The following is a 123,207-nucleotide window of genomic DNA, read 5'->3' as shown; positions in this document are numbered from 1 at the left end:
TTATTCACGCTGCAGGCTTTTATAAAAGCAGCGTAAATCATGCAGGGCAGCCACAGGCTCTCCAGACGACATCGTTCAGGCTCTCGGACACATTGATTTGCATGCTGGAAACTGAACCTGTCCCCTTTGCTCTAACCCAACCTGCGGGGAGAGGCCTGGCAGATGAAGATGGTGAGATGCTGCGCCGCATATCAGCTCTCCTCCATGTTCATGGAACACTGCATGTCTCCCCTGTGTTCTAACCTATTTTTTTGATATTTGGGGCTTCAGCATTGTTATGGTAAGCTTTGCACAGCACAACGTGTTTTTCCCTCCAGTTGATTTTCTCTTATTAGCCCATTTTTCCTCTTGCCCTCATTCTGTTTTTCCCCACAGTACGCGAACGCCGTTTGCTGAGAAACTGTGTCAGCCTTCCTCGTAATTAAGAGTCTGGCAGGAGTCAGCGCGACAGTCATTTTGGAGATGACGCTTCCAGTTTGGAGCTGACAGTAAGCTGGGGTGCTGCGGCAGGGGCTGCGTGCGGGGGTGAGGGGATGCTCTGATGTTCTGCGGCTGAGCGGGGCAGAGGGACCCACCAGGAGCCTGGCACAGGAGCAGTGAGTACTCTGGGTACATCTCACCTGGGGAATTTAAACTGTGTCTTCTTGAAAAGCAGCTCCTGGAATGCTTAAATTCTAGGTTATATCCCATGCTTAGCCATTTGGGAGGGAAACTGCATGTGTGTGTATAGGACAGGAATAAATTGCAGTGGCTGTAAGTTGGCCGCATCTCTACAGCTCAGAAATAGTTGTAATGTTGGAAAATAAGATGGAGGGCTCAACAATCAAATGGCCTAAGAAAGGGTAAATAGAAGTTATTCAGTGGTGCTTTATAATTTGGCTTCATACTCTGTAGTTCTCTTATTAGCAAGAAGGCTCAAAGCAAACCAAAGGAGACGGGCTGGGGATCTGCTTGCCTCAGGATCTTGTGGATGCTAAAAGCTTATAGGTTCAAAGAGCATTTCACGGCAGAAAAATCCATCAGGGTCTATGGAATCAAAGTGGCCGTCGCTGGCTGAGAAAGCTTCGGGCTGCTGATACCCGGAGGGCGAGAGCAAGTGGCCAGGGAGGTGCCCTGGGCCTCTGTCCTGCTCCTCTGCCCCCTGCAAGGCGCCAGGATTTTTGGCCAGCACAGTGGGGTGCCTGTGCGCTTTATGTGAATGGCCGAGGGATCTCACGTCGTGCCTTCTCGCGGTTCACAAACTGTCAGGTCCGCAATTGTGACGCTCCTTGCGCTCCTAAGACACACGTTGCTGTGGAAGGTGCTGCCAGCCCTTGCTCAGAAGGAGCCAAGCAAGGTGTGTGGGATCAGATGTCTCATGTGGCTGAAGAAAAAAACAGTGGCTTTTTTTGATCTTTCTAATGACACTGCAAAGGAGACCAGGAAAACAAGTCGTGTGGTTCAGGACCTCCCGCAGAACACAATAACGCCCAACCAACCACACGCCGAAGCTGACCTCCTTCCTCTCTCCTCCCACCATGCCCAGAGATGTTTGCAGCTAGTGGCAAAGTAAAAATAAGGGCATATGAGGACTTTTTTTTTTTTTTTTTTAAATCTTCTTATGTGGTGCCTTCAGAACAGAATTCAGCATTTTCCCTCTCTGGTTGCTGTGTTGGATTTGCCTCTTGGGGGCAACCTCACCCTGCTCCAGCTGGGAGCGTGGCTTCTGTCACTGCAGAGACAAAAGCGAGTTCAACGTGCTTGGGAGATGGTGACTCACTGCGCATCTCTCGCTGCCTTTGCCTTATCAGATCATTTTTGGCAATCTAGGTCATTATTTGCTGAAAGGATTTAAGGAAAGCCATTGAGGTTGACTGTCTATGGCGTTTCAGGAGTGATATGATCAGTTCTTGAAGGTCCCTTTCCAGGCTCGGAGTCCTTCACAGTTTTTGCTGCCCTGCAGGGAGGAGGGTGGCATAGAAGGACATGTGGTTTATGGCTCTAGTTTAATGGATAGGGCATGAATCTGTATGAGGAAAATTTACAATGGTCTCCCTGCTCTTCCTTTGCCCAGCATCCCTTGGACTATCACTAAGCCCATCAACCCTGTGGTTGCTCTCATTGGTGTATAGGGGTGATAGCAAACTTATTGTCCCAGCTCTGTTTTAGCCCTGTGTTCCTGAGCAGGCATCTCATACAAACCCCATCCATAAATAACCAGTTGCACTTATTTAAAGGGCATTGAGGTAGATGGTAGAATAAAGAGAGTATTATTCATGCTTTGTGCTGTGGTTCCTAATGGTACTTTACAGGCTGATATGACCTACAAAGCTAGTTGTTTCGTGCCTGCAGTGCTCTGATGTTCTTCTTACCCTGAGGGTCAGAAATGACGAGAATAAACGATCGTGACGGGTGTCTTGCGAATCCTCGCTCCCTTGCCTTGGACGTGTCCTTGCGAGGGAGCAGCTGGGTGACATTGTGACATTGCTGGCGCAGGCAGAGCAGGAGCAGCGGGCTTCTCCAGCCGCAGGAGGCAGACGGGGCAGCCTCCGCGTGAGACGTGAGGGCAGGCTGATTTATCCGTATTCCTGTTTCACCTTCTCCCCGACGCAGAGATGCAGCTGGGGCTGGGGAGGGAGATCGGCCCGAACCCAGCGCACATGGGAACCCACGCAGGGAAAACATCGGCAGAGGAGGCCGGCACGAGCAGGGTTAACCACAGACCCTGGAGCTTTAGGGGGTGGCCATGAGAGGGGTGCAGGACTCAGAAGGACTGAGTCAGACCTGCTGGGAGAGCAGCTCCTGGCTCCAGCCAGCCTGGGCGCTCGGACAGCAGCGACCGCGCAGCCCATTAAGCCAGCCCTGCGGCACTCGCTCTGCTGGCCTGCACTCTGTCCTGCTTAATAGCTCCCTCTTCTTCCTTTTTTTTTTTTTTTTTAATAAAGGTAAATTAGCTGTATGGATTTGCAGGAACATGAATCAAAGGAATTTGGCTGACTCTTGAACGTGCCGTTTGTACAGAGATGTGCTAAAGCACCAGGATGTGAGGGATGCAGCCTACTCAGAAAACACCTGAGGACAAAAAAAATGCTTTTAAGGCATCTCACTGCAGCTTTCACAAAATCTGATTACGGGGCGGGGGGAATCAAGCTTTGGAATACATTAACTCAGCTGAACAGCACAGGGAGATGGTACCAGCAAGAAGCAAATCAATTCCCGAAGGCTGCGGAGAAATTTCACTAACTTGGAGCTTCAGAGCAGGCTGGCTACACTTAGAAGAGTTATGTTTCACCTGAAATATTTAACACTGGGCATTTGAAATGCTCTGTGTATCTAAAGAGCACACCAAAAATCTCCTCACAAGGAGATTTCAGAGAAACCTTTGGCTCACGCAATGCTTTCAATGGGCTAAGGTTGTTTGTTTTTAAAAAAAGAAAAAGGCACAGCATGGGAAGGGTTAGATTCTGGCCTCTGACACAGGGAGGTAAAAATTACCATGTAATGAACGCCAAGCTGCTTTTGGGATGTGCGCTGCTAGATCTGTTGTTAGGCAGGAGATGTTTCCATGGCAAAACCACCATCCTAAATGGCACTGTAGCTCAGAGATGCAGCAGTGGCCCCGGGGACCACGTTCCCAGGCCATTGCGAGCACCCTGTCAGAGGAGGTGGGAGTGCGCTGGCGGGGGCTCGGGGCAGCTCGCGGTGGGGCTCCCTGCGCCGCAGCGCCGGGGCTCTGCTGGGGAGGCTGTCAGCTCAGCGTTTTCCAGTCCTTTCTGACTTTAAAAGAAAACTACGACAAAAGACAAGCTTGAAATAGCTCATTTTATCTCACCAGACAAATAACTTGCTTTGAGCATCGTTGTCACTCAGGCTAAATTACTTTTAGATGTTTTTAATGACTGGGTAACGTTTTTCAGCTGCTCATTCCGCAGCACCCTGCTGGGGGAGAGTCCATCTGTAAGGACCAAGGGCTCTGATATCGTGGTTGTTCTTACTGACATTCATTTGGTGTTATTGTTTGATATGTGATTCCCTGTGGTAGAGATGTTTTGTGTTAAATTTACAGCTACAAGCACTTTCCTTTGCATAAGGAGATCTATTTCAAAAAGGAGCTGGGAGACTGGCTATGTGTGGAGCAGCAGGAGGTCAGTGATGTAGAGGAGAAACTCTGGGAGACCGAAGGTAACAGTCCAAATCCTGTCTGCGCTAAGGTTGGCATTACTGTAGGGCTGGAGGGATTTTAACCTGTCATTTGTTACCCCTACCTTTAATTTCACTTGCAATGCATGGCACAGGGAGCTGTGACTTTCAAAACGATCCCAACGGGGACACAGTTTGCGACATCAGCCACGCAGGTTTGCCAGATCCCTCTTTCTAAGGCAGGTATAGCTTTTGCATTCGTTCCCAAAGGCAGCTTTTAAGCCACTTGCCTTCACCATCTCTGGGTTTTGCAGCTCTTTTAGGAAATATATTTTTAAATCCAAGCTCATAAATTTTGGAAGCTACTCCCCTTCCCCCACCCCCTCACCCCTATCAAAGTGTCAAAGCGAAGAAAAACAGTGAGAGCGATGGATGCGCCTGGCTCTGCTTGCCAGTGCTTTCCCTGTGCACGAGGGGTTATTTACTGCACTGCTCGGGTTGTTTCTTCTTTGGTGGCATTGACAGCAGCATTGGAGTTTGGTGCCTGGTAAGCAGAGGCTGCCCACAGGTCAGCCCGGGAGCAGGTAGGGCTGTGGAGGTCACTTGGCAAGGCAGCTCAAAGGGCCAAAAGGTGAAGCCATGGGGATGTGAATCCTGTCCTTGGCACAGAGGGTGGGTGCTGGGGGCTGTTACACCCTGCTGGCTTTAGCTCTGAAGGGCGCAGGTTGGCTCACCCAAAAAGGCAGCTCTTAAAACCCACTGGTGTTTCCCCAGCCCCTGCACATCCCCAGGGACACACGTTGCTGCTCTTGGCAGCATGTCCCAGGGACTTGACCTGCCATGCAGGGAAAACAGAGGGGGCTTTGCCCTAGCTGCAGAGAGAACCCCTGTACTCCCTGACCAGGCTGGAGCCCCCCTGCTTTCACTGGGAGCAGCTGGGATGACAGGCAGAGGGGTTGCTGGTGTCCAGCTGAGCCGGGCACTCCTAATGGGCCTGGAGCTGTAGCTCTGCTCCTTTCCCACCTGCAGCCACCTCAGTCCTGCTCCTGCCTCAAAGCCAGGACGAGCCCGAAACGCCACCCTCGCCTCTCCCACAGGATTCCCAGTGGCTGCTGCTGTTTGTCCCCCCTGCTGCAGGAGCATCCCGAAGCAGCCCTGCCTGGTTGAAAGGCAGGTCAGGAGCCTGCCCTCCCGCAGTCTCGCCAGCCGTTCCCGCAGGTGTGCTGTCGACAGATCCCGAGCCAGGCACATGCTTTCCACTGGCTCTGAGAGGTTTGCAGACAAGCAAAGCAAAGCCCTCCGGCTCCCCGTGTGAGCGCCTGTCCTCTGTGAACCCCCGTGCGTCTCTCGCAGCCGGGCTTGTGGAAACACATCGGAGGCTGCTGTGACTCAGCTGCTTCTCCCCTGAGAAAATCCACCCTGGCACGGCGCTCTACTCCATGGCTGGGGCTGCTGGCACCTGGCAGCTTCATCAGCAAATGGCCTTGGGCAAAACATCCCAATTTCCACTGTCAAACACTTACAGGGGAAAAATCCAGCATCAGATCTTGTGGGAAGTTGGGGCAGCAACTCTGCTGCTGTACTGAGCTGGAGGGAAAAGTCTCATCCCTGCCCAAAACCAAGCCCTGGGCTGGAGTGGCTGCAGCACGGGCTGGCTGTTCGGCTGCCTTCTGGCCTCCCCCTGCCTTTTTCCAGCTCTTTATAGCTTTCTCAGACAAATTCTTCTGCAATTGTAATTTTCCTTGCTGGCTCTCAGCCCAAAGAAACAGTGATTTGGAAAGTTTGCTCAATGACTCAAAGGGAAGAGGCTCCTGACTTTTCATGCTCTCTGCCCACTGGAGTATTTTTTTTCTTGAGGCTAATCTATGGAGCATCACACTTGGCTTGACAAGTCTATGACACTCTCAGAAAACAAATCCAAGCCTGGTGAGCATGTGCCCATCTGCTGGGAAGCCCTGAGTGTCACCACCAGGCTCCAGACATCACTGGTGGCTCTTTCTGCTCCTCTGCTTCCCGCAGTGCTCCCAGCCCGGAGCCTGGGCAGGCTGGTCCTGGGGCGGGCAGAGGGGACTGCTGAGATGACGGATGCTGGAGCAGTGAGACTGGACTCATGGTGTGGGGTTGGCATGCTGCCTGCTGGGCTTTTCTCCCGCAGAGGCAGACAAAGCAGTGATGCTGGTCTCACAACATGGTTAAGGGATGGAGGAGCCTGGAGAAAGGCTGGCTTGCTCGTTGTTGTTTTCTCTTGTCAAAAGGGAAAAGTACCTGGTTTTCCGCTGGTGGTTTTGATGTTATAACTTGCCTCTAGGTGCAGTGTGGGCTGGCACGGCTATAGCATGAGTTTCATAACTCTTTCGCAGGTTTCATAAATCCCCAGCTCCTGGAGTGCTGTGATTTTGTAACTCCTAGCTTTCAAACGAGTCTGGAGAGCAGCTTGAAACGGTCGGCTGCCTTCTGCCCCCTGGACTGCAGAGGCTTGCAAACCATACTGAGGTTTTATCTCACTTTTTTTTGCTCAGGGCAAGGGAAAGGAAGGCTGCAGGCACCGCTGGGGAGGAGCCAGACCTGTGCCAGGAAGCAGTTTCCTACAAAAGCCCTGAGCAGCACCCCAAAACTGAGGGCTTCCATAACACACTGCTGCCATGGTGTGCGCCCCTGCCACCGTATTTCCAGTTTAATGCTGGCTGTTACTCCATCCTACAAAGTTGTTTGTATATATGCCACTGTGATCCATAATGAAACCCTCTTCCTGGCTAAACCTGGTTCCCAGTGGTGGCGGGGAGGGCAAGGGTCTCCTGCCAGTCACCTGGGACACCCCTGTGCCTGGGGCATCCCCTACGGTCCTGGCCATGTGGGATGAATTTGAGAGGGGGCGCAAGGGGGCTGGCATGTTTCAGGCCTGCAGGCAGTGTGGGGGTTCCTTGGCACCCAGGGTGGCAGTGGGTGCTGAGCTACAGACAAACCAGATGACGCTTCAGACCCAGCAGAGCCTGAGGCACAGGGGTGTTGTGTATTAAGCAACTTAATGCATGTCTTTTTGTGCTGTAACGGGGTCCTCCACGTCCCCCCAGGAAGGCTGCAGGCTGGTGATGGCTAGAGAGACGTCTCTTGCTGCGAGCCGGGCAGGGCGCAGCTGGCAGCACTGCTGCCCTGGGCGCTGAGCTGCAACCCAAGAGCGCACAGGTTGCTGGCTCCCAGGCTCAGGGTGTGCTGGGAGAGCTGATCCACACTAATCCCATCAATATTTCACAGCGCTGTGGCCCTGTTATAAATACGTGCATCATCTGGGAAGCTGGCTGGGATGGGGGTGCAGTACCTAGTGAAACATGAGAGCTGACACAGCTTTGCCTTGGCTCCTTGGGCATCAGAGGGGTGAAAGGGGCTGGCCACGGGTGTTTCTACCACTGCTGTGGGTAGGGGTTATCTGGCAGAGACGGGTGAACACAAACATGCTGGCTGAGCATGGGCACCGTGGGCTTTGCCATGTGCCGGAGCCATGGGTCTGTGCTGTGATGGGCAGCTGCCAGCAGGGGCAAAGGGCAGCTGACCCTGGCAGGGACAGGGCAGTCCCATGGGACAAACCCACTCTGCCCAGTCCTCTCTCAGTGAGACACGGTGTTTAATGGACAACAAGAAGAAATTAAACAGTAACCAGACTCTGGGCTGGTGATCAGGGCACTAAAGCATTTCTTCTTCCTAAAGGCTGTTTGGATTAACAGGGAGAAAAGAGTATTAAGGATAAAATCTCCTTGCATGGCCGCGGGGAGGGCAGTTTCCCAAGGTGCCGTGGCATGACCCGAAGGCCGCCCTGCTCCAGGCTGCACTGGGGGCTGCAAGGCTGCTCTGATGGGAAATTCCCCTTGCAGCACCTTGCTGGCCCTGGGCTGGAGCACAAGACAGACCACCCTGCTTGGTAGCACCGCTCGGTGGGGCAGGGGGATGCAGGCATGGGAAGGGGTCTCGTCTGGTTTGGCTCCTTCTCGCTGCCATCTGCATCTCACTCTGGCTTTTGGAAAAGCCGTGCAAATAAGAGCAAGACCCTGGCCTTCAGCCTCGTGGGGGCCCTAAATTCCTTCAGTCAATTTTGCGGGGGCAGCAGAGCAGGCGAAGGCTCTGAAAATAGATCTGTTTCAGCTGCCGATGACTCGTGTTAATTAATTAAAGCCTCGCAAGCTCAGGCCTGTAAATACACAGTGCCGAATCGTGCCAGGCTCTGCTCACTCTTTGCTCATGCACTAATTACCCCACCGCAAGGCCAGGAGCTAACGCATCTCCAGTTTGCGCTGGGTTCGGCTTGCAGCCACATGGGAGTTTGCCTGCCTGCGCTGCCCGCGCGGCAGGGAGAATTGCTGTGGGATGGGACATGCACAGCGCCCCAGAGAGGGAGGGAGCCTTGGGCAGCCCCCTCCCAACCCTGGCACCCCCTTCCCCAGTGCCCATGGGCCAGTTCTCCCTGTCACTGGCCCAGCAGCCTCCAGCTGCACCTCTGCTAAGGCAGGGGATGGATTAGGAGCAGATGTGAGGGACCAGCTGGCTCGCAGCATCCTAACCCCCCATCCTTGGGCAAGACAGGCTGGCCAAAAGCACCCCTGCCTTGCAGCAGCACCTGCTGCTTCAGGCCGCCCTCCTGCTGCCCGGACAGGGCTCCAGGTCTGGCCGGGCAGGGCTGTGGGTGAGCCCAGCTCCCTGTGCGTGGGCATCCCGCTTCCACAGGGTGGGTGGAGAGGCGAGGCAAGGCATGGAGGAGATGCTGGGGGTTTGCCCAAGGACAGGAGGAAATGGTAGTTAGTTGCTGGAGCATACAGGAGATGAGGGAGTGAGGACAGGGAGTGCTGGAGGAGGTGGGTAGTATCTCTGCTTTGCTCTCCTGGAGTCCCTGGGAATGGGGACAGAGAATGGGTCCTGGCGTCTCAGGCTGGGTGAGGGGATGGTGGCCGCTTGGTAAGCATGTGCAAGGGTGACAGGAGCCACCCCATTCACAGGAGTACCCAGATGGGTCCCTCCTCAGCTCAGATCCATCAGTGTGTGGAGACTGGAGGGATTCAAGCCCCTGCTACTTTCCCTCACATCCATGACGTTTTTAGGAGGCCAGACCCTGGCAGTTAAAGGCCTTGAAAGCAGCATGTCACCTGGTCTCCCCATGGAAGCACCCTGTCCCTGCCAACCTTACTGACCCTAAAGGGTCCAGGTGGTGGGGAGGGCTCAGTCAGGGCTGACTCTCATCCTCAGGTGATACTGGGCAGCTTCAGGACAACCCACTCAGCACTAAGCCCTGCGACAAGTCCAGCTCTGGGTCTGCAGGGTGTGGGGTCGAGGTGACCGCTGTCCCCTTCCTGGAGATTCCACCCCTTGTGGAGGGCTGGTGTGGAGTGGAGGGGATGAGCCAGTGCTGTGACTGGGTACCACATGGCTTTGTAAACAGAGGTTGGCAGCACTTGGCCACCCTGCCAGCTTTGGATGCTGCAATCTGGTGTGCGCAGGCACAGCATCTCCCCACCTACCGCTCCAGCTGATTTTCAGTTGCCCTAGATCCAACCTGCTGATTACGTAGAGCGCTCAGGGTTTTGCTTTCGGGAGGCCTGCCACCACGACGGGTAAGGAGGAAGGGTTGGCCAGGTGCTGAAAGCTTGCCAAAGGAAAGCAAACACAGGCCTGAATCTGGCAGCTCCTGCCTGTAGGGAGGAGCCACAGAAGCCACCCAGCACAAAAAGGCTCCACATGGGGTTGTAGAGAAACCATTACCTGCCTGTGTTTCCGAACAAGCTTCCGCCATTGGTAAAGGCAGACTACATGGGGAGACGTGTTGCAGCGGGGTGAACATGGGGCATGGTGCCTCAGTCAGGGGTGCCAGGAGCCAGGGTGGGTTCAGGGGGTGAGGAGCCCTGGAGGACACTGTGGCATTGGCTGGGCAGCTGTGGTGTGATGACGCCGCGTGTGCTGTGCTGGCACAGTGGGAACGATGCTTATCTGCATTCAGCAACACTTTTTTATAGTCACAAGCCCAAGTTACCAGCCCTCTGCCTCCCTGGCCTGGCAAAGAGCTTGAACACAGGCTCCTCTGCCAGCGGCCTTTTCGGGGCTGTGCCACCCAACCTGCCCGTGCTGAGCAAACACCCCCCACCGCGTGCGGACCGTCCCTGCGGCGGGGGGGGCGTTGCCGCGGCTCCGCTGAGAGATCGCTGCCGCCTGTCCCCCCAGCATGTGCTGGGCAGACCCGGCGCAGGGGTGACCCGCTGCCGGGTCCCCGCCTTGCCCCTCCGCGGGACCCGTGCTGGGTGGCTCCGGGCCGGGGCTGGGCACCGCGGCCTCCGCCTCCGCGCACCGCTGGGCGGCAGGGGGCGGTGCGGCACGGCTCGGCACGGCTCGGCACGGCGGGGCCGCGCACAGCCGGGCTGCGCTGCGCCCTGCCGGACCCGGCTGCTCCGTGCCGCGCCGCCCGCACCTGCTGCGCCGCCGAGCCGAGCAGCACCGCACCGCACCGCACCAGGCAAGTGCCGGGGAGACGCGAGTGGGGACAGCCGGCGGCCGGGTGCTGGGTCCCGGTCTGCAGGCAGGGCCGGGAGTGTTGGGTCTGGGCGCCGCGTCCGCAGGAAGGATCCGGAGAGCTGGATCTGGTTACTGGGTCCGGGTGCTGCGTGCACAGGCAGAGGTTGAGTGCTGAGTCTGCAGGTAGGGTCGGAGGTGCTGGGTCTGAGTGCTGAATCTACAGACAGAGTCGGGGGTGGTGGGTTTGGGGTGCTGGGTCTCTGGGTCCACCGGCAGAATTGAGGGTGCTGGGTCTGAGTGCTGAGTCCCTCAGCCCAGGTCTGGGTCTGCGGGCAGGTTTTGGTGTGCTCGATCCGGATGCTGAGTCCACAGGCAGGATCAGGGGTGGTGGGTGCACATGCTACATGCACAAGCAGGAGCTGACCTACTGGGGTTGAAGTCCAGGGAATGATGCCTTGGAGGAAGAAAGGAGGCAGAGCCTTGGAAGCAGGATGGAGAGGGGTTCATGCGAGGTCTGATGTAGGTGAGGATTTGGGGGTGACAAGCTAGAGGGGGTGGGGACATGCAGGATCTGAGGGCAGTGCATGTAGATTGCTTTGGAAACAGGTATGGGGTGAGGTGCGGCTTGGGGAACCTGCTGAAGGGGTGAGGGGAGATGATGGTGGGCATTGCAGCCAGATGGGCCACCAGCTCTTGGAGTGAGGGCTAGATAGAGCCACACTTCCCCAGCAGATCAAGGGTCTACGGGCAGGGGGACTGCTGGCAGTATTTGGGGAGTCTGAGAGTTACCTGGGGACAGCTGGTGTTTCAGGCAGCTGGGATGAGATGCTAAACTGATGCAGGTGGTGCAGTGGCAACTGGGGGGCTGTGGGATGTGGTTTGTCTGAGCCCTGGCTCCTTGGGATTCATCTCCTTGGAATGCTCTTCTGGGGGGTGTCTGCAGGTACTCCCAGGTGGAAGGGATCAGCTTATGCTGGTGGCTTGTCTGAGCTGGGGTCAGGCTTCATATCTGCTGATCTAAGGAGCAGCACTGGGTTTTGGGATTCTCTTTGCCTTCCCTAACAGTACCCAGGTGGGCTGTTGGCTTGTAGCTGGCCTTTAAAACTGAGAGCATGAATTGAGGGGGAACCATGAAAGGGCTCTTCAGATGCCAAGAAAAACAGTCTCCAAAAACAAAGAAACTGCCCGAAATGGATGAGGAGTGCAGATTCCCCCAGAGGCAGGGAAATTATTCATAACAATGATGGCATTTTTTGGGCTAGCTGGCCTGCTGCCACAGGCTCGGACTGCTTTGCCTTCCTGAACCCCGCACCTGAACCCCAAACCTAGGGGGGACGGCATGGCAATGCTGCACACGTGTCCTGTGGGACACATCTCTGCTCCATCTTGGTTTGGCTGGGCTCACTCTGCCCGGAGGGACAAGGGGCAGGAAGCTGCCCCCTCAGCATGCCTTGATCCCTATCTCAGTTTTACTTTTGTGTTGTAACCGGAGGGGGGAAAAAAAGCCCAAACCCCAACAACCCTTTTGGTTCCTGCAGATTAGGGCTTTGTTTTGTAGGCTTGTTCTCCCCCCTGCCTTTTCCAACAGCCATCTGAACCTTTCACCACTTTCCCCACCAAGAATGCGGTGGGTTTGCCGGAGCTGGGAGGTTTATTCAGCAAATCTGGCAGGTCACGTGCCATCAAAAAACATCCAGGTGTGCTTGGCAGGGCTGGCAAAGGGGGGCTGTGCCGGCACCCCGGTCGGGAGGGCAGTGGTGGGTGCGGTGGAGACGCGGTGCCAGCCTCGCCTGGCCGCATGCAAGGAATTTCCCTCCCTGCGCTTGCCCGCCGGCGCTGCTTGGCATCGTGATGGGACTTGTTGGGAAGTGGCTCATCTGATGGGTGATTTGGTAGGGGGGGTGCTGGTCCTGGGGTACCCACTCCCTCTTGGGGAAGTGCGGATGATACCATGAGAGGCTTTATGTTCCCATGAAGGATCTGGTTGCTGCTGTGGGTGCTGAGCAGGCACATGGTCCTGTTCAAAGGTGAGAGCTCCCTGCCCCACTCGTGCTTCGAAAGGAAACACTGACGTCCCTCCCTGCTGGGCTGTGCCGCCGCTCCTGGTGATTTACAAGCACAAGGGCTTTGCAATAGCAAGGTCATTGCCAAGCCCACACGCTCCATCCTCTTGGGTCCTCAGCTCTGCTGTTTGGAGCTGAAGGAGGACGAGGGTTTCAGGCACCGTGTTGCCAGCCAGTGTGGAGGCTGGGATGCAGCTTGGCGATTCAGGGTGTGCTCCGGGTTGTGCTTTTCTTGCTGCTTAAAAGCTGCCTCCAGATACAGCCCCACCTCCTCTTACCTGATGGAGGGATCTCATTTGCCTGTTGCAAAGCCAAGCCTGTGCAAATAAGTTGGGGAGCTGATTTTGGGGCAGCAAAGCTGGTGGTATGCAAATGACTGTGGGAAAGGCTGCTGCATTGTGCTGTGCAGTTGTGAACGCAAAGTTTAATATCAAATTGGGTTTGACCCCAAATTTGGAGCTTTGTTGGAGGGAAAGCAAAGGAATCAAGAAGAGGTTGTTAAAGCTGGAAGCCATAAAACTGCTCCCGTCATCTGTTTTTGCTGGACTTTTGAAAGGAAAACAGTTTATCTTTGGAATAAATAAAAGGAGAGGGACAGGCTTGCATAAGAAAGCCCCATTTCACAGCAGGCGAGCTAGGTTGTGCTACAGCTCTTGCCCCCGCTTATAAGTGGTCCCCAGGTTGTGTGGGATTTTTGAACCTCAGTTTCCCCTCGGGGAAGCCCCATCCTGCGCTGATGGTGGGAACCCCGAGCATTGCCAAGAAACGTCTTTGAAACTCAAACCTGGCTTTGGAAAGAAACTGGAAGACAAACCGGCTCTAAACAAACACCCAAGTTAATTCCTTGTCTTGCATTGTACGAGCCCAGTGAAATGAAACAAAGTGCAGCCACAGGGACAAGCAAATGGATTTAAGTGCGTCAAAAAGCCCTGAAATCTGCTGGCACTGAAATCTCCCTTTATATTTAGAGTTGGGGTCTTTTGTTGTTTTCTTCCCAGTTGTTCCTGGGAGTTTAATTCTACAATTATTTTCCTGCTTCTGCCTTGGAGACAATGCGCTTCAGCCACAAAACCTTTGAAGGCTGGATTGCAGATCGCATCCAGCGCTGAGCCACTTGGATGCCAATGCTCCCTCACTGAGAAACTTTGTTGTGATGTGGAGGGCTGTCCATCCAGCTGTCTGCCTGTCCATCCAATCTGCCAAGGGGCTGCTGGCAAGTGGTGAAGCCTGGCCTGCTGCAGTGGAGGCGGGAAAGGATGGAAATGTTGGGGTTTTGGAGATGATGTTGTTAGGGCTGAGCGTCCCTAATCCCTGCCAGGCAGGAGGTGGGAGCCCTGAGGGTCGGCACCTTGCATCTCGAGGCTCGACAACTGCACTCTGCATCCCTTGTGGCCTGGACGTGGAGGGACGCTTGTGGTGGAGTGAAGTCAGAATCAGGCTGTTGCAGCTCATCGTCCTCTGGTTTCATTTCACGGTTCCTGCACAGCTACCAGCGGGGCTCTCAGGTGCTCCCAGGCTGTGGGATCAGCCCAGGGCTGCTGCTGTGGGGCTTCTGCAGGGGGAAGACGTGCTGGGTGGGAGTGAAAAGCCGCAGGGACTGTGTCTTCACCACTGGCTTGCAGGAGCCAAACAGCCTCCAGCACATGGGCAATTGCTTCTGCAAGGGAAGATTTGCTGCCCTGCCTGGGGCACCTGGGTCTGGGCTGCCAGGGCACCCCTTAGTGCTCCCGGTCCCGCTGCCAAGCTGCAAGGGTTTGCCCTTCAGTCTGCCCTCCTTGCATCCTTCCCTCCTGGGCCAGCTCTGAGCAAGGCTTTTGGGGCAATGGAGCCAGGCAAGGAGCTGTTTTGACTGGCGGCTAACGTTGGTGGGTTTTCCATACAGATGGGGAGTGGAGGAGCGCTCTGCCCTGCTGTCCCAGGCACCATGTTCTTGCTGTCTGCTTGTGTCACACCAGGGGCTGCTGGGGGGAGCCGTCCCCGTGCCTGGCAGCCAGCTGCAGGCAGGTGATTCCTGCCCATGGCAGAGGCTGGAGCAGTTTTCCTTATTTTCTCAGGTGTTTTGACTGAGTTTGGATGAGAATGCTGTGAGAGCTCTGGTGGGGACTTGGCACTGTGCTGCCTTACTGCCTGGCAGCTTCTTTGAACCTCCCGCCCTGCGTCAGACCTGACCTGGTGGAGGAGAGGAACAAGTTCTTGTAAGAACAGTGAAATCAGCGAGCTGGGGAGAAGCTAAAATGCCCTGATCCCTGCAGCCACACTGGGACACACCATGGCTGGTCCCTGCCCCTTGCTGGGCAGGCAGCATTCCTCGCTGGGATGCTGCAGGGGGACAGAGATAAAGGCACGGTGCTGGTAGGCCAGTGGGGTAAATCTGTCAGAAATTGGGCTGTTGTTATTTTTATTGCTGATGGTTCAGCTTGTTTTTTCAGGGATGTTTAAATGTCTGGCTTCTGCTGGCACTGATGCCCCTTTAGACAGCCTCATGTCCTTGGCTGGCCCCGCTTGATCTCCCATCCATCACTTTGCTCCTTCCTGCTCCTCCTTCCCACTGTGACATTGCTGTGATCAGAGCTGGGTGCTCTCCTCTGCTGCATGGAGGCTCTGCTGGCAGCAGATGGGGGCTGTGCTGTGCTGGGGAAATTTGGAGCCCGTTCCCACGGCCTGCTGGTGCCCGCTGCCCGCCCCCCTGGCTCCGTGGCGGCTGTGCCATGTGTGGGAGCTCTGCTGCAGAAGCGGCGTGGGGTGCTTCTTGAGAGGAGTCGATGTCACTGCTCTCCCTCCCATCTTCTGTGCCTAAATCCCAAATTTGGGTAAAAGAGGAATATATCTGCTTCCCGAATCACCAAAGCTCTCGTGCGAGTCTGCTGAAATGCCTCAGGGTTGAGCATGGTTTTGTTTAAAGAGAGCAACTAAAATAAACTTGACGAAGGGCTCCCAGGAGGTCATTGTGCTCCCTCCCTCTCCATCTCCAGCCCCAAACCCGGCATGGATCCCCTCTTCCCGCAGGGCTTTCGTCTAGTTAGCATTTTTTTTTCTTGCTGTTGTTGACAAAAATCCTGGCTGGTTGAGAAATATCCGTGCAGCAGCGCCAACCCAGTCCCATGGGTCAAATCCTGCCCCTGCAAATCTCTGCCGGGAAGAGCGGCTCGTTCCTGGACTGGCCTTCGGTGATGCTGCCGTGGGGACCCATCGCCTTGCAGGGCACCCCAGGCACGAGACTGTGAGCAAGTCCCTGTGATGGACAGATGGACAGAAGGATGCTGTGGGCTGGAGGTGGACCTGCGGATGTTTTATCATTTGCTGGTTGGGCTCTGCAGCAGAAGCAAAGTGCTGGAAGTTCGTCAAGGACTGAATTAAAGTTGCCTGGCAACCTCCATCTCAGCGCCTCTTTCCGCATCTCACAGGATTTCCACTCAAGTTCTGCCGGCTTCAGGGAAAGGGGGGTCCAAAACGCGCCAAGCTTGCAGCCAGACACAGGCTGAGCTCGCTTCTCGCTGGATGTCTCTTTTCCCGTAATTCCTTGGCTCGTTCCCACGCCTGGGAGCTGGGAGCTCCCCTCACCTCATCCCTGCACCAGGAACGGGTCGGGCTGTTTTGGCTGCACCTGAGGGCAACTTGAGTCCTTGGGGACATAAAATAGCACTGGGCTGGTGGGAATGTGGCTGGGGGAGTGAGCAGCAAGGGAGACAAGGGGGCTTGAGGGGGTTCGTGTGCCAGGCTTGGCCCCAGTGAGTAAAGCTGAATTGGATGCATGTGTTCTGGAGAACCTGGGCTGGGCTGCCATAAAAGAGCAAAGTGTAAATGGTGTCTGCTGGTGCAGTCCCTGACGGGAGTTTTGTTAAGGCTGTTTTGCAGCCCTGTAACCTGGAGGAGACCCACTGGAAATCCTGGCTCCCACCAGGAAGCAGCAGCGCTTACTCATAGGAATGCATGATACCGAGCGGGGAAGCTCATGAAGAGGGGACAAAGGTCTGGCAGCCTTCCCGGGAGCCAGCTTGGGCTTCACTAGAGCTTGGTGGAGCAACCACAAGCTGTCTATAGAGTGGTGGGATGGGAAGATGTCTTATCCCATTCTGCACATCTATTCCCCACCATCCACGGGGGGTGAGCTGGAGAAGGGCTGCTGCCACCCAGACCTTCCATTCTTCTGGCTTCCCTTTAAATCAAAAAGCCGGCATCGTTTTCAGCTATGCCACTGAGGAAACAGCCATAGGGAGAACCATAAGACCCTGGCTGAGGTCCCTCCAGATTTGCCAGCGCCGTTGACAGCACAGCTTCCCTGGACCACAGCTCACAGCCAGCTCTTGCTCCCAGGTTGTGCTGCCTGGTGGCTTTGAGGACCAGTGGGCAGCAGGAATGGACCACCATGGGCAGCAGAAATGGACCACCATGGCCAGCAGAACCTCCCGGTGCAGCAGCTGTTGAGCGGTGCGGCAGCTTTGGCTAGTTTATTTGGCTGGATCCAGGTTGGTGAGGCCTGCTGCTGGGAAATTCACCCATCAGAAGCTTTTTTGCACCTCCAGAGACGCTGGTTGTGGGGATTTTAAGGAGGTGCCGACCGGGCCAGCTCGTTTGGGTGTGCTGTGCCTTGCTGGCTGCCGGTGGGAGGCTGAGGCCGGCACAGTCATGTTTGCACAGCTTCCATCGTGACCCAGTAAACCCAGTCAGACCTGACCGGGGCTCGCTCGCTGCCTGCACGCCTCCGCGGTCCCACTGCTTTCCTGCCCTTCCCTGAGGACCAACAAACCCATCCCAGCCAGATCCTGCTTCCACCACCCCTCTCCTTCAGTGTTACCAACTGGGGTGGGAGCTTGGGCCATATTTTGGGTCCTATGTTTGTCCCCCCCGTGCCAGGAAGTATGTGAGGCAGCAGTGAGCTTGGGATGGGATGAGTTTTTCTGAGGATGGGATGAGTTTTTCTGGGCAGTTTTTCTCCTAAACTTCGGATTTCATCAGAGCTGCTGTTGCTTTTCAGCCTCTTCCTCTCCTCATTTTGTGTTCCTCCTCAAGAGAAAGCTCTCTGTGACATTTCCTCTTCTGCCTTTTCCCCATTTCCCATGGGAGAGCTGGGCTTGAGCAACCCAACCACCCTCAGCCCAACCAGAGGGTCCCATGGACTAAGATCTCCTCTGCCTCCCACCCCAGCCTTTGCCTCCCAGAGCTTTGAACATGCACCTTGCTGAGAAGGAGGATGATGGTTTGGGGGTTGCTGCGGCTGCAGCCCGGGGTGATGATCTGAGCAGGACCAAGGATGGTTTCAGTTCCTTCTTGCTCTTTCTCTCCCACCCCACGTATGAAAAAAAAAAAAACAACAGAGAAGCTTGGAGCAGCCCTTCCCTTCGAGTAAAATATTAACTGGCTCACTGATTAAATGTCCTTTAGGACAAAGTTACACCTGATCTGGGGCAAAGGAGCCTTTGGAAATGAGTGTATTTTCTCCCCTGGAAAAAGCAGAAGACCCCAGCCCTAGAAGCAGGGAATGCTGCTCTCCCTGTCCCTGCCTGGCTGGGAACCCTGCACAGCCCCAGCTTAAGCTATTATTGTTATTTTTCTCTTCTGTGCTGGCTGGGTGCTCTCGCTGGTTAAACGTTAGCCGGGGCTGGCTGGCAGCACTGTGCTTGCGCTGCCGTAAGCTGCGTCCCTGCCTGGCTGCGCCCCCGGCTCCAATCCCTGTTGCACCCAGAGCCAGGCAGCAGGCAAAGTTCAGGGATTATTTGTTTGGGGGAGATAAGGTGAGGAGGACGCCCCGCAGTGTGCAGGCAGCTCGCGGAGCTGTTACTCTTTTATTAGAAATCATTGTTTGCCTTGTCGTAAGAAGGTTTTTCCTCCCTTCTGCTTTCCCAGCCAAGGCACACGGCAGCTCTTGTGGCCTATGTATGATTCTGAGATTGTGTCCCTGTGAGAAGGGTCCCAGCAGCTTCCATGGTGTCCCCAGTCCCATGATTGGGATGGAGAGGTGTCAGCACAGGGCTGGCCAGAGTGCTCTTGGGTGCTTTGGTGCTCCAAATGTGACCCCACCGCTTGCTTTGCCCAAAAACCTTGATGGGTTTGGCTAGTGGTAGATGTGGTGCCACCAAAGCAACTTGTTTCTCAGTGACCTCCATCCCAACGCACCTGCTTGCCATGGAGTCCCAAGGAGGGAAGATGCTCCAGGTCACTGTCCTTTGCTCCCTGGGGAGCTCAGCGCTGCGGGCAGCACCCTGCCAGCTCCTGGGGTTGGGTGTTGCATGGGTGCTCTGCCTGGGGGGCAGCGAGGCAAGGGGGAGCAGGGGGAGCATTTCCCCTCTGCCCCACCCTGGGGATGCTCTGGGGCAGCAGCCAGCGCAGGTGCAAGGTCTGGGTCTGGACCTCCCTGAGGGAAACAGCGGTTTAGTGCAGGCTCCAGGACTGTGGCTGGACCCCACATCCAGCCCCTCACTTCTCCTTTTGAGCCCCAAAAGCCCTTTCCGCTTTCGTTTTACTTTGGGTTTACCTCCCCTCTGCCTGTGACCTGGCGAGGTATTTGCTTCAGGGAAACCATCTGCAGCAAGCGTGTTTGAACAGCTTCTCTACAGGGCCAGGTATTTGCTTTATATATATCTTAAAACAAAAAATACAAACCAAAACTAAGCAAACATATAGGTTCTGATTGCTTATGGGAAGCTCTCCTGCTCAGAGATACCCAGTTGATTCCTTCCTCCTTAGCACCTACAAAATGAGCCGGTGGCTTTGCTTGACGCCGCCGGGAGAGGTGGGGGATTATTTGGGAGGGATCAGATGCATGAAAACAAGAGCCGAGGTGGATACTGAGCTTCAAGGCAGCTTGGGATGAAAGAGAAACAGAAACCTTGTGGAAAAACATTGTGGAGGGGGAACTGTTCTCGCTTGAAAAGACTTGATGAAGATGCCAACTGGTTCCTATGAGTTTTCCTTCCCCTCGTGTTGCTGTGTGCCTGAGGCATCCTTCCCTGCACCTTTGTCCTCGGAAATCTCATAATTTCAGAGGGGCAAAACTCTGGGGACAATTATCTTGTGGGGCAGGAGACAGCCAGCCATACTTTTGGACAGGAGCAGAGTGCTTGGGCTCCCTGAGAGGCATCCCACCGCCTGTCACACCACAGCTGCTCCAGGGAGCAGGGCTTGGGGTACCCCAGTGTGCCCAGAGACCCCCAGAAGGGCTTGGCCCCAAGCCCTGCTCTCTGCTTTTGGGGTGAATGTGCCTGCTTTTTGGGTGTGAGAATGCAGTGGGGCATCAGCTGGCTCTGCTGATGCGTGTCCTTCGGTCAGGTGGAGCTGCAGGAAGAGATGGCTGGGAGCGAAGGAAGGAGGAGCGGACCTGGAGGAAAATGAGCCTCCGAGCAACCGAGCCAAGCGCTCAGCAAGTGACCACAGGAGTGGTCACACTGCTCACGCTCACGTCCATGCCCTGGGCTGGCTGCAGGCTGGATGCCTTGTGCTGTGCCTCAGTTTCCCCTTTGGCAAATGAGGGCTTGCTTTTCCCTGAAGCCATCCCTGGGCTGAGGCCGTGCCCGGTCAAGTGTCCATGCATGTGTGCGTCCAGCTCCTTCCCAAGCCCACTTACTCATGAGGTTCTGGGAACGGCGGGAGCGTCTGACGCGGTGCTCTGTGTTTCAGGAGGGTTTGGTGGCTGGCCCCATCCTGGGGAGCTGGGGAGCCCGTCCCAAGGATCAGCTGTGCCGGGCTGTCGGCAGCGGGCTGGGCGGCTGCCCTGGCCGGGGGAGAGTGAAGATGAGCAGCAGCACGGCCCATCTCCTGATGACTCTCTTCATGGCGGCAGTGGCGGCGATGGGCTACCCGTCACGGCGGTCTGCCACTGACCTGGATGCCACCCCCAGGACAACAGTCACCTTTGACGGTAAGGGGGTGGTGGCAGTGAGGTTTAGGATTCTGCTGGCACCTGGTTTGGTGCAACGTGGCTGCATCCAGCGTTCACTAACCTCTTAGAGCAGGGGGGCTCAGGATGGGGGTAGCTACAGGGGGGCCTCTGGTTCTCTGGGCTCCAGGAATTGAAGCCCTCATGGCTGTGTGCTGTTGCATGCCCAGACATAGCTTGTGCCAGACATGGTGCCACCAAAGCAACTTGTTTCTCTTTGACCTCCATCCCAACTCACCCGCCCCACAGGTTGGAGCAGGGCAAAGGCATCTCCTCCAAAGCCAGGGGGGAACAAGGACATGCAGGGACGCAGCCTGGGCCAGCCCCCAGCCCTGCCCAGCAGCCCGTGGGGGGTGAGCTGAGCTGTGCATCGCACCCAGGCTGGGCTCTCCTGGACCAAATAGTTGGCAGGGAGATTTATGCCATATTGTCTCTAATTGCCACTGGGCTCTTGTCCTCCAGCCTCCGTGGTGTCAGCGAGCCCCACAGTGTCATCGTGTCTTGGGCACCCACAGGACATTCTTGACCTCGTTAGTGAGGCTCAGCTCATTGGTCAGTGGCGGGAGAGGGTTTCATTTGCAGTTGGGCTGCCCTGTTCTCCTCAAGCAATGACTCCTTTCAGGGGGGTCGTTCTCTCTCCAGCTGCCTCTGGGGTCCCAAGCTCCATGGTACTTTCTCCTTCTGCAGCACGAGGATCTGAGCCTGGCTTGGGGTCTCTCTGGCCAAGGCTGAGTCCCCCCTCACACTTCTGAGCACCCTAAATTGGATGGTTTCTCCATCGGGGTGGGCAGGGAGCACCCAGCCTTGTTGCAGGAGCCCTCCCCTTGCACATCAGTTTTGGTTCAGGTGTTTTGCATCCTCCCTTTTGGGCTGGCTGGGTTTGGTTGAGAGCTGAGGTGGCTGCCGGTGTGTTTTCACTTCCTCTAGCAGTTCCCCAAACAGTGTGGCAGGTCTGTGCTGAGCATGGGCATTACAGCTTCTACCTGGAGCTGCTGTTCTAATTAGCAGGACGAGATTTCTCCTGTGAGCTCTAGCCCAATTAGTGCCTTTTACCTCCTACCAAACCTCCCCTCTCCCTTTCTTCCTGCTGTAACTGCTGGCACCTGGCACCATCTGCCCGATAACCTCGCTGGGTGACTTCCCACCCACTTGTGGCTCCATCCTCTGTCTTTTCCTGGTGGCTTGCAGCCTGCCTGCCCCGGGGACCTGCATCAGTCCCCCTGTTCCCTTTGCAGAACTCTCAGGTGTCCGGCGCTTCAGTGGGCGCAGCCTCAACTACAGCACCCTGCTGCTGGAGGACGACCAGGGCATTCTCTACGTGGGCGCCCGGGGAGCCATCTTCGCCCTCAACTCCAGTGACGTGGCCGATGGCTCCCACCGCACGGTGAGCCCAGCCTCTGCCCACCACGGCCTGCTTGTCCCCTCCTGTCCTGCGCTGCCTAGGTCCCTGCCCACATCGTGGCCACCCTGTCCTTGCTCACCATCTCAGGCCTTGCCTGGAGGTGCTGTTCCTAGCTCTGTCCCCAGCTTTGTCCCCAGCTCCCCTGTGGGTGCCTGGTCCTTCTCCTCAGCCAGGCAGCGTGAGGACAGTGGTGGGATGTGTCCCAAAGTTCAGAGCTGCCTGGTGCAGGGACATCCCGACTGGACAAGGGGCAGAGGGGGAAGCACACCCCTTTGCTCCCCCAGGAAGGACACCTCAAAATCCTCCAGGCTTCTGCAGGTGCTCTGGGGTTTCTGCCCACAGGTCGGGGTGTGGGACCGCTCTCGCCCTGGGCTGGAGCGATGCGGGCAGGGTGCTGTCTCCTGCTCTAACCAGCTGTCCCCTCTCTAAATAGAAGAGAGGATTTTAGTATCTCGAGTGGGTCTGGCAGAGGTTGGAGCCTGCAGTGATGGGGGGACCCTGCAGTGATGCGAGGTCACACAGTGACAGTCCATCTTCCCCTTGCAGATCCACTGGGAAGCCTCTCCGGAGAAGCAGATGGACTGCCTGCAGAAGGGCAAAAACAACAAGGTAGAGCTGGTGGGGGCATTCTGGGGGGGGCTACTGCCACTTTCCCCACGTGGTGATGCCTGTCCTCCCCCTCTGCAGACTGAGTGCTTCAACCACGTGCGGTTCCTGCAGCGCCTGAACAGCACCCACCTCTATGCCTGTGGCACCTACGCCTTCCACCCGCTCTGTGCCACCGTCGTGAGTACTGCTTGGCCCCATGGCTGTCACCTGTCCCCTGCCACCGCGTCACCCTGGGGTGGCACAGCCCCTGTCCTCTCCCACCACCTCCATCCACATCCCCACACTGTTTCTGCCCCTGTCCCAGCCCTTTCCCAGCTCAGGGGGTAGTGAGTGAGCCCCAGGCTGTGGGGTGGGTTGTTTGGGGACAGCCACTGTGATGCAGATGCACAAAGTCCCCATTCCGGTGCTGGGGTTGGACTCTGACCCCATAGCAAGATGGCTGGGGATGGCTGTGGGGATAACATGTTGGGAAGTGGGACATGCCTGCACTGGAGCTGGTCCCCAGCCCCTGCTGTTGCAGGGTTCCTTCCCAAAGCAGGGGCTGCTGATCAGTTGAGGGCCAGTGGCATGGGAAGGTGACGGTGGCAGGGAGGGTGACAGTGGTGGGGCTGACTCAGCGGCCCCTCCACAAGAATTTCCTGTGCTGGATGTCGCCGTGTGGCTGTAACTCACAGTAGAGTGACCAGGGGCAGCCACGTCCCCCAGCAGTGGGACTTTCACCCCTGTGTAGTGGCTTCTCAGTGACTCAGCTGCCCTTTGCCCACCTCCCTCCCTGAGCTGGGGGACAAAGGGGCCTGGAGCCATGTCCCCAGTGTGGCTGGGGAGCCCGAGAGGGGCTGTGCCCATTCCCACGGCGGTGCTACCTGTCCGGTTTGGCCATCACACGCCCTGGGAATCTGGCAGCGAAGCTGCAAAGCTGGAAGGGCCTCGTCATTATTTGACACGCTTTGAACTGCAAACCCCAAAGAAAATAACTTCTGCCGTGACAGGGATGTCCCCTGGGGACCCAGCCAGGCTGGGCGGCATCTGCTGGCCAGGTACAGCCCCAGAACATCGGCTGCGCTGGCTCCTGCCTGGTGCCCACACGATGCCAAAGTGGGAAGTCAGGGCTCTGCTTCCCCCCGTGCCCTCTCCATGCCCTTGGCAGTGGGTCTGGGTGTCCATGTGGTTTCTGACCAGCTGGAGGATGCCGGGGGGGGGGTTGTATTGCCTAGACAATGACACAGGCATGGGCATCGCTTCGTCCCCACTAGCAGCCTCTGCAGAGAGCCTGGGGCTGGCAGGTGAGGCCGGTCTGTCTCCTCCTGTCTAACCCTGTCCCCTCTCCCCGCTCAAGGATGCTGACAGGTTCACGTTGCCATCCCACTTTGAGGAAGGCAAGGAGAAATGCCCATACGACCCTGCCCGTGGCTACACTGGCCTCATCGTGGGTAAGCAGCACCTTTCCCAGGGCTGGCAGGGACATGTGGGAAGCCACCGATCCTGGTCCCATCCCAAGCATCCATATGGGGGGTCCTGAGCTGGGTGGGTTCTGCATGCTGGGGCTTAGCAAGCCAGGACCTGGTCCTCCTCCTCCTTTTCCTCCTTCTCTGCCTGGGGCATTGAGATGCTGGTGGCTTTTGGGGCTGTCCCCACTGTCCCCAGGTTGTGGGGCCATGCTGACAGGTGTCTGCTCTACCCAGATGGCGGCTTGTACACGGCCACACGCTACGAATTTCGGAGCCTCCCCGATATCCGGAGGAACCTGCACCAGCGGCCGCTGAAGACAGAGGAGTCACCGCTGCACTGGCTGAACGGTGAGACATCTCCGTCCCCCTCCCAGGACCAGTGTCATGGGCCGTGGGATGCTGTGGATCACCTCGGGGAGGGTGGAGGCTGGCCCTGGGGTCCTTTGTGGTTTGCCATGAGAGCAAACCGAGGCAGGAAGGGAATCCCCCATCCCATGGCGGGTCGCTGATCTCTGCCTTTCGCTCTGCGTTCCCCAGATGCTGAGTTTGTGGCCTCTGTGCTGGTCCGGGAAAGCAAAGACAGCCCTGTGGGTGACGATGACAAAATCTACTACTTCTTCACGGAGCGGGCAGGCGAGGAGACCACATCCTTCTTTGACAAGAGCCAGGTGGCCCGAGTGGCCCGGGTGGCCCGTGTCTGCAAGGTAGGCATGTCCCCAGCCACAGGGAGCCAAGTTCTGCTCCTCCTGGCAGCAGGAGTTGTTTGCCTGCACCTTGGGGGAAACCAAGGCATGGGCAGAGGGGGACACACAACCCCACCAGCCCGTGCAGAAACGCTTCCTGTGCCCTCCCAGAGTGACGTGGGGGGGAAGAAGATCCTGCAGCGCAAGTGGACGTCCTTCATGAAGGCACGCCTGGTGTGCTACATCCCCTACTACGAGGTGCTGCGCAGCGTCTGCAGCCTGGACGGGGGCGGCTGGACCAGCACTGTCTTCTATGCTGCCTTCACCCTCTCGGCACAGTGGTGAGCAGGGCAGAGCTCAAAACGGCTGAGGCTAAGACTCTGCGGTGTGGAGGGGACTGGAGATGCTCAAGGGGATGTGCAGGCGGGTGATGAGCACCCGGGGGTGCAATGGTGGCGAGCACCTGAGTGTCTGCCCAGGCTCAGGCAGGGCTCTGCCCCACAGGAGGACCATGGAGGCCTCAGCTGTGTGCCGCTACAGCATCTCGGCAGTGCAGCATGCCTTTGAGGGCCCCTACATGGAGTACCAGGACTCGGCTCGCAAGTGGTCCCGCTACGACGGCGTGGTGCCTGAGCCCCGGCCTGGCTCCGTGAGTGCCCAGGGATGCAGAGCGGGGTGCTGGGGAACAGTCGCATCCCCTTCTGATCCCCCATCTCCCCTGGGCAGTGCATCACGGACCGCTCCCGCAGGAAGGGTTACAACTCCTCGCAGGACCTGCCCAACAGCGTCCTGGACTTCATCAAGCTGCACCCGCTGATGTTCGAGGAGGTGAAGCCGGCAGGCGGGGGGCCACTGTTGGTGAAGAAGAACGTGGCCTACAGCCAGCTGGCCGTGGACAGGGTGCGGGCTCTTGATGGCCATTCCTACGATGTGCTCTTCATGGGGACAGGTGAGCACAGGATGAATTTCCTGGGTCTCTGCTGGGCAGTGGGAACACCCCACACTCCCTCTTGACTCCCCGGCTCTGCTCTTCAGGGGACGGCTGGATCCACAAGGCCGTGGTGGTGGGTTCCAGCATCCACATCATGGAGGAGGTGCAGGTGTTTAGGGACCCACAGCCCGTGGAGAGCCTGGTGATCTCCCATGCCCAGGTGAGGGGTAGAAGAGTCATAGAATCATAGAATAGTTTGGGTTGGAAGGGACCTTCAAAAGTCATCTATTCTGATCCCCCTGCAATGAGCAGGGGCATCTTCAACAAGATTGGGTTGCTCGGGAAGTGGAGGGACACCATGCACAGGACATGTTTGTGCTGTGGAGCTGCTGTTGGGCTGTTTGGGGGTGGGAGGGACACAACTCCTGGGTCAGTCCAGCTTGGGATACATGCCAAAGCCCCACGGAGCAGCCTGGGGGTCAGGCACCAGCCTGGCCACCACCTCCTTGACATGTGCCAGCCACAGCTGTCAGCACCAACTGGAGCTGAGGGCCTGGCCCCATGCACCCCCACCAAGGGAGAACTGTTCTGTGGGGATCTCTGAGCACCATGGGGTACCCCACGGCCCAGCCACCCCATGCTGAGCCAGCCCTTTTCTCCTAGCGGAGCCTGTACGTGGGGGCAGCCAGTGGGGTCCTGCAGGTGCCCCTGGCCTCCTGCGACAGGTACATCTCCTGCTACGACTGCATCCTCGCCCGGGACCCCTACTGCGCCTGGGACGGCCGGGGCTGCCGCACCACCGCCACTGCTGACAGGTAGGAACAGGCTGCCTGTCCCGAGGAGGGGCCCCACCAGCCTCCCACCTGCCCCATCCCATGCTGCTGCATGTCACCCCATGGCATGGTCACCCCAGTGCCACCCCCAAGGGTCTGGCATCCAGCAGCAGGTCTGCCAGTGGCTGTGACCCCATCAGGGTGGGCTCAGCTGAGGGCTGCATGGCTGAAGCCCCCCATGTCTTGCAGGACGGGGCTGGTGCAGGACATCCAGAGCGGCAACAAGGGATGCCGGAGCAGCTCTGGGCGGGGTGAGTTCATAGAATAGAATCACGGAATTATTTTGGTTGGAAGAGACCCTCAAGATCATCAAGTCCAACTGTTAACCCAACACTGGCACTAAACCACATCCCTAAGAACCTCATCTCTGCATCTTTTAAACACCTGCAGGGATGATGGTTCCACCACTGCCCTGAGCAGCCCGTTCCAATGCCTGACAACCCTAATATCCAATCTAAACCTCCCTGGTGCAACTGTGGCCATTTCCTCTCATCCCATCACTTGCTATATATCCTGTGCCACCCCTCGGGACCACAGGGGATGCCAGTGTCCCTTAGGTTGTCCGGGCCAGGTGTGAGGTGCTGTGTGTCCCCGCAGGCTCCCTGCTGTGGAAGAACCGGACGGTGCTGCGGGGGGATGACGTGCTGCTGCCCTGTGACCAGCGCTCCAACCTGGCCCGGGCCGTCTGGCTGCTGAACGGCAGCAAGGTGCCAGCCATGGGGCAGGACCGGCTGCGCGTCGGGGTGGACGGGCTGCTGGTGACAGACACACTGCCCCAGCACAGTGGCGAGTACCGCTGCTATGGGGAGGAGCGGGGACTGCAGACACTGCTGGCTGCCTACAGCCTCACCGTGCTGCCTGAGCTGCTCCACGGCGCCACGACTGCCCCACGGCCCCACGCCGCCAGCCAGGCGGCCGGTGATGTGAAGGTGGCCTATGTGTCCGCCATCGTCGCCTTGGTGGTGCTGTGTGCCGTGCTCAGCACTGTCCTCCTCTACGTCTCCTGCCTGGAGAAGCGCAAGGGCAAGTACGTGCTGGGGGAGCCACGGCCGGCCAGTGTGGAGCTGCAGACTGTCTCGGCCAACTGCCTGCGCAAGGGCCGCCGGGAGGAGGAGGAGGAGGATGAAGAAGGGCTCGCCTACCCCGACGGCTGCTTGCGGATCATCCCTGGCGAGGCACCCACGGCTGCCACCTCCCCGGTGAAGGAGATGCCGGTCACCGTGCCCCCGCTGCCGGCACCACCACCGCTGCCAGCCGAGCTCACCAACGGTGTGGGGGCTCTGCCCAGCGTCCTGCGCAAGATGAATGGCAACAGCTACATGTTGCTGCAGCAGCAAGAGGAGCCACTGGCCTCCCCGCTCTACAGCGCGTCCTTCACTGAGGAGCTCAGCAAGATCCTAGAGAAGCGGAAACACACGCAGCTGGTGGAGAAGCTGGACGAGAGCTCCGTGTAGGGGTCGGGGGGGGGATCCTGCCAGCGGGACCCCCCCTCCATCTGGCCCCTTTTCCCACCCCCTGCCAGCAGTGTTACAAGACTTGGGCAAAACTACCTCCCGGATGGCAGAGCCAGGCCGGGCCTGGGCTCAGCCATTCCTTCGGCTTTTCACTCACTTTTGAGACTCACTGTACAGAAAAAAAAGAAAAGAATCTATTTAAATTTGGGAGCTCTATTTATGTATAAAAACCCACCGATGGCAGCCACAAGCTGGAGGCAGAAGCTGGCACCTGGCTAAAGGTGGACACCGGGGCGAGGGAGAGTTTCTGTCTGTCTGTCCATCCAGGTGTGAGACACTGTTGTGGACGCATGGACTCGGGCAGCCCTGCTGGGCATCCCTCGGTGCGCTGGAGCTGGATGGCTGCTGAGAGGTGGGTAAGGAGCTGGGAGTGGGGCTGGGGGCTACGCTGAGGTGCCTGTGCCTCTCACATGGTGCAGGGTCCCTTCCCAGTGTGGGGCAGAGCAGGTTCCCCCAGCTGCAGGAGGGGGGCTGCAAACACATGTGAGGGGTGGCCTGACTGGCTGCCAGCCCCTGCCTGCTCCCCCACATCTGCCTCCAAGGGTTTCCTTTCAGGAAGAGGATGGTTCAGCGAGGGATGGAGCTGGGGTGCGGAGCCCATGTCCCAAATGCCCTGGAGCAGCTGTTGGAGGGGCGTGTGCCCACTGCAAGGGGATGCCAGGTGAAATGCGGGGCTGGGTACCTGGGGAGGTGGCACCACCAGGGCCCTCAACCCTGACAGGGCTCTGCTGGCTCCCTCCAGGGCACTGCAGGGAAGAGCGGGATGCAGCAGCAGCCAGCAACAAGATGCACCAGCAGCAGAGGCAGCAGCCACCACTATGCTCTGCAGCATGGTGAGGGACCAGGACAGCACCCACATCTCCACAGCAGCCACAGCACCACATTTCTGCTCTCCCATGTGGTGCCGTTGGTGACCTGGGGTTCAGGCACAGCCCTGTGACCTGTGGGACAACACGTGAGAGGGGGAATGTCCTCACACAGACCTGGACCAGGGCCTGGCTCCCTCTGGGGACTCATGCTCTTCATGGCACTTTCCAGGGGCAGCCACTGTCCCTAAATCCCCCCAACTACCTCTGCTCCTGCCGCCTCCTGAGGGAACCCGAGGGACTGTGGTGACAAGAACGTGTTGTGCCCTGGGACAGGGTGGTGACACCAGGACAGACATGCTGGGGGCTGTGTGTGTTCCCACCCTGTTCATTGCCAGGATCAGCACATCACCTGGAGCTCAGCCCTGCAAGGGGGGCAGGAGGAGGCAGCAGCCCCAGGGGTCCATAACAGGGGGAGCCCAGGCCCTTCTCCCTGAGAAGAGCAAGGCTTAGTGGGAAAAGCCAAGAGCCGGACCCCTGGGCTCCCCTGTCCTGCCTCCACCTTCATTTTTGCTGCTGGGGGGATAAGCCACCCCCAAGCACAGCTGCCCCCAATAAGGGGCATCACCCTCCGTACGCGGCACCCCTTATGCGCAGCCCTACACGCCCCCAGCAATAAACGCGGCTCTGTCTGGACACATTGCGGCAGTATCTCTCTTTGGATGTGGGACAGCGGGAGGAGGGATAGATGTGGAGGCGCAAGGTGGGGGGCAGAGGCTTTATTTGGGCTGCAGCCGCGGGCCCTGGACGGTGAGGGCGGAGGGTTTGTTGGTGAGCGGGTGCCACTGGCCCTGCACGCTGGGGTTGTCGGTGTGGAAGGGCTTGCGGATGCGGATGATGTCGAGGCCGGACTGGCCGGCCAGCTTGGTGGCCAACTGCACGATCTCCTCGCTTGTCTTGCTGGCAATCAGCTCCTCCCGCACTGTCCCGTTCACTGCGGCAGAGCGACGGGGTCAGGCCGGTGTCCCCCCACCCTGCAGCCCCCGGGGGGCGGCTGCTGCTCCCCTGGCTCGGGGAGCTGGGCAGGGCCAGTCCCCGTCCTGCCCCGCAAGCCCCAGCTCCCACACTCACGGTACTCGGCCAGCAGCGAGGGGGCCAGCCCCGGCCGCGGGCTGACGTACAGGACCACATCGGGGTGTCGCCGGGCGAAGTCCAGCGCTTCCTCTTCCACGAACTGCCTGTGGGGGTGGGGACGTCAGCGGGGTCAGAGGTCACCACAGCCAGAGCAGAGGTCACGGGTGGGGTCACCCCCGCTCGGGCAGTGGTCCCCGCGCAGAGGGCGGGGCTGTGCCCTCTGCAGGTCAGGGGTCAGCACGCAGCCGGGTTCAGAGGTCAGGGGTCAGCAGCGTCACCGCCGGGGGTCACGGCCCCTGCCCCGCCCCCCGAGCGGGTCACAGACCAGCAGCACCTTCCCTACGCACACGGGTCAGAGGTCACCGCAGCTTCTCGTAGGCCCCTCCCTCACCGGGTCAGAGGTCAGGGCTCGCCAGGCCGCTCCGTCCGCATCCCCGGCGGTCGGGGACAGCAGTCGGGGTGACTCCGGCGGTACCTGGCGCCGCGGGAGTCGGCCGCGGTGGGGCTGAAGAGGAGCTGGAGGCGCTGCAGCTGCCGCACGTAGCGGCCCACGCCGTTGTGCAGGACGGCGGTCAGGAACCGGCTGGCGGACCCGCGCGCCGTCATGGTGCCGCCTCACCCGGACCCGGAACGCGCGGGGAGCGGGAAACATCCGCTTCCGGCCTCTCCCGGATGTGACGCGCTGAGCGCGGCGGCGGCGGGGCCGGGCAATGGCGGCGTCCGTGGGGCTCCACGTGAGCGGGGCGGCCTGAGCGCCGCGGGGCCGGGGGCCGAGGTTTCACGGGGCCGGCGCCCATGCGGGTCGGCAGCGCCGCGGGTGGGTGCCAGGGCGGCGCGGGCGGGCGCGGGCGGGATGGCGCTGGTGCCCCTGCGGCCCTGCAGAGCCGCCGGCCGCCTCCTGCCGCTGTTGTGCGGGGCTGTGAGGAGCAAAGGAGCCGCCCTGAGTCCCGGGGTGCCGGGCCGCCTCACCCAGCGGCGCTACAAGAAGGACGTGCTGCCCTCCCCCGAGGGGCCCGTGCCCTCCGTCTCCATCACCGAGATCCGGCAGTACCTGCGCACCCAGGGCATCCCCTTCCACGACGGGTACAGCTGCCTGCACACCCCCAGCCTCTTCACCGGCGGCCGGGACGAGCAGCCGCCGCCTGCCAGCACCCCGTTCACGCTTTTCATTGACAAGACAACAGGCAGCTTTTTGTGCACGGCCACCCTGGCCGAGGGCACTTGGCAGGACTTCCAGGCCAACGTGGAGCTGCGGCACCGCGGCATTCCCCCCGCAAGCTCGGAGGAGCAAGAGGAGGATGCACGACAGGCTCGCGAGGATGCCCGCTGCATCTGGGACCGGGCACTGCCGCTCTGGGAGCTGCTGGATAAGGAAGAGACCAACGAGACCAAGGCCATGTTTGGCATCTCCCTGGTGACAGACGCTACCCTCAAACGCTTCGGGGTGCGTTACCTAAGGACTGCCAAGTCCCTTGTCTTCCCCTGGTTCAGCCCCCGTGATGCAACACTGAAGGGCCTGAAGCTCTTGAGGGCAAAGAAGAAGGGGGATGCGATAGCTTATGAGGAAGAGACTTTACCTCGCTTCGATACCTATCACAATCTCTTTGGGCTGCCCCTGATTGGCCGCCGAGACACAGAACTGGTCTTAACTGGGTGGGAGCTGGATGCCTTGGCCCTGCACCAAGCTACAGGGGTGGCCAGCCTGGCCCTACCGCGGGGGGCCACGTGCTTACCCCCTGCCCTCCTCCCCTACCTAGAGCAGTTCAAGCGCATCACACTGTGGCTGGGTGAGGACCTGCGCTCCTGGGAAGCTGCCAAGCTCTTTGCTCGCAAGCTGGGTCTCAGACGCTGCTCCCTGGTGCGCCCTGGCGACCTGCAGCCCCGGCCCTTGGAGGCCCTGAACCAGGACCTGAACCTCACCAAGATCCTGCGCGCCGCCCTGCCCGCCAGCCACAAATCCATCGTCTCCTTCCGGCAGCTGCGCGAGGAGGTGTTCGGGGAGCTGGTCAACACTGAGCAGGTGGCTGGCGTCAAGTGGGCGCGTTTCCCTGAGCTCAACAAGCTCCTCAAAGGGCACCGCAGAGGGGAGCTCACCATTTTCACAGGTGATGGGCAAACAGCTGGGGGGTGGGGGCAACAGAGGGCACATCAGTGGCTTCACCCTGCTGGGGGTGACGCCTCACAAGTCTTCCTGGTCCATTTCTGCTCATGGCTTCAGCTGAGCCTGTCATGGGGATGCATGAGAGGCTGGGGCACGTTTCTGGGTGCGCTGTGGCTGAGCACACCCATGTGGTGGTGGGCTCCCTGCCCAGGGTGACACAAGAAGCCCAGTGGTGCGCCCTACCCCCTGCTCCCACCCACCGCCCCACCATCTGAGGCCTCTCTGTGCCACCTCTTAGCTGCTCAGCTCTTCCCCGCACCCCACATGGACCTGCTGGAGGTGTCACACATGCACCTGGACCTGCAGCCTGGCTGCTTGTTTGTGGTGGGAGTGCTGTGGATGGGCTGCTCTGGTCCTGCTCCCCGGCATTTCCACCTCTGAACAGCCTCCAGCATGTTCAGGAGGGGTCAGATCTTCTCCTCCACCTAATTTCTCCCCTGATTGTCCTGCCAGGCCCAACGGGCAGTGGGAAGACAACCTTTATCAGTGAGTACGCACTGGACCTGTGCATGCAGGGGGTGTGCACGCTGTGGGGCAGCTTCGAGATCAACAACATCCGTCTGGCCAAGATCATGCTGACACAGTTTGCCACCCGGCGCCTGGAGGAGCAGCTGGAGCTGTATGATGAGTGGGCTGACCGCTTTGAGGACCTCCCACTCTACTTCATGACCTTCCATGGCCAGCAGAACATCAAGTATAGTTCTACATCTTCCTCCTTGGTGGCACTTACTCCTTGTGGCGTGTATTGTGGGGCCGTAGGGAGCTGGAGCTCTTCTCCTGCAGTGGGTTGTGGCTTTGGGGCTGGAGGGAGGCACATTGGGGCTGGTCACATCCTGGGTTTGGCACGTGCGGACTGTGTGGCTCAACCAGCCCTATCCCTGCTGTCACAGGGACTGTCACATCCTCCCTCTGGGGTGGAGATGAGGGGAGGGACCTGTCCCTGTGCTCGCTGGCCGTTCCAAAATCAGCTTCTGTTTCTGGCAGGACATGTCCCCCCACACACTGCTCACCTGGCAGCATTGCCATTTGCTGAGGAGGGAGGACATGATGGTCACCATGGGCTGGGAACAGGAGCTGTGTGGGCAGCAGCTGAGTCCTCCTGATCCAGCTGACCTTACCTCTGGTTAGGGGGCTGCCCCATCCTGCAGTGCAGGTGATGTGGAGGTGGGACGTGCCCAGGGCCTGGTGGACAGCGGCCAGCTGTCACCAGCACCAGCCTGGTGCCTCCCCACTGCCATTCCCCTTCCCTGTTCCTGCCTTAGCATTCCCCTTCTCACCTCTGCGCATCCCTGTGGCTGATCCCAGCTGATCCTGGTCTCCCTCCACTCAGGACAGTGATTGACACCATGCAGCATGCTGTCTACATGTACGACATCACCCACGTGGTCATTGACAACCTCCAGTTCATGATGGGACACGAGCACCTCTCTGTGGACAGGTAGCCCTTCTCAAGCTGCTCCCTCCTTCCTCTGCCACCCTTGTCACTGGAGCTGGCACCACTGGGTGTCACGGCAGGTGCTGGGGACACACACTGGCTGTGCCTCCCTCACCTCACTGGCGTGGCAGCCTTGTTTTGTTAAAAGGGAGATCACTGCCCCAGGGGGGATGTGAGTGGGGAAGGGTGAGCCGGTTACCTGTGACCCATGTCACTCTCCATCTCTTTGCCCACGAGGGCCCACCTGTCCCATGGAGTGTGAGCCTGGAGCCCTGGGTGCTTCCTGCTGTGGGGCTCAACCTGGAAGCGCCTTCCTGCCTCCCACCCCAGGCAGTACCAGCCACTGACCCCCTTCTCACTGACTTGGCAGGCTCGCTGTCCAGGACTACATCGTCGGTGCCTTCCGCAAATTTGCCACAGACAACAACTGCCACATCACACTGGTCATCCACCCCCGCAAGGAGGATGACGAGAAGGAGCTGCAGACGGCCTCCATCTTTGGCTCTGCCAAGGTGAGCTGGGTTGGGATGACCCTTCCTGTCACTTGGGCATAGCGTGTTCCCAGGAGGGAGCTGGGATGCATTGGGCAGCTGTTCCCAGCTCCCTTTGTCTTCACTGGGGACCTGAAAGGTGCTGTGAGGGGCAGGATGTCCCGAGGACTCCGGTCACCTCTTGGGCATGTGTGGAATGCTGATTTGGCTACACCTTGGTACAGAGATGGAGACAGGGAGCAAACTCTTTGCCAGCTAAAGCTCTGTTGAGGCTTTAGGTGCAGTTAATTAATGCTCATTGACTGTGAGTGGGATGTAGGATGAGATAATTAAAGAAGGAGCCAGGGAGGGTGCAGGGATGGGCCCTCTGAGTGCTACAGTCTTTTGTGATGCTGCACGACGGTGCAGCAGTGGGCAGGAGATGCTCCGAGTGTGCATGGCCACCCCTGTGCTCCCTCATTTCCCCAGGGCTGTGGCTTCAGCTCAGGCCTTTCTCCCCAACCTGTCACTGTGATGTCCCAGGGGAAGACAAGGGGTCAGTGGTGGGGAGGTGCTGGAGTGGTTCCTGTGGTCTGAGATGCCCTGTAACAGGGCTCAAAGGAGCCTGTGAGCAGCTCCAAGCCCTGTGACTCTGGCTGCATTGCCAGCACCACCCTGGAGATGTTTTCTTTCCCCCAGGCCAGCCAAGAGGCCGACAACGTCCTCATCCTGCAGGACCGTAAGCTGGTGACGGGGCCAGGGAAGCGCTACCTGCAGGTGTCCAAGAACCGCTTTGATGGGGATGTGGGTGTCTTCCCCCTGGAGTTCAGCAAGGCCTCACTCACCTTCTCATCATCCAGCAAAAGCAAGGTCAAGCTGAAGAAGATGAAGGAGGAGAAGGCAGTTTCAGCTAAAAAATCTCCAGAGGGAGGCTCAGGAACCTCCAAGAAGCCGTGAGCCCGGCAGGTCTCTTCCTTGGTCTGTCAGAAGGAATGGGGACTGGTGCTGAGAGCACGGGGCTGGGGTACACCAACCCTCTCCCCTGGGAGCAGCACCCACCTGCTGCTCTGTCCCTGTCTCCTGCATGAAGCAACCTCTTGACCACTAGCACGGTATCTCTGAGAGACATGGGGCCACCATGAGAGGAGTGGCGGCCTTGTCCTGGAGAAGAGCAGTGCCGGGGTGGGGGAGTGTTTGGCAAATGCTGACGGCTCCATACTGGTGCTGAGTCCTGAGAGCATGACAGGGGGAATAGAGTCAGCATGGGCTGAGTGGTGGAGGAGTAACGTGCAGCTCTGGGACTTCTGTGGCACGTTGTTAATCTGCAGCTAAAACAGAGCCAAAATCCTGGGCTGTCACTGGTGGGAGGGACTGTGCAGGGGGACACATGGTGGGAACCCCCTGTCAGGGGTACGGGTCTCTGGGCTCAATCCTGGCTGGGCTGAAGGCAGCGAGGGGAAGGTGGTGCAGGAAAGTGTGAGAGGTTGGGGGTGGCTCTCGGCCCAGAGCTGTGATCTATCCGTGGGACGTGGTGGGAGCTGGGGTCCCCGTGGCATCGCTGCTCACAGTGGGTTGAAGGCACCACTGGTGTCTCCCGTGCCAGTTCTGCCTCCTTGGCTGATGCCTCACCCAGCCCTCTTTGCTCAGGGTCTCCCTGTCCCCTTTCTCCAGGGGACATCACCAGCAGTAAAACCTCATGGGGAGTGGCCATCCCTGTGCCCTCTGGGTTGTAGGGCCGCAAATACTGTGACTTGGCCAGTCCTTGCCGTGGTAGGACAAGTCCATGGCTGGATCTTGGTCTAATCCCTTGGGGTTTTCTTTCCCCTTCCTAGTTTTATTAAAGCGAAAACGTGAGTGCTTTTCCTGTGCCGCTGTCCCTGTGACCAGGCAACCTAACCCTGGGGAGGGGGTGTCCCCCAGAGGATTGGGGGGTGTGGTGCCAGGGGAGGTCCCTGCTGCGCAGAGCATCCCGCCCCGGCCCACGGGTTATTACCAGCCTCCACGCCGGGCATAGTTTTAACCTGAGCCATAATGAGGGGCTGGTGCGTGCGGTACACACCCAGCCCCGGGTTTCGGGGTGCACCAGCTCTCCAGGGCCAGGAGAGTACCCTTGGGTGCTGTCTGTGCAGATGTGAGGCCCCCCCAGGGCAGGCAGTGGGCGATGGAGGAGGAGGGTCCTGGGGACATGGAGGTAAGGTGTGGGATGCCAGACCCCAAGCACAGCTGGGGTGAGGTTTTGTGTGGGGGTGAGGGCTGTGGGTGCCTCCCTTTTGGCCCAAGGGTCCCCCCGGCTCCCTGGCCCCTATTTTCCATCGGTCTAGTTCCGGGCTGGTGCTGTCACAGGGCTGTGGAGAGGAAGTGGGGCAGTGGGAAAGTCTGGGACCCCCATCTCCCGCCCACCCACCCATCCCTCGCTGGGGCTGGGAGCAGGTGACGGAGACCCAGAGGGGTAGCCTGGGTGACACCAGACTGCCTGGGGTGGGTGGTGTGTGTCTGGCTGCCCACGGCTGCATCCTGCCCTACGGCTGAGTCCTGCCTCCTGGCTTTCTGGGCTGAGGGTCAGTCTATATGTTTATTTTTTTTTCCCCATTTTCCTCTAATTTGAAGCCCTTGAAGAGTCTCAAGAGCTGCAACGTCCTATCGTAGGAGGGGAGCAACAGACGAGGCAGAGCCCCCCAGTCTCCTTGGCACGGGGGCTGGGTTCCCCAGACAAATTTTGGGGGAGCACTTCCTCGGGGGCGACCTTCACCCCAGGCCTGAGGCTGCTTTGGGGAATGGGGATCCCCAGGGTGGGCTGGGCCGGTGCGATGCAGGAGATGAGGACCCCCCAGCCGTGGGATCGACGTGACTAGGGCTGTACGGGGCGAGGGTGACCCACGCAGGGGGTCCCCCCGACACGGCTGCCGCACGGACCCCCCACGTAACCCCAGCCCCTTCCCTCTCGGAGGCGTGGCCTGGCGGAGCGGGGGCGGAGTCTTGGGGGGCGTGGCTTTTGGGGGCGGGGCCGGGCGCGGGGCGGGGCGGCGGGCGCGGCGCGGCGCGGGAGGCGGTGGCGGCGGGGCCGCGGTGAGTGCGGGGGCCGGGCCCGGGGAGTCCCGTGGGGCCGTGGGGGGGCTGCGGCGGCGTTCAGGGCGAACTGTGGGGTGGCCAAGGCGCGGGGGCCACGGGGAGCGCTTTCGGGGAGCTGCCGGCACTTGAACTGTTGGGGGGGCCGGGCCCCGGGGGCCGCTTTGGGGGGAACCGGGTGTCCCGAGGGCTGGGGCGCCGTGGGGCGCTTTGGGGGTCTTTCAGGGGCACTTTGGGGCGTCCTGGGAATGCAGGGGCTCTGGAGGTCCATGGGGCACTTTTGGGGGTCGCGGGGCACTTTGGAGGTGCTTTTCGGACACTCTGGGGGAGCCGTGGGGCAGTGCAGGCCCAGCGGCCCCGTGGGGCACTTTGGGGGTGTTTTGGAGCACTTTGGGGGTGCTTTAGGGACACTTTGGGGGAGCTGAGGGGCAGCAGAGGCCCAGGAGCTCTGTGCAGCACTGTGGGGGTGCCATGAGGCACTTTGGGGGTGTTGTGGGGCAGTACAGGCCCTGGGGCTCCGTAGGCCACTTTGGGGGTGTCATGGGGAACTTTGCGGGTGTTTAGGGTATATTGAGGGAGCTGTGGGGCAGCAGGGGCCCAAGGGAGCCGTGGAGCACTTAGTGGAGCTGTGGGGTCAGGCAGGGTGGAAGCACCGTGGGGCAGACTGGGGGCTGCAGGGCTCAGTGGGGCAGTATGGGGTGGTTGGGAGGGCAGGGAGGGGTGTGGGGTGGGCAAAGGGGGCAGCACCACTTGAGGAGCCTCAGGATGTGGGGGAGGCTAGAGAGGGGCATGAGGGGGTGCACACAGGCCAGGTGCATTGGGAGGGATGAGGGGCTGCTTCCCCTTGCCCTGGGGTGGCCCTAAGGTGCCATTGTCATGTGAGGGACCCCAGGGACCAGAAACACCCAGCGGCTCAGGGTGGGGGTTCAATGGAGCAGGGACTGAGCCCTCCCTTGCCTTTTTGGGGTCGGAACGGTGTGATCTGGCTTTGCTGTGCTCCGGATGGAGCAGCTGGTGGTGACGCCGCCCCAGTTGCTGACTGGTTTTGCTGGGTGGCTGGAGGGAGGTTTCGAAGGGCGCTGGCAGCCGGCTGGGTGGCTGCCCCTGCCCCCCTGGTGACTTGCTCCCCTTGGTGGCAGTGGGACCCTCTCAGCGGGCTGGGGGGGCTTGTGGGAGGGAGAAGATGGAGTCCCTTCCCACCACCTCCCAGCCTGGCTGCCGAGTGTAGGGCCCTGGTGGTGGCAGGATCTCCTCTGTGGCTCTGTGGGACTTGGCTGTCCTCAGGGGCTTCCCCCTGACCCGCACGTCCTGGGGGGTTTTCGTGGGGGTGGAGTCTTGGCTGCAGCTGTGGGGGACTGAGATGCCCTTTGGGATGGGGTTCCTTCATGTCCCTCCCCAGTCCCTGATCCTGCCCCTCTGGCAGCATCAGGTCCCCACAGGAGGCCATTGTCCCCAGCACCCCTCCCAGGGCACCCACAGCCATGCCTGGGTGTTTGGAGAAGTGTACCAGCCGCTGCGCTCCCCTCACAGCCTCTGTGCCGTGCTGGCACCAGTGGGTTTGAGCAGGGAGAACTACGGGGAGCGCAGGGACCCCTGTTGCTGTTTGGCACCCTAACCACCCTCCTCTTTCTCCTTCCTGCTTCAGGGGCTGGTGGAGCCATCTTTGTGGTGCAAGAGCCCAAGTGGACCGGACGGATGGGCAGCGGCTGGCAAGGTTAGTGGCGGGGGGGTCACCTGCTTTCTCACCTTGGGGTGTCACAGGCATGATGTGAGGTTGCTGTGTCCCTGGGGGTGCGTGTGCCAGTGGGGGCGATGGTGTCGTGGGGGGCTGGTACCTCTCCCTGCTCGTCCCCCTGGGCGCTGGCAGGCAGATTGATTTCAGGTGACAGCTCGGCAGGCGAGACCATGCGGGCAGCGGCCCCCCCGCGCGTGCCCCGTGCCAGCCGCAGCCATGTGCAAGATGCGATGAGGCAGCAGGGGACGGATCCAGCCCGTCGGCTGGCGCCCGTCACACAGGCGTATGGCATGGGTTGGGGCAAGGGGGGCCGCAACAGGGCACTAGCAGAGCATCCTCCCCAGCTGGAGAGGGGCATGTGGGGCAGGAACAAGGGGCACCTATGTGTTGGGGCTGGGAAAGAGCCTGGTGCCCACATCTTGGGCCACCTGCCTGCATGGCAGCAGTCCTCTCAGTGGAGTGGGTGGCCAGCAGGGGTTCAGCGGGGGGTGCCTGGGGCAAAGCCCCCTGCCCTGTGCTCTTCCATGTAGGCTCCAACTCACCCGCTTGGTACCATGGTAGTCCCCCAACTTCAGTGGGTGGGTTAGGGGAGGGACCCCCGACCTGGTCCTCCTGGTCAGCAGAGGCTTGATTAGCAGATGGTCACAGCCTGGCAGGTCTCCGGGGTACCCTGCACCCTGCTGTGGGTGTCTGGGGTTGGGGGACACCCTCTGTGGGGTCACTGCAAAGAGATGGGGGCTGTGGGGCTGGCCCCTGGTCTCCATGTGGGCTGTGCTGGCGAGTGCCTTGCGGCAGGCAGGAACCGTAGGGCAGGCAGGCGGGCAGGCTGCCCAGGAGCCATCTCTCTGTGGGCCTCTGGGGATTCGCCTCCAGCCCTGGCATGCTTCCTGTGGGGGGTTCATGCTGCGGGACAGGACCTCGTTGCTGCTGCCCCATGGTGCCACCAGCACCCCACAGGCCCTGGCACCCCTGGGCTTCTCCCTTGGGATGCTGAGCCCAGTTGGGGGGTGCTGGCGCTGCGCCCCAGGCTAAGCCTTGTTTCATTCTTGTTCATCTTGCCTCTCATTCTGTCTGCTTTCCGTTGGGCCAACCTGCACCCATGAGATTGGATGTAATGTCTGAGAACCTGGGGTTGCCCCCATGCCCACCCAGGGATGCTGGCAGCCATTGGGGCACAGCCAGCAGTCCCCATGGCTCTGACATCCCATCTCCCTTGCCCACAGGCTGCCTGCGTGCCCCTGCCCGCTGGGGGCCCCCCCGCCATGGCTATCGTGCAGACGCTGCCAGTGCCCCTTGAGGCAGCTGCTGAGGGGTCTGCGAAGCTCCGCACCGCCACCCACTCGCCCCCCGCCGCCATGGGCAGCGTCGGCAGCCTCCTGCCCGGCCGGCCCCGCCACGACTGTGCTGGCCAGCCCTGTGATGGGGGGCCCCCCACCGCCTCATTCCGCAAGCAGGAGGGGCTGCTCCGGGCCAGCCCCCGGGACCCCCCGTCCCCTGAGGAGCCCCGCATGGCCGTGCCCAGTGTTGCCCATGCCTACGCCAACGGGGGCTTCTGCGGCGACTGGCTCGACGCCCCCTCTCCTGCCAGCCTCTGCAGTGACTCGGATGAGCCCCACGATGACCGAGCCCCCAGTGATCACCTCCAGGGGCCACCCCCCAAGCTGGTCCCTGTCTCTGGCAAGCTGGAGGAGGTGAGAGGGAGGCAGCAACAGGTTGAGTGGGTGCTGGGGTCTTGGCTTTGCTCCCTGTGCCATGCTGGGTTGGCTATGGGCTGGGGGGTGTGAACTGGGGCCATGTGGCCCCATTTTTGTTGTGCCTGGGGAGGTGGTGATCCTGTGCCCTTTATGTCCCTTCCTTCATGCCAAGGGTGCGTATGGGAACCCACCTGGGCACCTCATAGAGTAAGGACAGAGCAGGCAGCGACCAGTCCTTGTCTCTTTTTAGGTGCAAAGGCACTGGGGCTGAGGGCACCCCGCTGTCACCACCCCAGACAGACCGTTGGGATGGTGGCAGGTCCCCGAGGCCCCCTACTCTCTCGTCTTCCTTTGGCAGAACGTGGAGAAGACCCTGATCCGCCCAATGGCCTTCAAACCAGTGGTGCCCAAGCTCCGGAGCACCCATCCGGGCGCGCGCCCAGGGCTCTCAGAGAGCCAGGTGAGCCTCACCCACTTGCTGGGTGCTGAGAAGCCCGGCTCCCTGAGCTGCCGCGCCAGCACCCTCTCAGATTCAGGGCGCAACTCCCTCTCCAGCCTGCCCACCTACAGCACGGGCTGCAGCCAGCACCCTGAGGCGGGCACCCTGCCAGCCACCCTCCACGGTCCCCCCGACCCCGCAGGGGGCTGCCGCCCCTCCAACTCGGACAGTGGGCGCTCATCTTCCAGCAAGAGCACGGGCTCACTGAGCGGCAGGGGCCGGCCATCCTCAGAGAGCGGCTCCTGCGGGCGCTCGCCCCTGCCCAGCGAGGAGGCCATGCTGGTGCGGGAGCTGGAGGACAAGCTGCGGGAGAGGGAGGCTGAGCTGCAGCTCCTGCGCGACAGCCTGGATGAGAACGAAGTGGCCATCTGTCAGGTATGCCCCAATGTCCCCCCATCCTGTCCCTGTACCCCTGCCTGGGATGCCTTATGTGGACATCTCTCCTGGTTGGGGAGCAGGGGACCCCCTTTGGGGACTCTCTACGGACCCTTGTATGGGAATACTTTTTCCTGTGGTTTTGGGAATGGGGGTTTTCCTCACCGGTGGGTGGTCCTATATAGGCTCTGGGGGACCCTCATATGATGTGGGGGGAGCACGTGTACTAACTGAGGTGCCTTGTCTTGAGGTGCCCTATTTTGGATGCACCTGAGACTTCTCCCCACTGGTGCTGGGGCAGAGGGAGCCCTATAGGCTCTGGGAGTGCTGACATAGGGGGGCCAGCATGACAAGGGATGGGGGCACGAGGAGGGAAGGGACACCACTACATCACACTACTTCTGGGCCTCTCCTCTGCTTTGGGGAGGACATGCCACCCCCCCTCCCTATAGGCAGGGGTTGCCCATCCTACAGAGGGCAGCAGAAACATGGGGGTGCCACGCCACCCCCCTTAACATGTCCCTCCCTGCCACCCAGGTGTACGAGGAGAAGCAGCGGCGCTGTGAGCAGGAGCTGGAGGGGCTGCGGCAGCGCTGTGCGGCCCAGGCGCGGCAGGCAGCGCAGGCAGTGCAGCGCGGGCAGCAGGTCCTGCAGCTCCAGGTGCTGCAGCTGCAGCAGGAGAAGAAGCAGCTGCAGGAGGACTTGGCCCAGCTGCTGCAGGAGCGGGACCTGCTGGAGCGACGCTGTGCCTCCTTCCAGCGCGAACACACGGAGCTGGCACCCCGGCTGGAGGAGACCAAGTGGGAGGTGAGTTGCCCGACAGCACTGGCTGAGTGCAGGGTATGGCTGGGGGGGTCCTGGCCAGCACCTGAGCCCCATTAGCCCTAGGGGCTCAGTATTAGGGCCAGATCTGTTTAATAATTTGATCAATGATCTGGACAAGGGGATTGAGTGCACCTCAGTAAGTTTGTAGACAATGCCGAGTTGGGTGGGAGTGTTGATCTGCTCAGGGGTAGGAAGGCTCTACAGAGGGATCTGGACTGGCTGGATCATTGGGCTGAAGCCAAGTGTATGAGGTTTAATAAGGCCAAGTGCTGAGTCCTGCATTTGGGTCACAACAACCCCATGCAACACTACAGGCTTGGGGAAGAGTGGCTGGAAAGCTGCCTGGAGGAAAAGGATCTTGGGGTGTTGATCAACAGCCACCTGAATATGAGCCAGCAGTGTGCCCAGGTAGCCAGAAAGGCCAACAGCATCCTGGCTTGTATCAGGAATAGTGTGGCCAACAGGACTAGGGGAGTGATTGTCCCCCCGTGCTCCATGCTGGTGAGGCCCCACCTTGAATACTGTGTACGTGTTTGGGCCCCTCACCACAAGAAAGACATGGAGGTTCAGGAGAGTTCAGAGAAGGGCAGCGGAGCTGGTGAGGGATCCGGAGCACAAGCGGGATGAGAAGCGGCTGAAGGAACTGGGGCTGTTTAGCCTGGAGTAAAGGAGGCTGAGGGGGAGACCTTGTTGCTGTCTACAGCTACCTGAAAGGAGGTTGTAGCATGGAGGGTGTTGGTCTCTTCTCCCAAGTAGCAAGTGAAAGGATGAGAGGAAATGGCCTCAGGTTGCACCAGGGGAGATTTAGATTGGATATTAGGAAATATTTCGTCACAGAAAGGGTTTTCAAGCACTGCAACAGGCTGCCCAGGGAAGTGATGGAGTCACCATCCCTGGAGGTGTTTGAGACGTGTGGATGAGGATCTTAGGGACGTGGCTTAGTGCCAGTGTTGGGTTAATGGTTGGACTCGATGATCTTGAGGGTTTCTTCCAACCAAAATGATTCTATGATTCCATCATCCCGCAGGTGTGCCAGAAGTCGGGGGAGATCTCACTGCTGAAGCAGCAGCTGAAGGAGGCGCAGGCAGAGCTGGCGCAGCGGGGTGCCGAGCTGCTGGGGCTGCGGGCGCAGCTGCGTGAGGCGCGGGCGCAGCTGCAGGCAGGCGAGCGGCGGGCGCAGGGGCTGCAGGAGGCTGCTCGCCTGAAGGCACTGGAGCTGGAGGTCTGCGCCAACGAACTGCAGCGACGCAAGAGCGAGGCCGACCTCTTCCGTGCCAAAGCCGGCCGGCTCGAGCAGGAGGTGGCAGGGCTGCGGGAAGCCACCCGTGGGCGATGCCACCAGCCCGGCGAGGGGTGTCCCCCGCCTGCTGAGGGTTGTCCCCAATCCAGCGAGGAGCCCCGTGGCAGTGCGGGGCTGCGGCGGCAGCTGGAGCGGCTGCGGGCAGAGGTGGCCCTGGAGCGGCAGCGCGGGCAGGAGCAGCGGGACGCCTTTGAGCAGGAGCGCAGCACGTGGCAGGGTGAGAAGGAGCGGGTGATCCACTACCAGAAGCAGCTGCAGTATAGCTACATCCAGATGTACCGCCGCAATCGACGGCTCGAGCAGCGGCTCCAGCATCTCCGGCTCCAGGGCGAGGAGCCCCCGCCTGAGCCTTGCGACCCCCCTGGCCCCGACCCACCCTTCGAGGAGATCACAGCCACCGAGATCTGAGACACTGCCTTCCCTTGCCCTGTGCTCGGAGGGTGGAGGGAGCCTCCAGCCCCATGGATTTGGGGAGCCATGGGGGGGGTCCCTGCTCTCTCCCCAGCTCTGCAGAGACTGCTGTCACTGTGAGGGGGCAGAAGGGACCACAGGTGCTGCCCCCTCCTCAGCACTGGGATGTTGGGGTGAGGGTACATCGGCACCCATCACAGTGGGGGGATGCCTGTGAGATGCGGGGCCAGGTGGGTGCTGAGTCCTGGCCTCAGGGCTGCCCGGAACTGGTTCCAGCTGATCCTCTTAGCGCCCAGGGGATTAGCAGCACTGGCTTCAGCCAGGGTCACCTTGGGCAGGGGGAGGGCTGGTTTGTCCCCTCCCTCTCATCCCTGCTGGCACTGTCACCCAGCCACTTCCAAAGGCGATGGCACGTGCCCTGTCCCTGCCTGTGCCAGCCTCCCCTCCACCCCCGTGTGTTTGTCAGGGGATCGTTTCTGTGCCATTTTAAATAACTCTATTTTTATAGGACCTACCAAAACATATCACCCTCGCTCAGCTCACACCCCACCTGTTTGTGTCCCCCCTCACCCCTGCCGCGGGGCAACTTACCCTCAGTGCCTTTCCCATGCCCTCACCCCCAGCATCCCTCTGTTCCCCCTGCAAAGAAAGGCCTGGCCCATGCCCTTGTGATGCCCAGACTGCCAGGGGAGAGGGGCACGGTGCTGGGAGTGACAGCTGGGGACATCCCTGGGGTGGGCAGAGGTGGGGGAGCCCAGCTGGGCACCCAGACAGGGAGTCAAACCAAAGGAAAAGCCTGGCTGTGTCCAGCTCTGGCTTGGTCGCCCCCAGCTCCAGAGGGGGGAATTTGTACTTTATTTCAGTCATGTCCTGTTCCCAGAGCCTGGCTCGCCTGTGTACCACCCAGAAATGCCGATTAAAAACGAGCCCCTGGCTGTGGTTTTTTTCAGGGCTGTGTCCATGTGTCCGGAGTGGGGTCAGGGGCTGCATGCCCCCCTCCTGCATAACCAGCATTGCCCCCCCCGCCCAGGTCCTGCGGCAGGCAGCTCCTCTGTGCCTGTGGAGCAGCTCCGGTTCTCACACCGTCTGGCTATGCTGAGACTGGCCACAGCCTGGTGCAGGAATGAGCTGTCCTGCTCCTCCAGAGCCAGAGGATGGCTCCTCAAAGTGGGGTGCAGCATCACTCTGGGGGGCCTCTGGGCACCCGCACCACCAGCTCCATGGGCTCCTTGGCTTTGTTACGGTAGGCCTGGCGGATGATGTCCACAGCCCGCTGGTGGGTGACATTCTGCAGGCTCTCTCCGTCCACTGACACCAGCTCCTGCCCAGCCTGATCCCCAGGAGAGAAAGCAGTGGGGTGAAGTGCATGCTTTTGGGCTGCCATGGGGCTGCCAGCACTCAGCAGCACCATAGGATGGGGGTGTCTGGATTCATGCCTATCTCCCCTCCTGGTGTGTGCCATGTCCCCCAGGCTCCCCCCATACCTTGAGGACACCGCTGAGGAAGGCAGCTCCTCCTGGGAAGATCTTCTCGATCTTCACCACTGGCTGCGCTCTAGACTCGATGCCACCAGAGATGCTGATGCCTGCAAGGGAGACACAACACCCTCGTACCTGTGTAGGTTGGGACCCCCACCCACTCCCAGGTGTGGCACTGCCTCCCCTGTGCAGCTGTGCCTCCATCCCACCCTATCTTGGTAAGTCCTACATGGATGAGAGCACATGTTGGGGGCAGCTCCTCCCCTTCTAGTTTGGGCGGACTGCGACTGGGCAATGCTCAGAGTTTTGCCGTCTGCCCCCTAAATGGGGTGCCCCTTGCCAAGGGGGTGTCATGCACCCCAGTGATGCTGGTGTCGGGGGGGAGGCCCATTCCCACCCCACCCCCAGGGTCCCACCTGAATGTCACCCACCCAGCGAGTGCTTCAGCTTGGAGAGGGTGACAGAGAGCAGCCGGTACTCTTCCTCCTCTTCCTCCCTGCCAGCATCCCCAGGGCCATTGATGGCTGTCCCAGCCCCGGCCTCACCTCCTGGCCTGCCAAAGAGGGGTGCGAGGGGGGGCCGTGCCCGCCGGGGCTTCCCCAGCACCTCAGCCCCTCCATCAGGTGCTGACCCAGGGGAGTCCTTGTGCCAGGTGGGCCGGGGGCTGCGCGAGCGCCCGCGCCCCTCGCCTTGGGGGGGCTCAGCCAGCAGCCAGTTGGGGGACTGGGGGCTGGCAGCAGGTGCGGGGCGGCTGGTGCAGGCGTAGGCATCCACTGGCACGTCGGGGAGCGGGGTGTAGGTGCGGGGGTGAAGCCGGTGAGGGCTGGGGGAGGCCCGCGGCCGGGCTGGGCTTGCCTGCAGCCCCCCAGCTTCCTCTGGCTCTGGGGCTCCTGCCGGCTTCAGCAGGAACCCGCCCCGGTAGTCTGCAATGAGAAGGGTTTAGAGACCCCCACAGCCCTCCTCCCTGGGACCCCCATTGCCCAGAGACACCCCAGGACCCCAGAGTCCGGGGACTCCTGCCACCCAGGGACCCCCTGGGCACCAAGACCCCCATCTCTTCCTCCTCCAGGGACACCCTGCTCCCCCTCGAGGACCTCTGACACTCAAGGACCCACAGGCACCTCTCTCAAGGGACTCCAGATCCTTCTCCCCAAACGCCCCTGGTTTCCAGGTTCCACAGATCCTGCTACCCCTGGACCACCCAGGGACACCAGATCTGCTGTCCTCTGGGACCCCCTGCACCCAGACATCCCAGCTCACCCTTCTTCGGCTCCCACCTCCCTTTCTCCTCCCTCAAATTGCTCCTGCCAGGCAGACCCCAGGGGGTGGCACTCACCAGGCACTGGTGTGATAAGGTGTCTTTTGGGGGGAACATCATGGTGGGCTGGACGGAGGGCAGGCGAGCGCACTGCGAGCAGGGAGAGACGATGGTCACCCTCCCCAGGCTGTGCCCACCCTGCCCACTGCCCCATATATACTGCCAAGGTCCTGGGGGGGTGGGGTTCTACCTGAGCGGCTCTTCAGGGCATCAAAGGCTTCCAGCTCCAGGGGCATCACCATACTGTCAAACCGGCCTAGGTCTGTGGGGGCCACCACACTCCTGTGGGGGCACAGAGAGGGGACAGGTTGTGGCCACCTCTGGGATGGAGCAGAAGTGGGGCTGAGGAGCAAGTGGGAGGCCCTGGGTCCATTTCACCCCGCTGGATGTTATTGGGGTACCCCTGGCATCACCCACCTCACATCCCGCAGCAAGAGGACCTTCTCGGGCCGGTCCAGGATGGCCAGCAGTGGCCGCACCAAATCCTCCACACTGCCCTCATGCAGGTACTGCGGGCACAGGAGGGGTGTTAGCAGACAGGTGCTCCCTACCCCATGCCTCAGTTTACCTCCCAGACCTTAACATGGGCAGGTAGCACTGGTCGTGGTGCCCCGTGAGTTGCAGGAGCTGCCTGGGGATAAGCCCAGGGCACCAGCGCTGTTTTGCCTACACCTTGCCGCTACACAGTGCCATACCCGGGAGCAGTGGCGCAGCACGGCTGTCACCTCGTCAGGGCTGAGGAGGCGTGCAGCAGTGTCCTGGATGTGTGGCAGCCGGGCCTCAGAGTCACTGCCGTTGGGCTGCAGGGCGGTGATGCTGGCCGGGCCCAGGATGCTGGCACGCCGGCTCTTCTCTGGTGGGAAGACAGCAAGGAGGAGTGGCCAGAGGGGCAAGGACCACCCTGGGCACCCCACAACCTCCCATGACCCCCACCAGCTCAATCCACACCAGAGTTGCACAGACACATGCAGCACGGGGCCAGGTGCATGCAGAGCCTGCCCTCTAGCCCCCCCTGGGCACACGGGCACCCGCATTACCCCGCTTCAGGCTCCGGATGACAAACTTCTGCACAGCGCCTACTGCAATGGAGATGGAGAGGGGTGAGCACCTGGGGGGGATGACCAGCGGCGTTGCTGCCCACCACCAAAATTGCATGCCCAAGGACCCCTTTCCTACAACCCCTTCATGCCAGGGGTGCCATAATGGCGTTTGCAGTGCCACAGAAGGGTAGACTGGTCTCAGACTGGATCCCTCTACACCCTGTCCCCCAGTCCAGTACCTCTGTCCCCATCAGGGCGCCCCGGGGACTTGGTGCGTGTCCAGCGGTCAGAGGTGGAGGGCTCCTGGCTGGGGGGGGCCCAGCTCTGGCTGGCAGCACGGCCCCCCTTGAAGAAGAGGTTGACAAGGGTCTTGGAGCGGTGCAGCCCTGGGGGGGCTCCCCGTGCCCCTTGTCCCTCTGGCTTCTCTTTCTTCCGCTTCTCCTCTGGGGACAGAGAGAGGGGCTGGGGTGGAGGGTCCAGGGGATGCCACTCCAAGTGGTGTTTGGCACCTGGGAAGGGGGATCTGGGCTGGGAACCTGGCGGAGCAGAGGGACTACTAGGGGACACTGACTGGAAGACAGACCTGTTGTGTGGAGCAAGGGGTCTCCAGGAGCTGTGAGGTTGGGCTTTGGGGTACCTGGCAAGCTGCAAGGACAGGACAGGGGCTATGCAGGGCTATAGGATGCCTAGGGCTGGTGGCCTGGTGTCCATATGGGGTGAGGGCGCTATATGATGCTGGGATAGGGGCCAGGGACTTGACTATAGGATGCCCAGGAGTGGCAGTCAGAGATCTATGTGGATCAGGGGCGATAGGATACTGGAGCAAGGGACGGGCACCACGTGAGGCATAGACTGAGCTATGGGACTCCCACGGCTGGGGGTGCAGGGTTGGAAGGGGACCCCAGCCAGGGCTGAGTCCCACACATGGGACCGTACCCCAGTGCTTACCGGCGACGGTGAGGTCACTCTGGGAGCGCGTGATGGGCTGCCGGGGCCGGCTCAGAGCCAGCAGCAGTGCCGTCTTGGGTGAGTGGGTGAAGGTCCGTCGCGGGTGGGTGCCAGGCAGCTCACGGGCACTCTGGCCCCGGATGGCTGTGTCCCGCAGCAGCTCGGGGGGACGCACTGTGCGTCGTGTCTCTGGCAGCCCCTCGGTGGCTGGCTCAGTCTGCATGGCCCGCTCAGCACGCTCCCGTGCCCAGCTCCGCCGTGGCCCATCCTCTGTGGAGATGGCCACATCCACGGTGCGGGCAGGAGGCCCCAGGGTGGCCGTCCCCAGCCCATTCACTGCCCCTGGCACCGGCCCCGAGGAGTAGGAGGAGATGGAGGAGCTGGTCTCTGAGGTCTGAGACAGCTGCTGCAGCTGCCCGTTGGTCACTGCAAAGTCACAGCACGGAGATGGTGTGACACACCATGGGGCTACAAGGAGATCCACATAGCTCCTGAGGACAGGGGACATGTGGGGACCCACAGGGTCAAGGGAATTGGGGAAGGGCTGCTGAGCATTGCATAGAGATCTTCATGTCCCCTGCAAGGATGGGAACATGTGGGACTCTGCAGGATCAACGGGACCACAGGGCTGCTGGCCATGGTACAGGGCTCTCCATGTCCCCTCCCAAGGATATCGGACAGCTGGGACTCTGCAGGGTCACAAGGACCATGGGGATGCTGACTCTGGCACAGGAAGCTTCATGCTCCTCCAAGGCCATGGGACCCCATGGCACAAGGACCTTCTCTCTCCCCACCAGGGATGGATGCCCCTTGCATGCAGGTCCCAGCCCCACCCCGTGCCCCAGCCCAGTGTCCCTGCTGGTACCCGCACAGCACTGCCCTTACAGCGACTGAGCCAGCAGTACTCGGCCACCATCTCCTTGTAGGCGGGGAACCGGCCGGTCTCCTAGGCACAGGGGGAGAGGACATGGGGGTCAGTGAGCACTGGCTGCCCTAGGCGAACCCGATCCAGTGCCAGCCATGAATAATAAATTCCCCCCTCCCACCCACTTGAAATCCAACCAGCCGGCAGCTGCACCAGCCCCACAGGCGCCAGGCCGAGCTGGGGCAGTGCCAGTGTGGGGGGACACCGACCCCCCCACCTCACCCAGGGGTCCCACAGGTACCTTGATGGTTAGCATGATATGTGTCTGCCCCTTGAGCACCTCCACTGCCTTGCTATGGCTTATGTCTTCAAACTTGACTCCGTTGGCTGCAAGGACTTGGTCTCCCACCCGAATGCCGTTCTGCTCTGCCAGCCCTCCAGGGTCCACCCTAGGGCAGATGCAGGGGCAGGATGGGGCAAAGCTCTCGCCGGAGCTCTGCTCCAGCCCCACACCTCCAGCTGGGCAGGCCCATGGCCCAGCACCCACTGTGGTGATGCCCCCAAAATTGTGAGGGTGAGGGGCTCAGTCAAGGAGGCGGTGCTGAGCCCCAGAATGGGCACAGCAGGGATTAGAGTGCCATGCCCCACTCCTGCCCCCCAGGGTGGCCATACTTGGAGACGTAGATGCCGAGGCCGAACTCCCTGCCGCCACGGATGTTGAAGCCCAGGCAGTAGTCATCAGAGGTGGTGTAGAGGTGGACAATGCGCCGCAATCCATCCTCAGATCCACTCTCTGATGGTGTTGAGCCACTTTTCTCCACCACCAGGCGCCTGTTCACCACATCCACCCTGGGGCATGGGCACAGTGTTTGGGGTGGGCCTCAGTGCTCTGGCTCTTGTCCCCCAGTGGGATGGGGACATCAGTGTCACGCAGCAGACAAGAATGATGGGGATGGGGGATGGTGAGGATGGGGCTTGCACCCACCCTGCCTGCTCCAGACCTTCCTGTTCTATCCTGTGCCCCAGCTTGGGTTCTCCCCACCTTTCTTGGAGACGTCTGTTGCCCTCCACCCTGGGGATCCCCCAGCATTCTCCACCAAGCTTCCCCACCATGACCTCCATGGAGCTGGGCTTTGGGATGCTGGCATGAGGGACACCCTGCTCACCATGCCGTCTTCTCCTTGGAGAACTTGATGCCTGGCACACGGCCCATCCGTCGAACCACCATGCGGAGGCGGTTGTTGCCAGTGAGGACCTTGACAGCACTGCTCATGGTGATATTCTCCAGGCTCACGCTGTTGACCTCCGTGATCTTGTCACCAACACACAGCCCAGCCTGCTCTGCAAGGGGCACGTGGCTTGGCTGGGCACCTGACCCAGCACTGATGTCCTTGTTTGGTGTTTCCTTAAATGTGACCCCAGCCTGATCTGGACCCCATGGTAGCAGAGGTGGGGATGCTCAGCAAATGCAGCAAGGCTGTGGCAGGCATGAGGGGCTTGTCACCTCGCTGTGGCTTGGGGGTGGAACTCCGAGACATCAGCACAAGTCTACCCACTCCTGTCCCTGCCCTTTCTCTGTGGCCACATGCGGCAGGCAGCAAAAGGTGGGTTGCCACCATGAAGGGTGGAATCGCTGCTGCAGCATTGTGTCACTGGAAACTCCTCAAAGGGTCTTGCTGGCATGTGCCTGTCCCCATCAGTGTCCCTCAGCCTGTCCCACTTACCAGCAGCGCTGCCCTCCTCCACCTTGCTGACAAAGATGCCCAGCCCGTGCTCGGAGCCGCCACGGACGCTGAAACCCAGCTTGCCATCCATGCTCTTCTCCACCGTGATGGCATTGATGATGTTGCTCTCATTGCTGCTGGCTGTGGGGACAGAACATGTCACCCGGGTTGGGTCCAAGTGACAGGGAGGGGTGTCTCTTGCTGGGGATGTCCCCAGTCCCAGGATAACTCTCCCTGCTCCTGGGCCAGGACAACTCAGGTGTCTGGGCCCTCTGGCCACGCAGGTGAGCAGAGGGCTGTGACACCACACGCACCTTCGATGGGGTTGTTGATGAGGATGACACGGCCCATGGGGGAGGTGGTGCGGCTGCCCCGGTCATCCCCGTTGAGCAGGCGGCTCTGCTTGCTGAGGAGGTAGCGGGGAGCCAGGCTGGCCTCACTGCTGGAGCTCCGCGACCGGCTGCCCGTCGTCATCCCTGACAGCGCTGCGTCCCAGCCCTGGGCCATGGTGGCGCTGGGCACCCTGGCGTCCCGGTGTCCGGCTCAGGACTGGCCGTGTCCTCACGGGACCAGGGCTGCCCGTCGGCCGGGGGTGGACATGGCATAGTCCAGCAGCACATACCCGAGCTCCGACACTGCTCTCTCTCAGCAGTGCGATGCTGGGGCCAGCTGGTGCAGGTACTTGATGCTGGCAGGACAGGTCCTGGGCACAGCTCTACAGCCTGGGGGGACAAGGAACTTCGTGACCCCTTCTCAAGCCCTGTCCCCTCTCATTCCACAGCATCCCGGGGGCCAAACCGCTGCAGGGTCCTGGGTACTACCATGGGGGTGGCAGGCACAGGCTGCCCTGCCCTGGGGCGAGGATGCTGCGATGCAAAGGGGTTTTACCTGTCAGGGACCTCAGCTTTAGGCCAGAGAGCAAGACCTGAATCCCCAGCCCCTCCCGGGGGAAAATTTGCAGCAGGAGATGGGGAGAGCCCCCTCTGTCCTCCCAGGTTTACACTGCTGGGAGCTGCCATGGGGCTGGGGACCGGCAGATGCCCCTAGCAAAATGCTCGCGGGGATTTTCCAGGCGTGGATGAAACGCCATCACGGGGCCCCCCCGCTTCGTCCTCCGTTTGCCCCAGCCTGACCTCAATAAATAAGTCATGATCCTGGCCAGGGGAACACGCTGGTGTCCCCTTTGCCTGGCAGCCCCCCATGGCGCCCACTGGCTGCTCCTTCCGCCCCCCAGCACCATCCGGCGGTGCTCCCTCCCCAAAGGGGCGCTGGAGATCCCCCTGCCGCCGCCTCCCCTGCCGCCGTCCCGTGCCCTCCTCACCTGTCCCCATGGTGCCACCTGCGACAGAGACACCCGGCAGCGCGGGGGGGATGGAGAAGCCGGGGGGGGCAGCACCGCCTCCTGCCCCCCCGCCCGCGGGGATTGGCTGTCCCTGCGGGACCGGCGCGGCCATCGGGCGCGGGAACTGTCAATCAAGAGCGGCCAGGGCTGGCCTCGCAGCTGGGGAGGGAGCCCTCTGTGTGTGTTTTCCCCACAGGCACGGCGTGGTGGGGCTCGGGGGGGGCGAGTCTCCCCGCGGGGCCGCGTGGGGCGAGGGATGCGGTGCCCCTCCAAACCCCTCCCTTAGCGCGAGGCACCCCGGGGTTCACAGGGGAAACTGAGGCACGGCCAGGGAAGGGGGTGTGTCCCCCCTCCGCCCACTCCGGTGATGCGAGCCGGTGTCCCCCCGTGTCCCCCCTCCCCATGGGGCATCGCCTCCAACCCGGGCTGGCCGTGACCACCCGGCGGGGCCCGGCGCCGCCAGAGCGAACCCGACACCGTGGCGGTTTCAGGTGATGCGTGGCGGCCGGGGGTGCCGCGGGGGGGCTGCGGCCGGGCGGCGGGGGCGGGGACCGGAGTAGGGGCGTCCCTCCGCTCCCACAGCGGCAGAGTCCGCGCTGCGCTCCGGGGCAGCTCCCCCGGGACACCCCGACAGCGAGCGGAGGGGAAGGGCCGGGGTGAGGGGCTGGGGGGGCACGGCCGGCGTGGGGACGCGCACCCACACACACATACACCCCATGCACCCACACGTCCACGACATGCGTGTTTATACCCCTGCGCAGTCACACGCGTGCAAGCCCAGCCGTGCCGCCTGTGCGCACACACCCGCAGACACCCACGGAGCGCTGCTGCACGCGCAGCGGGCCACACGCATCCACGCAGCCCTATGCACACGCAGGCACAGCGGTGCACACGCTTGTGCCCGCACCTTCTGCACAAGCGGACACACACTGGGACGCAGCCGCCCTGCCGAGACACCGTGCCACGCGTGAACACCGGTGCGACACGAGTGAGCACAACGGTACGAGCACACGCGCGCGTGGCACAGGCACCACCACCCTCGTAAGCCCCGCGGGCACACACGACTGGAACGGGGACGCCCCTTGTGCGGGCAGCCACGCGCAGAAACACGCACGTGAACGCCCACGTGAAAACACACACATGTGCACCCGAGTGAGCGGAAAGCCGACGTGAACGCACACGCACGGACACCTATAGGCACGTGAGCGCACACGCACGCACGCACCCACGTGAGAGCGCGCGCGCCCACGCGCGAATACTCCCGCGCACGCACACTCCCGCGCACGCACCCACGCGAGCAATCGGAGGCGGGAGGGGGGCAGACGCCGCGTGCGGCTCGGCACGTACCGCCCCTCCCGCAGCCAGACCGGTCCCGCGTGGCCCCCGCCGCCCCCCGCGCGGCGTCGCCGCCTGGCTCCCCCCGCCGCGGGGACGCCCCCCCCGTGACGAGGCCGGACGTCAGCGCGCCGGGCGGGAGCGGGGCGGTGGCAGCGGCGGCGCGGGCACGGTGGGCGCTGCCCGGGAAGCCGTGAGTGCGGGGGTCGTTATGGGGGCGGGGGAGGGAGGGTTACGCGTGCGGGAAGGGACGAGGGGAGGGTTGATCTGCCCGGAGAGGGGGGAGCAGAGCCCCGGTTCTCGCGGGGAAGGGCGGGCATGGAGATGGGGCCGTGCCGTGTGTTTTGGTGCCTTCCGGGCGGGGTGATATTCCTCCTTCCCGTGCCCTTCCTCCCCCTCCCTGCGACTGTCACCAACACCAGCCCCGAAGTTGGGGGTCCCCATCCCTCACCCGTGGCTGGGGTGTCCTGCTGGGGTGGGGGGTCCCTAACTGTTCTGGTGGCTGGTGTTAGCCAGACTGGGGGGCTCCTCGCTGACAGATTGCAGGGTGAGGGGGTGCAGCAGTGGGGTCACCCCACCCGGGAGCTGCCCCATCTGCTGGTTGGGCTTGGGGGTCCAACTCAGGGGCACCCTGTCCCCTGCAGCTCCTCCGGGCTGGGGGAACTGCAGAGCTGCCCCAGCAGGGCTGCAGGAGGGGAACACACAGGCACTGCATCCCATTAACTGCCCCTCTCCAGAAGATGCCACCGTCCCTCCCTACCACCATCAACATCCGGGAGCCCCGCTGGGACCAGAGCACCTTCCAGGGCCGGGCCAAGCACTTCTTCATGGTGACTGACCCCCGAAACCTGCTGCTCTCGGGGGCCACTCTGGAGGAGGCTCGCCGGGTGGTGGAGGACTACAGGTATTGGGGGGCTGTACCTCCAGCAATGCTCCAGGACAGGGTGTGGCCTTAGGGCCATCCCCAAGAGTGAGAATGGGAGCAGTGCTGGCCTTCTCCAGTCAAAGCCAACCCCCCAAATTGCCTGGTTGGTCCCCGAGGCATCTCCCAGCTGCCCCACAAGGGGTGGGGACCAGCTATGGCATGGGTGCTGCCAGAAGTTCTCCAAACGGGTGCTACTCTTACCTGGCAGGGCAGGCACAGTACCCCCAGGTCTAACGGAGGACCAGCTTTGGCGGTCGAAGTACATCTATGACTCAGCTTTCCACCCTGACACGGGCGAGAAGATGCTCCTTATAGGGCGCATGTCTGCCCAAGTCCCCATGAACATGACCATCACCGGTTGCATGCTGACCTTCTACAGGTACCCGTTCTCTCCTCACCCCAGGGCCAGGAGGGTGTCTAGGGGGATAAAGCCCTCCCCTGATTGCCCTTCTGGCTATGGGGTGAGGAGGGAACACGTCCTGTACCCTGCAAGGCACCCATGCCATAGGAGCATGGGTGGCATCCACCAGTACCACCAGCACCATCCTCTCTCTGATAGGACCACACCGGCTGTGCTGTTCTGGCAGTGGGTCAACCAGTCCTTCAATGCCATCGTCAACTACACCAACCGCAGCGGGGATGCACCCATCTCCCCCAGGTAAACATCCCTCTGAGCAGGTCCCCAGGGAACCCCAAAATGCCACGAGGAGGGTGCCTTGAATATCATCTTGAGTAGTAGGGAGCTGTGAGATGGGGCAATGGGGACCTGGCACAGCTAGAGATGGGCACCAGTGGGGCTGTCAAGGTTGGTGGCAGGGCTGGGAGAGGAACCCAGGTGTCCTGCAGCTATTGAAAATCATGCTGTTCCATCCTTTGAGGGGGTGGCAGGCTGGGGAGATGCTCGTTTATTGGTGTCACCTCCTGCTCTTACAGCCAACTGGGAACAGCCTATGTGAGTGCAACCACGGGGGCAGTTGTCACAGCACTGGGGCTCAAATCTCTCACCAAGGTAAGGTGGCCTTTGGCCATCACTATCTGGAGGCACCTGGACCCTCCCCGTGGGGTCTCCCTGAGCTGAGCAGGGGATTTACCCTACCACCTGGGGCAGAGAAAAAAATGGAGGAAAGGGGTTTCCTGGGGACACCCACACAAGTCAGCCCCTCTCCCCAGTGATGGCTCTGGAAATGGCCTGTCCCTCTAGCTCTGTTCCATCCCCAGCTGGATCTCTCCAGGCTTCTTTCACCCCTTGGCCTCCTCCAGGGCTGGGAGGGGACGTGGAATGTGCCAGACTCCCTGGGCTTTCACCAGCTGGAAGTTGTAGGGGAAGAGAGAATGGTTTTCCCCAGTGGGGCTGGAATCCCCCAGGGTCTTGCATCTCTGCCCTCAGACTCTCTGTATGACATGCTCCCTGCTTGCCCCCGCAGCACTTGCCAGCCATCATCGGCCGGTACGTGCCTTTTGCAGCTGTGGCTGCTGCCAACTGCATCAACATCCCGCTGATGAGGCAGAGGTGAGCCCCTGGGCTGGGACAGGGCACTTGGGCTTGCATTGGGGTTCACCAGGCACTGGTGAGGGGACACAGGGAGGGTAGCAGTGCCCTGGGCTTACAGGGAGCTTCCTTCCTGGCCCTGCTGGCAGCCCTTCCCCAGGAGGGTTGGTTTGAGGGTACAAGCTCCCCTTTGCGTCCCAAGGGGTTATCAGTTAATGCCAGCTATGAACTCCCCATCCCTGCCCTGCTGCACATCCAGCCCTGCTGAGGACCCCACCCAGGTGCGAATGGGGATCCAGCTGTGACCCCTTGGACTCATTACACAGGCAGTAATGGGGAAAATAGCGGGACACCAGCCTCTCCTGGAGATGTCCCCCTGTGCTGTGTCCCTGCCCTGTGTCTCTATCTCCCCACCTGCGTGCCCTGGGGCCTCTCTCATGCCTCCTCTCCCTGCAGAGAGCTCAAGCTGGGAATCCCTGTCACGGATGAGAACGGGAACCGCCTGGGTGAGTCCACAGCCGCAGCCCAGAAGGCTATTTTCCAGGTCGTAGTGTCCCGCATCGGCATGGCAGCCCCGGCCATGGGTGAGTATCCTCTCCTCCACCCATGTCCCAGGGCTGCAGCTGGTCCCTAGCAGCGTGGGACAGGGTCCCATGGCTGACAGGGGCGCTCTGAGCACTGGGAACTCATCTCCTTCCCCTCTGCCCCAGCCATCCCTCCGGTGATCATGAATGCCCTGGAGAAGAGAGCTTTCCTGAAGGTACTACTGGTACTGGGAGAGTGGGCACAGGGACACCCCCGAGCATATGCCTGTGCTGGCACCCCTTGGGGCTGGCACCCTGTTGGGAAACATCCTGCCCCATCTGCCCCACTGACTTCAGCCTCTCCCTGTTCCTGACAGCGGTACCCGTACCTGAACGCTCCTCTGCAGGTCGGCCTGGTGGGACTCTGGTAAGTCACCCTCTGCTGACAGGTATCACCACCCCAGGCACAGACCAAACCTGGGTACAGGGGGCGATGCTGCTGGGGGGTCTGCTTGGCAGGGGCAGTGAGAGCCACCCCAGAGCTCCCTGGGGAGGTGCCAGAGCTCAGCCAGGCTGTTATCCTCCCCAGGCAGATAAGATGGGGTATTAGGTCCTGGGACCAGGAGCTGTTTTGCTCTGTCTTGATGTACCTCAAGCTCCAATGGGCTCCTGCTCATCATTGCTGTACCCCTACACTGATGGGGACAGGATTTGCTCCACTTCAGGAGTCAAATGCAGGGTCTGGAGCTTGGACAGGGCATCTCCTTACCCCTTCCTTGGCTGAGCACCCAGCACAGCTATGGGCTGCCTCCTTGTTGCCCTGCAGCCCAGCTTTTCCTCTTTGTGTCTTTCCCTTGCAGCTTGGTGTTTGCGACCCCGCTGTGCTGTGCACTCTTCCCACAGAAAAGGTGAGGATGGGTACCTTGCCTGCATGCACGGCCCCACAGGGCAGGACCTGGGGTGCAGGTGGGGGTGCATGGGTTCCTTGTGCTCTCTAACTCCCGAGAGATGATTTGGCTCCTTCAAGCAGTCAGAGGCTTGAATCTGTGTGCACACACATGTCCATGTGCACACACGTGCAGTGGGGTCATGGGGACAGTATCCCCATGGGCTGCAGGTGAGGAAGGGGTGACAGCAGGTGTTTTCCCAACCTGAGGCTACTGATGGGTGGTGCTTCTCCATCCCCTGTGTCTGTGTCTGCTTGGCAGCTCGATGCCCGTGAGCCGCCTGGAGCCTGAAGTCCAAGCTCGGATCCGGGAGAAGGACCCACGGCTGGAAACCGTCTACTTCAACAAAGGGCTCTGAACAGGGGTCAGGCGGCCGAGATGCCTACTGCGGAGCTGCTGGGCCAGCACATTGCTGAGCTCTTCCCCTCAGATCCCTTCGGGGCTGTTGCCACTTTCCCTTGGCTGTTACGTGTCTGTAGGTGCTCAGCCCTGCATCCCAGGATGCCCGCAGCACTACACCACGCCAAACCCTGTCCCCATGCCTTGGCTCAGCCCCGCTCTGGGGACATCCTAGCTGCCACCCCTGTGCACGTCTTTCGTGCTCAGCCTACCTGTAGCTGTGTGCTGGAGCATGGGCAGCAGCACCAGGGACCTTGTGAGTGGGGATGTGGGGTGGGGAAGAAAATAATGTAATCACAGAATAGTTCAGGTTGGAAGGGATCTTCAAAGGTCATCTAGTGCTACTCCCTTGCAGTGGGAGGGACATCTTCAACTAGGTCACGTTGCTCAGAGCCCCGTCCAACCTGACCTTGAATATTTTCAGGGATGGAGCATCTACCAGGTCTCTGGGCAACCTCTTCCAGTGTTTTACAACCCTCGTGGTAAAAAATTTCTTCCTCACGTGTAGCCTGAATGGTGCTCCTCAGCTTTAGGAGGCAGTGGACAATCATGGCGTTTGAGGGTTGAACCCCTCTGCAGGCACCTAAGGGCCCCCTTTAGTTTAGCAGCTGGTGCCTGGGGATGGCAGAGCAGCTTTCGGAGAGGAAAACTCCCCATACCCAAAATAGCCGAGGGTGAGTGATTTCAAGCGCGCACAGCAGCTCAGATGCTGGGGGGGCTCTCCCAGCCCGGCCATGTGATCTCAGCTCACCCTCTGCTCTCATCTGGGCTGCTCCAGGGATTTAATCTGGCTTTCTGCTCCTTCCATCCCCAGAGCAAATGGCACATTTTAATCCCAGCAGAGAGTCTCCATTTTTATTCTCATTTTAATACCATCTCTATTCAGGGCTGGGCTCCCCCTGAGGGGTCATTCTATCCCCTCCTGGAGTGCTTGCTTTCAGGTAGACCTTCTTAAACAGCTTTAAGTGCACCACGTTCTCCTCTAGTTATTTTTGATAAACATACAATGTACCTATATATACCAAATAATAAAAGCAGGTTGTTTATACAAAAGCAAAAGCAAAGAGAAAAGTGTTGCTTGCCATTTTGTATATGATGGAAAGGGACTGCCATCCGTGTGAGGATGGGAGTGTGAGGGATGGACAAGTCAGCTGCTGGGGTGCCTCTATGCTCCCCGGGGCCCAGCTCTGCTCCTGTTTTCCAGCCTGCTGCCTTTGCAGTGGCTCTGGCTGGCTTGGTGTGTGGTTAAGCTCATCCAGCTGTCGGGAGGTCTTTTTTTAGCACAGTCGGCTTTGCACCTCACCACTGCACAGAGGGCTCTGCTAAGCTGCTGTTCTGGATGCTGCTGGTTTGGAGAGGCTGGTGCATCCCCCTGGCTCTGCCCACACTCCCACCCTCTCTCGCATCCCACTCACAGGCTGTTCTGCTTCAGTCACCAGCCCCAGGCCTGTGCTTGCCTCCCCAGCAAGGATATTTTTATCCTGCTTTCTATGTGCAGCTATCAGAGAGCACATTGCTGCTGTTGTGGGACCGCGGCAAGCCTGCAGGCAGTGGCTGTGTCACCCACAGGCCAGGGCAGTCAAAAGGAGCTATGGGTGTCCATGCAAGGAGAAGAGGGAAAAAAGTAACCATGCTCCACCCTGCACCAAGCCGGGGTGTTTTGCACCAAGTGTTGCTGCAAAGCCAAAGATGGAGAGATGCAGCAGCGGGTGAGAGGAGGGCCAGGCAGCCCATAACCACCCCATGCTGTAGCTTTCCTGGCGGACAGAGGCAGGGTAGGGGGTGCTCCCGCCCTGGGGCAGCCAGGAAAACACCTGCACCCAGCACCCACACAGGGTGGGGGAGAGGATTGAGACAGGCGTGTTGGGGATCTGTCCCCCTCCTTGTGCCAGTCCCGGCATATTGCAAATATCTCCCCTGAGCCAGCCATTGGCGGCTTATAAATAATGCAGCCCCTCGCCGTGCAATAAGGGCCTGTCAGTAGCTATTCTGCTCTCATAAATTAAAGATGAAAAGGTACAAGGCTCTTGCCAGAAAAATGAAGACAAATTTTTAATAGCTTGCCAAGACACAGGGAGATGGAGCGCTCGGGAAAAATGAATTACGTTTTTATTATGTGTTTTATTGTGGTGTAATTGAACGGGATTAGCTGAGAATACAATATATTTCCAGGGCAGTGCAAAGAAAACAAAAATAATGATGACACCTGCCCCCCCCCTGCACTGCCAGCCTGCACAGGAACACCATGTGTGCACTGACTGGGAGCTGGCCCTGAGCTGCCAGTGGCCAGGAGAGCCAGAGGTGGGGATGGGAGGGACACTGAAGGCGGGACTGGAGACACAGGGCGTCGGGGTGGCTGGGTCTGGTTGGATGGCCAGGCAGGGTCCGGGCTCAGCCCAAGAGCCCCTAGAGCTTTGGTGGCCAGGATGCAAGACACGTTGACATGGCACCACTAGCAGAGAGCTTCTGGGTGTCTTTCCCCTTTCCCTGTGTCTCCACCTGCTTTCATCCCACCCCTGAGACCCCCTTTGGCCTGCCCCCCATCCATACAAGCCAACAGTGCTAGGGTGAGAGCTGACAAACTCAGAAGGTCTGGGGTGCTGCCCTGAAAACCAGTCACACTGGCTGTCATCTCCCAGAGTTGGCAGCACTGCTGAGAGACCATGACTTGGTCACTTTCCTGATCTAGGGGGAACCTGTCCCCATGGGTCACCTGGTCAGTGAGGAATGATGACCCCCCCCAGCCAGTGAGTTTTGGGGGGCTGACAAGCCTAAAGGTGACACCACTGCCTCTGCAGGGAGCCCAGGATGCAGCAGTGGATGCAGGGGAGCAAGGATGCTCAGTCCCTTCCTGAGCTAGCTCACCCCAGAGGTCACGGGCCAGTCCCTGAAAGGCAGCGGCTGGGTGTCTCCAGGGGTGCTGGGCGGCCCTGGGCTGGGGACATCGATTGGTCCCTGGCGTTTTTAATGAGCTTCCCAACCACAAGCTTTAACCTTGCCCATAATGAGGGCGAGCGGCAGCAATTCCTACTGCCACAGCCGGCTCCCCCAGCCTTAATGAGCTAATCAATACTTGTTCTCAGCTTAATTTCCAGCTAATTGCTCTTTAATGGCGGCTGGAAACGGGCAGCCTCTTGCAGGAGGGGGTGGGCAAGCTCCCCCTCCCCTATGCCTGTCCCTGGTGGCAAAGGGTGCCGGGTGGCTGACCGTGGGTCACCTTCCCTGGCTGCTTTCCAGCCCTGCTGGCGCTGCTGGAGGCTGGGGAAAGGGAGGATGGCAAAGAGGACAGTGGGCACAGCGCACCGTGCCACTGAGCTGGCAGCACTCTCGGGAGCACCCACCCCAGCCAGGGGGGCTGTGCAGCCCTGTGCATCCAGAGCAGGCTGAGCAGAGGGTCCCCGCACCCCAGGAGGGTCCCTAAGTTCCTCAGGATGCTCCATTGGGGTGTGGATCCCCGCGATGGGCTCATGGGGGGGGTGTGTTTTGGGGTGCGGGGAGATGGCGGCCGCTGAGTTGGCCATGCATTGCTCCAGGATCTGCAGCCCCCAGGTATAGGGACAGAGTGTCGCGGCAAGGGAACGGGGACGAGGCCAGCAGTGCCCTGGAGGTGGCAGCAGAGACCCCGCAGCCCGCTGCCTGCACCGCCTGCCTGCGCCTCTGCCGTGTCAGCCCCTCGGGCAGAGGCTGCGGGAGGGTGGGGGACGTTTAGGGGGTGCTTCTGTTTCCTGCGGGGTCAGGGATGCAGGGAGAACCTGGCATGTCGTGGGGCGGTGGGAACCGCGCTAACCCGGCCCCGAGGTGACAAAGTTGGCATGGCTGTGTCAGCCAGGGGGGGCACCCCCGGGAATGCAGCCCCCACCGCCTCTCTGGTTCCTGGCCCCGGATTATACAACCTGCTTTTGGATGGGGCTGGTGGAAAAATCCCAGGGAGAAGCAGGGGGATTTCTGCGGGGAAGGAACCGAACTGCATCCTGCCCCGCCGAGCCACGGCTCCTGCGGGAGAGGTGGTCTGGCAGCCCGGGGTTCGGAGCACCCCTGGCTACAGGGCACTGCTCCTCGGGGGCGGCTGAGAGCCCCCCATCCCTCCTGCTCCCAGCTGCAACCCTTTCCCCAAGAATTTGCTGGTGGGTTTGTTCTGGAAAAGCCTGGAGAAACCTGAGCCTGGCTGCTTCCCAGTGCCGGTCCTGCCTGGCACGCTGACAGGAGGGACCTGCCTGCTGCTTGTCCCTTGTCCCCGTGGTGGACCCCAGGAACATGGCTGGAGGCCCTGAGAGCTACGTGGCCTTGGGGTGGGCTGGCCTGACCCCACCCCGGCTGTGTCAGCCTGCTCCAAACGGCAGGAAATGGAGAGAAGCAGCGGAGTGTTTGCAGTGAAACAAGGGAGATTTAGTTTATTATCACAATGAGAACCCCACAGCCCCAGACAGCGTGTCAGCTGCATCACTGTCCCAGGATCTCTCAGTGACATTTGTTTCTGCTGCAACGTAACCCGCATTCATGTTCCCACCAGCCCCAATGCTGCTTGCCGGCCCTCCCTGACATGATGTGTGTTGAGTCACTTGGCTCATAGCTTTTTTTCCAGGGTGTTTTTTTTTTCCTAGACCTTGCCTGCTGGAAGCCCCAGATCCCTGTGGAATGGTCTGGGAGATCAGCCTGGGGCTGGGACAGAGGTCAGTGGGGCACCCCGGACCTGCTGTGATGGTTCTGCCACCAGAGGCACATCCTGATGACAGAGCTATGGATGGATGCCATGGCTGTGGTACCAATGAGAGCAGCTACAGACTACTGGCTTCAATGGGACCATCATGGGGGGCAAATGGTGACAGGGAGCAATGCACTCAGGAGGGAGAAGGGGGCTTTGGTGCTTGAGGCTTGCTGAACCTTCAGAGATCAATTTCAGGAGCTTCACTGGGCTTGAGGCAAGTGAGGAGGAAGGAAGGATAACTGACCAGCATGGACAGAGAGCTGGGAATTTTATTTACCTCAGTGTCAGGCCATGCAGGGCTGTGACCAGCCTTTCCTGCCCCCAGCCTACTCCCAGCAGCTGGAGCCACAAGCCCAAGGTATAGCCAGAAGCTGTGCTGATTGAATCACGGTGATTGAACACAGCTCCTTGTTAAGCACAAGTTAGATCTTCCACCCTTCATTCATAGCTGCTACTATTTATTAGCACATTCAACAGTCTTATTAAGTGGGAGGTTTAATTACCTGCCAGGTTTGAGCTTCATCTTGTTTCCCTGAGCTGCACTGTGCTGCCCATGGCTTCCAGGCACTGGCTTGTGTTGCCCCATGGGTGGAGCTTTCCCCGATCAGATCTGTGGTTGGATTTCACCTTCAGCTGGGAGATCTCCACCCAGAGGCATGACCTCTCTCCACCTTCCAGGTGACAGATGCTGCTTTGGTGACTGGGTGAATCCAGCCATCCACAGGCCACAGTAAGCCCACAGGAACAGGGACATGCCAGTCACCTGTGCCCAGGCCATCACACATGGGAGAAAGAGTGAGGGCTGGGGTCCTCGTGTGTGGAGAAGAGAGGCAGCATTGGGGCCTGTCCCTCCTTGCCCCCCTGCCCAGGGCAGGAGAAGCAAACAATCAGGGATCATTGTTGGCCCCGCTTTTCAGTAGTGTTTAGGATTTAAGTGCTGGCTCCATCTCTGTGCTGGCCAGGAGCTGTGTGGGCTGAAGGTGGCATTTGGGGCCAGGCTTGCCCCATTGTTTTGCCCCTGTGTGGGGCAGGGGCCGGCAAGGGTACACTTGGTGCAGGGATGCCCAAACTGACAGGTGATGCTTCATCCCAAGGCAAGGAAGCGGGGCATGGCGAGTGCAGCCCAGGGGGCTCAGCTGGGTCACATACAGCCTATCCCCCCTCTGCTCAGGCTGTGAACTGGTTCTGGGGATGTGGGCAGGGGAACTTCAGCTTCCCTGCTCCCAAAGCAACTGCAGCCTCAGCTGCTTGGTGACTCGTGGATGAGGGGCCCAAAAACCTGCGGCACGCCAGGACGGCATTTGATGGGCGCGGTGAGGGGAGCTGGGGAGGAAGCCAGCCTTCAGCCAAGGGGCTGGGGGCCATGGAGGGGGAGCAGGAGATGAGGCCGAGTGCAGAGCTAGCAAGAAACCTCTGTTGCTGGATGGGGGCTGGAGGGGGAGGGTTGACCAGCAAAGGTGGATTTAGCGGGGCGGGGGGAGGGTGAAGCCTGGTGCATTTTCCGTCATTAGCCATGGCCGGATTCCTAACGTGACCAAGTAAAAGCCGTGGAGCCCAGAACGAATTTGCAGGAGAGTGTTGGAAAGCAAAAGTAGATTTTTGCAGTGCGGTGAAGGAAACCAGATCCTTTGAGGGGTCCTGCAACAGCTTTGCTTTGACTGAGCTTCACCAGGGAAACAAATCCCTAAAATTCCTTGCCTGGAGGAGGGGAGTGGGCTGCTGGCTCCCCCCGCACAGCGGCAGGAGCAAGATGCAAATGCACAGCATGTTTGTGCTGCAAAGGCATTATGGGTCCCCTGCTCCTCTGACTCAGGGAAACTGAGGCAGAGAGCACTGAGGCAGCTTTCTAGGGGGTTCTGGAGCCCCAGTCCTGTGCACATGGGTTTTGCATTGCCATGGCATGGAGCAGTCCCACCACTGCTCCTGACGGCTCCGCTCCAGCCAAGGGGATGCCATTACTTGCACCACAGTACTTCCTTCGTACCTGGTTTCCAGGGCAGGATGAGTGTGGACATCCCCTGAGAATTATCCCTCCGTTTAATTACAGTGTTTCAGCCTGTGTGTCCCACCTAAACTACCGGTTAAAAGATGCTTTTGCCTGCTTCCCTGGCTGTGCCTTCCCCTGGCCTGGGACAGTCTCTGCCCCCACCCCGGTCTCCTTCTCCATGAATGGAGCTGAGCATCAGCCCGGGTCCCAGTACACGGCTTGGGGTGACCCCAGTGTCGGGGTTCAGCAGGAGGTGCCGGTGTTGGGGGACCAGAGCAACAGAGCCCCGGGGCCAGGATACAGGGGTGCAGTGGGTGGCGGGATCCCGGCAGAGAAGGGGTGCCGGCCAGCCCGGGTCCCAGTCCAGGGATGGGCCGTGGGCCCGGAGAGGGGCGGGAGGACTCACGTTTCGCTGACATCACGGCGGGTGCCGGAGCAGCCGGGGGCCACCAGCCTCGTCGCCACGGCCGCTGTGCACCCGCCGCTCCCCGGCACCGGCACCTCCGGTAAGTGGTGACTTGCGGCGGGGTGGCTCCCGGGGGACCCCAGGGGACACTGTGCTCCTTCCCAGCATTCAGCCAGGACCCCCAGCACCTGCACCCAGGACCTGGAGAGCCAGACACCAACTTTGCAGCCCGGGGTAGGGAGGGCTGGGGGCGTCTCCGGCACAGAGACCCCCTGCCTCTTTCCATCTGCTGTAGCCGGGGGTCCCCCAGGCCCCGGGGGGCTCGGTGCTCTCTGGTAAACACGCCAAAGTTTCGCAGTTTGTTATACGGGGCGGGGGGGTTTATGTGTATGTAACCTTGCAAACCCACCGACCTGGCCATCCCAATCACCCCCGCTCTGGGTTCCGTTAGCCCCGGAGGGTAGGAGCTCTGCGGGGTGCAGCTGTGCGGGGCTGCAGCCTGCCCTTCGGTGCTTTTCCCATCAGGAGGGGAGGGGACAGCCCGGTCACCTGGGTCCTCTCCCCTGCCCAGGAGCAGGGGACACTAATTTCACTCCATCTCAGGGAAGGCGGCCGGAGTTTAACGGGGGGCAGGGGAAGTTTGCAAAGGGGTTTCGTTCATCATCACCCCCTCTGTGGATGGGTTCCAAAACCCTTCATGGCCCCCCGACAGAGGATGGGAAGCCCAGGGGCAGATCAGCTGATCTGCTTACCCAGAATGGGTTATGCAGGCTTGGGATTTGGGGACAGGGACCCTGCTGTGCTGGTACAGACTGATCACACTGGGCCTGCTGCCAGCCCACTGATTATCCATTTGTGCACTGAGTTGCCCTGTGCTCAGCCTGTTGCCTACGTGACCATCGAAGGGGGTCACAAAGCTCTCCTGGGGGAATGTTTTTGCTTCCGGTCAGGTGGGTGGTGCCAAAAAGAGGGGTTATGGTGCAGGGAGAGGACAAGGACAAAAGCTAGTCATGACCCAGAGCATCCTCCTGGCTCGGCTCCTCTCGGCTGGCTGTCTCCAGCACAGAAAGAGCCACTTGTCTGCAGGATCAGCTGCTCCACTGCGCTTGGCTGGACGGTGAGGGAGCAAAAAAGGGCTCGTGACTCTTGCAAAGAAATGGGGAAAGGAAGAGGGTACCTGGCTTGAAAGTGGCTTCCTGAGAGGAGACAAGGAGCAGGCTACAAACCAGCCAAGCTGTGACGGTGCAGTGCAGCCTGTCCGGCTGCCTGCCATCTCTGTGGCTCGCCAGGCCATGGTGGGGTCAGTGCACGTTGAGCTCTGCCTGCTGGGCTGCCAGGGAAGAAGGATGGAATCTGGTGAGTCTGGGATCAGAAGCCCTGTCCCACCAGAAGTTGCTCAGCATCATGGAGTGGGAGCTGGTTGAGGAGCCTGGCAGGAGTTGGGGACCCCCAGGGTGGATAGGACATGGCTGCAGGGCTGGGGGTGAGAGAGGCTGGGATCAACCCTCCCCTGCACATCATGCAGTGGTGCTGCTCAGGGCAAGTCAGCCAGGAGCCAGAGGGGTGAGAAACACTCCCTGCACTGGTAACACACATCCTTTCTCCTCACAGGCCAGGATGGCTCCTCAGATGTAACCAAGGGGGCCAGAGCAGTGCTGGAGATCCCTGTCCAAGTGATGGTTGGACTGGGATAGAGGAGCTGTCGCGAGGATGTCTGAAGCCAAGACTCTGATCTCCTCTTGCCTCCTGTTTTCCTTGCTCTCCTTGCACTGGGCTTTGCTCCAGCCGGGCCAGGCTTTTCCCAGCACCTCTGACTACCTCCAGCGGGGCTGGCAGCGCTTGCTGGAGGAAGGGGAGGGCTGTGCCGAGTGCCGGCCAGAGGAGTGCCCAGTGCCTCGTGGGTGCCTGGCTGGCACAGTGCGGGATGCCTGTGACTGCTGCTGGGAGTGTGCCAACCTGGAGGGACAGATCTGCGACCTGGACAACACCAACCACTTCTATGGCAAGTGTGGGGAACACCTGGAGTGCCGACTGGATACTGGGGACCTGCGGCACGGAGAGGTACCTGAGCCTCAGTGTGCCTGCCTCTCCAGCCTAGCCCTCTGTGGCTCCGATGGCAAAACCTATGCCCAGATCTGCAGGTTCTTGGAAGCTGCCCATGCCCACCCCGATGCCAACCTCACCGTGGCCCACGAGGGTCCCTGCGAGTCAGGTAGTGCCCCAGGAATGGCTGTCCAGGCAGTGGGGTGGAGGCTTGTGCATCTTGGGAAGGAACAAGGAAGGGAGTCTGGTTTAAATATTTCACCTGGCAGCAAATCCACAGCATCTGCAGGGACATAGCAGCACCAGGGGCTGGGTACAGGGCATCCAACCTCCGGGGTCCCTCTCCCCTAGTCCCCCTGGCTCTGCTGCGCTGGGGCAGCCCCTGCAGATCCCATGCCTGGAGAGGTCTGGGAGCAGCTTTGCCAAGTGGGATTGGGGTTTATGGGAAGCAGCAAATCCTGCTGGAGCAGATGGGGGAGTTCCAGGGAGTTGTTAGCAAATTCTTGGCGGCGGCTCCGGGTTCATGCTGGCCCAGAGCTCCCAAGAAATAAGTCTGCCTCCTGCAAATGGAAACGTGGGGTGGTTTGACTTGGCTGCATGATTTCCATCTCTGTTTAAAAGCCAGCAGGAAGCTGGGGGGCAGGCAGTGGTGGGGAGGCAGTGCCCCAGCCTGCCTAGTCCACACCGGTTGCCCAATGTTGTCACCACAGCCCAAGGGGCATCAAGGTTGACTTTATTTTCTGTACATCATCATGTCCTTGAGATTTTTCTCCCAGGTATATTTGGAGGTGGAGTCCTTCCCTCAACCTCTTTCTCATGCTTTGGGTCAGATCCTGGGGCAGGTGTCAGTAGGAAGGCTGGTCCTCACTCCATCTCTCCAGGAAGGAATGTGGGACCTGGAGATATTTGCTCTGTACGGAAACCAGGGACCCGCTGTCTTCCTTTATCACTGGCCTGAGCCCTGTGCTAGAGCCTCATTCAGCTAGAACCTCATCTGCTTCATCCATCCCCACCAGCCTTGAGCTGGATTAGTGTTCTTTGGCCTTTGCTCTGCAGGAGAAATGTGCCCCAATTGCACAGGAGAGCTTTGCTTTGCAATATTGCTGTTATTGAACTGTTCCTGCTGCCCGTGTGTCCCTGAGATTTACTGCACAGGTGGGGAAAGCAAGGCCAGGAGGGACAGCAACTTCCTATGGGCTGGGGAGGGAGCCCCAAACCCAGCTGCGAGGAGGGACTGTGTCCTGGGTCAAGGTGAGGGTGTGCTATGAGTGGAGAAGGAGAAGGTCAGGGGAAGGGTCCCAGCATCTCTGTGTGAGCCAAATGCTGCCACCCAGCCCAGGAGAGCACATGGGACCTGCCAAAGGTGGAACCTTGTCTGAGCCCACCCTGCTCTCCTGTCCCCCCTCCCCAGAGCCCCAGATAATCTCTCCTCCCTATGACACATGGAACATCACCGGGCAGGACGTAATCTTTGGCTGCGAGGTCTTTGCCTACCCCATGGCATCCATCGAGTGGAGGAAGGATGGCACAGAGATGCTGCTGCCCGGAGATGACCCCCACATTTCTGTCCAGGTGAGTGGTGTGTCTAGGGCATTGGACATGGCTCTGGGATGACCCAGCCCTTCCCAGAGCTTGTGGGGAACAAGACCTGAGTGTCACCATCTTCTGGGGGTGGCCAAGCTTGGGTGCCTGGAGACAAGAAGGCGTGACTGGAGTCTGCACACCACGAGGACTGGCTGAGCAAGGGCTGGTGTCTCGGTGGTAGGAGCCATCAGCATAGCTCTCTTTGGCAATTTTCTCTAGTAGTTTTTGAACTTACTAATATTTTTGGGAACATGCAGAGGCCATCAGCAGGCAGATCCCCACCTCCCTGCCTTTTGCTTGCTCTGTGTGCTGGCTTCACTTGCAGCAGGGCTGGAGAAGACCTCGTGAGGCCCCTTCCAGCCTGGGTTATCCTCTGTTCCCACCAGGAGATGCAGGCACTCCCTGCCCTTTACTGACCACCGCTCCGAGCAGGGTTCCCCTCCCAGGGCTGGCACGACCAGAGGTCAGCATCCTGCCCATGGACAGCCTCAAAATAGCCCCCAGTCTGGTGTACCCAGCTATTAGAGGGTGTGGGCTGAGGCACAGGGGCCATGCACCACAGCCAGGCACTGGCAGGGAGGAAATCGTGGTGGGATGGATGGGGAGCAGGTGGGACCAAGCAATAATTCAGGGTGACGGGCTGATCTTCTTCCACATTTCTGACCTTCATATTGCCCCATACCCTGTCACAGGGTCTGGCCAGGGACCTTCACCCCAAGCAGGGCTACCCAGCCTGCCTGGAGTAGACTTGACTGTCCTCCACTCCCAGCCACCGCACCATAATAGCAGCCTGCAAACACAGCTGCAGCCCAGCTGGGTCAGGAGGAGGTTATTTCTTGCTGGGGACAAACAGAAAATAGCATGTTTGGTGCCAGAGTAGTCCTGGGACCTCACTGCCTGTCAAAACAGGGGACTTGGTTTCCTCTGAGCCCTCCCAGGCTGGCTGTGTCCGTGGCACAGGTACCTCCTTGCTTCTGCCACCCTGCAAAGCAACGACCCCAGTATCCTTCTGCTGTTTGGGACCATGGTGGCACTGGGGGCACAACTGGGAGCCTGGGGCACATCTGCAGGGTCCTGCTGAAAGCAGGGCTCCCAGGCCTCCCCAGGGGCAAGAAGATTCCCATTCCCCCAACCTCCCCTGGGTAGTGGGAAAAAGGGGGACCTGCATCCAGGGGATCTGTCCCTGACCCCAGAGTGATACTTAGGCAGGGGGCAAAGAGTTTCCCTGGGCTTGTATCCCCCTTCCCATCCATCCCAGCCCCACTCGGGCTTTTCTGGCCCCAAGGATAACCAAAATCTCCCGCCTTGTAGTTCAGAGGTGGCCCCCAGAAATACGAAGTGACAGGCTGGCTCCAGATCCAGGATGTGCGGGTAACAGACGAAGGCACCTACCGCTGCTTCGCCAGGAACAGGGTTGGAGAGGTGATGGCATTAGCCAGCCTGACTGTCTTCACACCAGGTGAGTGCCACATCCTTGTCCACATGTACTCATGGGGACAAGGGAGGGAATGTTTGGGCAGAGTGCACTGGTATGGTGGGAGCTGCTGGCGCATAGGGCTGTGCTGAGGATGCCCCAGCAAGCTGCTATGCATGGTTTGGCTTTGGTCTTGGTGGGGAAGGGGGCAGGCACCAAGCGGTGGCAATGTCACATCATCCCTGTGCTGCCATTTCAGACCAGCTCAACATGACGGGCTTTTCCCTGCCGAAGCCCCGCACGACGCCCGAGGACTATGGAGAAAGTGAGGAGGACTATTACTAGCCCAGAGATGGGACGTTCAGCCGCGGAGATCACCTTGTCCATGGTGGCTGTTCCCAGGGGTCAGGGACGTCTCCTGAGCACCAACCCCCAGCCCAAAACTCCTTCTCTGAACAGCGTTGGCACAGCAGCCTCTTTTTTGGGGTGGGGGACAGGGTAATGCATCCCTTTGCTGGGTCTGCTCAGGGAGGGGACACTGGCTAGTTGGTGGCACAGGGCTGGGACTGACAGTGGCTCTACCTGGGGCAGGGTGGGTCTGTCCTTCAGCACCGAGCAGGGATGCAGTGACAGGTAGGACACTGTGGGGACAGCCATGCTGTATGTGACATGGACTGGGTTCTGGGGGTGCAGGCAGCCTCACTGGGAAAGGGAAGCGAGGACAGGGGGATCCCTGCGCTGTGTGAAGCATTTTGGGGAAGCTGGCGCCAAGGGCTGGGACCTGGCCATGACACTCAGTGTGTCCTCCCCCAGGGCCAGCCTGTGGTCCAGAGGGCAGAGACAGCCAGGCTTGTCCCCAGGACCTGTGGAACTTGCTGCTGAAACATCCTTCTGGTTTGTTTTTAACCAGAAAAGTAGTGATTTGAGGAACGCAGACACTTGTGGTTTTCAGTGCTATTTTTGCTTCCCTGGACAATGTTGGCCCAATTACCCTTGTGGTCAGAAACACTTTGGCCTTTTTCAGCTGATTTTATGCTTTCCCTACCAAGCAGCTATTTACTTTGCCATTTCAGTTAATGCTAGTTAAAATATACGTGTAGGTCAAAGCTGACACAGACCAGGTGACTGTTCTCTATCTGCAAGGATTATTGTGGGGGTGAGGGAGGGTGCAAACACTGTGGATGCTCCCTTGTCTGTGGTGGAAGTGCTTGAGTTGAGGAGCCCTCCTGCCCATCCTGGTGTTTGCAGCTGGTTCTGGTGTGGGTCCTGTCCCTCTCACCCGACGTGGGGATGGGGGTCCCCAGCAGACCATCCCCTGTGCAGTGGGGTTACCTTAGGCTGGCTCTTTGCACCCCTGTCACTTCGAGTCCCATCCCACCTCTGCCCATCGTCATCCCAGGGTCCCTCTGAGGGAGCAAAGCAGTTCTGTGTGTGTCTGGGGAAGGACAGAGAGGCTCCCATTTCCACTGGAAATGCTCCATTTTTAAAGAAAACCCACCTGCCTCCCAGTGCTGGTGATTTAGAGCAAATTGTCATTTTGGGTGAGGGTGGGAAGGAAGCCCAGAGCAGTGCTGTGCTGCTCTGTGCCCAGACAAAGCTGGCAGGACCCTTTCCCATGGGCATTCTGGGGCTGAGCTCACACTCAAGGAGGGCTTTTCACCCCCAAACCACCAGCATTTACAGGACTTTTGAGACTTGAAACATCCCTGTGGACCAAACTGCTTCGGGTTACTCAATCTGGGCTCCAGGGAGGTCCAAAGCTGCAGAGGAGAGCCAGAGCCAGGAGGAAGGGTTTGGCCGGTCCCCAGGCAGGAGCAGGCAGGATGCAACAAGGCTGGCGGTTTGGGCGCAGTGCTGCTCTCCCTCCCCCGCCCCCCCTTTTTTTTTTTATTTCTTTTCTTCCTCTTTCTCTTGAGAGCTGGCTTAGACGATGCAATTACAGCATCGAAACCTGAACAAGCAAATAAAAGGGATCTGTCTGGAGTTGGCAGCGACGCAAAATTCCTGCTGCCAGTGAGGCTGGGCCAGCCCCGGCTCCTGCGCTGCAGCCTGACGGGGCACAGCCGGCAGTGCTACCCTGCCTGGCTGCCTGTCCCCTCTGGCAGCAGCCCCCTTCTCCGCTGGAGACATGCAGAAGCCACCCTTAGTTTCTCTTTTCATCTAATGGAATAATAGCATTCTCCCAGGGCTGCTACATTGGATTCGGAGGGTGGTGGGAGAGACCACAAACAGAAATGTGCCATTGGCTTTTATTTTGCTTTTTTTGGGTGCAAAACCTGCTCTCAGAGAAGCCAAGGTGTTTTCATCTCTCCTGATCCCCTCCCCGTTTCACACACAAGCTGGCCGGTGGAACTGGGCCATGTTCAAGCTGAGGCTGCCGCAGGGAAACCCAAGAGCATCCCGGAGCTTCATCAGGCATGAGCTGCTTGCTGGGCTCCTTGCCGGTGCCTGGTGCTGGCCTCTGGCCAGGGCTGCCATGCCAACCCTCCCAGGGGCCAGGCTCCCCCTGTCCACCCTGCGTGCGCCAGCATGAATCCAGGTCGTGCTGGATGTGGGTGCAGTGCTGGGCTGGCTGGGGGGGTTTGAATGGGTCAGACCCCTGTCTCTGGCCCTCTGTATGCTCTGCAGGGTGATACCTGGGCACAGCTGGGCACTTGCATTTTGGTCTGAGTCCTTATCCCTCTCAGCTCCTCACCTGGCCCCCGTGGTATCCCCTGTGTACCTGGCAGTGGATGCTGTCAGCTCCTGCTCCTGCCCTGCAGGGATGGCAGCAGGCACATAGTGGCTGAGGGAGGGGGGAGCTTGAGCAAGAGTCCTTGGTGAAAATTAACCAAACTGAAGGCTTTATCTCCCAGTTTACCTGGATCCCAGTTCAGGAGAGGGCTGTCTGCATTACAGGCTGACATTTCAGCCAGTTTTGGGTTCCATTTGGTCCAGTATGAGGGGCAACAGAACAGGACCAGGGGCATGGAGTGGCGGCCCCTGGCTCCCAGCCTTGCTATTTCCAACCACTTAAAAATTAAAGGAGCCAATATAGCTACATGGCTGGAATCGGTCACTTTCACAGAGCTTAACTGAGGTTATTTGTTTGCTCTAAAAATGTTTGGTCAGCTTTGCCACTGGTTGCTCAGATGGCTGCTTTTGAGGAGGGGTCCCTCCCCAGTTCTGCTAGCAGTGGATGTTCTGCTTGGCTATGGGCACGCAGAGGATCCTAGGAACCCAACCAAACCTTGCCTGGTGTCAGTTTGATCATGCCACAACAGTGTGCAGTGCCAAATCCCTTCGCTGACCAGTTTTTGGGGTGGTTGCTACCTGGGGGTGGTGAGGGCAGAGGCAGCTGAGCAGCTCCTGCCTGCCCAGCTGCCTGTACTCAGAGCAGCAGCTTGGCCCAGATGTTAGGCTGACGTCAGGGATGGGGTCAGCTGGACCAGGAAATGCTAACGTGGCCACTGGGCCTGGGCATACACCAGCCCCAGCACCTCCTGGCCACCTAGGGTGAGCAGGTCACTGTGAGGCTGGGGGCAGAGAAAGAGGGGCGCTACTCCTGCCAGCACCTGACATACCCTGAAGACACACTGAGGGAGCCAAAACTGTGGTTTGTGTGGTTAAAAGCCCTCTGGACCCCAGCTCATGCAAGGACACACACAAAGCTGGCACTGCTGATACCATCAAGTATTTTGGTCACCTCTGATGTGTACTTGCATCTTGGGGTGCTATGGGGGACATTCAGGTAAAACAGGCCCCCCAACCTCCAAAGCAGCTGCTTTCTGCTCCAGACCTGTGGTTGGTGTTGCACCCAGTCCCTGCTGCAGGCTGCCTGTGGGACCTCAGCTCTTCCCACCGCTACAGCCTCCAGTGTGGGGACACCATCCACGTCCTCAGACCTCTTCAGCGACCAGTGTGGGCCAGGAGTCCACTAAGATGGTCAGCAGCTGACCCAGAGGTGACACTAGCGTGCCCTGCTCCCTGAACAGCTGACCTGGGCACCCCTGGTGCCTCCCCCATCCTTGCACCCCCCTGGTGCTGCCTGGCAGCAAGCACCCCAAGCAGCCACTTAGCCACGGGGCTTTGTGGTCTGCAGGGAAACCCCACCAGGTTTGGAAAATAAAGATGATCCACCAGTGAAAACACACTGTCCCCGTCTCTCCTTCCCCTCAGGGGTGCCAGGCCTGGCTCCTGAGTTCAGGATAGATGCACATCTGTGCCTTCATGCCAGAGTCTGAACTCGGGCCACCGGAGTGATTAGCCGCTAAACAGTGCCATCTCCTGGCAAAGCCACCGGCCACGCCGAGCCCTGCCACCGAGCTGGGCAGCCGGTGAAGGAACATGGGGCCTTGGGCACCCTTGAGCACCCTGACCCTCCAAATCCAGCCCTGCCTGCTCCATGCCCTTTCCTTTGCCCCTGGCAGCAGCTCTGACTTGCTGGGAGGACGGTGCCACCCCGAGGGATGTGGGTGCTAAACTGTCTCTTGGAATGCTCATGGAAGCCAGGGAATCCTCTTGAGAGTGGCTTTGGGTGGCTGCAGCAGGTATAGATGGGGTGAGGCAGAGCCTGGAGATGTTCAGCCGCTGTCCTGAGGTGTGTACTGTAAACAGCAGCTGCAGAAGGGTCCTGGCTGCCCTGACAGTTCCCACACACCATGGGTATCTCCCATGGGAGATGGGTGGCTTCTGGCAAGGGTCTCAGCAGGCCTGAGCTGAAGGTTGGTCATGCCTGGATGGAAACTGGCAGCACTGTAACCTCCCTCTGCTAACAGGTAAACTGAGGCACAGAGCAACCAGGCATGGGAAATTCAACAAGAGCCAGGGAGACAAGCAGGACAGAGCAGCCAGCTAAACCCAAGACTTATGTCCCCAGCCTGTCCCCATCCCCAGCATGGTGGCATTTTCCATTGTGCCCTCTGCATGGCACGTCTTTGCTGTGCTGGTTCAGGGAGAAAATAAATAGAACAAGACCTTTTCCCTGCCTCCACCCAGCACTTACACCACCTGATAAACAAAATGGAAATAAATCCTCCTGCGTTTGCAGCAAATAGGTCTCTACGGGGGCTTGCTTTCAATAATTCAAATGCCATTGCAGAGCAGAGCCCACGCCAATGGTTTTTAATAAACACAGCTGTAATGTGACATGCAATTTATTATTAAGCTTAAAACAGGAAGCAAAGAGTTTAATAAAAGCACCAGGTTCACTGTATCCGTCATGGCAAGCAGAGGGATGCTGGTTGCTGGGGAAAGCTGTCTGAGCTGGCTACAGGGGCACACAGAGCCAGATTTGCTTTGCTGCACCACCGCTGAGCTGGAACCACAGGGACCCCAGGCAGGGTACAGGGATGTGAGCCAGACTGGGGGAAAAGGGGATTACTTCATGGACAGGGGTAAGGCCTTAAATGCTGCCTGCACCCTGCTTGCTACACCTCTCACAGCTGCCCAGCCGCCCAGAGCACCTTGGCAGAGCTCTGCTCTGGCATCACAGCTTGTGAGGGCAGATTAAAGCCTCGGGCTTAGTCACTCTCCCCCAAGACTTTCTCACCCACATCCCTTCCTAACTCAGCTCCACCTGGGCAGCCCTGGCCTGCTCCACCCTTGCCATCCCCTGGGCTGCCTTTAAAAGCAGGCAAAGGGGGCAGCTGAGCTCCTGGGGACAGTGTGCCTGTGCAAGGTGAGGTGCTGCAAGGTGTGGGGGACAGGAGCTGGTGGCTGGTACTGCAGCAAGTGTGTGTGTTGCCCACTGGGCCACATGGCTATTCCTTCAGGCCCTGGGCCTGCTCAAGGGCTGCTGACAAGCAGAATCTCTGCAGAGAGGTGGCTCAGCTGAGTGATAGAGCTGAGTGTGAAGCAGCTGGTCCTCTCCTGCTCAGGGCTGCAGAGGACCCTCTGTGCACAGATGAGAGGTGATGTAGCTGGCAGTACCCCATGCTTGAGGGTGGTAAAATACTGGCAGAGGTTGCCCAGAGAGATGGTAGATGCTCCACCCCTGGGAACATTTGAGGCCAGGCTGGATGGGGCTCTGAACAACCTGATTTAGCTGAAGATGTCCTTGCTCAGTGCAGGGGGATTGGACTAGATGAGCTTAGAAAGTCCCTTTCAACCCAAACAATTCAGTGTTCATCACCTAGCAGGAGTGGGGCACTGCCTTCTCACTATCTCTGCTCTGGACTTTCCTGGGCACTTGAATGCTGACAGTTCCCCTGGGGATGTGGTTTTCTTGCCTTCTCTCCTTGGTCTTGCATCCCAGCAGCATCTTTTCTGTTTGGGAAGGGTCCTGGCAAACCCTAGCACCTACTGCAGAGACCAGCACAGCTGCTGGAAGAGGGATGAAAGGTGGTGCAGGGATTGCCTGTGGTGGTCCCCTGTGGAAATGGGGTTTGTATGACTGCCCTGTGCTCTGGCTTGGGGGAATGGCCTTCAGGAGATGCAGGTCCCTACATGCAAGCTTTGCTCCCACTATATTAGACAACAGAGAGTTCCTTCCCCACTAAAGCTATGGGAGGTGGATGGCTTTGTCCCAGTCTGGCCAAGGAGCAGACCGGGGCTGATCCAGGGGCTCCAGGGCACCTGCAGCTCCTTCCAGCAGAGCAAGCAGCCTCCTATCTTAAGGAAGGCTTTCCAGTCAGATAAAGCCACACAGGCAGCCCCTGTGTTCCAGCTTGGCTGAAGTGCAGGCAGGGCTTTTGCGGGCTCTTTATCTGGTGTTGACAGCAGAGTGTTCACGCTGGGATTGATGCTGGGTGACACTCTCTGTTTCCTGCCAGCACCAATGCCTGGTGGAGCCTGTTTAAAGGACTTTAACTTGAGATTCTTGAGATTGCTTGCTTTTGTTTTTTTTTTTCCTTTCAGCTGTGTTTGCTGATGTGACTCCACTACCCTGGATTTAAATGCCCAAAGGCTGCTGATATGAATCTGTGTCCAATACTGAGGCTGCAAGTGCGATGTTGAACCTGAATCTAGTGAAGGGACATGGTCTTGTTTATCCTCCTGAGGTGACTATCCCTGAGCAGGGCCATCAGGAGGGCCCCCACAGCTCTCCATGTGAAGGAATTGGGGGGGCTGGGGGTGTTCATTGTAACACAGATGGTTTTTGTCCTTCACCCCTGTTCAGCTGGGGGAAGGACTTGCCCTTAGTGGTATGTGGAGATGATCCTGGTTATATCTCAGTATGTGTGCTTGCCTGATGTCTCAAGTCTGCTCCCTGTGCCAAGCACCACCCCACTTGATCTGGGCTTTCCATGTGGTGCTGAAGTGTGGGACCAGGATTTGACCCCATGGAGAGAGGGAGATGAACTGGAGCAAGGCAATAGCCTGTGCCTGGGCACAACCTGCGGAGACAACAGGTACCCTTTGGGGCGGGTTATCTCAGCAGCAAGGAGGTGTTCAGCAGGGACCTGCCTTATCGCAGGGCTGGTTGCTGTCTCTCCTCGCAGCCCTTTCTGCCTGGGGGCTGCTCTCTGTCACTTCTCTGCTCCGTAACAGCCGGAGGCAGGCGGAAATGGAAGCCCCTCTGTCTGGTCCCTGCTGGAGAGCATTGTTTCGGAAGTGGGGGGGGTATCTGTCTTGCAATTACTGTGCCTTTGGCTTGGCAGGCCTGAAAGTGTGAGTGATGGGGGCTCTGCAGAGCAGCCCCTGAGCCCTGGTGGGTGGGGAATGCTCAGACCCATCAGCAGCCTCTCCAACTGACTGTGCTCAACTGGTTTGGGAATGTAGGAGGGGAGCATGGAGCAGCAACTTTGGCCTACTAGTGAACACCCCCCAAAAAATTCACTCAGTTGCATGCTCACATCCAAACACAGCCCAAGCCTTTGCCTTTAATCACCTCCCTCTCTTAGCCATGGCTAGGAGAAAAGGCAGAAGCAGTGGGAGACTCGCATCTCCTGTGCCTGTCCACAGTTCTTGCTTTGCAGCTGCACGTTGCTGTAGGCAGGGGAGGGCTGGGGTGGCTGTTCAGCATCTCTCCAGAGCATCTGCTGGAGCCAGTCCTTCCTTCCAGGAGAGCTAAGTTAGGGAGGAGGGGAAAAAAAAAAAATGTTGTTATTGCATCTTGGCTGGGGCTGGTGGGACCAAGAGGGTCTTGGGAGCCCTGGTATTCTGTGTTCTGCAAGTGCAGCTGCAGTCAGTGGGTTGAAGCTGCTGTGCCTGTAGATAAACCATCAGCCACTGGGCTGCTGGATGGGACCAGCACTTCCCTCTCAAGCATTCTGGTGGGAGGACGCTGTCTGCCCTGCCCAAGGGTGGAGGGGCCAGAAACAAGTGATCATTCTGATTTCAGCTCAAGAGACCTCACTTTAAATATGAGGAAAGGGCCAAAAGCATTGAGTGCATTAAGATGGTGTCCTCAGGAGTCATCCCAAATTCCAGTGGTCTCCTACCTCCAGTTTACTCTGGCCTTGGAGTAGGAAGGGTTAAGCTGCACGTCTCAGCAAAGCAAGTGCTCTCCAAAAAAACCAGCCAGGCTACCCAAATGCTGGCCTCCCCTCTGCCCCCACCATTATCCATCTCTCTTATCTGCCCTGGGCAAGAGCAGGGCATTTCCCTTCCTCGGACTGATGAGGACCAGAGCTGGCGACGGGCGGAAGCCGGAGCTGCCTGTGCACAGGGCTTGGGGAGGCCATGGCCTTGGTGTCCTGGCTGCGGGGTGGCCTCTGTAGCTGCAGGTCAGAGATGTAGAAGGATGATACTGTCCGCAGTGGGACTGGACTCGCTGAGGGAGTCTGCTGTCCCACACAGGCTGTCTCACATCTCAGAGACCTCCAGATGAGCCTCATTTATGCAGTCTGCATGTAATGAGCTGCTGGATCTCAACTCCTCTCTGGAAAGCAGGGCTCATGTCACAGGGGGTGGTAGCTCTGCAAGATCTAAGTACCCTCTGGGCACTGGTATCTGAGGGCATGGCAGTCCAGTTTGGGGTGGCTTCACACAAGCTAGGGCTGTGCTCTGCCTGTGCCAGGGGTGCAGGTGTTGGGGTCCAAAGTCTTGGCAAAGGCTGTAATGTGAGCGAGGTGCCAGGGCACCTCTGGCAGCGCCGTGGGCTCTACCGACATGAGGCAGTCTTGGATGGGCTATTTAATTAAATGTGAAGGGCTCTTGCACTTCACAAGCTGCAGTCCTCAATGCAGCCTGAGCGACTTTGGGAAAGAGACCTTTTATTAAAAGAGAGAGAGACTCCGGCTCTGCCAGGCAGCCATCAAATGGCACATTTAATTGTCTTGGCTTGTTTAGCTGTCGAGTAGGGAGGGATGTACTCAGCTCTTCAGCCTTTCCTATACATCCTCCCTGGCAGGCACATACGCTTGCCTGCAGTCTAGGTGCTCCTGCTGCCCTCCAGGAGGGCTGGTGAGGAGGAGGAGGGGGAGGTGGTGGGAGATGAGCTGTCCAAGGACAGCACTGGGGGCTTACCAGGGGCTGGGCAGAGCCCTGACTTGCTCGATGCACTGATGGTCCAGCCTGCCTAGGGCTGAGAAGTGAGGTTCCAAAGAGCTTGAGAAAGCATCTGGGGAGATGGAAGGCTCCTGGGGTTGTGGGAGCTGTGTGAAAGGCAGGATGTAACTAAATGGCAGCTTAAAAGTGTCCTCTTGTTTATTCCCATAGTATAAATGAAGCAGAACGTTTCTGGCTCTGGAGAAGCCGTCCTAGCCTGGTTGCAATATGGCAGCCTCAGTGTATAAACCACATGGCAGGCTGGCAGTAGGTTAAGAGAACTGTGCTGCTCCCCTTCTCTAGGAACTTTAAGTCCTTGGAAATATCTTCTGGGCTCTGCACTCTCCCTGCACTGGGAGCTGGCCTGTGCAGGGGGCACAAAGAGGAAGAAAGGACCTCTGGGTGGCTTTGTTTTCATTCCGCTGTTTTGCTGCTGGGTGATATGGAGGGATTGAACTCGAGTTCAGCTGCTGGTACCGAGCTCATCATCCTGGGGGAGAGGCTGTTTGGCTGAGTGACGGGAAGTGTCCCTGGGGGGAAGACACAGCCTTTCCCTCGGCTGTGCAGGACCAGCCATGCCAAAGCTCACCATTTGGAAAGAGGAAGAAAAAAAAGATCAAGAGGGGGAGGAAATACAGGCTTTTATCAAAACCTCCTACTTCAAAGTTGTCCGGCTGAAGTGCTCCCCCTTGGTTTAATTTGAAGTGATGTTTCCTTCAGCAACTGCAGCTAAATGGCATCAAATGAGGTTGAAACAGCCGGAAAGCCTGGAAAGGAAAGGCACCGTTTGGGAATGGCTTGAGGCAGATCTTCCCATTGGGGTCATCTGTGAAAGCCTTTCCATGGGGATTAAAACTTCCAGTGCTGGCGCTTCTCAACTCTCAGCTCGTGGCATGGGATAAAAATCTAAGCCCTTTGGGGAGTAGAAACAGGGGTAATTTCCCATCCTGGATACCTGAGGATGGCTCTGCCCTTCTGAACCCACTGCAGTGTCAGTGCTCACAAGCAAGGGGAAGGCAGGTTCCCGGCCAGGAGCCAGATGCTGAGTGCTGCTTTGGCAGTCCCTCCACACGGGTGAGAGCTAAACCAGATTGTGGGGAGTGCCAGGGGAAGAGGCTCAAATCCATCTTCCTGATGAATCCTTCCAAGCCCTCCTGGAGAGGAAAAGGCCAGTCCCTGCTCCTGCTGTCTGAGGAATTCCTGTGTGGGGGCAGCAGGGAAAACCAGCAACAGTGGGGCACGTGCTCCCCTGTCACAGCATCCCTTAACTACCAAAAAACTGCCTGGGAGGCAAAGCAGCTGGCTTTTCATGGGAGAGCCCAGTATGCTCCTGTCTGCTACCTAGGAACTGATATTTCCCATCTGGCTGGAAAATGGAGAGAAGTCACTCTGAAGGCAGCTGTGTCCTATCCCAGCTGGGAACAGTGACACTGGGTGACTCCTGGGCAGTGTCTGGTCATTGTGAGGACAAAGCTGGACAACAAATGTGAAAGTTTCTTTGGAGGGAGGGATGTGTCCTGGGAAATAGAGAAAGGTCATGGTCATCTCTGCCACCTCCAGCAGTCAAATAAAGCTTTTAATGGCAATAATTATCCTGGCACTAAAGCCACTGACTAGGGAGGCAAGTGAATGACAAGTCATCTAGCACTGCACATGGAGGAGGGATGCTCAGAACTGTCTATCTGCTAGGGAGTGCTCTTAAGAGCACCTCCAAACCTTCTTCCACCCAAAAGACCTAGTATTGTTCCATCCAGAGGCTGCTTTACAGAATGAGACTTCAGAGACCTATGATGATGGCAAAGCTGGAACCCTGATCCTGTGGGGTTTTCTTGCATTAAATCTCAAAGGGGAGATGCTCAAATATGTGTCTGCTTGCAGTGATGGAAACTCCATGGAGCAGAAAGCATCTGACCATGTGCTCTTTCTCATGCTCAACCTCAGTCCGTGATGTTCGGTGAAAGGTGCCCGCCAGTTTTACTTGCAGTCTTGAAGCTGCATAAAGAGGCAAGGAAGAAAAAAAAATGAGTGGGGAGAAAGAATCTGTAATTTCTCTTCTCCCAGTCCAGCAACCCCACATCCCACACAGCAGATCCATTATAGTGCTGGTAGGGTTGCTGCTCTCCCCCCTCTTTGCCGTCTCCTCTGCCTCCCCCCAGCTCCGCTCCGTGTGCTCTCAGCTGCTCTAGGATGATACAGGCGGGCGCAGAGTTCATGGGAGCTGTACCTGTGCTTTGTCTTCATCTGTCACCCCTCCTGACAGTCAGATCCATCTTAAACTGGGAGTGAGAGGGGAAAAGAGGGAAGCAATAATTAACCTCTGTGCAGGTCGCTCCCGAAATGCTGCATTCTGGTGATGCACAAGGAGACATCCCTGACACTTTTATTGCTACTCCAGCACTGTGCCGCATCTGTAGGAGGTGATTTGGCCAATCTGGGATACCTGAGACTTTCATTACAGTTGAAGAGCTGCTGGCACCCACAGCTCTTCCCCACATTAGTGAGGGCTCTCTGCTGCCCTTGCTTGTGGGGCTGGGGGGCCCAAGCTCATTTGGGCTGTCTGCAGGCAGGCTGAGTTAGGGTTTTCATGGTGCAGTGCTCAGGGGGGGTTAGATTTAGGGGTTCAGGTTGCCTCTGATGTGTGAGTAGAATACAGGTGTGCAGAAGCAGAGCTGGTAGGGTGGTCCAGGATGCGTAGTCCCAGCCCCAGGGTGAACTGCTGGGGAGCACAGCCCCAGGGCCGGGATGTGCCTGAGGTCTAGGGCAGGACCTCGGGTGTTACAGAGCCTGAGCTCTCATTGCTTGTGATGGATCCTTGATGGCAACCTTGTCCTGGACTGGAAAGTTCCTTCCATGGGGATGTGAAGAAGCTGGGGGCTTTTGGGCCCCCTTGTGGTGCTATGTCAGATTGTGACACCACCTTGGCAAGGAATGGTGCTGAACATCTCTCTGGGTTCCTGCAGGTCCCTGCCCCAGGTGCCTGTGGGGCCCTGTGACAGCACCCTTGGCATGGGGTGGCCCCACAGCCACCTCCCAATGACACTGAGACAGCAGTGACACTGCAGAGCTGACTAAGTCAGCTACACTCTCCCTGCTCAGGCCTGGTAGCAAAAGAGCCCAGCAATTAAAGCAGCAATAGTGGCCAAACTCCATGAAATGCAAAGGCAAGGATTATTCTTCTGAACCCAGCAGAGCCTGGGGACAAACACAGCCTGACCCTGCATGGAAACCAGGAGAAGCTGTCCTGGGATTGGTGTCTGGCTTGGTTGTCTGCTCCTTGGTCCTTCTGCATGATTGCTGGGCTGTCAGTCAGAGCGGTGACTGCATTTCATTACATACCAATGCCCATTCAGCAGATGTTACAGCCTCATCTCGTACAAGCATGAGAGAAAAATCAATGCCAAAAGCCCTTGGCAGCCAAATCCTGGTCATGCTGATCCAAAACACCTCATGGTCGGCCTGGTGATATGTCAAAGTCCTGGTCCTCTGTGTAGGTGTGTGAAGGCTGAGGAAGGATGGGGCAGCACTGGCCTGAGCTGGGGACTGGGTGTAGAGCCAGAACCTGGTGTGGGATGTGTTGTTGTGCAGTGTCCTGAACAGGGAACTTACTGTGAAGATCAGAAAGGGCTCCTTGGGATGTGTCTTTGGGATAGCATCAGCATATTGTGTTTGCCCATGAGATGGGTTGCAGTGGCTATTCCTCCCCCCAAAATGGTCCTGAGTAACCAGGACTGTGAGTGGGTAGGAGCCCAGCATCAAGTCCCCAGGGTCTGCAGCACGGGGTGGCCATCCAAAGGCTGTGAGCTTCCTGGGATGGAGGGTTGGTGGGTCAATGCCATCTCCTGGGTGGGAGGATGGAGGTGCCATTGGAACTGGCACAGAGGAGAGCCATGGGGGCATTTCAGGTCCAGAGAAAAATGCCGTGTTGTGTCTGGTGGACTGAGCCTATCAAAATGAGTGTGAGGGCCCCTGGTCACTTTGTGAAGAGGAATCACGAAGTGTTGAAGATCTGGCTCATGAAACTAAGAAAGGGAAAACATGAATCTCGACCTGAGTCCAAACCAAGAAAAAGAACACTTGAAAATAAAATCAATTTTGGTTTTCAGTTGTTTTAACAGTGAGGGGGGCAGAAATAAACCTATCCACCAAGATAAGAGGTGGCTTAGCTTGTTCTTGTTGACTGCAGAGAAAGATGGGATGCTTTTCCATGTGTTTTTGTCATAAAGATGCTTTAAGCAAACCTGAGTTACAGCTTTTGGAGTTTGGAGGCAGGCTGAAATAACCTGGCCTGGATAGTTTCAAGGGCACCTGAAGAAGATCCTAGCGTCAATCCTAGCCTTGAATTATCTAGTTGCAGCCTCAGTCCTGGCAAGTTTCTTACTCCATGTCCTGGCACCCCGGTCTTATGAACTGTCTCCAGGCTATTTCTAAGGGATCTGTGAAAAGCCACCAAGAAAAGCAGTGGCTTCTGCATGGGCCAGAATTTTGGGCAAATTCCTAGTGCGAGACAGTCTCTGCTTTAAAGAAAACACAGTTCCTGCATGTAAGAAGCTGTTGCTTATATCAGTTGGAGATGGAGAAACTGAGGCACAGAGGATGAGACTGGTTGGTAGCAAGTCCAGAGATGACTCAAAGTCTTGTACAGCTTTCCTCTTCTAGCTGCAAAAGCATCCATTGGGAACAGGTCACTACACTGAGGAAAACCAGCCCCAAACTTTCCAGTTCAGCCTTCAAGGGGCAGTTTGCCAGGGGTGGAGGGGGGAAAAAAAAGCTCCTGAAGACCTGAAATTTCTGAAGAGGCTGCAGATGAGGCCGTACACAAGAGCTGTCAGCTCTCTGGCTTTTGAGCAGTGGTGAGACTCGGCCTTTTCCTGCACAGATGGGGGTTTAATCAGGCACAGTTTAAGCACATGGGCATTCAGCACTAATCCAATTTCCCTCCATTCATTAGAGTGGTTATTCATCACTCGGGAATGATGAAAGGCTGTGAATCTGCGTGGATGCTGGAGAGCGGTGCTGCTGATGCTCGATGCCGGCGTAAAGCCCTTCCCTTACCACAGAGCTTGACCACCAGTGGGGATGGCAAATGAGCTGCTGGGTCATCCCAACCTCTTCACAACACCAAATTGCAAGGTAGGCTTGCTCAGCCAAACTCTGCAGACCAGGTCACCTTAGGCTTGCCCAGCAATTGGATAGGGAACTGGCTGAACCATCAGGTAATGCAGGCAGAGAGCTGCTGGGTTGGGAGAGGACCTGCAGAAATAGAAATCTGTAGCCCTGCTCTTCTCCATCGGATCTCTGCATCACTCCTGAGGGTTAATTGTACAATTAAGGTTGCAGGATGAAGCCAGCCTCCTATGGCTCTTAGAGTCCACAAACCACCGTGTTCAACAAACTGGAACCATCCCTACAGAGAAAGGCCTTGGTCTATGAGACCAGAGTTATGGAGAGGTGGGCGAAGGGATGGCCAGTGCCCTGGGCTGGGCAGAGCTTGGGTAGGACATCAGCTGGTACAGACACAGGTGAGGCTGCACGGGGAAGGCAGCTGCCCTGGGCACATGTTGGTTTCTTCCAAGGGTTTGGCAGATGCGCTTCCAACTCCGCCACTCAGTGCCTGGGCAGGTGAGTCAGGAGGCTGCCAGAACAGGCCCTGGCTGTGCCCTGGGACCCTGGACCTGAAAAAAGATAAAAGATGTGTCTCTGTCTGTCCCTTTCCTCCATATCTAGAGCTCAACAGACTTTAGATTTCCAGACAAACAGGAAAGTGTGCACAGATGTCTAAGATGCTCCCTCCTGTCTCTCAACTCCTGTCTCTGGTGCAAATATTCTGGCCATTAAAGGCAAAAAAAAATTAAGTTATGCATGATGGTTGGTCTAAATTTTTTGCGTGAGATGAATGAAAGAGGCTACAGCCATGGTACAGGAGGAATCAAAGGCTGTTGAGTGGATGCAAGAGTTTCCCTGATGCATTTATTCCCCCGACTCTAGTAAATGACAGTCGGTAGTACGGCTCTTCGTGGATGAGAGTTACTACCCTGCCCCAGGGAGCTAAAGGGTAAATACCAATTAGTGGCTGGAGAGTTATTGGATAATTCAGATTATCATGAGGTGCCTGGGGAGCTCTGGGTCATCAGCACGGGGCACCTGGGCTTTGAGCAGGTATTTTACTGTGTTCTGGAGTGAACTGATTTCCACATCCTGGCCAGGGCTTGGTCCTGCAGACCCCACTTGGGTGTCCCAGCACAGAGCCCTGGGGGGATGGGAGGTAAGAGCTGTTAACCACCCATGGAGCTGAGCTCCTGGCCAGTTCTTCTGTCCACCCTGTGCCTTCCTTGGCTGGGAGCTGTGTACTAACATGTCTGAGATGCCCTCCCTCTGGATCTGGAAACTAAATATACTTTTGGGGGCCCTTAAATTGCCTCCAGGGTGCCTGCTGGCATGAGGTCTCCTTTGCCTCCCCACTTCTTTCCTTTCCTTTGCAGGATCTCTCCTCCAAAGCACTGAACCAACAGTTTCCACCACCTGAGTTCCTCATTCATTTGGTTTCAAGCTCATGGCAGCTTCCAAAATCCCCCTAGCATCCTTATAGCCCCCTGCCTACCCTGAGCCCATCACCTCTCCCTCCCCAGCACCCCATTTCCCAGATCCCAGCAAAGCAATGAGGTGCTAATGCCGGCACCCCTCTACCTTCTGAAAGAGGCTGGTGGTTGTGTTTGATGGGAGCAATCCATCTCCATCATGGTAATGACCGTTCCCATTAATCGGCCATAAACTAATAAAGTAAGCACTTTCCCCTCCATCCCCACCACCCCCCCAAACTTCATTAAGTCTTTAGTACATTAATATGTCTTACTTAGTGTCTGCTTTGGCCTCTGTTGTTGTTTTTTGTTGTTGTTGATGGGGTTTTGTTTGCTTGGTTTGGGGTTTTTGTATTTTTTTTCTTTTTGTTTGTTTTGTTGGATTTTTTTGTTGTTGTTGTGGGTAGTATGGGTTTACCTGATGATGTTATTCCCCGCAGCCCTGAGGAAGCTTTGACAGCCCAGGTCATCCCTACGGCAGCGGGAGCATCACACGTGCTGTTGAGCTGAGAAGAAAGGGACAGGGATGGGGGGGTGGAGAGAGGGAGGAATAAAAGATCCCGTACACCTCCAAATTAAATTTGTGATGCCTGGCATCAGATGGGCCCGCAGCCAGAGATTAATTCGACTGATCAAGTTATAAAGAGCGCTGAGGCGGGTAATCAATCTTGGAGCTGTCAGGCAAATCTGCAGCAGTATTAACCTGGCAGGACTCGCACACACATACACACGCAGAAGCCTTTTTAATTCCTTTCACATTGACTATTATTTCCCAGGCCTGTATATTTTGGAAGGGCTGAGGGCAGCTGAGGAGCTGCAGTGCTTTGCTCTCTCCTCCCCTGTCCCCAGCAGCAATAGCCGCATCCAAGTGGAGCATCGTTCTCCCTCTTGTGTGTCCACCACTTCCATGTGTGAAGGGAAAGCCCTTGGCCATGAAGTTGGAAGCCTTTAGGGTCTGTTTTCCAAGGGAACTTTTTGCCTGATACTGAGAAGACTTGGGCTGGGTTTCCTCCTCTTCCCAGACCCATGGTAATGGCATTGCTCTTCCTTGCCAGCCCCCAGGCTGCGACTGCCCCTGGGCTGGTGATGCTCAGCCTAGGGCACCCCTCCGGACAGGCACAGTCCCTACATGTCCCCAGAGAGTCACAGAGCCACTGAGCCACTCCGAGTCAGCTGCAAACTGGAGCTTCTTGGAGCTGTGTCTGCACAGCCCACAGCAGATGAAGGCCAGGAGGTCTCTTTGGAGCTCTTCTTCAGGAACAGGGTGCAAATGGAGCAGCTTAGAAGTGGTGAGAGCTGGGCAGGTCCCTCTTTGCTCTGAGCCTTGGGACTGACAACACTGCAGCAGCAGAGGAGGGTGCTACCCACATGGGCTGCGGACCCCTGTGCTGGCCAGGTGCTGTGCAGAGACCTTGTCTGGTCTAGCCTCGGAGGTGGACAGGGCAGGTCCTACAGGCTCAGGGTTGGGATTCTAAAGAGTGATCAACTCCAGAGAGAAAAAGAGACTCGCAGGTGAGAGCAGGGGCAAGTCCAGCCAGAGACTGGGGAATGGGCTGTTTCAGGAGGGAGCTAACATTGGGCCACTTGGAAAGATGACAGAAGGAGCAGGAATTTGGGGTGCTCAGCCAGCAGCCCACACTGCAGTGAATCTAGGAGACCTCCAGTGCTCTGTAGAATCATTTGCTACAAATGTGCACCCAGCTACTGGCTGTTCATAGCAAATCACCCATAACATTTGGAGGCAGTGGGACCTCCCTGCATGAGAAGTGTGGGATATTGTCCCTTGATAACTCCTCTCGGACTGGGAACTCAGGGGATATAGTCAAAGAGCAGTATCTCCATGCAGAGGTCACTGCAAGCAGCCACTAAAAGCTGTTGGGACTTTTTTTGCAAGATCAAATGCATGATTCCTCACCCGGCATCCTCCAGGAGCTGGGAGGAGACCTGGCCAGGTAAACCAGATCATACTGGTTCTAGCTTTGAACTGAAGGGCTGACCATGGCCCAAATACATGGGGACTGAGGGCTGGTTCTGCAGAGTCCTATTCCTGGTGGCTGGTGGCCATGGGTCCTCCATATGAGTGTGAGTGCTGGTTTAAAGAAAAGGCTGTGGTTGCTTCACTGGCGTGAGTCCTCCTTGTACCACAGCTCTTCTGGTTGTCCTGGCTGGCTGAGAAGCAAGGAGCCCATGCTAAGCCCTGGGCTCAGGGTCATGCTGTCCCCAGGTCCCAGTAGGCTGGCATTTTTCAGCAGCCCTGGAGTCCTTTACAGTGCCAAAGCTGCAAGCCATCAGTGTGACACAAGCAGGACACGTGGCTCATGCTGCTGGGAACATTGTGGCCTTTCTGGGATGCTCAAGTGGATCCTTCCAAGCTGGAACAAACTGCGTGGGCAGCTCATGGGTCTCTGAGAAACATGCTGGGGTGGGAGCTGGCGTTCCTGCTGGAGGAGCTGTTTCCAAGCAAGGCTCTCCGGTCAAATATTTCAAAATCCTTTCGCTCCCACAGTTTCCCTGCACATCCCCTTCAAGGGCTGTCAGTCAGGCAGCAATGGCCGTGCAGCTCACAGCCAGCTCCTGTATCTGTGCATCCAGCACTTGAGGGCATGCAAGAGCTGTGCTGAGGGCTGAGAGGGGGCAGCTGCCTTTGGGGTGCTGAGGGTGGTTCCCTAAAACGGGCAGGGGTTGAGGAAGGATTGCTGGATGATGTTCTCAGTGCCAGCACTCATCCTCCACATCCTGAAAGGGATGTGGGGCTCCCTGGAGCCTCCTTGCCATGGACGATGCATGTCCTGGTGGCATCCACATCCTCCCTCATGTCTCCCATGGAGCAGAGCAGAGGATTGCTCTTGTACTGCATGCTGAGCAGGTGTCCTCTCTGCTCAGAGCACGTGACTGCAGCCATTCCCCCATTTCCTGTTCCCATGGCCCCATCTCTGCTGTCCTGCAAAGCTCTGATTGATGCTGCAGCTCCTTCCCCTGGATCCACTGACAAACACCTGTATCCTCCACCGGCTGTGCCGACCCCGCAGGCTCGCAGGGCTGCAGGCAAGAGGCTGCATCCTGGTGCCAACACTGCTCCCACTCAGCTCATGCTGGTGGATTTTGGAGCTATTTGGTGCCAAAGCCTTCTCCAATTAATCTTCCCCTTCCCTGGCTCCCTCCCCTCCTTGCTGGGCCATATCTTGGGGAGGATCCATCGATCTCAGAAGTGCCCAACAGAGCATCTGGAGCTCAGGCTAGGCTGCATTTCCAAGCCTCTTCTCCAGGTTCCTGGGTACTGCTGTGGTTGCTGTCTTTGTATTTGATGGGGTTATTAGCACAGGGGAGGAGGAGAGGAAAAAAAAGCACTAATTGATCTGCTAATAAAGTTAATAGAAGTTCTTATGAGCTTGCCCATTAAGAATAATTAAGGAAGGGTGAGTGAAGGGAGGAAAGTGAATTCCCTTGAAGCTGGGGCAGGCTGGCTGGCTTGGTGGGGGTTTACAGAAGCCCTTCCACTCCACACCCCCTGCTCTTGGTCTTCACCCCCAAATGGTCTCTTGTCCCTGCTCCCAAGGCCCCAGGCATGTCCAGCTTCTCCAGCTGGGACTGGGGCACCCAGGAGCATGGGTCACTCTGGACCTGGGAGGAGTGAGGCTGGGGTCCTCCCTGCTTGTATCCAGGCAAGGCTGGGGTCCTGTGGGAAGTTGTTAGGGGTCAGGGACTGGAGACGATGGGGGTCTTATTCCAAAGATCTTCCAACAAAAGGTGAAGACCAGTTTTTGCCAGGCTTTTCAGAGATGCCAGGATACTCTGTCTCTCCGGCTGGCTTGGCAGGAGCAGCATCCTTGTGCTGAGCTACAGCTACTGCAAACTGTTCAAGCTGGGAAGGACCAGGAAGGATCCTGGGATGGAGACAGGATGGCTGAGCTCTGGCATGGAGAAAAAAGCCAACCTCCAAGCAGTTGGTAAACACGATTGTTGAAAGAAGAAAAGAGCAGCTCGGTGGGGTCAGGGGTTAATACCGGCAGGGCTGCTACTACAAATGACAGGGAAAACAGGTGGAATTTCAGCAGCCGATAACAGGGGGAAGCGTGGACAGGCGTGTGGTGGGGCTATGACCTGGCAGTGGCAGGACCAGCCTGGCTGGGGGGTATGGGGCTGCTGAGTATCTGAGGTCAATAGGGAGTGAGCCCCCCACTCCATCCCTGCCTGTGGAATGGCAGGCAGCGTGGCACATGCTGCCCAGGACATGGCCTCCCTGAACTCCTGGAGACAGTCTCCCCTGCTTTCCCAGGGCTCGTTGTAGGGATGTGCCCGGCTTGGTGGATGCTGCCAGCTACCAGCACTGAGCTGGATTCCAGAAAGCTGGGCAGAATATGCCAAGTAAACAAGGAATTCAGAGGATGAGCACGATGCTGCCGGTTCATCTGCAGCAAATAGCAGTGTCCCAGCTGCCAGTCAGTGAAAGTACCTGGGGACCCTCAGCAGTGCTGGCCCCAGCTGCTGCCAAGCCTTGAAATGGGGCTGGAGGGAGAAAGTAGGGACCTGCCTTCTCCTATGGTTCTGCCCCCACAGAGGCACGCAGGTGAGCTGCCCCAAAAGGGGGGCAAAGCTTCCCCTGACTCCCTCCTCTGCCTGCTCCTGGCTGGCTCTCAGCCCATCCGTCTGCAACCAGCCGGGACATGCAGCTGGGCTGGGCTGTGAGGCAGGCGGATGCAGGGTTGATTTGAGTGGCAGGTGGGTTTTGCGTGGGCACCAAAATGCAGACACCAGGTACTGAGGCTGGACTGGCTCTGCTCAATGGTTTCCCCAGCCTGGATCCCTCCTCATCCCCCTGCCCTTGGCTTTGCAGCTCAGCCCTGATGTTCTCTGCCCACCCCTGGAGCACCCTGTGGACACAGGACCATGCCCATGGGTTTCCAGGCATCCCTGCCAACCAAACCCACGTGCAGCGCAGACTTCTGTACTGCTTGTACCACACAAAGAGTGACTTCATTGTTGTGCGGGTGGCATGGCAGCCCTAAGGCTCTCTGCCATGGGGAGACATGGGCTGGTTTCTCCCACCAGCAGGATGCAAGGAGGAGCCTTGGCAGTGGGGCGGGATGTGGAAGGTGCAGCCTGGAGCACGCAACCCAGCCCAGGCTGCCTGCATACAGTGTCCGTGGGAGGACGATGCCTGCCCTGCTGCCCCCCAAACCAAAGCAGTGGGCAGTGCTGTCTGTGTTTGTTTGCTTTGAGGAAAAGAGTGAAACCAGATCCAGCTATCCTGCTGTTTGTGGTGAGGCCCTGACCCAAACACAGGGGACATGGTAAACAGCGGCGGGAGGCCAGTGCTCAACAGAGAGACTGTGTCCTTCCTGCAAATGCCTTGGCCATGCGGAAGAGTCCCCACACTGCTTCCGTCCATCTCTATCCCTCCTAGCCCACTCTGCAGCACTTCTGTGTCCTTTCTGGAGCAGAAAATCCCATTTGCTGGTGACTTTGTAGCATTGCCACATGATGTGCCAGATACTAACATGGGCATGGGGGCCAGGCTGGTGGCATGACCCTGGAGGGGTCCTTGGACTCTCCCACTGATTCAGTCAACGTGACTGGCAGAGGGTCTCTGCAAGGAGGTCGGTGACATCTTAAAAGCTGCTGCAACACTAGCCGGTGGCTTGGGAACACCCATATGCTCTACTGGGCTCTGGGGAGGGCAGCCAGGGCCAGCAGGCTCCAAATATCGATCACGACTGGGATGCTCACAGAGCATCTTCCAAGCCAGGCTGCCACAGAGAGCCATGGCCAGATGTCACTGCTTTAAACACCCCATGGGTGGAAAGAAGTAATGCCTGCTCCTCAGATCCCAAATAACCCCAATGTATGCCATCACCCGAGAGTGATGGAGCCACTCATTGCCACTGCAGACCAGGCATGTCCTGTGTGACCGTGAAACGCCTCTGCTTGGGAGTGACACCCTTTCTCCCCTGTGAATACAGGATAACTAATGGGGCTTGGGATCCTTCATGATAATTCCAAGCAATGATTTACATTTAATTAGCCAAATGATTATGAAAATAGACTCCACTCAAGAGCCTACTAATAACTTTCTGTGTGAATGGCTTGGGCTAACACAACTCCTCCCTGAAAGATCGCTGTGCCACACAGTGAGGAGTGAGAACCTGGCCAGGCTGCAGAGGGAGCTGGAGCCATGTGTGCCACAGAGTGGGGCAGGGGGCTTTGCCATCTAGAGGTCTGCAACCACAGCTTTTCCCCTTCTTCTTAGTGGGTGCTGCATGTCTGATGTGATTGACACTGCTCTAAAATATGTAGTTATAGCCTAACTGCATAGAGATGACTCAGTGGTGGCTTTCCTGGTCCTACGTTTGGTGTTGCATTGGTTAGCAAGGCTCAAATCTGAATAAACAGGCATTTTGTTATTGAGGGCAATGATACAAGAGGAAGGAGTCAGGTATAACTATAGCAGAGAGATCAAAGAGCAAAAAATAGTCACTGCACAGAGTCAGCCCAGGAGCTGGATTCAAATCACATCACACCTGACACCTGTGAGCTTGGTAAGAGCTTGGCTATAAAAACCCCCAGAGCTTCTCCTCTTTGGTCACTCCAGCAGATGTAGATGCATTTCTGTAAGGCTGCTGGCCATCAGAAACAAATCAGTTGTTACCTATGTGGCACAGGAAGGATCCTACCACAAAAGAGCAAAGCTCCCAGGCTAGCCTGGAAATGATGCATTATAAGAGACAGCCCTGCACGGGGTGAAAACAGACACTTGGAGTCAGCTGTTACCAATGAATTAAAATAACATTAATTTTGTTAATTAATTAATGTTAATTAATTGTTAATCAATGTTAATCAAGCCAGGATGCTGCATTTTTTTCAGTTTTAAAATAGCCACTGTGCCCCAGGTATTCTGCTCCCAGGGCATCGGGAGGCTGACCTGATAAACCTGCAGATTCATGTGATGGACGTGACCTAAGGACTGGCTTTGATGGCTTTGCACTAAATCACAAATGCTCGGGGATATCAGAATGTGCCTGATTTTTGTGTGTGTTTGTTTTCTTCACCTGTCTGAACCCCATTAAACCTGATTGAGGCTAATATGGGGTGTATCCACTCGAAATCTCTTACAGTGGCCTGGGGTCTCCCCAGTCAGTCTTGTCACTGTTTGATTTCTTGCTGCTGGGAAGCCCCCCAGCAGCTGTAATTGAATATAAGGGCTTCTGTCCAGGGGAGCAGCGCTGCATTAATCACTGCAACCTGGCAGAGCTGCATCAATAGATCTTCCTAGCACATAAAATAACTCATGTTAATCATTGTTTGTGATTTATCCTCTTTTCTGTCTTGTACATTAATTATTCAGGGTGGTGCTGGGCAAGGCTGGGGCAAGGAAAGCCATGAGAAAGCCTCGTGCCTGCTGTGGGTGGCCTTGCTCCCCTAGCTAGGAGGGCAGAGTGGGATGTGGCAGGGCTCTCCCTTCAGCCCTGGGCACATCCATGCTGCAGGAGGAGCTTGGCCGGGTTCTTTACTCTCACAAAGCCTGCTGGAAATTAATTGCACAGTCAACAGCCATGTGTTGAACTCTCTGAGCACCCCTACCTGGGTTTCTTGGGACAGGCTCTCCTCCCATCTGTCTTTGTGCTGGCTGCAGGGCTGTGTCCATCATTGGCGCCGCATTTGTTTTGCTATGGGTATTTTTCTTTAGTCCCAATTACACTCAGGCTTATACCAAAACAAACAAGCCCTGGGATGCAGAGGTACCTGGCTGGCTCAGACAGGCTGGTGCCACGACTGGCCCCAGGGCTGATAAAGGACCCACCGTGTCGCTGCGCTGGAGTCTGGGCTTGCAAAATGTGACACAGGTTCTCTTGACAATTAATCACTGGGGAGAGAGCGGCATCAATTAATGAGTAATTGGCTTCATTTTAGGTCAGCATTTCCAGGCCAGAATTCTCTTGGCTGTTTCTCCGCTGCAAGGATGGGCATCCCCATCGCAGGACCTGGATGCAAAACCGCGAGGGAGCTGGTGGACAGGAGTGCAGGTTGATCCCTCAGCAATGACAGCAAAGGGAGTTATTTCCCTGGGCAAGAAGAGATATTAGCAACAAACCCTGAGACGAGGAACATGGACCCAACTGAGTGAGGAGACAACCAGCCCCAGCTGGGCTGGAAGTGGATGTCCCACCAGAGCCATGGGGTGTTTGGGGGCTGGATGCTTTCAAGGTTTCTGTTCTCTGCATGGCCCTGTGTGGGGGCAGAGGAAAGGGTTGCTGACTCTTGTTTTAAGGGTGAATTGAGATGCCTCTAATGCCAGGAACTGCAAATATTTCTGGTGCATTGTTGCTTTAGGAAAGGCAGCAGTGAGGTGGCTGCTTGCAGCACTTAGTGGGGAAACCGAAACAGTGAAGCAGCTTTCTTAAGATCAAAAAAGCCCTGGTGAAAAGAGGTCCTCCCAGCCATAGCAGGTGGCACAGGGGCCAGCTCCTGGGGAATCCTCAGCCCTCTCTAGTGAAGCACCTGGCTCGAAGGATGGAGATGCACATTTGTTGCCCTCAGCGAGAGCCCTTTCCAGCCGCTGCCTGGCCGGGGACTGCATCCCACTGCAGCTCCAAAACATTTCAGCAGAGGAGTACGGGATGGGAGAGTAATTTGATGCTCTGAGTGTCCAGAAGAGATCCTGCTAGAAATACCCATCTGACACGCTGCTTGAGATAAAACAGGGGAGGCGGCTTCACTTTAGCTTATCGGACACATTTCCTCCAGAGAGATCTCCATCAGCTCGGGGAGGAAACTACTGAATTTTTTGGTTTGGTGGCTTTTTTCCTTTTGATTTTTTTCAAGAAGAAGAAAGATGGTTGGGGGAAAAAAAAAAAAAAAAAAAAAGTTTTGTTGTGTCCTTAGTTTGTTAGTGAGAAAGTTCTAAACTGGAAAGTTTTTGTCTCTATTTTCTTTTAGTACCAGAAATAGAAGATTTTAATAATTTATTTCCACAATTGAGATGAAGTAAAAAAATACTGCCTGGAGAAAGAAGTGGAAGGGAAATATTTAAGTTGAAGAAGAACAAATGTCACACTTGGAAAGCTGTATTTTTCATAATTATCCAATGGAGACAAAGTGAAGCACAAGGACAACATGTGAATTTCCCCTAGTACTTCAAAGCTGATTTAATGAAATGCCATTTTTCAGGGAAAGAAGCAAATCGTCAGAAAGCATTTGCAGACATCCCCATCCCCAGGACCTGACCCCATCCCCAGGAGCTGACTCCTTGCCCAAGCTCTTCGCACGTGCTGGGGAGGCACAAAAGGACATTGCGAATACCGCCACCCCATGAAGACCCGCTGGGGCTTCGCTTGGCCTTGCCTGCTGTGCAAACTGCTTCCCTCCCTGCATCTGCTGTTATTAGCCATTGCTGGGCAGGTTTTGGAGGTTCAGTGTCTCTAACTCCCCCAGTCCTATTGCTGCAGGAGAGACGTGGCTGCCAGCCTGCTCTTCTCCTCGTCCACATCCAGGCACTGGGGGTCTCAGCAGGGAACTCCCCGCTAGGACATCTCTTCCTGGGGAGGTGGGGACCCCCATCTCCCCCACCCTCCAGTGTCCCTCTGCCCCTGGCCAGCCCCAGATGTGCACACAGTGGGGCACGTGAGTGGGATGCTGTGGTGCCAGGCAGTTTGGCTGCTCGCCTGGCACAATCTCAGGGAGCTGTCATCTCAATGCTGCTGCACTGCTAAACATTAGGCGTCTAGCATCAGTGCCCCAAAACCCATCAGCATCTTCAGGGAATCCACCTTGCAAGCTGCAAGGATGAGCAAATGTGGTGCAGTGCACCACTGTCTCAGAAAAACTTCTGCAAGGCTGTGAGCAAATTAAGTATCTGTTTTGGTATGACGACGTGTGTGGACCAGATGTTGGGGAGCACAGTCAGCCCTAAGGAGTTGGAAATACCTTCATCCATTTGACCTTTCAGCTCTTTTTATTATGATTTCTGAAAATTGTTACCACTTGTTAGTACTTTGTGACTGCCCCTTTGCACCCTTAGTCTGGGAAATGTAGCCCTGGGATGATGTTCTCCCCACTCCTGTGCCCTAGAACCACTATAATTCATTTTTTCCCCCAAATCCCAGCTCTTCTTCAGTGAGGAGACACTTCTCAAGCCTCCCAGGTTTTCTGCTCTCATTTTCAGCTCCGTGTTAGCCTGCCATGGCCATCACTGAACATGATGTTTGAGTTTGCTGGTAGTCACGGGGTGTTTCTGCATAACCCTGCCACCTGAGATGGTGATGGCCTTAGAGGCTTCTGTAGGAAAGAGTAGGGAGAACACAGACACAGGTCAGACACAACTATCTGGAAGGAAGCATCAGCAGAAAAAGCCGCCCTTGCTTTGGAGTGAGCAGGGCTGGGAATGTGCTGGACCATCAGTGAACTGAGCCTCTTGCCAGCCTGGCAGCAGCATTAGGTCCTTGGAAAGTGAAGGTTTCCACCTTCAATACCTAGCAGCAGTGGATGTGTGACCAGGATGGGTAGTGCATTAGGTAGCTGACTGGGGTGGTGATGGGTGGGAAAGGTGTCTGGGACTCATTAATTTCATGGCAGGGATCAGCTTGTCACATCCTATAACGCAATCAAAGTGGGAGCACACACATCTCACTCAGGGAACACATGGAACGCTCAACCAGGAGGCCTTGAAGTGTCTTCCAGCTGAAAAAAAACTCCCTACCACTGTGAGAGTTTAATCCTGCTAAATGCTGAGCACCTGGGGCATAGATGTGTTCTATAACCTGCATCAGGGGCACTGCTCCAATTTGGCTGTGTTTTTCCAGGCTCCCCAGAACATGTGCTGGGCTACAGACAGCACTGCTGTGGTCAGAGGATGCTGTGGGACAGGGCTGTGGTTGAGGGGTCAGAGCAGACAAGCTCATGCTCCCTCCCAGCCTGAAACTCCCCAAATCCCCAGCCTCCTTTCTAAGACACTGCTGCTTCCCATCCTCTGAAGGAACAGGAGAGCACCGAAACAAAAAGATTAAAAAAAGAAAAAAAAAGCCCCTGTGGTGACAAACATGAGCAGTATGGCTGTGAGCCAAGGCACCACTCACCCACCCTGGGGACAAGGTCGAGAAGGACACATGGTCCCTTTGGCCAGGCCTGCAAAGCGGGGAGGCCGTTTTTTCCGGCTACAGCATTGTTCTGCAGGACCTGAATAAACACTCAGCCTGGGACACTCAGGTGAAGGACACATTTCCCTCCCAGTGCCTGGAGCCTTCAAGGAAATCTCTTTTGTGTCTGCCTTCAGCTGACCCCCTGAAACCTCCTCTGCTCCTTGCAGCTAGCGCTGCCTGCAGCAGCACTGTGGGTCCCTGGCTGTTAGGAGAGGGTGGGATGGGGCTGTTCTCTGGCCTCTGCCTGGACATCTGGTGCAGAGTTGGAATCCCTCATCTGCTTCTTCATGGCCTACACCCTGCACAAATGTTAGAGGTACTTGAGAAGTACTTTAATTATCCTTTTGAATATTATTCAACAGTAAGGATTTAATAAATATGTATTGATTAACAATGCTTATTTATTACTATTGATTGTTTCGGTTTGATGTTACTTACAGAAAATGGGGGGTTGAGGGCAGCCTCAGGCACCCCAAGGCAAGCTGCAGCATCTGAGGTGAGGGGAGAGATGCTCTGCAGTGTCTGTCCCGAGGAGTGGGACAGTACCACTCCCTGGGGCTCATGCAAGCAGACAAGGTTTGAAAGCTGCTGGTTTTGTGGCCAGTCCTGGCTGGGAGGCTGTGGATGCCCTACAGAGCTGCACCTCTCTGCCTTTGGGAGACTTTCTGTCTCTGAGCCCACCCAGCAGCTACCCCAGGAGATCCAGGGCTCATCTAAGACCCACCAGGCTTTCATGTCCTGGGGATGCTCTAACTGCACAGAGGGCACTGGGCAGGGGAAGCCAGCTGCCTGCACTGGGCACAGAGCCTGGAGCTGGCATGTTCCCCTACTTGGCACAGGGCGCTAGATCTGCTTGCTGAGGGTCTCACAGGCGCAGAAGCACCTAATGGGCCCAGGACAGGCCCTGGGTCCCTCCTGAAGGGCAACAACACAAGAATGCTGTCATGTTCAGGGGTTCTGCTGTTCCACAGGGCAGCGAGTGATGTGGTACAGCCAGCTTCAGAGACACGAGCAAGCAGGACCTGCCAGGTGATGTGAGGGCTATATGTTTTCCCTACCATTCATGATTTTTAAAATGAACTTGTCAGTGCTTAGAAGCCTCTGCATCCCTCATTTTGTTACATGCTGAATCAGACCTTACCCCCCTGGGTAAGAAAAAGCTGCTCCCACACAGCCTGCTTTGCTGTGCTGCACTGGTATCACGTGGAGAAGACAACACTCTTCTCTGTACACAGGAGTTGGAAAGCACAGGCTCCTGGCCAGGGAGCAGGTTAGCAGTCCACTTTGTGTCTGTTATCCAAAGCACTGAAAGAGCTGCAGATGAACTAAGTGAAGGACTAAGTAAATAAAGGATTGACCTTCCACCCTGGGGGCCAGAGGGCAGCTACAAACTAGTGCTAATGTGAAATAGAGAAGCAAACTTTGCGGGCTCTGGAGGAATTAATCCTGGAAGTATCAAAGAAGGCAAAGGACTCATGTAACTCCCTGTTTGCATCAACATGGGGTGATGGCCCTGCCACCCAGAGGACCAAGCACTGGCCAGTGGCTCTAGGAGGGACACTGTCAGCTCAAGGGCTGAAGCAGGTCTGCAGGAAAGGATATGGGGAAATCCCTGACTTGGAGGCCTGGGGCTGCTCAAACTTTCAGCGTGGTGCCCCATGGGCAGCTTGGCACAAGAAAGTTGCCGTGATTCCCACAATGTCCTGCAAAGTCATTGTGGGCCTGCTGCATGCCCTGCAGATGGATGGACCTGGGAGCTCCTGCTTTTATGTCAACCTTGTTGCCACTGGGAGCTGAAAACTGCTGAAAAGCTTGGGTCATGCCATACAGTCTTTAAAGGACTTTCTGAAAAAACAATAACAACAAAAAAAGCCACATCTAAATGTCTCAGGCTGGGCAACCAACATCTCCAGTCACTTTTGGCCATACATAAATGGGCACATGGTTGACAGTCACACGATAGAGGCAGAAGACCACGAGGGATGGATGGTTCAATAGGAAGTGGCAGATGGACATGGCCACTGGAGAGAGGGAAAGGCAAGCGGTTAAAGGTCAGAGCTTCAGGAGCTGTCTTGAGATCAACAGAGGAGAGCTAAGATTTGATGAGCAGATTTTGTTCTGTCTGAGGGAAGCTGGATGGAGAGATGGGTTTTGTTGTTGCTTTTTTTGGTCTCGCATTGGCTGGGATGAGAGGTGAGGCTCTGCCTATGTTATTAATAGTTGGGGACACGTGGGCTGGCACAGAGCATTTCTGATGAGCCCATGGGGCCCCCAAATGCTGGGTAATGCATGGCTGATAGCCAGGCAGTAATTCAGTCACAGGATCATGATAATGTGCACAAACCTCCCTAGGCCTGTTGCATTATGAATTGCTGTGAGTGATTTACACCCTGTTAGCAGCTAACGGATCTGTGTGTTATGTACAGCACAACCGGACCCTCTGGGCTACTTACAACTCCACTTGCCATCACAGTTGATCCCTAGGAATGGCTCTTCCTCCCTTGCAATTGATGCCATGGTACTGTGCTTCCCTTTCCCCTGGTGCATAAAATCCCCAGTCCCCCAAAGCCCCCTGTTAAGAACTTCCACATCTCATTGAGCTGTTATTAATAGGGGGATTGTCTGGTGTCACAGCACAGACATAAAATACATTAACATTATCACATAATCTTATTTAGCAAACACTTGTGTCACTTCGCCCTTGGTAATTGCATTTGGGAGATGCAATATTTATGAAAGGGGAGGAGAAAATGTCTTGGCTCATCTCCTCTGAGCAGTAAAAGTCCTAGGGAAAGAAAAAAAAATATGCTGCAAGGGTTGTGGGAGCCTGGGAAGGGGACGTCAGAGCTGCTGATTTGCTCACAGTGAGTTTGGTGTTTGTTGGGACTCTGTTTAAGCTTGAGCTCTCCTGGACCTGACTGAGGCTGCGGTGTGGACCTGGGTTTTGCAAGGTCTTCTTCCTACACTACGCAGGGTCAGACCCCAGCACCCTTCTGGCATCTCTCTGCAGCTATTGCTGTGAGGCTGCACTCGGGGCTCACCTCTGAGGGTGCTGCCCGCTAAGCACAATGCTTGACTGGGATTTCCCCTAGGACTGAAATCCTTCCAACCAGCCCTGTATTTCTCTGTATGACCTTCCAGAACGATAGCAGGGTCTGAAGAGCAGAGTTTTGTCCTGTATACAACATCCCCGAAACTGGGAGGTCAGAGCTGGCTGTGCACCTTTCCCCCCATCTCTGAAGCCCGGTCTATCACCACTTCCCATTTTAGGGAGAATTTGCAGCAGGGTATGAGCTGCTGGAAGCTGTCCCTGTTTCTCAGGGCGTGCTGTACCGAGCTCAGCTACAGCAGCGGTACAGAGAGAGCTGTCTTGGAAGATTATCTAACGCTTCGGACAGCTCAATTCTTTCGAAACCTTCAAGTACTTTCTCCCAAAAAGTAAAGTTCATTTCCCCACCTGCAACCACCCACGTCTCTTGCTGTCCCCGGTATTCGCGGGCCAGGGAGGCACCACTGGCTCTGCTGGTGTCCCGCCAGCGCCCGCTCTAGAAAGTCGCGGAGGGAGTAGTGACATAGAACGGCGACTTTACACAACACCCGACCCTCTGTACTGGAACTGACAGTTCAAAGCCGCTGGTGATGTGCATGGGACTGAAAAACCGGTGTCACCTACTCCTTCCCCCGACTAATGTTTACACGCTCTGTTTAATTTGTTTGTTTTCTGTCGTGCTCTTTATAAGCTTGTTTTCGGGATCCTACCTGGGCGGTTAGAAACAGCATCCGCAAAACCTTACGGATGGAGACGGCTCTGTCTTCTCCCCGTGTGTGCTCGGTGAGTTGGAGGGCTGTAGCACCGGAAATTACAACTAATTACAGGTGAAAAATACAATTAATACAATAGCTGAAAACGCAATTAATTAATCAAACTTACAAGTGTAGAGAATGCTATTTGCATAAATTGCCGATCGTGTTTAAACCCACATAATCCCTCGCACTCCCCATCTCCGGGCATTACTCCCCCGGGTGGAACTCGTTCGGTGTGTTACCGAGCAGGGTGCATTGGGCTGGGCGGGTTGTGCCACGGGGAGACGATTAGCCTTCGGAAAAACCGATGATTTTTCTAGTTCTGCATCGTTTTCTTTTTTCTTTTTCTTTTTTTTCTTTTTTTTTTTTTTTTTTTTTTTGGTCATGGTTAATGCCAACCCCGCTCTGTTCCTCCGCATCTTCTGCGCTGCAAACGACGCGAGCCGAGTTTTCCACGTGCCCTACCAGAACGTGGATGTATTTCTGCCGGCGAAGGAAAAGAGTTTGAACCCGCCGGAGTCCCCAGACTTCGGGGGCCGAGGGGACCTCGCGGCAGGGGCAAGGGGCAAGGACTCGTCCCCGCAGTCGCCCACCTGCATGGCGGCTGCCTGCAGCGAGGCGGGGGAGAAGCTGCCCCTCCTGCCCAGCCCTCCTCTCCGAAGGCTAATGCAAGCAGCAGCAAATTAGACTTAAGTTTACCCATTGGTTCTGCTATAATTTTTATTTGCTTTTTGCGTGCTAATTAACCTCGGGGAGGGAAAAGAAAAAAATAAACGCGAAGATTTGCCGAGGAGGAGTTTGAGGTTTTTATAGCTAAATCCGTAACAATGTTTGCAATAATTAAGGCCCTTATTATTGGATCTTCTTGTTCGTTAGTGAAAGCCACTTTGTTAGCAGAGCCGGCAGGGCGTGCAGATTCTCTGCCTGCGCGGCGTTTGCGGAGCTGTCTGCGCCCCTGCCCCCGAGGGCTGCTTTTGAGACGCAGGGAACGGGAGGAGAGAAACACAAATCTGTTGGTAAAACGGGACTTTGTCTGATGGGGAAAAAGGCCTTCGAGCTGGGAGCGGGCAGGAGACAAAAGCAGCCGCCGCTACCCCGGCGAGCGAACAAACAAGGCAGCTGCCAGCAGCCGGAGCCGGGGGCAGTGAGCAGCCCGCGGGGGAGCCGCAGGATCGGGGAGAAATCACGATCGTCACCCTCTGTGTCGCGACAGGCCTGGCTGTCGCAGGGGCCAGCTTACGGAACAGGGGAGACTCAAGGGAAGGCGGCGGAGGGACCCGGTTATCTGCTCCCTCACCGCACGACTGTATTAACTGGCACAGCGGGTTTAATTAAACTGGGAGTTAATAACGGGGCAGAGCCCCCGGTGTCCGCTGCTGCCGTCGGTGCCCTCGGGGGTGGCGGCCAGACGCTGTTCATTAGCGGGGCTGGTGCGGGGCGGGTGGCCAAGGGGAAGGGGCTAATGGGATTACACGCATTTCTGCACGGTGGAGAGTTGGGCTGCTGCCGCAGGACCAATAACTTCTTAGCAGATGCTCCTCGGGCAAGCAGCAATATTGAATATTCATGCAGCGCCGCCGGGCACTTCAGCCCCCATCGGCCACCACTGCGCTCCCTCTCCTCCCGGGGATACCTTCCGGCCGAGGGGCCCGGGAGGGATGTGAGCCCCCCGGCCTGTTGCACCGAGCCGGTCAGACCCGAGGCAACGGGAAGCAGGGGAGCAGCCAAGGGGGTGGTGGATGCGGGCCGTTCGGGGCTACGCGGCACCCACGTTGCATGCACCCGTTGGTGCAATGAATTATGACCATTCTCTTTTCTCTCGTGAACCCCTTTTCTTCAGGCAGCCAGCGGCTACAAGAAGGCGAGGGGGAAGTTTGCGGACTGTATTACTTATTTTTGGTAGAAAACAACTGTCCCCGGAGATATCGTTGACGGGGCGCGGAGCCGGCTGCCCTCCCCGCCCGGGCCCTGCCGCTCTCTCCCGGCCCTCTGTTCCTTTCCCGCAGTACTAACTTGTAGCCCCTCGATCGTTTGTAACCATAAAGGGGAGAAATATTTTTGCGGGCGAAGTTCGTGCGATGCTGCGTCTGCCGCCCGCTCCCGCTGCGCCGGGCACTTTATACTCATTAAGTGCAGCGGCGCTAAGTCATTACTGTAATAAAGAGTTATGCTGAATACAAGGGGCCACGTTTCCAAAGCCATAAATTACAACTGTCAGTGCGTGTTCGAGGGATCAACAGAGCTGGGAGTAATAATTTACAGCGTGCTTTATAGAGCAATTAAAAATTCCCCGAATGGTGTTAATTGCTTTTAATGCGCAGGAAGCGCTGCCCGCCCATCCCGCGGACGCGGAGCTGGGGAAAAGCCGCCGCTGACGCCGGGACAGGGGGCTTTGGGGACCGTCTGTATAGGGTGGGTTTCGGTGAGAAATGAGGGAAACGATATCTGAGCTGGGAAGCCTACACGGCCGCGGGAGGCCGGCTGGTGGGTGCGGGAGTCTCCCTGCTTCGCTATTGACGGCTGTCGTGACATTTGCGACATACTTAGTGAAGGCGGCGGCGCTGAGAGGCACAACCCCGAGTGCAGCGAAGAGCGCGTCCCCCTGCTCCGGGGAGCGGTGGGGGCTGCCCGGCGGGGCCGCCCTGCCCCGAGGCTCTCTGGCCGGCTCCTGTGCGCAGCCCGGACCCACATGGCCCCGCACGGGCACCGGCTCCTCCTCCGTAATTGATTTCACAGCGGTCGGGGAGGGAGAGAAAGAACTGCGGGAGGGTACGTGTGGCAGGGTGAATAATCAGCCGGGGCTGGGAGAGCCCCCAACCCAATGAATTAAACGAATTAAAAAGCGAGGAAGGGAAAGAGTCGGGGTTCACCCTTCTGCTGATGGGGTGGGGGTGTGTTTGTCACTGGGCACCTGCTTGGGGGAGAGTTGCTTGCTCTCCTTTCCAGAAAACGAGAGGATTTTACAGGTTCCAGAAAGCGCTGCTTGACGTGCAAGTTTCAGAGCAAGCCTGGTGCATTTTACTGGGACCCTGCCAAGGCCCCAGACATGCCACTTTTGTGCCTAGTCCCTGCATTCACAGCAGTCTCCCGGCCAGCAGCTGCGAGGCTGGGAGACGGCCTGTGATACTGAGCTCCCGGGAGCCCCAAGCTGTAGAAGAGCTCAGTGGCTAAGGGGAGTCCTGGAAAGCCAGCAAGGCATAAGAAAATGGGAGTGGAAGGTGGAGGTCAGGCCCTGGTGGGGCTGCCCCTCTCCACTAGCAGAAGGCAGATGCACCCGATCAATGAGAGAACCTGAGAAAGGATCCCCAGGCCTGTGTGGAGAGGGAAGCCTTATGTAGCACGGGAAGGGCCCTTGTCTCCATTGCTGTCTCCTTGCACAGATATGCTAAGCTCTCAAGTGGGGCAGGACTGAACCACTGCTTTGGAAATGAGCCTGCCTAGCAGCTGCTCAAGGTGGGTGAGGGGGGACAAAAGTTTCAAGGTTGGCAGGAATATGTAAGTGACTGTGGGTGCTTGAAGGGCATAAGATGCTCTGGGAAAGCAGAGATCAAGAATATTTGACTTGTCAACGCACTGCTTTTTTCAGCAACTTAGTGCACGTGTTAGCTCCTGCACTGGAGGCTTTTTTCCACCTCTGGAGAGGGCTGATCCAGCTTGTTGCTTCCTGCAGAGAAGGATTTCTTTGGCCAGAAAAGAAACCCCACTGACCTAAATAGCTCTTTGGGCAAACATCTGAGAATGCCTATCTCCTCAGGCTCTGCTTAGAGTATGGTCTTTGAATATTTTTTTGCAAGGCCTGACATCCATAGCCCTAGTAAAGACAGACAAACCCAGCCCTTGGTAGGAAGGAGAATGCCGGCTGGGGATTAGCCTCCAAGCATCAGCCAGGCAGAGCTGGCTGGCCTGGGGTGCCTCTGCCCCTCACTCCAGGGATCCATTTGTAGGATCATTAGATTCACCTTAAAGCAGGTGCTGACCCTTGTAAACTCTCCCATCAGGATGTGAACCTGAAAGCACCAAAACTGGCCCTGACATGTCCTGATGTGCGAACTTGCAGTACTGCATGCAAGTCCTCTTTAGCCCCAGAATTAGGGAGCTGGATAGAAAGGCTATATATTCATTGCCAGCGCTCTTGAGACATAATATTTCAGAGCCTTGTGCTCTACTGCACTGCTCAAGCACCAGCCCCAGAGAGCCCGAGGGGAAACTGAGTCCAGGAACAATTTGAACTGAAGCATCTGAACTGGGTGTTGTCCTGAATCTTAAATGTGCAGTGCCCAAACTTCCAATGCCAGGAGCTGCATCATTTTCCCAAGGCTGCAGGTGAAATCTGTGGCTTGTGCAGGGATTAAATCCTGGGGCTGTGCATCATTCCCAAACCTATCAATAATTTGCATTGACTTCCTGGCTCACTGGTGGAGGCCTTGTGATTTCTTGAAGCCAGTCACCCTGGGGCCCTTGTCATCTGCTCAGCCTTGGTGATGTCTGGTACAGGGAAGGTTGAAGGCTTTGCCCTGTATTGAGCAGGGCCTTTGGGATGCACAGGAAGCATCAGGCAGCTGTGTTATTTACTGGAGAGAGTGAAGCTCCCTGGTCTCAGCAGCAGAGCTGAGTCCCTCTGGATGTCCGAGCCCACTGGCACGGGACTCTGTGGCATGGCATGCTCTGCTGCTTCCCTGTGAAGACAACCTGATGTGCTCAGGGCTGGTGAGCAGGCTCTGCCCCACATCCCCTGAGTGGGAAGGGGCTGGAGAAGAGGCCCAGGCTGGTCCTGGAGAAGGGCAAAGGCAGCTGCAGCCCTGGGGCTGAGAAGATCCCCTACCCGAGAGCAACCTCCTGGCCCCTGCTGGCCCCAGCTTTCACTCCCTTCCCTCTCGGCTCCTCCTAACCACAAGGACTTTGGTTGATGGAGCTGGCGCCAGTGAGTTCCCTGAAGAGTTCAGAAGTCATGAAGTGAGGCAGGTACTGGGAGGGGGGAAACCTGACCCCGGCCGGCAGGCAGGGCTGGGCGGTGGAGAGGAGGAGCCGGCAGGCTGGGCACTGGGCACAGCTGGGCGTGGGGCTGAGGGGTGGCCATGAACTGCTGCTGTCTGCTGTGCCCCCACAACCTCCCTGCTGTGGGGCCATAGTGGTGGGTACAGTGATAGTGGTAGGTCCCCACTGGGGATCTTGGGGTGTCACAGCAGGGTTGTGGCTGGGGTGAGGGTGGCAGGATCCCACGAGGTGGTGTGTATGCCTGTATCTGGGTGTGTGTGTGAATGCACACAGTTGTGAAGGTGTGAGAACACGTCTGTGCGAATTTGTGTGAGTACAGGAAGGGTTGTGTCTGTGAGAATGGGGGGGGAAATAAGAGTTCACTAATGTAGGTGCATGTGCAATCAAATGTGTGGGACTGTGTGGCAGCATGGGTGTCTGTGAGCTTGTGACCGTGTTCGTGTGTGTGCTTATTTGTGAGGGTGAGGCCATGTGAGTGGGTGTGTGCGAGGATGTGGATGTGATAGTATGCATAGCAGTGAGTGAGGAGGTGTACCTGAGTGCCTGGGCACGAGTTGCTCTGCCAGTGCATTTGTACTGCATGGGGGATGCCTCAGAGCAGGCTGTCTTGTGAGACCCTCACGGTCCGCAGTGAGCACCAAACTACCAGCACACTGAAGACAGAGGGCAGCGTTTGCCCCAGCCGGAGAGGAGGCGGCTTGCCGGGCCGGCCTCAGCTGGGAGCGGGGAGGATAGAGTGGGCTGCCTGGTGCTGGCAGACCACAAGCCAGCGGGGAAACCCTCGACACTGCGGCCGGGAGCTTCGGCGCCGGCTGAGCAGAGCCGGTCGGCAGCGGCAAGGGGAGATGCAGGAGGCAGCCGTGCCCCAGCCTCACCAGCGGCTCTGCCTCCCTCCCGGCTGCACGGAGAGGGAGCACCGACCGGCCAGGTCCAAAACAAATTTTGCAGCAAATTATGGCAGCTATTTTATTTTATTTTGTTTAATTTTGTTTTATTTTATTTTATTTATCTTTTAAAAATTTTATTTTAAAAGTTTATTTATTCGAAAACACCCACGTTTCCGCGGGCAGGCGCGGGAGGGGGCAGTGGCGGAGGCGCGACAGGCTGCGGGGCCGGCAGCAGCGGGTGCCTCGTTCAGCTCACTCCGCCGCGGCGTGCGCCGCTTTCCCGTGAGGAGCAGCTGGGGCCGGCCCCCACCCGGGGGAATGAGACCCCACGGGAAAATCTCCCCGGCCCCACCGCGGTTCTCCGGGGGCAGGTGTGACCTGGGCTGTCATCGTCTCCTCCCTTAAGAAGTATCTCCACGGGCCTGGGCATCCTTGAAGGGGTCTCCATACAGCCTGCGTGTCCCTGTCCTGGGCTCAGGAGATGGGGGATCCCCCTTCTCCTCCTCCACGACTTTTTGAGAGGTTCTGGCTTTTGAAATTGATAGAACTCCTCTGGAGAAAAGGGGCATGGCCGTTTTGGGACCCCCCCAGGAGGGGATTCCCGCACGGGATCAGCTGACGGCCCCCGGGGATTTCGGCCCCGTGCCACTCCCAGTGCCCTGCTCCCCCGCGGGGTTTGGCAGACAGGACCTCAGCAGCCCACGGCCACAAACTCCGGGACAAAATGTCCCCCTCCGCCACCCGGTACCTGCCACTTTTTTACCCCCGCCGATGCCCTGCGAGCACCCAGCTCTGACTTTATAAGGCCGATCCGAGTGGTGATTTTTTTTTAGGGCGGGGGGGAAGTGAGAGGGGATTGGGGAAGAAGAAACTCCTTTTCTCGTGTGCTCTTCTCTGCTGTCATTCACTCGGCTCCTTTCAGCATCCAGCCAATGGAGAGTGAGGGCCTGGGAGCAGCAGGCCTGGGGTAGCGTGATTGATGGGCAAGCGGGGTGGCGGGGCGATCGCACTCGCACTTTGCTCCACGCTGCGCTGCTCCGCGGGGCTCTCGGCTCCTCACCGCCCGCGGCGGCGAGGGGTCTCCGGGGCACCATCGCATGTGTGTTTGTGTGTCTCTGTGTGTCTCACTGTTGGGTGAGTGGCTCCTGGCTTGGGGTGGTTTTGTCTTGTTGGCCTGAGGGTGTCGGGTCTCATCGAAGCGGGACCGGTGTCCGTGGGTGGGGGAGTCACGTCTCTGCTCCTGGAAGCTCTTGGGTCCAGGGTGTGTGTGTGGCGCGGTTGTGTCTCGCGTGTGAACGGCTGTCGTGTTGTTCAGCTCTTGTTCTTCTGTTGCGCATGGCTCTGCTGTTGTGTCTTCGGGTTGAGCGTGTAGCTGCCGTGTCCCAGTTCTGCGTGGCTCTGCTCGTGTGTGTTGAGGTGCGTGACTGCCGAGCTATGGGACTGAGCGTGTAGGCGGCGTGCCCCCGCTGTACTCGGCTCCGTTGCGTGCTGTTGCCGTGTTTTCGGGGCGGTGCGGGTCTGTGCTGCCCTGCCCGGGGTGGAGGTGCGGCCCTGGTGCCCCGGGCCGTTCTGTACGGCTGCGCTGCCGGGACCAGGCGGCGAAATGGAGCACCTCGGGGCTCACCATCTGCACCAAGGCCAAGCTGAGCCCATCAGCTTCGGCATCGACCAGATCCTCAACACGTCGGAGCCGGGCAGCTGCATGGTGTCGCACCCGCGGCTGCAAGACTCGGCGGACTATGGACTGGGATGCATCGTGGGCAGCGCCTACAACACGGTCACGGGTGGCTACGGGGCGAGCGGCGGCACGGCCGGCGCCTACACCAGCACCTCTTGCAGTATGGGCGGCCTGCCCGGCTCCTACAACGTGAACATGGCGGTGAGCATGAACGGCAACACCTTGAGTTCGGCCGGAGGGGTGATCCGCGTCCCGGCCCATCGCCCGGTGACCGGCGGCGTGCACCAGCCCCTCTCCGCCGCCGTGCCGGCGGTGAACGGCATGAACAGTCTCACGGGGCTCACCTTCCCCTGGATGGAGAGCAACAGGCGATACACAAAAGACAGGTTCACAGGTGAGTCGGGCCACCGGGACACCCCTCTTCCCTCCCTGCTCCCGCCGTCCTGCTCCCTTCCCTGCCGCCCAGTCTCGGCGCGGCAGCCAGTGCCCGCCGAGGAAAGCACGATCCGGCCGCAGGTGGAGAGACGGCCACGGATCGGCCTGGGAAGTCGGTCCCGGAGGAGGCCAGAAGCAAGAAGGGGTGGAATATCAGACGCATTCAGTTCCCCCTAAAATGCGTTATTTTGTTTTTAGTTTTATTTTGTTGTTGCTTTTTTTTTTCCTCCGCCGGGAAAGGCGGGCGGAGAGGAAACGGAACGGCAAACTCCTCGTACCTCTCTCAAGCCCTGGACAGGGCTGCCCGCTCCTCTCCACCCGATACAACACCCGGGGAAAGTTTCCTTTAAAACAGAGGGTTATTTCAGGACCAGAGCCCGGGCCGGCGGGAAGGGACCCCGGCGAACCCAGCCCTCGCCCGCACGGCAAGGCCGGCCTGTTGCCAACCGTTCGTACGGTCGTTTTTCCCGTGCATACTGTAACTGGGCAAGTTTTTCCAGGTTGCAGGTTTCGGCTCTGCCTTTCCCCAGCCAAAACAAATTTTTTGCAGCCCCGATCCGAGTCGAGCTTGGGCTGTAGCCGCTTTCCGGACCCACCACCGTTTTCAGGTGTATCTGGGCTCGTTTTTCGCTGCTAACAAAGCAAAATCTCGATCAACAGGGGAAAAAAAAAAAGCAACGAAATTGCAACGGGGAAAAAAATTGACACCCACTCCCGTAGCGCCCGCACCGGCCCTTATTCCCGGGGGCAGAAACCGAGGTCAGAATTTAGCTTGGCTCAGGCACGGTGGCGGGCGAACAAACGGGCCGTTCCCCCTGCAGACACCAGACTGGTTTTCACGGAGGCACTTCCCGGCCGGCGGCGGCTGAAACACGCTGCGAGTTTTCTCCTTTTTTGTGTGTGTGTGTGGGGAAAAACAAACAAACAAACAAAACAATATTTAAAAAACAACGACAAAACTGCAAAGATACAAGAAAAAATTAAAACCAAACAAAAAACCCCACAGCACAACGAAACGTAACTCCCGTTTCCAGCCCGTGAAGTTATTTCCCGGGTACGAAACGCTGGGGCCGAGGACGGCGGCGGTTACTGCCGCGGCCAAACGAAATTAAACCGAGTCCCGTTTTCACGAAGCGCGGAGCCCCGGCCCATGCCGGTCCCCGCCGCCCCTCGCCAGGCACTTCGCCGGGCAATCGGCCGCCTCCTCCGTAGCCAAAGCAGAGCAGTGCCCGGCGGGTGCTCGAAGCGCCCAACGAAGGCACCGGGGCCCCAGCCGCGTTTTTGCAGCCCGTGCGCGGGTGTCGGCGGCGAAGTGGCGGCTTCGCAGCGGGGGGGGCCCCAGCCCAGGGCCCGAGAGCCGGAACCCCTCTGCTGATGTGTCGCTGCTTGCTTCTTTGCCTCTCATCCCCCCTCCTCCCGTGTCCCCCCCAGTGGCCCTCTCACCCTTCACTGTAACACGCCGTATAGGTCACCCCTACCAGAACCGCACGCCCCCCAAGAAGAAGAAGCCGCGGACATCCTTCACCCGCCTGCAGATCTGCGAGCTGGAGAAGCGCTTCCACCGGCAGAAATACCTGGCCTCGGCCGAGCGCGCTGCCCTGGCCAAGGCCCTCAAGATGACGGATGCCCAGGTGAAGACTTGGTTCCAGAACCGGCGCACCAAGTGGAGGTGAGCAGTTGGGGGGCTCGGCAGACCCGGGGGGCAGCTGCTGGGGCAGCCATGGGGGAGCAGGCCTGGCTGCTGCCGACTCTGCTAAGGGTGGCTGAACACAGGGTGTGAGCCCTCCAAGTGCACGCATGGGGAAGGTCACACGTGTGTGCAATGTGGATGTGTCTGTACACGTGCATGGGAATGTGCGTGTGTGCACAGCCATGTGTGTACGTGTAGCGCCCGTGGGTATGAATGTGCTTGTGGGGGATGCATGTGTAGGCCATGTGGGCACATGCCTGTGTATGTGTGCACATACAGTGTGTGTGTGCACCTCTGTGTGTGCAAACATGGTATGAGTGTATAACTCTTCACAGTGCATGTGAAGGCCCTGTGCACCTGGGTGTGCACACATGCAAGGCATATGTGTGTCTGTGCCTCTGTGTGAGCATGCATGTGGGTGTGTGTGCAAACTGGATTGTCTGCATATGGATGCGTGTGCAGTGTGCATGCAGGCAGTGTGCTTTCTGTCTGTGTTTATGCTGTGTGATCACGCTAGGTCTGCATGCAGGTAAGTGTGCATGTATGTAACATGAAGGAATGCATGTGTACGTGGTGTGTGTGTGTGGTGGTGCCGCGGGGGGGTGCGGGTGGTATCACGGGGGCCCAGTGGGTGCAGCGCTTCCAGCAGCTCCTTCCCCTGTAGCAGCGTGCAGAAGCCCCGGTTCCGGCGGGGTGCGGCGCTCGGGGGCGGGGGACAGCAACGGCAGGACCCGTCGGTGCGCGGCCGCTGGACCCTCCGGCGCCGGGACAAAGCCGCACCCCGGCATGGGAGCGCGGCTCCGACCGGATCCTGCTCCCGGGTCTGCCGGGATATCGGGCCCTGCAGAACACCAAAATTCTCACCCCTGCGGGGTTTACGGCACTTCCTTGCCAAAATGCTCCTTTTTTTAAAAAAAAAAATTCCTTCCGGGCGTGCCATTAAAGCCGGGCGGGAGAGGGAGAAGAGGCCGGTCTTACACGGAGGCTTCCGCGCTCCGTCGCCGTCACCCGGAGCTTCCCGCAGTGTCCCCAAGGGCGGCACCCCAGTCGTGGGAGCATTCCCGGCCCTGGCCCGGTCTAGGGACAGGCATATTCAGGGAGGACCTGGGCAAGGGGCCGCTCCCTTGCGGGTCAAGGGACAGGGGTGTTGCAGGGTGCTGAGCACTGAACACTTGGGTGCAGGCAGGCAGTAACTTCTTCAAGGCAGGGGAAAATGGTTTTCCTGGGATCTGCCCGAGGGTGAATAGGACAGTGATTGCCTGGAGATGCAGAGGTTGGAAAAGAAATAAGGGACAAGGAACTTGAAACCAAGAATGTGGGTGAATCCCCCCTTCAGTGAGTCCTTTCCTGAAAAGCTCATGGAAGAGCAACTCCCCAAGTGCCAGGAAGTCTCCAGCTGGAGTGATCTCTGTTAGCCAGGAGCAGAGTCCTGGAGGAGGAGCACTCGTGCCGTGGCAATGTCTTCTGACCTGGTTCCCTAAGGAAGTGAAGCAAATGTGGTTTGGCTGGATCTTCATCTGTCTGTCAATACTCTTTGCGTCTGTTGGCTAAGTTAAGGCCCCTTTGGCAGTGGAGCAGAGGATACAAACCTATTCATACATTTCACAAAAAAAAAAAAAGCTGGGTAAAGAGAAATGAAATCCCTTTTCTGCTTAAGGGAAAGGCTGCAGCCTGACCTCAGCCGTTGTACTAGACATGGGAGAATCTCCACTGGCCTGAGCAGTGTGGAGTATCCGAGAGCTGCTTTAAGCTCTCTGAGGGATTTAACTGTTTAAATAAATGCAGGCTGGAGAGAGAGTCTCGCCTCTGCTCCTTGCCTGGGCACCTCTACTGGAGCAAGGTGCTATATGACCCTCTCCCCAGATTTGGGTTCTTGTTTGCGACATGGGAATTGAGGTTTAGTTCCTTCCTTTGACTGAGAAGATTTGAACCTACAAATCCTGGCCTGACATGAATGCATGAACAGGCCAGCCGCTTGGAGCAGGGAGGTGTTTGGGAGCCTGGTGGTTTTTGCTCCAGCTGGATGCTTGCAGCCACCATGCTCCCGACTGCCCTGGACATGGGACTCTCTCTGTTCTCCCAGGAGCATCTCTTCATTGTGCAGGGAGTCATTAAATATTCATAGATGCAGAGACAGAGCTGCTCCTGGGCTGTGCGGGGAGGGCGATTGCTGCTCTGAGCCCACTCTTACCAGGATGTCTGACATGAAATGTTGACACAGTGATTAGAGCAGAGATTGAGCCCTGAGCTACCTGCTCCCAGGCAGGAGCCCTGGCCACATGCTTGGAGGCTTGGGTGCATCAGAGGCCCATGACCTGCAGCCAGCCCTTGCCCGCTTCCCTAGGGAGGAGACAGGGACCCCCTGCCCCGTGCTCCGAGATGTCATCATGGAGCTCAGAGCTGCCACTTCCAATCCCCACAGCCAAAGAAGGTGAGATATCTCATGTCCCCGAGTTGCTAAATTAAAAGCTGCCATTTCCCCTCTCGCTGATCCACTGAAGCTGCCAGGAGAGTGTTGTTTGGGCCCAGGGTGAGGAGCAAGGAAGAGGATGCTTTGGGGATCATCCTGGGACCAGCACCATGAACTGCCCCCAGGCTTTCCCAGCAGCATCACTGAAGGTGCCAGGTGACATTCGCTAGTAAAAGCAGAAGCGACTACAGTCTGTAGCCTCCAGACTAACCCGTCATCCAGGCAAGGGGGATTTAGGATTTTCACTGTGGATTTAAGTGTGTTCAGGCCATTTCTACCTATACCATCCCCTCCTCCCAGACAACCCAAAGCTGGGACCCAACTAGCACTGGAAAGGGCCCCTGCAGGCCCCTTAATCCCCACCTCGACAGGATCAGCTCTGCTGGTGTCATTCCAGACAGTGCTCAACCTCTTCTTAAAAATGTTCTCCACCCTGCCCAGACAGTTTATTCTGGGCTTTGATTTGTCTCACTGCTAAGAATGTGTTTCTAGTGCTTAGCTGACATTTTGCTGATTTTTGACCTGCCTGCCATGGGCGTGTTGTTGCTTTCATCCAGACTCTTGTCAGCTGGCCACCACAGCCTGGCAGAGGAGATGGCAGGCCAGGATGACATTGCCTGTCTCCCAGCCATGTGGCTCTGCCAGTTGGTGAAGTCTCACCTAGCTCCTGCCCTGGGTTCCTTGGTGGGACATTGTGTGCTTGGCTCTTGCTACTGTGTACTGAGCACATTTGCAGGGAATCGCACCTTTTGCAATCCCGTTGTATGCCCTTTTGGTTGTTTTGGCTCTGTTTGGATTTTTCCCATGGGCAGAAAATACATCAGACTGGTAGGCTGTTCCTGGCTTTCTCTGATGGGAGCAATTTTTGCAGGGGCCACTAAGACAGCCCCGGTCCCTAGTTTATATGACTTACTGGCAGTTTGTGCAGGGATGTGGGACCATGCTGTGGCTAGGCACTCTCTTTTCCTACTTCTCCCCAGCCCTAAGCACCCAGCACAGCACAATCCTTTCTCTGTGGAGACACCTCTCTTTTGCTTCTCCAGGCCCCCCTAACTGCTCCCTCTCTCCTAGGAGGCAGACAGCGGAGGAGCGGGAGGCTGAGAGGCAGCAAGCAAACCGCATCCTCATGCAGCTGCAGCAGGAGGCCTTCCAAAAAACTATCAACCAGCCCATCCAAGCCGACCCCATCTGTGTCCATAACTCCTCCCTCTTCGCCCTCCAGAACCTCCAGCCTTGGTCTGATGACTCCACCAAGATCACCAGTGTCACCACCGTCGCCTCTGCTTGCGAATAAGACTGGCACCCACCAGTGGCACATGCACCTTCTGCCAGTGGGGCTGTACCTGGTGGGACACGTGTCATCCCCAGTGGGATGTGTGACATGCCTATTTGTCCCCAGGGAAGGGTGACACCCTGCGATCCCCTGACCACTCACGAATCCCATATGTCTGGCCAGGAAAACCCTCCATGAGGACTGAAAGGAAGGGAAATCAATCAAAAGACTTTCCCTGCCTGTGGGGCTGCTGAAGCAGCGGTGGTGTCTTGCCTCCCCCCAGCCCTTGTTCTCTTGAAAGTCTCTGGTGCCGACCATGAACTTGCCGACGTGCTGCCAGACAAAAGCCCAGCCCTGATAGACAGGGCTGCCGGCGTTCACCCAGCCGGGGGAGAAAAAACTTCCTTTGGATTCTGCTGGCAGTGGTGCAAAGCCTGGGGTCACCCCTATATATCCATGTATATATATATAGTGTGTATATATATATATATGTGTTCTTTGGACTGGTGGCTTGAAACAAAAGGAGGACGTTCCCTGGAAAACATGACTCTTATGAAGGCCTCCTCGGGTCGTCTGTACCGGAGACGTTTAGGGATACAACAAATGGAGGAAACAGCAGCAATTTCTGCTTGCACCAGATGGGAACCCTTCAGAGCTCACCTCGCTGTCTCTCCTCCCCTTTTTCATTAATTTTTTCTTGCAAGGGGGGAATAAGAGAAGGATCTGACAGACTCCTGAGGACGGTAAATATGATATCTCAATTGTATGATGAGCCCAAACTGTCCCTGGCTGCCACAGACTCTGTACCCATCAGTGTGTATTTTAATAATGAGAAGACCTTGCTGGCAGTTTGTGGGGGTAATGCAGTTTCTTTCTGTGGATTATTTCCATATTATTTGCAAAATGTTGTTCAATGTTTTATTTTACCTGTTTCCTTTTAGAAGGCAATTCCTGATGGCAAAAAATCAATTTCACTTTCAACTGTTTAACTTAGTTGTTTCTTTAATTGTACTGAGGGAATGACACACAATTAAACAAAGCACTTCTTATAGCAAATGCCAGGAATATATATATATATGCACACAGTATATATTTTTCAGTTACTTGTAATCTAAAAACAGCACTGCCAATGTAAACATCCAGTACAAACAAGCAATCGGAAAAACTATTTTGAGTGAGACTTTTAAAGGCTTTTTTTTTTTTAATTTATGCACTTATGAGGTGTTTTATGTGTATTCATTTTATAAAATGCTTGTGTAATTTATGTGGAAATGCAAAAGAAAAGAAAAAAAATCTCCAGGGTACTGAATAAATCATTTAAAGCCTTGCTCTTCCCTGTCTATTAGTTTCCCAAGAGGAGACAACGTATCACAGCTAATGCTGAAGCCTCTGCAACTTGTTTAAAATGAAAAGCTTTTCCATTTGACTTTGCTCAGGTCCACTTGGTTTTGGAAGCTCCAGAGGTAATTTACTGTATTTTAATCCCTGATCCTGTAAACATTTTCAGGCTTTGACCCAGCAGTGCATTTAGCACCTGCTTTAACAGGAGCCCTTCTAGAGCCCTTGCTGGGGTGACAGGAATTGCTCAGGGGCTTGTCCTTAAACACATGTTGAATTATTTCTTTAATAAGACCTCAGAGTGGGGTTTCACCTGGTTAGGAGGAGAGTGGTGGTGGTAGAAAGATATTAAGGTCTGAAACTTTCTATATAAAGTGGAACTTTAATATAAAGAAATCTATGTGAGTACATTTTAGAGGCAACCTTCCAGGGATTTATTCTAAGGACCCTATTTTCTGTTCATGCTCAGCCTTGTTTGAGAATATCATCCCCTTTCTCAGAGGAAAATCAAACCAGGGGGAAAACTCCCATCAGCTTCCTTGGGCGAGATTCCCAGCTTTACAGCCAGGAAAGCTGTGTTGACTTCAGCCTGGCCTTTCCTTCCAGCACTGGGAATTACTGGGTAAAGGATGTTGGAGGAGAGCACTGAAAAGGGTGGCTGGCCATGAGCTTCTGACAGGAACCCCCTGATGTGGCCCTGGAGGCCAGGCTGCCTGTGGGACATGGGCGACAAAATACCCCCAGACTTTGATACTCGGTGGCTGACGGTGCTCATGGAAGCCAGGTCCTCTGGGGGCGGCATTGCTGGGAGCTTGTTACGGGAGCGTATGAATAGCCTGCTTTATCCAAAATCTGCTATTGCAGGGTCAGAATGAAAATGTATGGTGCTGCAGGATTTTCCTATCCTGCAGTCCAATGCATGAGCAAACACAGAGGAACATCTGCAGCAATGGAGAGTGGAAAAGCAAAGAAAGAAAAAAATTATAAAACACAGGAAAATTAGTAAATACAGAAAAAACACATTTTTGAGATATCTTTAAAATATACTTGATTACCCCCCAAACAGATAAAATAAAATAGCTTGTATTTTTTCCAAGATAAATGTCACAGAAGTCCTTTGTTTGAGTTTTGTTTCATACCACAGAAAGATTTTTAGGAGTTGATTAAGCTAATTATTTAATATGTGCTCAACTTTGGCTACAAATATAATGCTGGGTTTAGGGCTTACTCCTTCAAGAGGCATTTCTGTGTACAAATCTTTAATAGTTTACAGTTTGTTGCAGTGTGCCTTTTTTTTCAAGGTTTCCATGTAGAAAAAACCACCAATCATGAAATAATTTAAAAAAATAGGATGATGGAGCTCACTGTTGATATTAAAAGTGTTTTCTATTTTATTATTATGACACATCAATATCTTAAAATTTAATTTCAAGATAGCCATTTTATAATATCCACATTATTCAGTTCATATTCCAAAATGTTCCCCAGCGAAGTTCAGTGTATGATAATGCATATTCAGGGCATGTGTTTAGATACAGTATTTAGCTACATCTTGTTTTCAAAACTGTTGACTTCCTCCTTATCAATTTTTTTCCTGTTAAAAGAAAGACCAAAAGAAAAACAAAATAAATAAATTTTGGTATGAAATTACAATACATGTAATGTTGAAAACAGAAAATAATCCACTTGTCTTTCTTGTCCCTGGAACAATTGCTTCTGGAAGGGGTTTCTCTTAAAATATTTTTTTCTGGATTAATTTTTAAAATTGGTTTAGTGACAGGAGTTGTTTTTGATATCTGCATATGTGTTTCCAGTTATTAATATGATGATCTGTACCTAGACAATAAAAGTTGCCTGAAACATGATGGAATTAAATCAATAAGCAATGACATGAAACAATGACACATAATGATATGTTTCGTATACTGACATCACCTCAGCTATATCCTGGGGCCATCCATACCACAGGCTGATTTAATTTTTTGTATTATACCTATTTGGGAACAGGATAAAAAACGAGTGAAGATGCCTTGAAAGTCATTTCCTCCTTCCCTCTATCTCAACACATGGTGAATCTTGAATGTGAAATGTTCTCCCCTGTTTGCCTGTATCTAGGAAATACAGACCAAGGCAGAGTGAACCTGGGGAAAGCCTGTGTGATACCCGCAGCCGGAGCACTTGAGCACAGCGGGGGAGTGCAGTGTGGTTGTGCACACATTTGTCACCTGCAAGGCTGCCAGGGACCAAGGGCTATTGATCACATTGGGCTGGCTATAGATATGCTGAGGTTTTGAAAGCAATATTGGGGGGGTAGGGGGAGCGCCTCTTTGCACAAGCAAGCGGACTATTAAACATCTGTGAGGAGCTGGAAGAGATGAAGCCCAGCTGGACGGGTTGCGGTTGTCTGGGTTTGGTCCCAGCTCAGCAAACTATGCGGGCAGTAGGGAACCAGAGGTCTGGCCCCCATTTAGCCAATTAGTTAAGCACATGAGTCATCCAAACGAGGATCAGTTGGTTTATCTGTGTGAGAGATGGGCCCAGGGAAAGGCTGAAGGGTCTTTACTGGAGCCTCGTGCCTTGAGTGGAGCCTGCAGTTGTGCTTTTTCCTGGGCACAAGCCAGCATGTTTGGTCCATTGCAACACGTCTATGCTCTAATTTCTATGTGAGAACTTGGTAAAGACCACACGTAGCTTTTCTCATGCTGCATTATCCTGTCTATGGGGCATTTGTTGTATATTTAATGCTATTTTCTCCTGAAGCAGCTTCTGTGAGAATCACCTGTATGTGGCATTTGCTGGAGGAAGACCCAGGTGGGTGTATGTATTCTCTAATATGGTTTGTGTACTTGATGATAAAGAGACGTTCTGACCGCACAACCCCCCATATATAAGATAATTTTAAACACCTCACCAGGACTATTGATCAGTATTTTTTGATGTTCTCCCAATTAATCAAGCCACAACAATAATAACAACAATCTGAAAAGGGGGCTGCTGGCTCTGCACGGCATCAGCAGGAGCCCAGCCCCACGGGAGGCAGCGCTCTCCTCGCAGCCGAGGGCAGCTTACATGCAGATGGGGTAGAAAACACAAACCGATTTACTGACAAAACTGAGAACGGCTTTGCTGAAAACTGTTTGGGTTACAGTAAAAGCCAGCCCTGTCTGGGGGGCTGGGACAGCTGGAACTTTTTGAATCTTTTTTTTTTCTTCTCTTTCTGCCAGAAGGAGCCTGGCTGAGTGATACTGATTTCTTTGTGTAACAGTGAGCTTTGATGGTTGCTTATTTGAAAAACGTTTGTGAAATAAGATTTGGAATTATCAAAATGTCCCAGTTGGAATTTTTCTAAGTGAAGGGGTCTCAACTTGTGAAATACAATTAGATTTTTAAAAAATTATTTTAAATAAATATTAAGAAAAGAAGAAAAGCACACAAAGCTATAGATTATCACAACAAGCTCCTGCTGGAATCAAACAGTCCAGATTGTCTCAATTTTTGCATATCTTTTCTTTGCAAAGTTAGCTGGGACTTTGATTTTATTTTTTTTTAAATATTGCTATTTTTGCCTTTGTTAAAGTAGGATTGAGGTTCTTTGCTCCTGTTCCTTTTAATTTATCAGAAACTCATTATTTCTATAGTTTTAAATTGATTCCATAAATTTATTCAAGTCAAACTTAAAACTGTATTCAAAGAGAATTTTTTTTTCAAAGACATAAAAAAAATTTGATTTTTTCCAAGTCTAGAAATTAGTTGTCAGCCTCCTGCTTTTTTTACAGCTAGTTGTGGTAAGCAGCTCTTAGGTGTACAACTCTTAATTACATGCCAAACCTCCAACTGAAACCCTGAGCACTGGAGGTGTGCGAATCCCCTGCTGCAAAGCTGCAAACCCCTGCCCTGCGCTTCCTTGGGGCTAGAAATTCAGTACTTACCCTTAGCTCAGCCGCCCTTTGCCTTTCTGCTGCTGGAGCAAGAGTAAAATGAGTAGAAATAGATGAGGGCTACTCGCTCTGATTTTTGAGGAGGAAGAAACAAGTCTTGAGGAAACTAATTTTGTCACTGCCTGCAAAGAACGTAAACCCGCTGGTCTGAGAGCTGCGGTTAACTGTCTGTCTTTCCCACACTGCAGCTGCCTAAAAATAACAAAGCAGTGATTAAAAAATATCAATCAATATATACTTTTCTTAACTACCGTTCGGAAGCAGTACAAAGATGGGGATAGATGAAAATATGGAGAAAAGCTTCATTTCTCCAGGACTTTCTCAGCAAGAGTGCTTTTTCAGAAAGTCACTATGTTTAGCACCTGGTACCTGCTGTTGCTGATGCTCAACTTTTGGGTGTGTGTCAAGGCTGGCCAGACTCTTCCTCTCTGGGTTTTCATCTAGAAAGCATTTGGCTTGTGACGCTGGTGATCATTGGGTGCAAGACTGAGCCTGAGCTCTCAGATATGTTGGAGATAAATATGCTAAGTGGCAGGGCTTGACCCCAAGATCTCATTATGTAAAAAGTGGCAAAAGGGAAAAAAGAGGTATAGATAGAGAATGGGCTTGCTCAGGATTGTTGTGAGGGAGTGAGCACAAGTGCACTGAGTTGTGGCCAGGCCTCTGCACAGCTGCCCTGCTCCAGGGGTAAGAGCCTTTGTAGCTGATCTGGCTGATTCACAGGAGAGCTCTGGGACCCTGAGGGAGAAGAGAGGGTCCTTCAAGGCCAGGCTGGAGGAGAAGAGAACAAATTCTAGCAAGTCCCCTGGAGCCATGATGAACCAAAAGGACACCCTTTGGAAAGCCACAGAAAAAAGGTACTGATTCTCTGTAGGCCCATGGGGGTGAATGCTGGGGGGGCACCTGGGACTTGGGGTCCTGGTCCAGTGGGAGTCTGGGCGGTTCCCCAGCAGGGACTATACCTGGTCCGTCTGGCCCTGCTGTGGGTGACATGTGCTGGAGGAGCTCGCAGGATCTGGAGATGTCACACCAGGAGGTGGCTGCTGAAGCACAGGTCCTGCCTGTGGCAACCCCTAGTGACGCAGGCATGGAACACGGCAGTAGCTGCTGGGCTGTATCCAGAGCACTGCCCTCCTTCCAGGATGAAGCTCCGGGAAATTTTATACATAATCATGACACTGTTGGATTTCTGCCACTAGCAGGCTGTGCTCTCCTGCTGCTGGAGGGATCTCTGCGCCCACAGAGGGATCCCTGCCCACCAACATGGCTTCTCAAAGAGGCAAGCAAGGGATTTGCAGAGGGGACATTCCCCACTGCCCTCTGTCCTTATGGGAATGCTTGAAGAGATCTGGCTTTCATTTTGAGATGGAGTGAAAACAAATGTTGAAACCTTATCGGTTGTTATGACAGGTCTGAAACCTGCTTTGACCGTGGCTCATACCACCACATCCAGAGGCAAGAGGTGGGATACAGAGCATGATCTCCAGGGAGCAAGAGGGATGTGTTGGTGAACCCACAACCGTTCCCACACAGTGTCTCTCCAGGCCTGGTACTTTGAGGATCTGGGGGTACATGTACCCTTGAGCAGAGCCAAGCTGCACACCATGTACAGAAGCAAGACTGATAGCAGTCAGGTGAGGGAGCGCAAAGCCCCACCTTGGGCCCCCAGGATGCGCGTGTGTGTGTGTGTGTGTGTGTGTGCGCCAACCACTGGGGAAGCACACCACAGCCGTGGCAGAGGAAGCCTGGGGACAGGCAGAGACACACCTGCAATGTTATCCATCAGAAAGAGTTTCCTGAGAGAGCTCATGGCCACGGATGCTGCTAAAAGAAGTGAGGAACAGTGTTCTGTTATTAAATGTCCCCTGTGTTTTGGGAGTCAGTTTCTCTTTCTTCCCTGCCAACAAGTGGGATCATAAGTCCTAACTCCAGCCCTGTTTCCCTTCCCAGAGGAAACCCCAACTGTGGCTGATAGCCCGACCCAAACTGGCCCTGGTGGAACTGTGGGAATGGAGACGCACCCATACAATAGATGGGGTGGTGAGAACTGTATGCGTGTTGCTTGGCAGTGCTACAGATGCTGCCTCACATGGCTCTGACTCCACAGTCTTTTTCTTCCTTGTGCTTCCCCCCATTTCAGTCTCAATACTCCCTAACCTCCTCTTATTTGCCTTTATTTTAAGGACTTCTGGATGTTTTCCAGATGGGAGCCAAGGGACCTCAGGCCTCTCTGCAGCAGATGGAGAAAAGGGCACCTGGCTGTCTGGTCTCCCCCAAATTATGGAATCTAGGGCAAGATAACCCCTCCCACAAGTGCCTTTAGACAAACAGAGGTCAAATCCATTGGTGTTCCCCCCCAAAATGCATGGCACCCCCTTCACAGGTGAATCTGGTGCACAGCGACCTATAGAGCTGGCCAGAGCTGCAGGATGGTGCACACCAGCTGCAGTGAAACGGTGTCCCGGTGGCCACCTCTCCGCTCAGGCGTGCGCACCCGTGCGTGAGTTGGGCACGCAGGACCATGAGGACACCCTACTCTGTGCTGGGGGAAGCAGTGGGGACCGAGCTCCATCTAGGGGCCAGCGCGTGCCTGGCGCCGCCCGGCGACAGGTGTCACCCGGCATCGGCGACACGTCGTTCCCTCCCGTCCCGTCTCCACGGGTGGAGCTGCTGATGGGGAGTCGAGCTCCGGATTAACCAGGGCGTGTCTCAGACTGGGAGCACTGGGGAGGCAGCTCAGGGAGATGCGCAGCCAAGCCCCGGCTGTGACTGGTGGGACACAGGCTGCTCCCGAAGGGATCTCAGGTAAAACCAGCACTGAGAAATTCAGAGGATGGATTCCCCTGAATTCAGTATCCCCCACCGGGATTTAGAATTGGGATTTTTTCATGGGATGTTGCATTTCCTGATGCTTCATGTAATGGGTAGGCCCGAAGGCTGGGCAGTGTCAGAAATGGCGTGTAGGAATGCGTGCAGGGCCACTGCTTGGGGACACAAAAATGGGAGTCCCCGCCTCCCTGAGCTCCAACAATGGACAGAGAAAGGAGTCTGGCTCCATTACTTTCCTGGCCCCACACCTGTTTCCTGGCCCACAGGGTGCAGCAAGTACTGGGGTCAAGTAGGTAGGATTTTTTAAGGAGAGAGTGGTGAGCAGGGTTGGAGCAGGCACTGCAGCAGCAGCTCTCTAGGACAGCCAAGAAGCTGCTTGCATTAATCAACTCTTCCAGGAGATAGAA

The 123,207-nt window shown here is 57.1% G+C and overlaps 8 protein-coding genes across 8 annotated transcripts; 6 read left to right on the top strand and 2 right to left on the bottom strand.

Annotated features, from left to right (window-relative positions):
- Nucleotides 1-20,396: 20,396 nt before the first annotated feature.
- On the top strand, nucleotides 20,397-27,901 carry SEMA4G (semaphorin 4G; the record flags this gene model as incomplete). The annotated part of the gene is made up of 14 exons (XM_080347686.1): nucleotides 20,397-20,523; nucleotides 21,777-21,925; nucleotides 22,490-22,552; nucleotides 22,631-22,729; nucleotides 23,889-23,982; nucleotides 24,235-24,348; nucleotides 24,538-24,704; nucleotides 24,855-25,024; nucleotides 25,188-25,332; nucleotides 25,410-25,632; nucleotides 25,719-25,834; nucleotides 26,278-26,429; nucleotides 26,637-26,698; nucleotides 27,045-27,901. 14 exons carry the CDS (start codon nucleotides 20,397-20,399, stop codon nucleotides 27,899-27,901), a joined length of 2,538 nt encoding a protein of 845 aa, XP_080203812.1.
- A 1,583-nt stretch (nucleotides 27,902-29,484) lies between these two features.
- On the bottom strand, nucleotides 29,485-30,545 carry MRPL43 (mitochondrial ribosomal protein L43). The gene is made up of 3 exons (XM_080347512.1): nucleotides 30,377-30,545; nucleotides 29,899-30,005; nucleotides 29,485-29,761 (listed from the first exon to the last, which is right to left on the bottom strand). The coding sequence occupies exons 1-3, from the start codon at nucleotides 30,505-30,507 to the stop codon at nucleotides 29,547-29,549; spliced, it is 453 nt and encodes a 150-aa protein (XP_080203638.1). The 5' UTR covers nucleotides 30,508-30,545; the 3' UTR covers nucleotides 29,485-29,546.
- Nucleotides 30,546-30,696: 151 nt separating this feature from the next.
- TWNK (twinkle mtDNA helicase) lies at nucleotides 30,697-34,924 on the top strand (the record flags this gene model as incomplete). The annotated part of the gene is given in 6 exon segments (XM_080347368.1): nucleotides 30,697-30,753; nucleotides 30,755-32,006; nucleotides 32,516-32,756; nucleotides 33,393-33,500; nucleotides 33,868-34,009; nucleotides 34,667-34,924. Coding segments are annotated over 6 exon segments (2,058 nt in total).
- A 2,077-nt stretch (nucleotides 34,925-37,001) lies between these two features.
- On the top strand, nucleotides 37,002-44,794 carry LZTS2 (leucine zipper tumor suppressor 2). Its single transcript, XM_080347415.1, has 6 exons — nucleotides 37,002-37,033; nucleotides 38,679-38,747; nucleotides 39,992-40,459; nucleotides 40,821-41,336; nucleotides 41,874-42,143; nucleotides 43,189-44,794. The coding sequence occupies exons 3-6, from the start codon at nucleotides 40,031-40,033 to the stop codon at nucleotides 43,867-43,869; spliced, it is 1,896 nt and encodes a 631-aa protein (XP_080203541.1). The 5' UTR covers nucleotides 37,002-37,033; nucleotides 38,679-38,747; nucleotides 39,992-40,030; the 3' UTR covers nucleotides 43,870-44,794.
- A 258-nt stretch (nucleotides 44,795-45,052) lies between these two features.
- Nucleotides 45,053-51,752, bottom strand: PDZD7 (PDZ domain containing 7; the record flags this gene model as incomplete). The annotated part of the gene is made up of 16 exons (XM_080348312.1): nucleotides 45,053-45,202; nucleotides 45,357-45,457; nucleotides 45,782-46,273; nucleotides 46,687-46,758; nucleotides 46,859-46,950; nucleotides 47,086-47,177; nucleotides 47,364-47,521; nucleotides 47,706-47,747; nucleotides 47,948-48,151; nucleotides 48,657-49,082; nucleotides 49,542-49,602; nucleotides 49,823-49,970; nucleotides 50,194-50,370; nucleotides 50,688-50,862; nucleotides 51,246-51,386; nucleotides 51,560-51,752. 16 exons carry the CDS (start codon nucleotides 51,750-51,752, stop codon nucleotides 45,053-45,055), a joined length of 2,724 nt encoding a protein of 907 aa, XP_080204438.1.
- A 2,910-nt stretch (nucleotides 51,753-54,662) lies between these two features.
- On the top strand, nucleotides 54,663-58,165 carry SFXN3 (sideroflexin 3; the record flags this gene model as incomplete). The annotated part of the gene is made up of 10 exons (XM_080348217.1): nucleotides 54,663-54,826; nucleotides 55,056-55,226; nucleotides 55,407-55,505; nucleotides 55,781-55,856; nucleotides 56,272-56,357; nucleotides 56,793-56,920; nucleotides 57,047-57,096; nucleotides 57,238-57,287; nucleotides 57,721-57,768; nucleotides 58,069-58,165. The coding sequence occupies 10 exons, from the start codon at nucleotides 54,663-54,665 to the stop codon at nucleotides 58,163-58,165; spliced, it is 969 nt and encodes a 322-aa protein (XP_080204343.1).
- An 8,849-nt stretch (nucleotides 58,166-67,014) lies between these two features.
- On the top strand, nucleotides 67,015-70,690 carry KAZALD1 (Kazal type serine peptidase inhibitor domain 1; the record flags this gene model as incomplete). Its single annotated transcript, XM_080348082.1, has 4 exons — nucleotides 67,015-67,516; nucleotides 68,759-68,919; nucleotides 70,243-70,390; nucleotides 70,605-70,690. 4 exons carry the CDS (start codon nucleotides 67,015-67,017, stop codon nucleotides 70,688-70,690), a joined length of 897 nt encoding a protein of 298 aa, XP_080204208.1.
- Nucleotides 70,691-108,752: 38,062 nt separating this feature from the next.
- On the top strand, nucleotides 108,753-114,716 carry TLX1 (T cell leukemia homeobox 1; the record flags this gene model as incomplete). Its single annotated transcript, XM_080347367.1, has 3 exons — nucleotides 108,753-109,221; nucleotides 110,730-110,931; nucleotides 114,494-114,716. 3 exons carry the CDS (start codon nucleotides 108,753-108,755, stop codon nucleotides 114,714-114,716), a joined length of 894 nt encoding a protein of 297 aa, XP_080203493.1.
- Between the last annotated feature and the right edge of the window lie 8,491 nt (nucleotides 114,717-123,207).

The sequence above is a fragment of the Nesoenas mayeri genome (genome assembly GCF_963082525.1).
Source record: "Nesoenas mayeri genome assembly, chromosome: 7".
NCBI classification, from domain to species: domain Eukaryota; kingdom Metazoa; phylum Chordata; class Aves; order Columbiformes; family Columbidae; genus Nesoenas; species Nesoenas mayeri.
Note: the sequence above shows the minus strand (reverse complement) of the source record. Positions and strands in the feature narration are given on the sequence as shown.

Excerpts from the sequence above, each read along its gene's own strand:
- MRPL43 (XM_080347512.1), bottom strand. The coding sequence starts at position 30,507 with ATGACGGCGCGCGGGTCCGCCAGCCGGTTCCTGACCGCCGTCCTGCAC. Across the intron at positions 30,006-30,376 it reads GCCGACTCCCGCGGCGCCAG|GCAGTTCGTGGAAGAGGAAG; the intron begins GTACCGCCGGAG and ends CCACCCCCACAG. Across the intron at positions 29,762-29,898 it reads CTCGCTGCTGGCCGAGTACC|TGAACGGGACAGTGCGGGAG; the intron begins GTGAGTGTGGGA and ends GCTCTGCCGCAG.
- LZTS2 (XM_080347415.1), top strand. The coding sequence starts at position 40,031 with ATGGCTATCGTGCAGACGCTGCCAGTGCCCCTTGAGGCAGCTGCTGAG. Across the intron at positions 40,460-40,820 it reads TCTCTGGCAAGCTGGAGGAG|AACGTGGAGAAGACCCTGAT; the intron begins GTGAGAGGGAGG and ends TTCCTTTGGCAG. Across the intron at positions 42,144-43,188 it reads TGGAGGAGACCAAGTGGGAG|GTGTGCCAGAAGTCGGGGGA; the intron begins GTGAGTTGCCCG and ends ATCATCCCGCAG.